This window comes from Rana temporaria, chromosome 9, assembly GCF_905171775.1.
Source record: "Rana temporaria chromosome 9, aRanTem1.1, whole genome shotgun sequence".
NCBI classification, from domain to species: domain Eukaryota; kingdom Metazoa; phylum Chordata; class Amphibia; order Anura; family Ranidae; genus Rana; species Rana temporaria.
Window position 1 is genome coordinate 86,286,557 of NC_053497.1, and position 144,179 is coordinate 86,430,735.

Consider the following 144,179-nt stretch of genomic DNA (forward strand, 5'->3'; position numbering starts at 1 on the left):
ACGCCGCAAATCGTCAATGCTTTAGACGTGAACGTAACTTACGTACAGCCCTATTCGCGAACAACTTACGCAAACAACGTAATCGACAAAAAATTTTACGCTGGCCCGACGTCCATACTTAACATAGGATAAGCCTCATATAGCAGGGGTAACTTTACGCCAGAAAAAGCCTAACGTAAACGACGTAAAAAAATGCGCCGGGCGGACGTACGTTTCTGAATCGGCGTATCTACCTAACTACTTCGCGTAAATGGACAGAAGCGCCACCTAGCGACCAGCGTAAATATGCAACTAAGATACGACGGCGTAAGAGACTTACGCCAGTCGGATCTCAGACAAATTTCGACGTATCTTGCTTTTTGAATACAGAAAGAAGGTACGCCGGCGCAGCTTTGAATTTACGCGGCGTATCAATAGATACGCCGACGTAAATTCTTTCTGAATCTAGCCCTATGTATGTATCACTAATGTCCCTGAGCAAAATGGGGCTGTGTTCTGTGGAATCACCAGCAGAGTACATTTTTTCTGCTCATCTCTTTTCATCAATGCTCTTGTTATTTAATTTTCTTTCTTGGCAGACATTTTGTGATTGTGTTTGTTGCAGGTCAGGAAAATGAGACCCATACTGGGAATAGAGGAATGTTTGATATTAAGAAAAAGACTATTAAGAACTTCTTTGCACATCCAGACGTGAAGAGCAGGAAGACATTTAAAGTGATGATGATTTCCGCACTAGTCTTTCTAGCTCTATCCATAGTGGGATCTGTGGGAGCGTCCATTTATCTGTAAGTAAGCCTCGATATTTGTAAGCAGAAATTGCTATTTTTTTTTTTTTTTGCTTCCAGAAACAAGAATTTTCTTTTCGTATCTCTTTTCAATCAGATAAAATATTAAAATATGCATATTGATATGCCACATTTACATTTTCATATTAGAGATCCCTTAATGCTCAAAAAACAGAGTGTCATAGAGATGCCCTAGTAAAGTAAATTTTTAATTAACAAAATATGCAAATCCATTGATCAAAATAACAAAAATGCAGGAAAGAGAGTAAATCATGTTTATACTGTCCCTGCAAAGAACTCTTTTAGTTAAAGGGGTTGTAAAGGTAAAAATGTTTTTCCCTAAATAGCTTCCTTTACCTTAGTGCAGTCCTCCTTCACTTACCTCATCCTTCGATTTTGCTTTTAAATGTCCTTATTTCTTCTGAGAAATCCTCACTTCCTGTTCTTCTGTCTGTAACTCCACACAGTAATGCGAGGCTTTCTCCCTGGTGTGGAGAAAGCCTCTTGAGGGGGGAGGGGGCGAGCAGGAGTGTCAGGATGCCCACTAACACACAGATCCTTTCTCTATCTGCAAAGTGGAGAGCGTCCTGACCCTCCTGCCCGCCCCCTCAAGAGGCTTTCTCCACACCAGGGAGAAAGCCTTGCATTACTGTGTGGAGTTACAGACAGAAGAACAGGAAGTGAGGATTTCTCAGAAGAAATAAGGACATTTAAAAGCAAAATGGAAGGATGAGGTAAGTGAAGGAAGACTGCACCAAGGTAAAGGAAGCTATTTAGGGAAAACATTTTTTACCTTTACAACCCCTTTAAAGTGGAACTTTAGACAAAACAATATATATATTTTTTTTTTTAGGAGAATGCAGAAGTGTTAAAATAGCAATGCCCCTCGTAGGGCTCATTTATTAAAAAAAGCTAGTTATTTCTGTACAAATTGCTGCTGAATGAACAGTCACCAACCTGCGAGTTACAGATTATAAGAGAATGTATACTTTATCCTTCCACTTATGATCATATAGTTCACACCTGGCCAACAATCTCTGGCTAAGCCAATTCAATGGGAAAGCCAATTGGCTGGAAAAGCACCCCCAAGGCAGTGGGCTCCACCATAGTTAAAAATATGCAATTTTGCATGGCTGACACCAAATGTCTGAAGGTAGTTTAAATCAAGATCACCCCAAGATTTAGTTGCTTCCCAATAATAGTTTGTATTACTTCATCTACAATCAGGTACCATCAGATTACTTTCTGTGGGAAGGAGTTCAAAGCGTCCCACTGACTGTGCCTGGATTTTCGAAAAACAATTATACTGTATTTAATATTGTATTTCTTATTAAAAAAAAAATCTCATTGGCTCCTACAAGTCAGTGCTGTCAGAAAAATAAGCTCTCTTACAACAATTTGAACTCTGGAATAGGACATCTGTCAGACCTTTACTGCTATCTGTATACTGTACTGTATGTGTTGGGAAGATTCCTCTCACTTTTGTCTCAGATACCACACAGAAAGTGAGTGGAAATCTCTCCAAAGGGATCAAAGACATGTATAAGAAAAAATGCAGAATATTCAACCCTTCCCCTCGCTATCTAAATCTAATAAGTAAAAAAAAAAAAAATTGTCTGAATGCTAATAGAATGTATTTTTCTTTACAGAGTGTTGAAGCGTAAAAAGAAGAAAAGTCAGGATAAATTAAGATTGACAAAGAAGGTGCAAGCCTAGACTGAATCTCGGACTAGAAACCACCATCATGTGACAATGCCTGCTATTTATCATTTAGATCCAAGGATAGATATGCATGTCTTGTCTGAACTGCATGACAACACATAAATGCCACGGGGGGGGGGGGGGGGGGGGGGCGTAGTGGATGACCACCGGGGGCAGCATGGATGCTAATCACCAAATGGGACATAGAGCGTGGGCAATGGCCACCAAGGTGGGTGGGGGAGGGCGTACTCTAACCACCAAATAGGGTGTGGAGTGTGGATGCTGACCAAGGTAGGATAGGGGAGCGTGAACGCTAACCACCAAAGGGGGTGTGGAGCATGGATACTGATCACCAAGGGGGGAGCGTGAATGCTGACCACCAAGGGAGGGCGGGGGAGCGTGGACACTAACCACCAAATGTGGTGTGGATGCTAACTACCAAATGGAATGTGGAGCGTGTATGCTGGCCACCAAGGTGGGCGGGGGAGAGTGAACTCTAACCACCAATTACGGTGTGGAGCGTGGACGCTGACCACCAAGGTAGGATGGTGGAGAGTGGGCGCTGACCACCAAGGGGGAATGGGGGAGCGTGAACACTGACCATCAAGGGGGGGCGGGGGAGTGTGGACACTAACCACCAAATGTGATGTGGAGCGTGAATGCTAACCACCAAATGGGGCTTGGAGTGTGGAAGCTGGCCACCAAGGTGGGGCGGGGAAGCGTGGGCGCTGTCCACTAAGGGGGGTGGGGGAGCGTAAACGCTGTCCACCAAGGGGGGCGGGGGAGTGTGGACACTAACCACTAAATGTGGTGCGGAGCGTGCATGCTAACCACCAAATGGGGTGTGGAAGCTGGCCACCAAGGTGGGGTGGGGGAACGTGGACGCTAACCACCAAAGGGGGCGTGGAGCATGGATGCTGACCTCCAAGGTGGAGTGGAGAGCGTGGATCTAAAATGGATAAACATCTATTAAATGTAAATAAAGGCAAGGATATGGTATTGCAATTACAAAAGTGAATAAACCTCTATCAATACAAATTTCCAGTGACTATACAGTAGTTAAATAAAGTGCATAAGTGATATTGGTTCAGAGTATTTGCAAACTGCCGTTGTGCTCCGTGTCCCTTGGATGTCAATACTAGGGATGAGCCGAACTCCCCCCCCCCCCCTGTTCGGTTCGCACCAGAACCTTCAAACGGACCGAACGTTCGCGCGAACATTTAGAACCCCATTGAAGTCTATGGGACTCGAACGTTCAAATTCAAAAGTGCTCATTTAAAAGGCTAATATGCAAGTTATTGTCGTAAAACGGGTTTGAGAACCCGGGTCTTGCCCCAGGGAACATGTATCAATGGAAAAAAAAGTTTTAAAAATGATCATTTTTTCTGGAGCAGTGATTTTAAATGCTTAAAGTGAAAGATGCTTAAAGTGAAAAATTCCTTTAAATATCGTACCTGCTGGGTGTTACTATAAGAAAGTAATTTAAAACTGCTTGCGGCTTTAATGTAATGTCTGCAATATGGATGAAAATCATTGAGAAAAATAGCATGGGTTTCCCCGCCCCCCTCCCCCCAGGTCATTACCAGACCCTTTGGCCCTATATACTTTTAACAGCAGTATACAGGCGGTGCAAAGAAGACAGGGACTGTAGGTTTGTTGTTAAGTATAATCTCTTTGTAATTTTGAACTGGTACTTTTTTAAAGTGTAGCTCCAGCCAAAAAAAAATATTTTTTTTTAAGCTTTTTGGAAAACATAGAGAGGGGTTATCACCCCTGTAACATTTGTTTTGCTGTCTGTGCGCATCTGTTCAGAAGATTGCACCTCACTTTCTGTCCCAATGACAAATGATTTTTTGAAAATGTTTTTTTTTTGGTGCTCCTCGGCCTCCTGACTGTGTTTTAAAGGTTCAACTTCACATCTATGCGATGCATCAGAGTATGTGCAGAACAGCCTATTAATTTGAGAATGAACTGCCTGCCACCCCTCAATAGCACCAAAGTGCATGGGCCTTTTTTAAATTTAATTTTTTAATGCCGCTGCATCAAAATGCATGGTGCTTTTGTTAGCATGCATTTTTATTTTTGTGATATTCTTTTGTTCCTTCTTTTGTTTTTGTTTTTTTATTTACACATATTTTTGAGAATCGTGATCTTCATTCTAAGCAAAAGAATTGTGATTCTCATTTTTCCCAGAATCGTGCAGCTCTACTGCCTTTAGGAATTAATATGAGAAACACCAGCAAATCTATTGACGTAGCTTTAGGTGCACACAGTACAGAGGACACAGACAGTACACCACATGAAAATACTGCAGCTAGCACAATCACCTGCCTGCCCGTCAGTAAATTAGGAAGAGCAGATCTAGCTAAACTCAATACAGTGTATACATTTATACAACACCTGGGATGCATATATATCCTCTACACACTGTAACTCTAACTGACTAGCCTGCCTGCCTGCTCTATCTAACTCCAAAAAATGACATTCTCTCTCTCTCTGTAAACCACCAATACACTACACAAGGCCGACTTCCAGGCAGCATTATATAGTGTGGGGCGTGTACTAAACCCCCATAGCCATAATTGGCTTTGGCCAATTATGGCTCTCCGTTTTTTGCGCGCTGTGATTGGCCAAGCATGCGGGTCATAGTACATTCTTGGCCAATCATCAGCCAGCAATGCACTGCAATGCCGCAGTGAATTATGGGCCGTGACATGCCACTCGAATTTGGCGCGAACGGCCCAAAACTTTCGTAATTCGACGAATGATCGAACATAAGATTTTCGAGTCGAACATGAGTTTGACTCGAATACGAAGCTCATCCCTAGTCAATACATCCACCTCCTGGGAGTAGTGAATGATCCCCAGTCACCAAATATGTTGGACTCCTTCACCCTACAGCAAGAGGAGTCTACTGTGCTTGTGGGCCATTAATGGGGACCACTTTTCCAATGCGATATCCTCTGGTAGTTGCCTCTGTATTGGATAACCTCCGGTGATGACTCCAAGGCTCCAGGAACAAAAGAATATGCAGCAAGCAATATGTAAAAAAAAGAAACTCCTCACAGGGTAAAATCCTTTGGTGATTTATTAGGAAATCAGCAAGCAGCATATCTAAAACTTTTAAAAAACTGTCAATATGACAGAACTGGACATCACCAGGTGAACCATCAGCCCTACTCTCATGCAAGATATGGAGGCTGTATCATTGCATAGCATGCGTTCCACTCTCTAAGCCTGAAGTGACATGTGGGAGGTTCAGCTTGACATGTTTCGGGGGAGTTGTTGAGTGGAGGAGCTGGAGTGAGAAGTGCTCCGGGCGGTGACGTCACAAGGGGGCTGGCCCTCCAGTGGCGACATCCGATGGCCACGCCCCCATCATTATCCAAGACATGCTTGACATCGGCGCGGACAAATCAGCAGGACGTAGCATCAGAGGAGGGTAGTCGGCAAGAGCGGGACTCAGCATCAGAGGTGGGTCGTCGGCAGCAGAGGAAGAAGAACACTGGACAAAGAAGACAGGAGAAATAAAAATAGTGGGAGGAAAAGCAGCAGGAGAATGAGAAGCTCAGAGGAGGAAAATGTGGGAGAAGATGGAGGAAGACTGGAGGAAGAAATTTTTAATAAAAGACTTGTCAAAAACTGTCTACTGTATTTTTTCACACTACACTACTTTTTTGGGTGAATGGGTATGGGTACAATGTACCCCATACTCATTCACATGGGGGGAGGCCAGGATTTGGGGGGCCCCTGGTTAAAGGGGGCATCCAGATTCTGATAAGCCTCCTGCCCACAGACCCCGACAACCACTGGGCAAGGGTTGTTGGGAAGAGGCCCTTGTCCCCATTAACATGGGGGCAAGGTGCTTTGGGTTGGGGGGCGCAGAGTCCCCTCCCTTTCCTGACCTGTTTGGACTGCATGCTCTGGTAAGGGTCTGGTATGGATTTTGGGGGGACCTCACACCATTTTAAAAAAAATTGGCATGGGGGGTCCCATTCGAATCCATACTAGACCCAAGGGCCCAGTATGGAACTGGGGGGGTTTAGCCAGCAATTTTTTATTTATTTTTTACATTCAGCGGGGAAGCCCGAGGACAGCCAACTACTCATCGGTTGTTAAGGACGTGGCGGCCAGCTTCCTGGTCTCCTCCTTAGTAACCATCTATTCACAGTGTAAAAAAAATGCAAATCACTGCAAAATCGTGGTAAAACCACAGTAAAAATGTGTGTCCAAAAACATGTCAAGCACTGCAGAACGCTCAAAAGCAACATGCATAGATGTGAATCAAGCCTAAGGGAATCCCCAGAGCTACAGATTACTTCACACAGAGAATCCAAACAGTTGACAATGATTGAAAAAAATAACAGCTTCAGACATGATTAATGGCTAGGTACATAGTTAGGAATGTAATAATACTGTGGCATCAAAATGGGGCTTGATGTGTTTTGTGGAATGTCCACTCATCAGGAGCCGATGCGACAGAAATATCTAAATAAAAGTATAAATATGAATATAGTAAGCCTCAGTCTGACTGAAAAAAACTATAAAAAAGGGGGGACAAAAGATGAACCCAATACTTTCGAGGATGACTGGTGTAATATGGAGTGATAGGTATAGGGTGTGCTGCGGACATCGTCTTCCACTGTAACTGAGGCAACCATATACACTAGGTGGTATCCCAAGCGTTGTTTTAATGTTTTCACAGTTTATACTTGCCTACAATTTTGCTATATTTAATATTTGGATGAGGTTGTTCCTTTGTGGTTGGTTGGTTACATGGATGTTTGTTTCTGTGTTTTTTCTGACACGGGAACTGCAATGCATACCGCGTCCTCCCCTTGATCCCCCTGCGCCTTGGCATCCAGGGGTTTTGGGCGGACTCCTCTGTGCTTTGGGGCCACGCTCCAAACGCCCTGGGTGTGACGTCTTTGAAGCCATTACACTGACTCTTTCTGTTTGCTTTCGGCATGTACCTCGGATGTTGGCGCCTCCCCTCTATCATCTGCCCGCGTGACGTTGGTGCCATATATATATGTCTCAGTCCGAGCTTGCCTTTGCTCTGGCCAACTCCTTCGGTGGGGGGGGGGGGGGGTTTTGCACATCAGCGGAACTTTTTTTCCGCTGTTTGTTGCATTGACGCAGCATGGTGGCAAGTTTTTCTGGGCTTAGGTTTGTACTCTTGTGGTTAGACTTACTTTATTCATTCACAGCATTTCCTTCATTTCACGTCTGTTTCTCACAGCGGTATTCTTTAATTCATTCATTCCTCCCTGTCCCAGGCTGTCCTCTTTCACTTCAGTATTGGGTACCCACCTTTTGTACCTCCATGCCACAATACCATATGTATGTGTGTGTGTGTGTATGTATATATATATATATATATATATAATATATATATTGTAACCTTGCGGGAACAGACTCCAATGGTAGGTGCGTTTTTAAGGGCTTGGTAGCCCACTTTTATTTAAAAACATCGAAAGTTCACATATACATTTGCAGCCCTCGCAGGGGTTCCATCATTCCTGTCTCTTGAAAAAGAATCAACAGTTCAGCCTCCCGGCTTTCACACTAGCCGTCCTGCTGTTTCAGGCCTTTAGCTTAGGCACCAAGTTCTGCTCCTCAGAATTACCAGTTTCAAAGATAAGCACACATCTAGCTTACATCTCGCTGCTCCAACATCAATGACCTCTGCCTCCTGCAGAGATACATCCACTCTGTGACTTCTCTCACAGAGCTTTGGGAGTCACCTGACTCCTTAGCACAGACCTCCTGTTTGTGGGGTGGGGCCCTGAATGCTGTTCAGGTCAGACTTCAAAAGCTGACCACACAGCTATGTAATTAAGGTGTCTGTCTCTCCAGAATATGGCGAAAACCAGCCATCATTCATGTAGGACAGAGTCGCACCATCACTATATATATATATATATATATATATATATATATATATATATATGAATTTTCCCTATTTACTTATGTATATTTTATACTTGCATTGTGTATGTATTTATCTGTACTGTTATATGAAATAAATCCTTTACAGACACACAGTGCATTTTTGCCTCCTTTTTGCATGCTTCATTTAAAGTCCTAAAGCCCCCCCATTTTCTCTAAAATTCATTCCATGGGTGGCCCTATGAGCACCACTCCACCCGACACACTTCGACTGAAAATCAAAGAAGCTGGGTGGACATTTGTTGGCGAACAGTCACTGTTTGGGCATTTTGAGAGATGACAGCACTGGCTGTCAAAATACAATAGTCGGCAGGGAAGATTCATCTGTTCGTTGCTGTTTAGGCCTGGTTCACACCTATGCATTTTTTTGGTGCATTTTCAGTTTTGCAGAGACACACTATAGTCCATTAAATATGGTTTCCTATGGGTCAAGTTCACATCTATACAGTTTATGGAAAGGGCCAGGGACTTTTCTGGTTTTTGGTTTCATATAGCTAGATTCAGAAAGATTTACGCTGGCGTATCAGTAGATACGTTGACGTAACTCTGAATCTGCGCCGTCGTAAGTTTAAGTGTATTCTCAACCTGAGATACACTTAAACCTAGCTAAGATACGACAGCCTGCGCCGTCGCATCTTAGGGTGCAATATTTAGGCTGGCCGCTAGGTGGCGCTTCCATTGAGTTCGGCGTAACATATGTAAATGCCTAGATACGCCGATTCACAAACGTACGTGCGCCCGTCGCAGTAAAGTAACACCGTTTACGTAAGGCGTTTTCCAGCGTAAAGTTATTCCATTAAATAACTGGCCTAGTCAATGTTAAGTATGGCCGTCGTTCCCGCGTCGAAATTTGAAAATTTTACGTCGTTTGCGTAAGTAGTCCGTGAATAGGGCTGGACGTAATTTACGCTCACGTCGAAACCAATACGTCCTTGCGGCGTACTTTGGAGCAATGTACACTGGGATATGTACACGGACGGCGCATGCGCCGTTCGTAAAAAAACGTCAATCACGTCGGGTCACAATTAATTTACATAAAACACGCCCCCCACATCCTCATTTGAATTAGGCGCGCTTACGCCGGCCCATTCACGCTACGCCGCTGTAACTTGGGAGACAAGTGCTTTGTGAATACAGCACTTGCCTCTCTGACTTACGGCGCCGTAGTGTAAATGCCATACGCTACGCCTGCCTAACGCTGCGCCCGCCTACCTGAATCCAGCTAATAGTCTTCGGTGGATCAAAAACGTGTATTGAAAAACGCAAAATGCACCTGGAATATGTAAACTGCAACCTGCAGAGGTGTGAACCAGGCCTCAACGTGGCTAGAGGAATGTTCGATTTCTTTTGTTCAGCCCGCAGGTTACATGAAAACAATCTATGGGTATGGCCACCTTTTATAGTAGTGTCACCCTCTGACTATATGGTATGTCATTGTATGGATTATAAAATTGTTTAAAAAGAAGTAGAAATATTTTGACAGGTGAATTATTTCACATTTATACAGTTGAACACATGCATTTGCATTCTATCCTGTTTACAAACTTTGTACATCTGTTGAGCAGCTAGGTATGCGTGTATTTTTAATGATCATTTGCTCTAATTCGATTTCATACTGCTTACATGTAATTGCTGCTTCTATTTTTATTACAATTACCAGTCCCTGGAGTCTCAGGGTATACAGTAAGTATTAGAAGTGTACACTGGTTATTACAAAGTGAAAGCTGTGTGACAAGCGGCAGTTTTGCAGCAGTCCATGTAGTTATTTACACGGGTGGCTCTTCCCTCTAAGGACTCATAAAGGAAGTAAGTCATTACACTAAGGTCCTTCACATGTGACCTCTCCGCTGTGGATACATGTTATTCTTTTCCCTTCCTCTATCTGTCCCTTTGTGGTCTCCTTTCTTCTGTATCATGGATCTAAGCCTGAGCATACAGCTGCTAACAAGTCAGACCTGTTTCAGGTGCAGAGGTCACAGCTGAAAAAACTACAAATATATGTAAGTAACTTTTGGCAAGCTTTACAGGAAGGCGGAAGAAATTTGTTTAGAAGGGAGGGACTGGGGACATTCTCCAGACCACAAGTTGGGATCACAGCTCTCCTGATCACCGTCCTCTTCTAACAGATCTGTATGTATATTGTATGCGTGTTGTGCTGATTGTTTACACCATGGTGAGATCAGTAAAATTCTACTAATTAATGTGGACTTTAGATCATTAGTAACCGTACTGTATGTATTATGTATTTATACCTACTGTAAATCATTAGGGACTAGGCTCATTGCATATAGACTGGTCACTGATTGATTTTGGTGAATGATCGGAAATCTGCCTATAGATACCTGTAGCAACAAGTCTTTTTTCCAATATATCCTCAATGAGGACAGAAATTGTTTATCTCACCTGCTGAGGTTTTCTTTTCCTGGTGTTTCCCTATGGTGGCATGCAAAAAAATTCCTCCTAACCATATGCTGCATTAGAAGCATTAGGAAAAGGTTTTCCATTCTATGGGTAGGGGGGATTGTACTTAATGGGTTCTGCTCTCTGCTGGGGTCTGGGGTCTGCTGGGGTCTGCTGGGGTCTGCTCTTCTCATAGATGGGTTCTCATGTTCCACAATCTTTGGCAGTACAACAAAGGGACCTGCTGCTGCGGGTAGCAGTGCTCCGTAGACCGCCTATAAACCTACAGTGAGTTCTAATGAGTGAATGATAAAAAAAGTTTCATCAACACGTCACCCAGGAGGCTCAATGTAGGAAGTATAGCGTCAAGTTAAAGTGGAACTCCAGCCAGATTATTTTTCTAGTTTTGGGTTAAAGGGGTTATAAAGGTAATTCCCCCCCCCCCCCCTAAATAGCTTCCTTTACCTTAGTACAGTCCTCCTTCACTTACCTCATCCTTTGATTTTGCTTTTAAATGTCCTTATTTCTTCTGAGAAATCCTCACTTCCTGTTCTTCTGTCTGTAACTACACACAGCAATGCGAGGCTTTCTCCCTGGTGTGGAGAAAGCCTCTTGAGGGGGGAGGGGACAAGCAGGAGTGTCAAGACACTCTCTACTTTGCAGATAGAGAAAGGAGCTGTGTGTTAGTGGACGTCCTGACACTCCTGCTCGCCCCCTCAAGAGGCTTTCTCCACACCAGGGAGAAAGCCTCGCATTACTGTGTGGAGTTACAGACAGAAGAACATAAGTGAGGATTTCTCAGAAGAAATAAGGACATTTAAAAGCAAAATGGAAGAATGAGGTAAGTGAAGGAGGACTGCACTAAGGTAACGGAAGCTATTTAGGGAATTTTTTTTTTTTTTACCTTTACAACCCCTTTAAAGTGACTGTGAGATTGCAAATAAAAGCTGTACAGACAAGTGGATACCTTATCTCTCCCAGTGCTAATGTAGCTGCAATGCAAATAAATCATGAAGTCAGTACTTCTGGGAGTGTTCCTGTTCCCCTGCTGTGCCCTGTGGATCCTTATGCTGACCCATACGTCACGTCAGGACACAGCAGTGATGTAGGCACTTGCTGGGAAGAATAATTCAGTCCTTTTTCAAACTAGCAGTGACATGCATGGGTTTATAGGACATTCCTGAATGCATAGCAATGATATTTAACAGTACAATTCACACTTTGCATTTTAGATTCATTCAGTTTAGCTGCATTTACAAAAAATTTAATTTTGCATGTCTAGGGGCACACTAGATTCTCTGCACCCATCTAAATGCATCTAAACGCGCGTACATTTAAGCCACGTGCACATGGACAGTTATTAGCTCCAAAGTCCCCAAGCATAAAATCCTTGGTGCTTTCCCGCACTCAGGTACTGTGCGGGAAAGCTGCCAATACAATTGAATGGCTGTACGTGTCTGTACTTATCTAAATTCAGATCTCTTTTGCATCAGCATTTACCTGTGCATGTGCGTAAAATGTATTTGCTCAAACGCAGGAGAACTCAATCTGGTTCTAATAATAAAACAAAGTTTGTTTATGCCGTATAGATGATTTCTTCTATTTAAAAAAAATATATATCAAAACATAGGTTAGTGTGAATATAGCGTCGGGGCCCATTCACATCTGTGTGCTGTGTCAACTAATGTTAAAACGCACTCATTCACATGCGTTGCCACATCGCATGAACTATATATTGTGGTGCCATTCATTGTGAATAGCACGCCAACACATTGCGCAGTAAACCCAGTGCACTGCACCACATTATTTTTACTGTGCATTGCAGTGCGCTGCATTGTTAAAAATCAGTCATGCTATGCTATTTTTGTATCCTTTGTGGTGCATTGGCAGACCATGCATAATGCATAAAGGAGATCTATAGTCACTATATTGACTTTCATTTAGAACATCAGCAATGTAATAACAATACAAACAATTGTTAATTTTGACAATCCAATATAAGCTTACTTGAAAATCGAATTTTCTGTTGCTGCCTCTTTCCAAAAATTCCTGAATTCCCTGCATGCTTTTCAGCTTCTCCTCTACTGTTTACTTTTGATGAGTACATATCCCATGGTACCTTGCTGCTTGCAAGCACTGATTCATGTACTGACTCTGCCTCCTGAACTCCACCTCTCAGCACCTCGATAGTTTAGAAGGCAGGCTCTGTGAAATGTGTGACACAGCAGTGCCTACCCACAGGATTTTGTAAATACATGTCACAGAATTCAATGAAGTAAGTGTGTGGTGACTGTCACAAAGTAAGTTTACAAACTTGGGCGTAAAATGAAGGATGGATGGCCGCACTCCAAACCAAACAGGTTGTCTTTATTTAAACGAACAGCAAAACATACCAGATCACAGCAACAGAAACAGGAGGATAACCGACGTTTCGCACTGACTTAGTGCTTATTCATGGCCAAACTTACAAACTTCAAGATTGTTCAGATTAATAGGAGTAGACTAGAAATAACTGAAATTTTATGACTAGAAATAACTGAAATTTTATGTGAAAATGAATATAAGTTTACATTTTGACCTCGAATATGCTTTAACATTGTTTAGTAAAGTGGGAGTGATATGCAGCTCCTACTATTGTAATGTAAATACAAAGGGGCATGGGATTGAAGTAGAATGAAAGTGATTGTTAACAATTACCTTCTAAGGGCCGGTTCACACAGGGGCGACTCGTCAGGTGACTTAGCCGCCTGACAAGTCGCGCTCCGCTCTGTACTATGGAACCGTTCTAATAGGAGCGACTCAAGTCGCTCTGACTTAGAAAAAGGTTCCTGTACTGCTTTGGGGTGACTTCAGGGCGACTTACATTGACTTCAATACAGAAGTCAATGAGCGGTATAGGAGCGGTCCAAAGATGCAGCTAGCAGGACTTTTGGAGCGGTCCTGCTAGCGCACCGCTTCAGTGTGAAAGCATTCGGGCTTTCACATTGAAGCCTGCAGGGCACGAAAAACGTGTCAGTGTGAAAAGGGCCTTAGAGCTGGGGAAGGAGAAGCAGCAGCACACTGTGGGGGGTGGGGGAAGCACTGTTTGCTGCCTCCACCTCCAGAAAAAAAATTCCCACCAGCCTCCTGTCAGAAGAAACAGTGGGGTAGATTCAGATAGATTAGCGGATCTTTAGATCCGCGTAATCTATCTGATTTACGATCCGCCGGCGCAAGTTTGAGAGGCTAGTGCTGTATTCAGAAAGCACTTACCTCAAAACTTGCGGCGGCGGATCGTAAATCTCCCGGCGGAATTCAAATTCCGCGGCTAGGGGGAGTGTAGTATTTAAATCAGGCTTGTCCCCGCGCCGATTTAACTGCGCATGCGCCGCTGACTAAATTTCCCAGCGTGCATTGCTCCAAATGACGTCGCTAGGACGTCATTGGTTTCGACGGGAACGTAAATGACGTCCATCCGTATTCGCGACCGACTTACGCAAACGACGTAAAAAATTCAAAACTTGGCGCGGGAACGACGGCCATACTTAACATAGGATATGCCACATATAGCAGGGGTAACTATCCGCCGGAAAAAGCCAAACGCAAACGACGTAAAAAAAAAGCGACGGGCAGGGCGTTCGTTTCTGAATCTGCGGATCTCCTCATTTGCATATTCGTCGCGTATACAAATGGAAGCGCCACCTAGCGCCCGGCGGGAGATTGCAGCCTAAGATCCGACGGTGTAAGTCACTTACACCTGTCGGATCTAAGGGAGATCTATGCGGAACCTGATTCTATGAATCAGCCGCATAGATCCGACCGTCGGATCTCAGAGATACGACGGCGTATCAGGAGATACGCCGCCGTATCTCTATCTGAATCTACCCCAATGTTTTCAATAACTTTGTTTTGGCTTTACATACATTTTAGGTTGGATGGTTTACTGCCCTTTCCTCTTCTACATTGAATCATGTTGTGCAAGAACCTACAGGAGGCAAAACAGAACATAAATACAGACTAAGGTACTATTTAAAATAGTTTTAGTTGAATGTTTTAAATGAATGCAAGGCTGGGCATCATGGGGGGGATTTTTTTATCTCCCCACACTTATGCTTTAACACAGAAACGTTGTGGATGTTAATTAACTGATCTTTGTCACTTAAAGAGTTAAATGAAGTTCCTTCTGCCTTTGTTTTATGTACCCACAGTTTGAGGAAGCAGCCTGTAACATGTTAAAGAAGAAGTAGCTGGCAGTCATGACTTTGCCTTGTGATTCAGAAGCGGGTGTCGGCTCAAGATCAAGTAGTGCCCGAGCTTAAATGACGGCTACAGAACCAAGTTTGGGTCGATTTGATGATTATGGACACAATGGAGACAAATATTAAAAGTTGGCAGGACATTGGTAAACTAGCAGGACAGATTATTCAGCCACAAAACAGCAGCACTAAACCGTTAAATGAATGTGCACAGGAAGAGTCCGTGACTCCTAAAGTGCGGGACGCAAGAAGCATGAAGAGGGTGGAAAGCCTATGCAGGACTCCATCACCTGCTACAATAAGTAGGAGAAAAAGAGGCATCAGAGGGAGTCTGTGGAGCACAACTGGATCCCTGCCTTTTGGGGGAGCTTGGATCTCGGCAGCTGGTTTTGATGTTGTCGATGGCCAGGAGCAGCAGCAACTGGACTACGGGGAAAATGGCATAGTTCTTGACCCGGTTGAGCATGCTTGGATGCTCATGGTAGCAGAAGGCAACTTTGATGAGCTGCAGGAGTCTTTACAGGAGGATCCTAGTTTGCTTTATAAGAGAGATTTTGTGACTGGCTATTCTGTTATTCACTGGATAGCCAAACATGGCCACGACGAGGACCTAATACGACTTATGGATTTTGCCCGTGCCAGTGGCTACCTCGTAGATGTCAATACCCGTGCCAGCGGGGGTTTAACTCCACTCCATATTGCAACTCTTCAGGGACATGCCATGATCATCAAAGTTCTGGTGGGTGCGTACAATGCAGATGTCCATATTCGGGATCATAATGGGCGGAAGGCTTGGCAGTATTTAAAACCTAGTTCTGATACCAAGCTTCTGACACTGTTAGGGGCTCCTGAAGAAGAGGAAAATGGTGCAGTGGCTGCAAGGAATAACAATAATAACAGTCATGTAACCACAATCCGGCATATTGCACCACTGGATCGTGATGAAATTGATTCTACTGCTAAAATGACAATGGCCGTAGCACCTCTCAGGAACTTTTTAAAAAATGCTTATAGTTTTCTAAAGAAGTGGTAACTATTGGCACATGAAAGCAAAAAAAGCATGAGCGATCTAGAAAAACATATTTGCACTAGATATTGTTGCAGCCCAACATTTAATTTTTATTTTTTAGCTTTTGATAGAACAAACTTACTGGGGGGATTTAGCTGTGATGTGTTCACTAGTACAGGATGTGAGCAGACTCTCTTCAACAATGATAAACACAGCATAAAAGCACCTTTTCATTGAAAAACAGGATAGAGTTAATCCCTATCAAGTTTTATTTATTGCAGGCTCTTACCCAGTTGAAATGGGTTTTCTTGCTTCCTAGTAAGATGACATGAAGCCCCGTACACACGTTTTCCTCGTCGAGTTCCTTGTTAGGCTGTCGAGGAACTCGACAAGGCAAGTTTCTCCATTCCCGTCGAGGACTTGCTCTTTTTTTTTGCTCGTCGAGTTTCTCGACAGTTTCCTCGACGAAAATGTACACACGACCGGTTTCCTCGGCAAAAAAAATATCTCCCAGCAAGTTTCTTGCTGGTTTTTGCCGAGAAACTCGGTCGTGTGTACGAGGCCTGAGAAGTGCAGGGAAAACTTCTTAATAGGGACCAAGAAATTGCACCAAAAAGGTCTATATTCAATGGCTCTACCCACCCTATCCATCAATACACCAATGTCAATTATTAAAATGACCCATTACTTATAAACATAAAATCATTGACTTCATTTTATAAATTAAAATCAATAAAACAGTATAAAACCAATAAACAACATTGGCGTTATGATGAATATAGCGGGCAGGGCCACTGAATGTATTTTTTTTTTGGTGCTAATGACCAAGTGTGCTCTCCAGGTACTTGTATATTGAGCACCTAGTAATATATTTTATGTTCTTAATAGTTAGACAAGTAAAACTTCCTAATGGTTCGAACCATTTTTCCTCTATTCATAGGAAGTAGACTTAAAGCAGAGTTCCACCCAAAAGTGGAAATTCCGCTTTTCGGAACCCTCCCCCCTCTGTTGTCACATATGTCACCTTTCAGGGGGGAGGGGGTGCAGATACTTGTCTAAGACATGTATTTGAACCCACTTCCGGGCATAGACTCCCGTGGGAGTCATGCCACTCCCCCCCTCCCCCCGATGCCTTCTGGGAAACACACTGGTCCCAGGAGACAGCGGGGACCACTGGGAAAGCGCTGCGCCACTCACGCATGCGCAGTAGCGAACCCGACAGTGAAGCCGCAAGGCTTCACTTCCTGATTCCCTCACCGAGGATGGCGGCGGGGGCAGCAGAGAGACGAGCGATTGCTTGTCTTCTGCTGCCGACATCGCGGGCGCGCTGGACAGGTAAGTGTCCATTTATTAAAAGTCAGCAGTTGCAGTATTTGTAGCTGCTGGCTTTTAATATTTTTTTTTTCGCGGGACCTCTGCTTTAAATTAATACAAGAAAATTAAAAAAGTGATGAGAATTATTTTAGCGTTAGTATGGAATTTCAAGAAAAGAGGTTGACAAATGGAACATTAAAGCCATAGATGAGTTGAAAATCAAGCGAAAATTCTTGTCGATTGTCAGTCTGCATTATTAGTGTGGTAGCAGCGACACACAATTTTCATACCACACCCGAAAGTACCTGATCCAACGTGATAAATTTTGGGGAAAAACAAAACAAATGATTGTACAATTGTATGCACCATTTTAATTTTTCAATTGACAGAATGTTCGGTTTTCGACTCGTCTATAGCCGACCTTATAAGATTTTGTTTACAAAGGTGGCAATATAAAAAAAATATATATTTTTTAAAGGAAAAGCACAATGTAGCATTAAAAATTGTATTAAAAAAATCCGATACAGAAAATGAGACGAAAAGGGAACAACAACATTTCCAAAATGTTATTTCTTATCTTATTTCTCCATGTACCTGTACCTACAGACATGAGGACAGATTTTCTTGCAACACTGAAGGCACGCTGATTTAGCAGCAGTGAGGTTCCTAGAATGGTTTTCATTTTATTTACTACCTGGAAAAAAAAGAGAATTTCCTTTAAGAATATTAGATCTCTGGGACCCTCCTATACCTTATCATAGGCTCTTGGACAGAAACAAGAGTCTCTTATGTGAATCCTATCAAGTGGAGAGGAACTACTAAGTTACAAAAGTTTAGAAGTTGCTCCACGCTTGAGTTTATTGGAAACTTGTTATGGCAATCTAACTATGTGGCTTTCAGCAAAACTTTTATTGACATCTATTAGAATTTTAACCTTTGGTTCCACCTCAACTTTTGTGAACAATGGAAAAACTTGTAGAGCAAGAAACATAAATCTATCCTTGTGTTCTTTTGGGAGTCCAGAAAGCACACAAATAATACACAATGTAAAAAGACATTAATATGAATGTATATGCAAGGTACATAGATAATTTTATCGAATTGAATTAATTAAATATGTTAAAGCTGCTTAAACGTTAATATAGATAAAAAGATATTCAATGCCATATACTTTTGATTTTAGTAGGACGAGAAAAAAAATTTCGAGGATGATTTAGAGTATATTGGATATGGTTAGGCCACCAAAGTTGAGGATTAAAGATACATTAATGGCTTAGCTAGCAGTTTTGTAGTGCAATAATGTCTACTGGCTTCTAAATGCAAGTCTATCACTAGATAGATAAAAGGAAGCTTTAAAAAAAAAAAAGTCCAGTCTGTAAAGAAAAGGACTTGCCTGTCCTGCTGCCCTTTGCTCATTGTCGTTCCATCCACTTGCATCTACATCACTACTTCTTCAAAAGGCAAAGCTCTACAACAGAGCCAAGATTGGTGGTACTGGCAGTGGAATTGGTAGAATTTCTCAGTTACAGTGTGGGCTTTTTTTAAATGTTATATCTAGTGAAAGAGTTGCCCTAAAGCAAAGCCATACTTTGCCCGTGTAGGTTTGCTTTAATGTCTCTGCCCCCAACAGCTCATACTCACATTTATTTGATATATATATTGGCTTTGTTCTGAAACAGCAGAAAAATACAGGTAAGGAGGAGAATGTCACTCATGTCCCTTCCTTTACTGAGACACCCCCAGTATTTAGTATTTGGCCTAGCACTTGGGAGTTAGGAGACTTGGAGCTTACACCGGGCTTCCTTTACTCAATACTGCTGTCTGAATAGAGTGGTGGGGTTGAGAAGTACAGTATGTGCTACTGGGTACAGAGTGTAAAGTACACCTTATATTTTGCCCTATTTGGGTATCACATGTTTGTATTTAGGACATATGCACAGATATGTAGCATGTTACTTGTTCCCGCTGCCCAAATCAGTTGATAGGCATTTGTGCTGTATGGGTAGCTTAATTCTCACAGCTTTATTTTAACTTTTTTTATGTTAAAAAGTAAATAAAAGGCAACACAGACTCAGATGACACAGTCAACCTCAGACTAAGGTACTCACGTGATTTCTGTGAACATAATAGTCTACTCTCAGGTCCTAACCATAAAGTAAACCTATTAGAACTAAATATTCTTTATCTGCCCCCCACCACCACAATCAGCTAGACACTCTCTGGTGCCTATACTTACCCCTGACTTACAGATCCTTGGCACCATTCTAAATCACTGGCAATAACATTAAATGGGATAGCCTGACACCCCCATGTAATAGCACTGAGGTCTGTCAACTGGCCGCCCCACCCCAAACGCTGCCTTTCAGCAGAATTTTAAGAAACCACATGGGGAGATCAGTACAGGTAATTATAACCAGTGGGTGCCAAAGACAAGGTGGTTGGTTGAAATCTTTGTGTGTTAAATGGCTTGCTTTAAATGACTATGGTCATGAAAAATAAAGTATTCTGAGAACTGTATTTAATATATATTATACAATTAACTTTTTTTTTTTCTCTCTACATTTACATACAAAGCTCTTCCAGTCGGGTATTGGTAAAAATCATAACACTCTCAGGGCGGCTTGAGTAGTTGAAGCAACAGTTTCTTTTTTAAACTAGGAGAATAAAAAGTAATTCTTTAAAGAGGGATGAATACTGCAGCATTATAAAAATGTTGTATTTACTGTATGTTTGCACTTTTAACTGTGCTATAGTGTGGGATATTTTACCTTGCACCAAAAATCGTGGTAAAACATCACAGAATATCCCATAAATACACTTTAAAGGCCAGTTCACACCAGACACAGTTCCGTAAAGTTTTGTGTGCATTTTTTTCTGCACTAAAAATGCATGCACAGTGTTTTCCATGTATTCGAATGGCTCTAGTTCACACCATGCAGTCAGTTTCTGGTGCGGAAACTGACCAGAAACTGACTGCATGGTGTGAACTAGAGCCAACTAGAGCCATTCGAATACATGGAAAACACTGTGCATGCATTTTGTGCAGAAAAAAAGCGCACAGAACTGAACGGAACAGCGTCTGGTGTGAACTGGCCCTAAAGGTCTGCATTTTGTACATCCAACCTACCTACTATGTAACTCCATGTATTAATTCACATGTATGTTTACTGTATAATACCTAAGACATGCTTTATGAAGCAGAATTTTTATTTTGTTTTAAATCAAAAGTTTACATGAGATTTTATTTTTTTCATAAATGAAAAAAAAAAAGCAAACAAACCTAATACAGTGTTTTTTCTTTATCTTCAACTGTGTTTACAGATGACAGGATGATATCTACCAAAAGTGATATCCAAGGGCTCTTTCAGTTTTTTTTACATCAATGCCCATTCAGTTTGTGTCTGTTGGACACAAGCAGACCTGTGATGGCAACACGGGCAGACGGATTTAAACCAATTTAAGTCTCCATTTGTTTACACCAGGCTACCTCTATCCTGTCACAGTTAGATCCAGATCTGTATTTTTTTTCTCTGTAACCTGGACAGTCTCATAGGTAGTCGGTGTAAACAGATACAAGTCCATTTACATCAGCCTGCCCATAGAGCTGCATGGAGCTTCATCAGGTCTGAAGCCTCGTACACACGACTGGTTTTCCCGTCTGGAAAACTGCCATGAGAGCTTTTGGCCGGGAAAAACGGCCGTGTGTATGCTTCATGGCAGTTTTCCCGACAGGAAAACAGCCGGGGGGGGGGGGGGGGGAAGAGAACCAGCTCTCTTTTTTCCCCGTCGGTTTTTAACCCAGCAGTTTCCTATGGGAAACACTACGATGAAGCATACACATGGCTGGGATTCCTGACCAAAGCTCTCATGGCAGTTTTCCTGTGAGGAAACCCGATCGTGTGTAGGGGAAAAAGTTACCGAGCAGGTTTTCGGTTTTTCCCTGGTGGTAAAAAGTCCGCGGGAAAACCTGTACGTGTGTACAAGGCTTTACAGGTGGACCTGATTGAAAAGTCCATGTGAAGGTGCCCTAAAATCAGTCTCTGATCCGTAATCTGCAATTAATGGCCTTGATCGATGTTTCCCAAACCAATCCTCAATGATCTCTAGCAATACTTTTCAGACAAGAGTCCAATGTTGTTCTCAAATTGCTATGTGAAATATCTTTCATCGACAAGCATTTGTCAGAAAAACTGATCTCATTTTTATTAGATTTCTTTTATAAAACAAAATTAATATAGGCATAACACAGAACATTGTATAATGTCAACAGCTGACCAAATTTCCAACAAAATAAAGATCTGGAAATGTTTACGTCTTATATCAACAAGTTGGCAGCAAATAACAGTTGCAACATATTCTGCAAACCATATAAAGAAAAACGGTCTAGAATTTTGAGCAATATCCATCAAACCCAATCTCAAAGGGGCTGTCTGAACTAGAACAAGGCCCATCGATAAAGTTCAGTACCCAGAATGATGCCTTTGTATAGAAACCAAAGAACTAAAGAGTAAGACAAGAGAAGGGAGAGAGGGAAAAGGGGTAAGGGAAAGACCTGAGCTCATCACTCCTGTCCTTCCTTGTCTGTGTCCCCGCTGCAGAAACTGTTCATTTCCTCCCTTTTCTTATCTGTGCAACCCATGTGACTAAAGAGTCACACATGTGGATGTATACACAGTGGTAAGTGACACTCCTCTTTCTCCCTACTCTTACATGTTCTCCCATTGCTAAACACGATAGGGGTGGGATACAAGATGTTGATTGATGGACTCTTCACCTCCCTTTTAGTCCCAGTACATACACATCATAGACACATGCTGGAGGGGCACGATGAAGACGGTTATTGGCAGAACCTTCCAGATAGCTTACAATATGAACAAAGTGAAATCTATTGTCAGTCAACTTAAACTCTACCTACACCACGTTATTGCACAAAACATAATAAACATTTGCTTTGAAATATAGATTTGTATGAAGCTTTAAAACACTTTGTTGCTATTACCTATTTATTTTAATTCTCCATCCTGAAAGCTTTTTTTTATGTCATGTGACTGGCACAACAGCAATCAGCACTGTGCAGACACAGATTCATACATCAGCATAGTAATAGAAACCCCGCCCTCAGAACTTTCCCTGAGGACAAAAAAGACCTGGGAAACATCATGTGATTGCTGAACAGCAATGATTAAATAATGCTCTCAGTTTTTTTATATATATATTAAATTAAGGCTGCATTCACACCTTGGCGTACCTAATCGCGGCGTTTGGTCCCGCGAATTGCGGCGACAAATTGCGGCGTTTTGTAGCGCGATTTGCGGCGACAAAACGCCGCGATTGTGAATGCAGCCTTACCCAGGTCCACATCTCCTATGCCGAACGCCGAAGCCGCCTGAAAAAAAGGGTCCGGGACTTGTTTTGAGCTTCAGGCGTGCAGCGTTTCGGCGTTCGGTGTGGAGATGTGAACCATCTCCATAGAGGGCAATGTAAAATCATCCCTCCAGCGTATTAGGGGCTGCTGCGGCGTCGCGCTTCAGGCGTATATACGCCTAGGTGTGAACAGAGCCTTAATACCGTGGCATGATCTTTATAAATAAATAGAAGCAATGATGGAAATTAAACATTGTGTTGTTAGTATCACTATATGATGATCAAATGATTGCACCAGAGCACCATTTCCTACAGCTGGAAGATTATATCTTTATCTTCAAGGACCATCTCATGTGCATTGTATACACAATTGGTATTGGAAGATAAGATTGTCTGTGTTTACAGAAAGAGGCTTCACATGTCTGGCAAGCACTGCCCTTGCAGGTCATGTTTTCAAGATCTCTACACAGAATCACAGACAGGACCAGACTGACTGTCTTCCATGCCCCAGAAAGGGAGGGAGTAGTTATGGCTGTATACATACAGTCCTGGGTGTCTTTAGGTACAGCACTGATCTGAGGTGACAATGACTCTCATTAGAATGTTACTAACGAACATAGCAAGGTTCCCAGTAGACATGAGCTGTTAGCTGTTTGTAAGGAGAGGACAAATACTGGCCAGTCTCTTCCAAGACTCAGGGATCAATGACATTTTCCATGATGTAACTAACTTTTGGCAAACGTCTGATTTAACAGGAAAGTCCCAGCAAACTCATAAGCTATATAAAAACATGAAGTTCCAATGCATCTGATACCCTGGAAAGATGACAGGTACACTTTACCAAACAGTAAAAGCACATCAGTGTTTGGTCTAACATGCATCCTCTTTCTGGGCACCGCTGTGACGAGCATTTACAAAGCAGTCCTAATATAAACTCATGGAAAGGGTGTAGTAGTCTGCAGAAGAGTCTGTTTATCATGTAAAGCAGTACTTCCTCTGTGATACTGGGGTGTTGGCACATCCTGACCAGGAAATGTTCAAGACTTCATTGTTTATTTAAATTTCACTAAATGTGCTACTGCAAATGTCATGCTTAAATCGGAGGTTCACCCTAAAACAATTATATAACATTACATCCAGCCAGGGGAGGGCTGGCAGCCTTAGGCCTGGGGGGTAAGTCCAGTCAAGTGGCCCATAGAGCGTGGAAAAGTGATGGATCGAGGAAAACAGTCTAAGATTTTTCATGATCACAAGAGTCCGCACAGAGGCCCCCCTTACATCAGAGTCCGCACAGAGGCCCCCCCCTTACATCAGAGTCCGCACAGAGCCTCCCCTTACATCAGAGTCCGCACAGAGGCCCCCCTTACATCAGAGTCCGCACAGAGGCCCCCCTTACATCAGAGTCCGCACAGAGGCCCCCCTTACATCAGAGTCCGCACAGAGCCTCCCCTTACATCAGAGTCCGCACAGAGGCCCCCCTTACATCAGAGTCCGCACAGAGGCCCCCCTTACATCAGAGTCCGCACAGAGGCCCCCCTTACATCAGAGTCCGCACAGAGGCCCCCCTTACATCAGAATCCGCACAGAGCCTCCCCCTTACATCAGAGTCTGCACAGAGCCTCCCCCTTACATCAGAGTCCGCACAGAGCCTCCCCCTTACATCAGAATCCGCACAGAGCCTCCCCCTTACATCAGAATCCGCACAGAGCCTCCCCCTTACATCAGAGTCCGCACAGAGCCTCCCCCTTACATCAGAATCCGCACAGAGCCCTTCAGATCTGATGTAAGGGGTCTTCTGAGAAACTTGATTTAAGGGTGCATGCTGTGGATTATTGTGTAAAGAGGGTCTCTGCTCACCAAAGCCTGCCCCTCCTCCCCTTTAACAAAGTCCACAGAGCACCCCTTTTTATACACTGGGAGGCAGGAGAGACTATAGAGCTTACCAGGATGGAGGCTGAGGCGCAGGCAGGCTGTCTGATGCTTTTTTGAGTTCAAACTTCCTGTCCAGTGCGCACACATGCCCGAGGAGTGTGGGCAGGGCAGACTCAGAAGGAGGAGGAGCATATGAGCTCTATCTCTCCTCGTGTTTGTGCAGAGAGAGAGAAGGGGATGTCAGCGCTGGTGTGCGCTGAGGCTGAGCTATGTGTGACGGGACATAGCTCAGCTCTGCAGCCATCTACCTCAGAGCTGACACAGGCACCGCTGCACAGCGGGAGATGAGCAGCGGCCGTGACCTGTGTTAACAGAGCTCCAGCAGGCATATTCCTGCTCTGCAAAAACAGCATTTGGTAGTGGCGGCCGTTGGCTGTGCATAGTGTCACCAGCCTGGGGGGAGATTTCCACCCTGCCAGCCCTCCCCTGTACATGTCCATACTTTGGACATGTACAGTATATGCTGGTATTTTTTATTTTTTTCGCCGTACATACCATTTTATTGTTATTTTCCCCCCTGGCTTCTGATTCACGTGGGACTGGGCGTTCCTATTCAGAGGTTAGATGATTGTGTCTGGTGAAAAACTTCCCCTGGCGCATAAGGCGCGTCACCAGTTTTCCGCAACTAGCCGACCTGCGAGTCGGCTCTATACGGCGCCTGCACCCGCCGTGTAGAGCTGACTGCGTAGAGGCCATATAGAGCCTGCGCTCTACTGTTGGTACTTGAGCTGTTAGGCCCCTTTCAGACTGGGGCCGGAGCCGCGGTATAGCGGCGCTAAAAATAGCGGCGATATACCGCGGGATTCGGCCGTTAGCGGTAATAACCCCCGCTAGCGGCCGATAAAGGGTTAATACCGCCTGCAATGCACCTCTGCAGAGGTGCATTGCGGGCGGTATTGACGCGGTTCCCATTGTTTTAAATGGGAAGGAGCGGTATACACGCCGCTCCTCTCACCGCTCTAAAGAAGCTGCTGAAAGGAGATTTTTTTTTGGTCTCCCGCCCGCGCATCGCCTCAGTGTGAAAGCAGTGCAGGATTTTTTCAGGCGGTATAGCAGCGCTATTTTTAGCGCTATACTGCCTGAAAAACTCCTCAGTGTGAAAGGGGTCTTAGTGACGGCTCGCAGATGTCAATGCAACGTGCCCATGAACAACCCAGCAATACATATGCAGCAGTCTGCGTATGAGGCCCCACCCACTGCATATGAACACTGCTGCTGCAAAAGGGTTAAAACACACAAAGACCATTTATATTAGTGGAACCTACAATTTCCTTTTTTGCAGACCTGTGATGGACGAGCCCATCTTAAAAGGGCAAGTCCAGCCTGAGCTTGTTTTGCTAGGCTTCTCCTATGGGTCACAGAAGTGACATTCTTTTTGCAATCCTGTGACCTGATCTCAGCAGAGAGCTGACTTCAGACCACTGGAATCAGTCCAGGCACCGCTTCACTAAATCTGGATCCGCCAGGTGCCCCACCCCTTCACAGCTCAGAACTCCAGTGAGCGGGGGGGGGGGGGGGGCAGCAGAGAGGAGAGATGCTGACTGACCGGCATCTGTAAGCTGAGAAAACCAAGCCATCAGCGCTGTTCGATGGCTCGGTTCTCAGTGTAGAGGCGCCGGGGGACTGATGCTGCATGCATCTAAAACAAGCATACTTCTCTTTTAAGTTGTTGCCTCCTGAATCTGTTTTTGTATTTCTTCCTACTTGTTTGAGGTGAAACTTTGTCCCTTTCATACTATACAATTCCCTTGTGCTTGAACCATTGTGGCTGATTGGAGAAAGTTTATACAGAAGAGGAACGAACCTGTTTATTTTTTTGCTACATTGGTTTAAAAAACACAATTCTATGAATTTGAGCTATTAAGGCTCCTTTCACACTAGGCGGACTCTGTCGCTACGGAGTCGCCAGCTCAGCAGATCTCCGCTGAGCCGACGGATGACAAGCTCCTCTCTGCTCACTGAGCGGGGAGGAGCTTGTCAGGCACCGCTGTCTCCTATGGAGCAATCTGATGAAAACGGACAGCATGTCCATTTTCATCAGATCTTACCCGATCCAATATGGACTGATGTGAAAGGGGCCTTTAACCTCAAAAGGGGTCATGTGCAAAATTATGCAGCTCAGCATAATGGTGGGAACAAGACCTAAAGCCAATAAAAGGGATTGTAAAAGGTACAATTTTTCCCCCCTAAATGGCTTCCTTTACCTAGTGCAGTCCTCCTTCACTTACCTCAACCTTCCATTTTGCTTTTAAATGTCCTTATTTCTTCTAATTCATCACTTCCTGTTCTAACTACACACAGTAAAGCAAGGCTTTCTCCCTGGTGTGGAGTGTCGTGCTCACCCCCCCCCCTCGGCCTACAGGAGAGTCCTGACTAGGCAGGGGGCGAGCACGACACTCCACACCAGGGAGAAAGCCTTGCATTACTGTGTGTAGTTAGAACAGGAAGTGAGGAATTAGAAGAAATAAGGACATTTAAAAGCAAAATCGAAGGTTGAGGTAAGTGAAGGACTGCACTAAGGTAAAGGAAGCCATTTAGGGAAAATAAAAACTTGTACCTTTAACAACACCTTTAAAGCCTAAGGCCCCTTTCACACTGGGGCGGTTTGCAGGCGCTATTGCGCTAAAAATAGTGCCTGCAAACCAACCCTAAACAGCGGCTGCTGTTTCTCCAGTGAAAGCCTGAGGGCTTTCACACTGGAGCGGTGCATTGGCAGGACCCCTCCAAAAGTCCTGCTAGCCACATCTTTGGAGCAATGTGTTTACGGCTCCTTCCCATTAAAAGCAATGGGAAACCGCGGCTATACCGCCGACAATGTGCCTCTACAGAGGCGCATTGCCGGCAGTATTAACCTTTTCAGCCACTAGCTGGGGTTAAAACCGCACAGATACCGGCCGAATACTGCCACAATTCCAACAGTATAGCGCCGCTAAACCACCACCGCACATCCTGCCCCTGTGTGAAAGGGGCCTTAGACTACGGTTTTATGCCTCGAGTGATTGGACACTGGCAAAGGACCCCTCTATAACCTTTCCCACTGAGTTGGTGGATCAGGAACGCTCAAAAAGACTGCATTGGATCCAACTCACCATCTGACGTACTTGGAATTATGGACATGAATCAGACCCATGGATTTCTCTTCTCAGAAGAAGGATCAGGTTCCTCCCGTCTTAAGTGCAGATACTGTTAGCCAAACATGGCCCATTGATATGCTTTTGCAGGGACCAATGTGGTCTTATTTGAGAGTGCAGCCCACATCCATCCACACTGCTGAAATTCAGCATTCTGTCTGCATTGAACAAGCAGACCTCTGAGACCATCCCACGTGTCAGTCTCCCTCTCCCAAACATGAAGCGTAAAGAGTCAATGAAGAAGTGGTTTCTTCCAGTAACTTGGGAAATTCTCATACATATCAGTCTTTTGAGGTGGTTGGTGGGAGTCCTCAGGATGTTTACTGTTCAGGGAACCTGGTTGGTAGAAAAATAAACTTCCAACAAACATTCTGGAGCTCAGGGCCATTCAACGGATGTATCTAAAATGTTAGTTGTCAGTGCACCAGGAAGTACATGTATATCTTCCCAAAGAGATGCTTGTTCCAGTGACAAGCAAACAGATTTCTCCTCATTTCTTGCATGTTCCACCATACATAAAATTTGTCTTGCATAAAAAAAAAAAATGTAACGACAACCAATCCCATTTTTGTTTATGGCGTGGGAAAGCATTAAAACCGATCTTAGTTGGAGAAATTTCCCCTCATTTACTGTTCTAACACAATTCTCCAGCAAATGCCCTATAGGCTCAATTCTAATGTGAATCTGTGCCTTAAGGGATAACTAAATCTTCAACTGGATGACACCAAACCATCCATGGGATACATTATTGCAAAAAAATGATATTTGTAACAAATGTGCCCACATTGATAAATTGAAAACGTGCATTTATTGTAGGGCTGAAACAACAAATCAATTATTGGCCAGCAACTTAATAGGGTAATAAAAAACTAAAATTAGCACTTTATAGTAGAAGAGCAAATAATCACTACTGTAAATATTATTTTCACCGTTTCACAGTAAAAAAATTAACCCCTTACAGTAGCAATTATTCTCTCTTTGTACTATAAAGGGCCAATTTTATTTTTTTTAACCCCATTATGTTACTAAATGTCTTAGGCCTGGTTCACACTATGCATTATTTGCAGAAATGCACTACAGTTCATTTACCATGGTTTCCTATGGGACACATTCACATCTGCTTTTTTCAGCTACTGCATTATTTGGAAAGGGTCAAGGACTTTAACATAAAACAGTGCTTTTTCGGGTTCAATATACTTCAATGGAGAAGCTGCAGAAAAATCATGTAATGCGTTTTTGCAGCAATTTGTGCTTTTTAATCTGCCTAACAAATTGTCCAAAAAAAAAAAAAAAAAATTGCAAACGCGCAAAACCACGTGCGCAATAACAGCAAAACACACTGCAGAAACAGATCAAAAGCAAACTGCATAGGTGTGTACTGAGCCTTAATGCTGGCCACACGGATCAATTTGCAGAGGAGATTAATACGAAAAATCTTTGTACATTCACTGAATGAAATAATTTTGAAGTTCTCTTGCATTCAGTTTTAAAATGAATGTCATTTCTGAATGAAAACCACATACACTGCCTGAAAATTCCTTTGATCAAGAAGTTTTCTATCATTTCTAATAATGATACCTGCCAGATTCACCCTCTAATAGTATATCTGTCAATTATTCTCAGAGTGGATTAGAGATTTTGCTTTCCAACCATAGAATTGATTTATATTTACAACTGCATAGCAATATTTAAAGAATAAATTGCCTTTTTATAAACTTTACATATTAACTAAATTATCCACCACACTTTTGGTAATTAAATCAAAACAATTAATCAGCCAACTGATCGATTATGAAAATTATTGTTAGTTGCAGCCCCAATTTATTGCATTTAAACCCTCAGTTTTGCAATGTATAGGCCCTTGCAATGTTTATATCCCATCCCCAGGTTTTTTTTATGGGGCTGGAGGGGGTAAGAAGGCAGTGACATCACCTCACTTGTGTTGAGGCAGATGGGCCATCCTCCCATTCACAGATCCTGTGGTTTGGATGATGCAGTTGTGTGGACAGAGCCACACTAAACGTAAAACACTGATTAGCAGTTATGTGGTGACTGCATTCATTTTTCAGCAAGTACAAATACCTGTCGATCTTGTTGCTTTCTGCAAGCTGTGTATATTATTTATATGCAGTATCTACCTGCTTCTATTATATAATTCATAAACAACTGTAACCAGTACGATTGTCTGAAGACCTTTACTATTATTTTTACTATTTGGGACAAGAAAAAGAAGAAAAGAGACAAAGTGCAGATCTTGGGTTTATTTGCAGTGGAAACAGCAGATACTGCTACAAAATAACTGTATAAGGTGTTGATCAGGTCTTGGCAAGTAACCCGCAGGATGTCAAGCTTCCATGTCCTCAGCTTCTTACAAGCCAAGCTTGGTCCTTCTCCAGTGTCTTCTCTTGGAGTTGTACCTATAAAAAGAAAAGTAGGTGTAATTAAATGGTTCATGCAGCAAATTTATACTGGAGGAAAAAAATATATATATATATATATACACACACACACACACACACACACACACACACAAAAAACACCACACACAAACTGTAGTTGTCAATGCTGAATGTTTCCATACACATGAAGCCGAAAACAGACAAGCTGACATCTTTACTATCAGCAGGATAATGACAGCACTTCCATTAAGAGAAAGCACTGTAATTGCAACCTGCTTTTGCTCTAGTAATACAAACTGTATGATGCTAATTATGTCTAAAAGCCAAGGTATATGCTAAATGCATACAAAAAAGCAAGTATGAAAACAACACACTGGAATAAGTCAATACACAGATCTTAGTTCTTAAAAGGAAAAAAAATAAAATAAAAATGGTCTTAAGCCCTGTACACGCAATCAGATTTTTCCAACAGGAATTGTGTGATGGCAGGCTGCCGTCAGAAAATCCGACCCTTTGTATGCTCCAGCGGACAATTGTCAGATTATCCGGACGCGGGTACAGAAGTCCTTTGGATAAAAATCCAAAGTACAAACAGGCATGCTCAGAAGCAATGCTAACCAAAACACAACATTAGCAGAAGTTTCCCAAAGGGAGGTGCTAAAGAGCTGGAAAAAAACACGTAGTTTCATGTCTGTTGGCCAAAAATTCTTTGCCATTTGTATTAAATACAAGTTCATGGCCAACAACTTTCAGACAAAAGTCCTACGCTTTGTCCGATGGAAATCTGATCTTGTGTATGAGGCTTAAGGGAAAATTGAGACAGACTGAAAAGTCCAGCAAGAACAGATAAATGCCTATAACCCATTGTTCTGGCTAAAAGATTCAATATACCGACAATAACTTAAACATGCATTTCAGACATTATAATCAAATGAAAGCTTTTCACAGAAATAACAGGAGATGCTGAAATCTAATTTTTGGGGAGATGAGGCACTCCCATAGCTTTGGCTCTCTGCCAGAATCACCATCAGGCTAGAAAGTGAATAGCTTAGTAGACCTGCTCCAATCACATTTGCCCGTTTAGCAATCACTCTCCCCTTACTAACAGCAATAAAAAAAAATAAAAAAAAATATAAAGAAGGCTTGGCTGACCTGGCAGTCAGCAGAGTACTGCCTGGTACACAATGAGATTAGACAATTTTTTTTGGCATGCTAGTCTTGTACTGAAAATGGAGTTTACTAAAAAGTTACAAAAATTCTTGGACAGAATAAGAATTTGGAAGTAATGTGTTGTGTATTCATATTGTATTTTCAGACAACTGTACAAGAAAATATTTTGTGCTTGTTCCATTGGATAATTTTACATGAATTGTCATGATCAGCTCTTGAAAGCGGTGTACTAATTATCATTGTTATGCATGATTACCATACGATCATTTCAAAAAGCAGTATTTTTTGCACGATTTACTTAGTGTGTATGGGCCATAAGACCCATGTCTGCATATCTGACTATTCTTTGAAATCTGAGCACCGCTAGCTTATAGTGACCCATGTAAACCATCTCAAGATGGCCAAAAATAATCCCCTGCAAAAAAGAGTAAACACTTCCCCCATCCAAAATCACAAAATGCCACTCTGAGACGTGGTCAGCTAGAAAAGCAAGGATAAATGTTTTACATAAAGATTTGGGAGTCATTTTACATGCCGACAGGGTCCCTAATAGTCATAATTAAAAAAAAAAAAAAAAAAAAAGGGTTACTACCATTTTTCTAACACTTGACAAACCACCTTCTGGATTGTACTACAGAGCTGCACCATCTTCAGGCAAAATACACTGCATACGCACACTCACTGAATGATAACAATTTCTTCTGGAATATGAAACTCATCCAACACACGAACGCCGATTCAAATTTTACAGTGATCCGACTGCTCTAATCACTACATTGGGGGTCAGTCACAAGACACCAGTACAAAGCTCTACTACAAAACAACTTCCACTTACAGTAAATGCAAGATAATGTGAAGTGCCTTGGCAACGACAAACATGCAAATGGCCCCACAAATGACATCCAGAAAACTTCAGAATAAAGACACACTTTATTTTTCCCTATTGCAGTGTGATAAAATCTAACAGCTCAGCTACAAAATCTACATTCCATATACAGGGATATCTTGGTAACTCACACTTCATTCCCGCACAACTCTTGGTAACAAATCCCTCGCTAGTATTTGCAGTACAATGCACTTCTTTGGAGACCATTTGTGTACATTGTTGGTTTGAAACATCTACACACAGTCTATAACATGGCACACAGGTGTCAGATGGAAAAGGAACTTACCCCCCCATTTATCTACAAAAAGTTTTTTTTTTTTTTTAAATAGGATCTTGTGACAAACCACAACACTAAGGGAGTTTAAAAGTGTCTGAGACAATCTTGACCTCAACTACAGTACAGCCAATACATTTTCAAAATGTAAGCAAGCTGTGTGGCAAAAAAAATAAATAAGACAAGACGATAAATGGGTGCTATGGGCAATGGCACCAGTTAACACAGAACTGGTCTAAGACACTTTAATACTCCACCTTGACCATTATGGAGCTCACTATACCATACAGTTATTACTACACCTTGTATCTACAAGTGACGTCCTCTTGCAGCTCTCTCCATGTGAACCCAGTCTGAAGGTAACAGTTTTAGTACCAGAGCATTAGCACGAGTATAAGTACTCATGTAAATGATTAGCATTGGCACTGATAACGCCATCGTTGCAACGCTAGTTAGAACATCTGTCAGATTCTTTTGACTTGTCCATTTTTGAGAACACAACACTCACTTCTGCACTCCAACAGTTCCTTCCCTACCATGAGAAATCTGCAGCAGCGATAAACTTTTTATTATTTGAGTGGAGACCGGTCAGAACCTCCATCAGATATTTGGATGGAGCTATGGTTTTAAAGTTCACCTTTTAGGAAAAAACAAAAATGCACATTTTGCAGAAAAAAATATTTTTTCCAACAGGAGCCTACAAATAATTTCAGCTGTGATCGGAGAATCACAAGGGCAATGTCAGGCTCTTGTGCCCTCTACCTCCAGCTTTCTGCCTGTACCTCTATAAGGGCTTTCAGTTAGAAAGCTGGAGGGAGAGTGACTGAAATACAACCATGCTGATCAGTGTACTCTTAATTCATTGAGAACTAAAAGTCCATCTGCCAATGCGTCAGATGGGACTTGTAGTTTACTCATTCACAAATCGCTGTGAATGAATGATGTAGTTGTGGGAGGAGCCCATTTTAAAATTTGAAACAGCTGCAGGCAAGAAGGTGCCCCAAATGCTGTAACAGGGAAGGTGATCAGGGTGAGAGGGGCAGGAGCATGTTAAACCCCAAATACTTATCCTTTTATATCTGGAAGTGTCCACACATACCTGATCTTATTGCCAGTTTTCATTCTGATCCACTGTGGGATTGGTCTGTTCTGTTTCTGCTTCTTGGCGAGAAACCTCTTAATTCTGAAGGTCTTGTGGGACGACTGTGGGGACAGAGGTAAAACAAAAATATTAGTGCTATGGCAACATGATGCAGAAGCTAAACTGACAACACATTACAATCTGAAAAAATCTTTAGAATCCTTAAGAAAATAATCAAAATCAATGTATATCCATAATTATCCACCTCAGTTTAGGGACGAAAAGTAGAATTGTACCGGCTGCAAGTTATTTGGAACTTTGTCAGCTTTAGACAAATTTCTCTATAAAGTTTCAGACATTGGGGGTTATTTTTTAAAAGGCAAATCCACTTTGCACTACAAGTGTACTTGGAAGTGCAGTCACTAGATCTGAGGGGGAAGACCTGAAATCAGGGGGGAAGCTCTGCTGATGTTATCATCCAATGGGTGTGCAAGCTAAAAATGCTGTTTAATTTTCCTTGCATGTCCCCCTCAGATCTACAGCGACTGTGCTTGAAACTGCACTTTGCACTTGTAGTGCAAAGTGGATTTGCCTTTAGTTAATAACCCCCATTGTTCCATCTATCAGAGTACCGGGGGCCTTTCATGTAACATTTTAAGTTTACATAAAGATTAGACATTCTGTTTCTAACTGTAGAAAGGTTAGAAACCTTAACGTTTTTACCGCTGTGTCCTCACACTCTTGTCCTGGTGACCGTTAAGGCATAGATTAAAAAAAGTGTGTGTGTATATATTTTAATTACATGAGGCCACTGGCGATGGGGGGGGGGCACATAGTGTGTAAATGGGACTGCTGGAGCACATCACACTCTAAAGACGGGTGTAAGATGTAACATGCTCCAAAAGCTAAACTATGCCTTTAAACCAGTTTTAACGTTTGTTTTTTTACCTGTGTGCAAACCCCTCCCCCCTTATACTTACCTGAGCTCCCTCTCAAATATGTGCACAAGAGCTAAGTTTTTCCTTGATTTTGCATTGGTTGAGACAGCGGCGGGAGCCATTGGCTCCCGCCACTGTCAATCACAGCCAGTGAGGAGAGAGCAGGGGTGGGGCTCAGGAGCAAGCACACACCAGTGCCCCAAGAGCAAGCAGCTCGCTATTGGGGGCACTGGCTGAAGAGGAGCCAGGAGTTCCGGTGTTTTGTCAGATTTTATAACGCAACATTCCTGCGCCGCCATCTTGCTACACCCAGCACTCATTTACAGTGAGAAGGCAGCAGACACCTTGTTACACCCACCAGAGTCATGCATTTCAGTTGAACAGTAAATCTGAGCTTATTTAGTGACATACACTATTTAAAAATCCAACTGTTTAGATGTTGAATTTTAAAATTCAACATCTAATCAGCCAAAACATTTTTAATACTGTATTTCACTGGATAAGCTCAGTTTACTGTTAAAAATAAGTAACATTTAAGACTGGTGGGTGTAACAAGATGTTCGCTTGCCACCTTCTCACTGTGGATGAGTGCGGGGCATAGCAAGATGGCAGAACACAGGAGGATCAGGGCTACTCTGTGCAAAACCACTGCATAAAGCAGATACTATTTTTATTTATTTTTTTAACACAAGAGGCATCCCATGCAAAGCATTGACATTCATTTCTACAAAACACACACACCAGCAAGTATCATACAAAGGCCCTAAAAGGAAACTTTACAGACTGCAGGGTGAACACTGAAACTTCCTTAGAGGGAGGATCGGGCTGTGCACAAAGCTGCGAGAAGCAGATGTCAATACTGGACACACACACACACCTACCTGTATTAGGCCCCCCACCCCCTCCTTACACCTTCAGGGACATGACTCAATATACTATACAGTCACCAAGCACACTACAGGTAAAGGAGGCCTAGATCTGTTCAGAGGCTTCTCATGTTATAGATGGATCTCCGTGCTGTACACAGACACCCCCCCAATAGGAAGACTATGAGACCAACGAATGCTCCATAGCGAGAGAGACGGTGATATGGGGGGGGAGATACATTAGCTGGACCACACACAGCGCAGCCATGATATCAACCAGCGTTCAGCATCCACCGAGGACAGCGGCTCCTGCCGGGACATCACTGCGGTACCGCACTCCATATTCACATCACCCGGCCGCTCACTGTCTCTTCATTCCTAAACCACACTATCCATAACAACATTCCGCACCACTACCGAGGATTACACCAGATTCACTCACCATCCTGAGGCGGGCAGTCCCTGTCACCACAATGGCGGCTGAGAAAGAGGAAACCGGAAGGCGCAGAGCAGAGGTTAGTGATGCGGAACCATAGAGAACAGAGAAGGCGCTCTGTAGGGAGCCTTGAGAAAAAAACTTGCTCCACCCAGTGGCTACGGAGGGAATTGCTCCTGGTACTGTGGATTACATACTGTATGTTATCCGATCACTAAAACCATAGCTCCCAACTGTCCCTGATTTCGAGGCACTGTCCCTGATTTCGAGGCACGGCCCCTGATTTCGAGGCACGGCCCCTGATTTCGAGGCACGGCCCCTGATTTGAAAAAATGTCCCTCTTTTTCTCCTCGTTTGTCCCTCGTTTTGGTCTGATCTATATAGTTGTATATAAAATGCATTTTTTATCTTTCAAACAGTGTTTCTCCGTGCTAAACATTTCATCCAATTTCTAAATTGCCGCATTTGTAATTGTCAAAAGCCAGTATAAAGGACTAGTAGTGGAAAAAAGGCACTTATGGGTTTAACCAATTCCATACCGCGCCTGTTCTGGCACTTCTCTCCTTCATGTAAAAATCATATTTTTTTTGCTAGAAAATTACTTAGAACCTCCAAACATTATATATATATTTTTTTTAGCAGACACCCTAGGGCAGGGATCTTCAAACTACGGCCCTCCAGCTGTTGCGGAACTACACATCCCATGAGGCATTGCAAGACTCCGACATTCTTTGACATGACTAGGCATGATGGGAATTGTAGTTCCTGAACAACTGTAGGGCCATAGTTTGAGGACCCCTGCCCTAGGGAATAAAGTGGCGGTCATTGCAGCTTTTTATCTCGCACGGTATTTGTACAATAATTTTTCAAACGCCTTTTTTCTTTTTTTAAACGGTTTAATGAACTAAAATATCACAAAACAGTAAAGTTGGCCCAATTTTTTTGTATAATGTCAAAGAGGATATTATGCCGAGTAAATAGATACCTAACTTGTCACACTTTAATATTGCGCACACTTATGGAATGGCGTCAAACTTCGGTACTAAAAAATCTCCATAGGCGACGCTTTAATTTTTTTTACAGGTTACCCGTTTAGAGTTACAGAGGAGGTCTAGTGCTAGAATTATTGCTCTCGCTCTAATGCACGCGACGATACCTCACATGTGTGGTTTGAACGGCGTTTACATATGTGGGCGGGACTTATGTGCGTGTTCACTTCTGATCGCGAGCTACTGGGGACAGGGGCGTTTTAATTTTAAATTTTTAATATTTTTTATTTTACTTTTTTTTTTTTTTTACACTTTTTAAAAAAAAAATATATATTTTGATCACTTTTATTCCTATTACAAGGAATGTACACATCCCTTGTAATAGGAATAGTGTGTGACAGGTCCTCTTTATGGAGAGATTCGGGGTCAATAAGACCCCACATCTCTCCTCCAGGCTGGTAAGCATGAGATCGAAAAAAAAAAAAATTCACTGATCTCATGCTTTCAGTCGCGATTGCAGCTTTGTTTACTTCTGGGGTACCCGGGCGTAACGTCATAACGTCGCGCCCGGGACTCCGACGGTCATAGAGAAATCTCTATGCTCTATATCTGGCGGCAGATTCGCTCTCCGGGCCTCCAATGGCATGGGAGAGCCCGGAGAAGCACTGAGTGGCAGCGGGAGGGGGGATGTCCCCTCCCGCCACCTATAAGAACGATCATCTGCTGCCTGAAAAGAAGGATATCTGATTGACGCCTGTAGTTGCAGGCATCATTCGGATATCCCCCACTAAAGTCCAGGATGTCATATGACGTCCTACGGTACGGAAGTGGTTAACTAGTATTTTTTTGGGTATAATTCTCCTTTAAGGGGGCGTGGCAGGAGGTGTCATATGCCTACATAACTGACATTATAATCCTAGATACCAGGTAACAGCTAGCCCCGCCCACAGCCAGCATTTCACCGGCCCACTTTCAGGGTGGGTGTGTCCAAACCATGCTCATTTTTTGCAATAGTCCTGCTGTGATCCTGTCTCTAAATATGATGGAACTGCCCACCACACCCACTTTACAGGTTGGTCCCACCCAGACCCTACCTCCAATAATGTTGGAATTGCCCACTTGTAGATCCAAACCATCAATTAATGTGCATGTGCAGTAACTCAGATTAGGTTGATGCTGTGATCCCAGGACACAGTCTCAGTAGGACAGGGGGGCCAAGATACGGGATCGTCCTGGCAAATCTGGGACAGTTGGCATTAGGGGTGCAACGGATCAAAAAAATCACGGATCGGATCGATCCTCGGATCAGGAGTCACGGATCGGATCATTTTCGGATCAGCAAAAAAAAAAAAAAAAGCCAAATCTTGTTACACCCACCTAATCACTATTATTACTCCGGCGTCACCCCCCTCCACCCTGGCGTCACCCCCCTCCACCCTGGTGCACAGACATGCTCCCCAGGTGATGGTGTAGCTCCTACCTGCAGGTGCAGAGCTCACCGATGCTGTCTCCACATGTCTGCAGGCAGTTCCGGGTCTGTAGTGAGCGCGCTGAGGCGGGGAGGCGTGTCACGCTGTGCTCTGACAAGCACACGGGGGTGGAGCAAGATGGCCACCGCTCCGGAGCTAGGCCTAAGCCAGGGACTTTCCTACGGCCGAGGCTCCGGAGCGCTCCGCGGAGCGCGTGGTGTGCCGATCCGAACAGGGTGACCCGTTTGAATCACGGATCGGTGACGATCGGTTGCACCCCTAGTTGGCATGTATGCGGTGACAACTGGCTCCCAGTTGTGTTCTTTCAATACCATCTTATATGCACCTCTGGGAGACACTACAACCTGCTGCGCTGACACACGTTACTATGGAATGAGTCCATCACAGTCAGGAAGCCAGTCCAGAGCAATGGTGTACAGCCAATGCAAGAAGAGGCTGAAAGAGAGTGGGGCACAGCAGCACTGGGATGCAATACTGAAAACAGTATTTTATGGGAAGAAACATTATAAACCATGGTTTAGACCAGTGGTCTCCAAACTGTGGCCCGTGGGCTGGATGTGGCCCTTTGCTTGTCTTTATCTGGCCCTTGGGGCACTATTCCACTAACTGACATCAACGATGGGGCACCATTCCTCCTACTGACACCAACAATTGGGCACTGTTCTTCAAATAGATCTCAACAATGGGACACTATTTCTTCCATTGAAACTAAAGATGGGACACTGAATCCGGGGGGGGGGGGGGGTTTACACCCACTGGGCACAGTCTGGCCCATCTAAAGCCTGAAGGACAGTAAATTGGCCCTTTGCTTAGAAAGTTTGGAGACCCCTGGTTTAGACACATCGGGAGGTGGAGTCACATCAGGCATGCTTGGAAATTCCCCTCTGTGAGCTGCTCCATGTTTGTTCTGATGAAAAATGGTACCCGATGGGGTTACATTTATAATTAAACATTATGGCCCGGATTCTCGTACGAGTTACGTAACTCTGAGTCCGAGCCGTCGTATCAATGCGCCTGATTCTTAGAATCAGTTACGCATAGATTTGTGTAAGATCCGACCGGCGTAAGTCTCTTACGCCGTCGTATCTTAACTGCATATTTACGCTGGCCGCTAGGGGCGTGTACGCTGATTTACGCCTAGAAATATGTAAATCAGCTAGATACGCAAATTCAAGAACGTACGCCCGGCCGACGCAGTACAGATACGCCGTTTACGTTGGGCTTTTCCCGGCGTAAAGTTACCCCTGCTATATGAGGCGTACATGAGGCGTACCAATGTTAAGTATGGACGTCGTTCCCGCGTCGAATTTTGAAAATTTTACATCGTTTGCGTAAGTCGTTCGCGAATAGGGCTGGGCGTCATTTACGTTCACGTTGAAAGCATTGGCTTCTTGCGGGTTAATTTGGAGCATGCGTACTGGGATACTTTTACGGACGGCGCATGCGCCGTTCGTAAAAAGCGTCATTTATGTGGGGTCACATAAAATTTACATAACACACGCCCACATCTACCACATTTGAATTAGGCGGGCTTACGCAGGCCTATTTACGCTACGCCGCCGCAACTTTGGTTTGAGAATACGGCACTTGCCTGTCAGAGCTGCGGAGGCGTAACGTAAATAGGATACGTTACACCCGCACAAAGATACGCGGTTCTACGTGAATCGATGCCTATACAATTAATGTTATTGGAAGCGCTTATACACATGAGTGGAGAGTGATTTTTTTACTTGGAAAAATAAAATATTTTACTCGGTTTTACACAGTGTTCATTATTTTATTCTTTCAGCATGGCTTTGAATGAGGAGGAGGAGGAGGAGGAGGAGGAGGAGGAGGAGGAGGAGGAAGAGAAAGCCGGAGTGAGGATTGGTTTACAAACAAGCACTGATAGACTTTTTTCCATACAAAGAGATCAAGCTGCTCTGCTTAGTTTCCCATTTACACACAGGTGGTAGTGGCAGCAAATTTGTTGTCCAAGTACACAGTGGTGTTTCATAGATTCAGACAAGTTTGTGGGAATGTAAAGACAAAAGAGACTATGTAGTCATATTTTTTAGAACACATATGTCAAACACACGGCCCACCAGGCCATTTCATGTGGCCCTCGCACCTCTCCTGCACTTGCGGCTCTGCCCCCACCTTGTCTCTGTGGTTGGCAGCAGAGAGGAGGAAAGAACTCCTCCTACAGACCCTGAAGCCACAGCACCCCCTCCCTAGTCTCAGCCATACCTCCCAACTTTTTGAGATGGGGAATGAGGGACACCTATCAACAAAAGTATGCAGGCATACGACATACCCCTTGTCACACTCCCTTAAAGGAGAATTGTACAAAAAACAAGATTGGTTAAACCCACAAGTGCTTTTTTTTACCACTACTATTCCTTTATGTTGTTGGCTATTGGAATTTACAAATGCAGCAATTTAGAAATCAGATGAAAGGTTTAGCACTGGAAAACACATTTGATAGATAAAAAGTGCATTTTATATACAACAATATAGATCAGACCAAAATGAGGGACAAATGAGGAGGAATGAGGGACAGAGGCACATTGCTCCAAATTAGGGACAGTTGGGAGCTATAGTCTCAGCATTCAGCTGACTCCAGACCTCCTCTCGCAATCCTCCAGACCTTGCACTGTCTGCTTCCCAGCTTCTTCCCAGCAGCACGAGGTAAAGGGGTGCACTGTGATGTAAGGGAGGGTGGGGGACTCTTGACTTCTGATGGTTAGTGGCAGGGCAGCCATCACAAATTTTGGGCCCCTTACACAGCTTTAGGCAGGACCCTACTGGAGCAGAGAACTGGGGCCCGCAAGATGATAAGCGCGGGGGGGGGGGGGTGGTATTGGATTGGGGATTGTGGTAAAGAAAGTGTAATTTCTTCTCTTCTCTCTCCTGCCGCCCCTGTTGCGATTTGCTAAAGGTGGGGGGGGTTAGACGGAAAAAAAAACGGGGGGACCATTTAAGCTATTGTTTTCACCACACCCACCTAAAGGCTAAACACTGTAGGAGACTGTTCACATGCCAGGGTTGCGGCAAATTTAACGTGACATGCTAATGGCCAGCAGTACCGCCTGTCAAACTCGACTATTAGTCAATGGAGCCACAATGCATTAGCCAGCCAAATACTTGGCTGGTGGTTGCAGTGCATTAGCTCCATTATAAACAGCAATTTGGCAGAAAAAACAAAGGAAAGGCATTCAGGTGGTGGCAGGATCGCCTTCTGAACACCTGACAGTAGCAGCTTTGCTTTTATTCTAAATTATCCAGTCATGGGTACAAATCCTATAGTCAATAGTCCCTTGTCCTTAAAAATGAGCGTGAGTGGTTACATTCTTCTACAGCAGGACCATGGAGAAGGAACGTAGTCACCCTCTAACAGGAAGTCGGATCACAGCAGCAGAAAAATGGATTTGGAGATTTGGAGGTGGCAGGTAGTGATAGAAGGGACCTTTCCTGAGGAATGCATACAGTACTTAAACCATGTCTTTGTTGTTGATCTACCTTCACCGACTATGCCATCCATGTTCTTCTGAGCTCTGTAGTTCCTCTGTAGTAGCCTACTGATCTTGAAGAAAAAACGTTACTGCTCAGTGATTTCATGTTTGTAAGACCGCTGACTGCCCTTCCTCCTGTATCCTCAGCCAGCGGTCTTGTCACTGCCCACCAGTAGTTCCCTAAAAGCAAGCAGGGACTTGTACTTCGGTCCCTGCTTGCTGTAGTGCCTGGAGGGGTCTCACAACCCCCGGTGTGTACCGCCCATGGAGGTAGTTTCCTCTCCTCCACCTCTGCTCCCCACCCGCCATCTCTCACTGCAGAGCAGGGATCATTACGAGACATCGCTGGGTGACAGAGAAATGGGCACGGATGATGTGGAGACCGCACTTATGGGCATGGATGATGTGGAGACCGCACTTATGGGCACGGATGATGTGGAGACCGCACGTATGGGCACGGATAATGTGGAGATAATGTTTTTTTTTTTTCTCATGCCGACATTTACCTGTGCCACATGCTGATGTAGAACAGCATGTCCTGGCTCTTTCTGTGGTGCGGCTAGGGATGTTCTCATACACCAAACAAGCACTGATTGCTGTTAAAAAGATCTCAAAGCAGCAGGAGGAGCAATATTTCTAATACTTAATTACAGCAGAGTAGGGTGTGAATAATATATACAGTATCTCACAAAAGTGAGTACACCCTACAATTTTTTGTTAATATTTTATTATATATTTTCATGTGACAACACTAAAAAAAATGATACTTTGCTACAATGTAAAGTAGTGAATGCACAGCTTGTATAACAGTGTAAATTTGCTGTCCCCTCAAAATAACTCAACACACAGCCATTAATGCCTAAATCGCTGGCAACAAAAGTCAGTAAACCCCTAAGTGAAAATGTCCAAATTAGGCCCCAATTACCCATTTCCCCTCCCCGGTGTTATGTGACTCGTTAGTGTTACAAGGTGTCAGGTGTGAATGGGGAGCAGGTATGTTACATTTGGTATTATTGCGCTCACTCTCTCAGGCTGGATTCCTATTTCCCACCAGCACAGTGGCCAAGACCATACAGCAGTTTAACAGGACAGGTTCCACTCAGAACAGGCCTCGCCATGGTTGACCAAAGAAAATCAGTGCACGTGCTCAGTGTCATATCCAGAGGTTGTCTTTGGCAAATAGACGTATGATTGCTGAAGTCATTGGGGGGGGGGGGGGAGTCAGCCTGTCAGTGCTCAGACCATACGTTGCACACTGCATCAAACTGGTCTGCATGACTGTCATCCCAGAAGGAAATCTCTTCTAAAAATTATGCACAAGAAAGCCTGCAAACAGTTTTCTGAAGACAAGCAGACTAAGAACATAGATTACTAGAACCATGTCCTGTGGTCCGATGAGACCAAGATAAACTTATTTGGTTCATATGGTGTCACGCGTGTGTGGCGGAAACCAGGTGAGGCGTACAAAGACCAGTGTGTCTTGCCTACAGTCAAGCATGGTGGTGGGAGTGTCATGGTCTGGGGCTGCATGAGTGCTGCTGGTACTGGGGAGCTACAGTTCATTGAGGGGACCATGAATGCCAACATGTACTGTGACATACTGAAGCAGAGCATGATCCCCTCCCTTCAGAGACTGGGCCGCAGGGCAGTATTCCACCATGATAAGGACCCCAAACACACCTCCAAGATGACCACTGACTTGCTAAAGAAGCTGAGGGTAAAGGTGATGGACTGGCCAAGCATGTGTCCAGACCTAAACCCTATTGAGCATCTGTGGGGCATCCTCAAAAGGAAGGTGGATGAGCGTAAGGTCTCTAATATCCACCAGCTCCGTGATTTCATCATGGAGGAGTGGAAGAGGACTCCAGTGACAACCTGTGGAGCTCTGGTGAACTCCATGCCCAAGAGGGTTAAGGCAGTGCTGGAAAATAATGGTGGCCACACAAAATATTGACATTTTGGGCCCAATTTGGGCAGTTTTACCTAGGGATGTGAATAAATACTGATGCGCTCGTATTAACTCATGTGCAATGTAAATCGTTCATATACAATCAAGCAAAAAACCTAGTGAGAAAACTCTTAGGCCCCTTTCACATTGAGGAGTTTTTCAGGCGGTAAAGCGCTAAAAATAGCGCTGCTATCCCGCCTGAAAAACTCCTGCACTGCAGACTCAATGTGAAAGCCCGAGGGCTTTCACACTGAGGCGATGCGCTGGCGGGAGACAAAAAAATCTCCTGTCAGCAGCATCTTTGGAGCGGTGAGAGGAGCGGCATGTATACCGCTCCTTCCCATTGAAAACAATGGGAACCGCGGCAATACCGCCCGCAATGCGCCTCTATAGAGGCGCATTGCGGGCGATATTAACTCTTTATCGCCCGCTAGCGGGGGTTAATACCGCACCGCTAGCGGCTGATACCCGCGGCAATTCCGGCGGTATAGCGCCGCTATTTTTAGCGGCGTTATACCGCCACCGCAGCTCCCGCCCCAGTCTGAAAGGGGCCTTAATATATGTGAGTAGATCATGAAAAAAGTCCTGATGATTTGAATCAGTCAGTCTGCAGTGCTCCTTCCCTAATTGCCAAGCTCTCACTTCAATGTGATCAGGTTACAACAACCTCCAGCAGCGATCAGATGTTTCCAGTTTCATTCAGTCACATGCAAAAGAGGAGGAAAGGAAGGGAAACATAGCGCAATATTGTACCATATAGATGTGGATAAAGGTTGCACTTAGTGCACCCACGTATCCTCGCTTATAATATAGAAAGGGTATGTTGCCGCTCAGTTTAAGTGGACTCCTCACTCGGGATAGACATCCGATGGTCCGTCACTGTAGGCTCCTCCCCTGGGGGAGTGTTCTCACTTGGTTTTTTGCTTGATTGTATATGAACGATTCACATTGCACATGAGTTAATACGAGCGCATCAGTATTTATTCATTTATCATTTTGTTTAGTTCACTGTTTTTTGATTGCTGCTGTATTATTTAGTTATTTTTTGTGTGATTTCTTTGAGATTATTTGTTAGTAGCGCTGTAGTTCTTTTTCACTCTATTTCATTACCTAGGGATGTGCTCACTTTTGGTTTAGACAAGAATGGCTGTGTGTTGTTTTATTTATTTTTTGGTTTACAAATGGTTTATTGAAAAATACGTCTCAATACAGTTTATACGAACATTGGCAAGAATTTACAATGAACATCTGTGAAAAATATGCATAGCAGTTATTTGAGAGGCAGAAAAATAGGTCATGGTTTGTATAAAAAGCTACTTGGTAACATAATACAGTGATGTAAGAACCTAATGAATTAGTGTGTCGTTTTATTTTGAGGGGAGAACAAATTTACAGTTATACAAGATGAACACTCACTACTTTACATTGTAGCAAAGTGTTATTTCTTCAGTGTTGTCACATGAAAATTTAGAATAAAATATTAACAAAAATGTCAGGGGTGTACTCACTTTTGCGAGATACTATAATTATGGGCATATGTCTACAGTTCAGTATTGATTACATAAAGCAAGTAAGGGCAATATGTTTATGTACTGTTGTGGCTGGAGGGGGAGAGCACAAACATGCTTTGCATTTATAAGGCTGTAACCTACCTATCCTGCTGTGTTAGACCCCTTTTATACTGGGGAATCGGCGCTTTACTGTTTTTGCAGAGGTTTTCAGCCCTAGCCGGGTGCTTTTAACCCCTGCTAGCGGTCGAAAAAGTGTTAAAACCACCCGAAAAGTGCTGCTGCAGCTGCGCTTTGCGGGCAGTTATGCCCATTCTTTTCATTGGGCAGGAGCAGTGTATAAACTGCTCCAAAGATGCTGCTTGCAGGAGTTTTTTTTTAAGACCCCTTTCACACTGGGATATTTTTCAGGTGCTTTAGCGCTAAAAATAGCCTGAAAGAAGCCTCTTCTGCAACCCCAGTGTGAAAGCCCGAGTGCTTTCACACTGAGGCACTGCACTTTAGGTGCGGTGAATACACTGCTTCTAAAGCCCCTCTTCCCATTGAAATCAATGGGAAGCGCCTTGGCAACGGCCCTTTGTTGGCGCTTTTAACCCTTTATTCGGCCACTAGTGTGATGTGCCGTGCAGCACATCTGTATTTGTCCAGCAGCACACATGAAGTGTCACTTCAAATGCAGTGAATGACGACTGTCACAATTACTTGTGCTCTCAACCAAACTGTCAAGTCATCACATGTCTGGTGCCATAAATGATCACATGTGCAAGATAACAACCTTCGACTGTAAAAAATAGGAGGGTTTAACTGAACAAGCTGAAGATAGAAGCAGATTGGTTATTACATGCAGCTGCTCCTGCAGTTTTAGTAGATTCCCCTCGGTCATTAGTTTCATAAATCACTGTAAGCCCCCCCCATTCATACCGGTGCGACTTGCCATGTAATTTGACAGGTCCAAATCGCACGACAATTTGCACGCTATTGTCGGCAAAATAATTTGCTCAAATTGGTGCAGTGCTGACTTTGTGGCGCCGCATCGATTTGAAAAAGAAGTTCCTGCACTTTTTAGCAATTTCAGGTGTGACTTGCATAGACATCTGTGTATGAATGTCACACAGATGTCAGACAAGTCGCACTGACATGCAGCTTTAAAATTGTGAGTTTTCAAGTGAAGTCACGTTATATTTTCGCGTCAGATTTAGTGTGAACAGGGGCTAAAAGTGGTGCACTGCATTATTGTATATATATTTTATTACCGATGGATATGTTTATTGAATCAGAGAAGTTGGGTAGCACAAATTATTCATCATTCATCATTGGCTAAAAACCCAACAATCACTGGAAGCTGGTATCTTTACCCAAATTTGTTTTTCTTTCATGACAGTTTGTCACCACGATCTTAATTTTCTAGTTTTTCATCCTTCTAGCTGAATTCTAAGCATACATTTGCAGTGCACAAAGATTCTGTGTGGAATTGAACTGCTTATAGGCAGCTGAACATTAGGAGCAATGAGAACTTGGGTTCCATCCTCTGCATTCAGCCATGGAGCGGATTGTAGTAATATACTGTATAATGCCATGAACAATGCCAGTCAGCAACAGCCAACAATGTATCCTTTAGTAATGCAATCACAGAGAATGCACTTGCAAGGCATTTCAGGCTAAAAAAGTGCTTAATTATATCATCTATGATTAAATGATTTTAAGCAGTAAACAGATTAAAAGTCTCACTCCTCTTGCTGTACCCCTGTTGCGTGGATTTATGAAGTTGCATCAATAAGGAAGTTGATTTTAATTATGTGCAATAATCCATTGTTTTTCAGCATTATACATTCACAACTGGGCATGCACCCGTTTCTGATGACCTGGAAGAGGTATCTGGTATTTGTTGCTGGGTGGGCCAATTAAAAAAAAATATAAAAAATATTGTATTTTACTGCAGCACAGGCACCACATGTTTTGTGTATTTCTGGCAGGATAAACACATTTTTCTGTAGTTGCAGATTATTTAAAGAGACAAACCATGGGGCATCAATTCTTTAATTTTTTGATGAGCCCCCAGAGCTTCCAGAGGCCAATACAAAAAATGCACCAGTGGAAAAACGTAGATATGTGAACATGACCCATAGGAAACCATGTTAAATGAACTGTGGTGCATCTCTGCAAAACGCACTGAAGAAGGTATAGGTGTAAACCAGGCCTAAACAAAGCCTAAGCATGCCTGACACTCGAGAGGAAGGTGTAGCCCCACAAGAATTCCTGATGCCGGGTACACACGATCAGTCCATCCGATGAGAACGGACCAATGCACCGTTTCTATCGATTAACCGATGAAGCTGACTGATGGTCCGTCGTGCCTACACACCATTGGTTAAAAAAACGATCGTGTCAGAACGAGGTGACGTAAAACACACGACGTGCTGAAAAAAACGGAGTTCAATGCTTCCAAGCATGCGTCGACTTGATTCTGAGCATGCGTGGATTTTTAACCGATGGTCGTGCCTACTAACGATCGTTTTTTTTTTCTATCGGTTAGGAATCCATTGGTTAAAATGTAAAACAAGTTGGCTTTTTTTTAACCGATGGATAAATAACCAATGGCGCCCACACACGATCGGTTTTGACTGATGAAAACGGTCCATCAGACCATTCTCATCGGTTTAACCGATCGTGTGTACGCGGCATTACAAACGCCTGGGTTTATTAATTCTGCATAGAAAAGAAATTGTTAAGACGTTTTAACATTAGTTTCCCATTGGGGAGACTTCTTTTCACTTCCTGTCCCAAAGTAAACCTTTCCAATATGAAGGAAATCCCCTAGTAGGCCACCATTACTGGAATAAGTGTCCGCAGTGGAAGATTTTTTTTCTATTCCTTTTCTGGTGATAAAGTGAATCTTCCTAATGAAGACACAGTTTCCATACATATTACTTGCCTGCTTAATTTTGCTACACACTAAAATGAACGTGCTGCTAATAAACTGTCAAAAAAAAAAAAAAAGCCAAATCCCATGGTAGCAAGCTATTAATGCCATCCATGTAGCTGTAGCATTACAGCCTAGGAGCTTATTTGCCTTTTCAAAATGGATTAAAAAAAAAAAAAAAAATTCTGTACAGTTCCGTTTACATCAGAGGAAGAAAAGACATTCTAGTTTCCAGTGAAAGTATTTTTATTTTCAATAGAAAAAAAGTTAAGAAAACATTTAGGTTACATTTCCTTGGAAGGATAACCAACTCTTTATATGCTCCATTAGTGATAAAATAAGCTGTCATATGACTGAGAATCTGCCAACTTAGACATCTGTTATAATAAAGATCTGTAAGAAAATAATTAGGAAAACCAAAAATTACAGCATTGCTCTGAATCTTTACAGCATTGTACAGCAGCGATTGTTCTGGACTCCCGGAAGGAATACAAAGCAAAATTCTTTAACACCTACACTGCAAAACTGAAATACAGGGCAAGCTCTATGGAAACAGCCTATGTAATACTGGGCTGAAATAACATTCAAAAATACTCTTCTGTTATAACCTTCTGCCAGTACAGGAATGGAGGACTCATGTTTCATTAAGGCCACGAGACAAGATATTGTAAACTGAAGATTTCCACCATGCTCTCTCTCTTACCATGACCACTACAACACTAAGAACTAAACATTCTGTCAGCAGTCTTGTTGCTATGAAAATTCATGGTGGTTTCTTTGCCAAACGGTGTGAAACCCCCTCAAAGAGGCTCCTCCACCTCGGGACACCTCTTCTGCCTGCTCCCGGCTCCTTCTCTGTGAAGGCACTTCTGGATTGCAGGGTTTGTTTTCTTTGGTTGTCATGACGGACAGGACACTCCACATCTTTCAGCCCCTTACTCGCCTTTGCACTGATCACTAGTCTCACCCTCAGGTTTCTTCTCAGACAGATCACTGGATTTGGCTGGGCTATTGTCGCATTGTGTTAGTCGGCTTCTGCTCCGTGCCCCAGGTTGGTACAGCTGCATTGCTGGGCGATCCTGTAATATTAAAAACATTATAATATTGAAATTACAGTATATTTACATAAATTATACTATAATGTATACACGCACACACCCCATCAATATATTCAATGCTAAACTCTCAAGGTAGACAGTGAGGTGTGATGTGCAGAAAGTGGGGGAAGCTACATTTCATATAACCATCCAGGGGAAATTAAAGTGAATGGCCAACAAGTGACTGCCCGCAGATTCCTATAGGATTGGTTGATGTATGTGCCAAGTTTGGCAGTGGTGCATTTTCACGCTTCTTTTCTATACAATGTGCAGTGTAATACTCCAGACTTCAGCATTCTGTATACTTTGTAGTGTGTTTACCTACTCCACAATGCTAATAATGTCTGTTTGGTCATTAAAAATATGGAGACTTTATTAGAAATGCATTAACATACATGCTGGGGGGGGGGGGTGCATCTTTTTAATCTCCCAGTATTCTGAAGCAAATAAAAAATGGCACCTCTCATCTATGGCTAGTGTTACTTCAATAGAGCAAATATGTTCCAATAGCCAAGTAGGGCGCAGCGAGACAGATAAAACGTTACCATATACCAATGATGTTACATTGAAAAATAATGCAAAAAACGATATTCTCCAGTAACACAGTATACCTTCCATTAACACCACATTATATCATTAATTAAACTCAAATGCTAGATTTTTGCAATAAAAGTGGAAAGCTGAAAAAGCAGCATAACTAAATCCAAAAATATATTTTTAAACTTGTGTTTAAAAGCTGGGAAACAGTACCTGTAACCAGGGGTGTATCTACCGCAAAGTTTTCAGAGGGGGGCGCAGTCACTTTACTGACTCCCCCAAACCCGTTGCCCTGCAGCAGTCAGCTTCCCTCCTCTGCCCTCCCACCGACTTTGGAAGTTGCAGGGCATCCATAGAGGGATTGGTTTATCCAATAGATCCCCCGCCGTTGCTCCTCCAACCCCCTCTTTAGTGCTCCCCACCTCCATGACTGCTAGGCGCCCCTAGGTACTGATCGCTTCTGTATTCATTAATCATTGACACATAGTAAACTGCATTGACCAAAAAATAATAAAAAACAAAAATAAAAAAAACATAGTAAAAGTCCTTTCATACAGGTTCTGTAAAGTGTATCCGCCTGCTCAATGGGGGGGGGGTAAATACACAGCCCACTCTCCTCTATGGGGCAGTTGGATGGAAATGGACCACCTGTCCATTTCCATCAGACTGAAATCGGATCTAATCCACCAGACAGATGGGAAATAGATCCCCCATCCGTCTGTTTTTGGCATACAGGATCGGAAGGTGGCAGATGTTAACAGACAGGAAGGGGTGGGACAGATTTAGATGGGGGAAGGCGCCCAATTTTATAGCCTTGCTTAAGCCAGCACAAAACTAAAATACACCACTGCCCGTAACCGGACATCCAATCAGCTGGCTGAGACTAAGGCAACTGGCCACATACTGGTTCTACACAAAACATCTATTTATACATTACTGAAGAAATATAAATTTTAGGGGACTTAACTCACAAGGCATAAGCTCACCTTGTTCTTTATCCGATCTCTCTTGGCGGCATCTTCTTTCTTCTCCTCCCGGGACTGGCGCTCGCTTTTTTCAGTTGCTTGCTGACTTTCACTAGTGTCCTTCCTTGCCCTCTCTCTGACAGTTTCACGCTCCTTCCTGTAGTCATCCTCTCTTCTCCGGAAACTTCTGTCTTTTTCGTAACGATCCCTTTGCTTTCTGCGCTCCTCTTCATACTGGTGTTTCTCCTTCTCCCTTCTCGCACGCCGCTCTTGCTCATAATCTTTGTCTCTGTAATCCTTTTCTCTGTAATCTTTTACAAATTCATTTTCAGATCTAAATTTACAAAAGAAAAAATACAATTACGGCACTGTACAGGATTTTCATTGTTTCACATGAATCTCTTTAGGAAAAATAAAATTGACATTGTCAACCAAAGATAACATTTTCTAACATGTTGTTACAGATTTGAATCGGAGATTCAGTCTTGCTGTTTGGTACTATTTTTCAGTAACACATCAGGCTTGTCAAAAAGCCACAGGAAGGACAACTCAGGGGGTCCCCTGGAGCTCAATGACAGGGGGGGGGGGGTCCCCTGGAGCTCAATGTGCATTCGAAAATATGAGACAATACCACTCTAAGAGGAGAACAAATCACACAGATTGCAAATACAGAAACAACTCCACTAAAGTCAGAGTGGAAAAGTAGTAGCATTTTTAGGAGCAAGGTTCCATCTTCTGACCAGAGAAAATATTTAGTTCAGCAACCTTCCGGTTATCTGGAAAGAGTAGATCAGGAATATGATACATAGAGGACAGTCTCATGTGAACACCTTACCACACAAACAAAAAAGGCAATCAAAGCTGACTTAGGAGATCCCTTTGAGAAGCAACTAATAAGTTCCGAATGTATAGATAACATGTTCTGACATCTGCCCAAGCCATTTATGCATATATAATGCATGTGCTTTTTATTAGGAAGTATATCAAGTTGTAACGTATTCAGAAAGAAGTCTCAGTCTTTTCCTGTAATGAAACACACCATACCTTTTGGTCTTCTCCTCTCCGTGGTCACCATCCTGTCTCTTTCCTGCCGAGCTGCGATCTTCCCGCCCAGTCTCTTTCTCAGTTTTTTTGGCCTTAAATTTCTTCTCAGAATCCTGTTCATCATCTTTTTCAGGTTTCCTAAGCAACTGTAAAAGAAACCTCTACTTAATATCAAAAATATTCTAGCACTAAAGTCAAGAACATAGACGTGTTCAAAACACTTGCAAGTAGTAGGAGAGCCAGGACATTCCGAGGATGCTTAAAGTGGTTGTAAAAAGGCAGAAGTTTTTTTTTGTTATCTTGATGCATTCTATGCATCAAGATAAAAAAAAAAAAAAAATCTGTGTGCAGCAACCCCCCCCCCCCCCCAATACTTACCTGAGCCACCTTCCTTGTCAGCAATGGCAACGAATGCTCCTTCTTATAGCTATCTGAGCGCGTTCCCAATCCAGTGCGGTGCATAGGCTCCTTCCACTCTCTCTCCTCACTGGATATGGAGGCAGCAGCAGAAGGCATTGGCTTCTGTTGCTGCCAATCACAGCCTATAAAGGAGAGGGCAGGGGCAGGGCCAAGCCACACTTTGTTGGACATGCAGAGCGCAGTTTGGGTTCAAGCCAGCACAAGTGCCCCCATTAGCAAGCAGCAGCTCTGTGCAAAACCATTGAACAGAACAATTATAATTTTGTTCCATTAACAAACATGTCATAATATAACACACACACACACACTTGTGCTCATAAGTTTAAAATACCCTGGCAGAATTTATGATTTCTTGCTCATTTTTCAGAGAATATGAATAACAAACATTTTTCACTTGTGGTTAGTGTTTGGCTGAAGCCATTTATTATTAATCAACCGTTTACCATTTTTAAATCATAATGGCAACAGAAATGACCCAAATGACCCTGATCAAAAGTTTACATACCCTGGCGATTTTGACCCGACAACATGCATACAAGTTGACACAAAGGGGTTTGAATGGATATTAAAAAAGGTAACCATCCTCACCTGTGATCCGTTTACTTGTAATGTATGTATGTATGTATGTATGTATGTATATTTTGTGTGTATGTGTATATATATATATATATATATATATATATATATATATATATATATATATATATAGACAGACTCTTGCATCCTTCATCCAGTGCTGCATGTTTCTGGATTCTGAGTCATGGGGAAAGCAAAAGAATTATCAAAGGATCTGCGTAAAAGGTAGTTGAACTGTATAAAAAACAGGAAAGGGATACAAAAAGATATCCAAATGAATTGAGAATGCCAATCAACAGTGTTCAAACTCTAATCAAGAAGTGGAAAATGAGGGGTTCTGTTGAAACCAAACCACGGGCAGGTGGACCAACTAAGATTTCAGCCACAACTGCCAGGAAAATAGTTTGAGATGCAAAGAAAAACCCACAAATAACTTCAGGTGAAATAAAGGTCTCTCTAAAAACATGTGGTGTGGCTGTTTCAAGATGCAAGATAAGGAGGCACTGGAAGAAAGATGGTCTGCATGGTCGAGTCGCCAGAAGAAAGTCATTACTACACAAATGCCACAAAGTATCCCACTTACAATATGCCAAACAGCACAGAGACAAGCCTCGAACCTTCTGGCACAAAGTCATTTGGAGTGATGAGACCAAAATTGAGCTTTTTGGCCAAAACCATAAATGCTACATTTGGAGAAGAGTCAAGAAGGCGTATGATAAAAGGTACACCATTCCTACTGTCAAACACGGAGGTGGATCGCTGATGTTTTGGCGGATGTGCGAGCTAAAAGAGCACAGGAAATTTGGTCAAAATTGATGACAAAAAGAATGCAGTATGTTATCAATAAATACTGGAGGAAAATTCATCAGCCAGGAAGCTGCGCATGGGATGTACTTTGACATTCCAACATGACAATGATCCAAAACACAAGGTCAAGTCGACCTGTCATTGGCTGCAGCAGAATAAAGTGAAGGTTCTGGAGTAGCCATCTAAGTCTCCTGACCTCAATATCATTGAGCCACTTTGGGGAGATCTCAAAACGTGAAGTTCATGCAAGACAGCCCAAGAATTTACAGAAACTGGAGGCTTTTTGCCAAGAGGAATGGGCAGATTTACCATCTGAGAAGATAAAGAGCCTCATCCACAAATACCACAAAAACTTCAAGCTGTCATTTTTGTTAAAAAGCGCAATACACGGTATTAGGAACTGGGGTATGTAAACTTTTTAAATCGCAATGGCAACAGAAACTACCCAAATGACCCTGATAAAAAGAGTAAAACACAGTTAATTGATAATAAAATTGTTTTAGCCAAACACTAACCATGAGTTAGTTTGCATTATCATTCATATTCTCTGAAAAATGGCCAAAAAAATCTAATTCTGCCAGGGTATGTCAACTTATGAGCACAACTGTATTTATTACATTTAAGATTGCTTTAAAAAAAAAAAAAAAATTTTGCAAGATATTTAGGAGATACTTCTACCAGCCCTCAAAATTTCCACTCGCCTGCTCGCATTTGGCGAGTGGAAATTAGTGTTCCGGCTTGGGTGTGTCCACTCAGCCTGGCTGGCTCAGGCAGGTCCACTCGGCTTAAACAAGCCACACAAGTAGCCTCCCCCAGTCATCTATACAGAGAGCTCCATGTACTGCGCTGCACCCCGGAAAGTGTAGTTTTCAGTGCAGCCCCACGGATTTCCTCCTCACCAACATTGTGTTCCTGAGCAGGTCATGTTCCTTTTCATGTGAATTGAGAGGAAAGTAGGAGTAGAGTGTAACAGGTCGACACTGCTGGTGTTGCATATCTCAGGTGGAACAAAAGCAATCGTTGCAAGTTTTAAAACCTGAATTATCAACTATCCTCCCACAAAATGACCAACTGGCAGGATCAAGAACATGAAAGCTCCATCTTATCTGGCCAAATGGAGCCACCGTCATCTTGTGTCTATGAGTACTCTATAGGGATTTCAATGGGCAGGGGCACTTTAGGAGAGGAAAGGTATTCACTGCTCCTAAAGCGCTGCAAAGAAGCTGCTGGCAGGACTTTTTTTTTTTTTTACGCCCTGCCAGTACTTTCACATTGGGATTGCAGCTGAGGCTTTTTTCAGGCGCTATTTTTAGCGATAAAGCACCTGAAAAACGTCTCCAGTGTGAAAGGGGTCCAAGTGTGCACAGGCCGCCAGCGTACAGGGATGCTGGCGCAGGTGCTTATGCCGCATTCAGTTTTACTTTTTTTTAAATAGCTTCACTCCCGTCCAGTCACCTCGCGTAGCACACCTCTCAACCCTGCATTCTATACATATTTACTTAACAATGCAGTAATGAGGTGTACAGTACCTATAGTAGCCAATCATATTTTATCAGTCAGATCAATGAAATATGCCTTATGTTAATATTTATTTTTGGAACTTCATTCTGCATAAAACATTTAATAGTGTCATTTCATGAGATAATTTAAGATGGCGTGTTTAGGGAAGGAATTAGGGGCAGGGTAGGGGTTGGGTGGGGCAACGGGTGGCGAGTAACTCTTAGAGCCCTTTAACACCAGCAGACCGTATGTCAGTTTTTTTCATCCATCCGTTTATGGATTAAAAAGGGACATACATGTATCCCTATTGGATAGCGGGTGTCAGCGGATGAACATCCGCTGACACCTGATCTTAACGATGTCCGCTATGCTCCGATTCTGCAGACGGAGGAAAATCCTATATTTCCATCCGTCAGCAGAGTGGATCGGGTGAATATGGACAGACGGTCCGTGTTCATCCGATCCCCCCATAGGGGAGAGTGGAGATCTGACAGGGCACACTGTGCAGGGACCACCCTGTCAGCTGCCGTCTCAGTGGGGATCAACAGAGCGATCCCCGCTGAGCAAGCCGATATATAAGGAACGGATCCTCACGGGATCCAATTGTGTGAAAGGGCCCTTAAGGCCTGGCTAGTAGCTCAGGACTTAAAACTTTGAGCCCTGGTTTTACAACAATTAACAGCAAGAAAGATTAAAGATGTGAATAAAATTCCTGTGGAAGTTTTGGCAATACCTTAATTTTAGGTTCATCTTTTGATCTTTCCGATTCTTTATCTGGAGTTTTTTCATACTTCTTTTGTTTTTCTGCATCTTTCCTTTTCCTTCGCTCATCCTCTTTCCACTTCCTTCTTTCTTCTTCACGTTGTCTTTTTCGTTCTAGCTCTCTTCTCCTCCGCTCTTCGCGCTTTTCATCTCTTAGTCTCTGAAACAATGTGTACAAAATGGTATTGGAATTTGTAATACCGGGCAACTGTAAGGCAAAAAGGCACCAACTGTCCAAGAATAAAATGGACAGCGCTGACCCTCTTATGCATTTAAATCAGTGCTCACAACATGTGTGCAATGTCAGATTAGCCGCCGTAAAACATAAAAAAAAAAAAAAGAAGATATTCACAAACCTTTACAAAGTTCATCAAATACAATATATGCAAAGAGTATTGCATGCGGTTGCACTCAAATAGACAAAATTGACAGGCAGTGTAGCTTGTCAAACTCTGCAGCCAGAGTTAAAAATGCTGTGGCCATGAAGCAAAGCACGTGTACAACCCCTGTCTTGTTAGGATTAAAGTGGACAGCAAAAGCGCAGCACTTCCACCTGTTTATACCGGCCCCCACTTTCTCATGCAAAACAGTCCTAAAGTTGGCTATAAAAGGATTAAAAATTTGGCCAGCTTAACAGGGACCAGCCAATTTTTGATCTATGTATGGGAAGAGAAGTTGTACAGAAGTCTATCTACTGATCGACTTTTGTACACTGTTGGATTTTCCATGACTGTAGCCTGCAACACTGATAAGTGTATTCTGATTGTGGGAAATTCTCCCTGCTGTCAGAATAGCTCACCGGGGAGGATGGGGGAATCAAGTCTTTTTTTCGTTCAATCTGCTGGTTGAAAGAAAAAAAAAAAAAAAAAAACACACACACACACACACGTATGGGGTACCCAAGTGTGACCAATACCAATGCCCATCTCTCAAAACACAAGTGAAATCTCTCACACCTTCCTCTATTACCTGTTAAAGAAATGTTATTAGTCAGACCAGTACCCTGGTTGCAGATTGTTTAATCCTCGCACAACATGTCTTTCCATTAACAAGGATTTAATATAAGGGGTACATGGACAGGTACTGTGTGGGGAGGTTGCCCAGGGTGCCCCATCTTCCCTATGGAGGAGGGAGGATTATTTGGGTGATACAGCTTCACAAATGGGCATCTCCAAAGGGCCTCGAGCTGGTGTTGAGACCATATGATGGCACCTTTGACCACGCCTCCATTGGAATTATGGTGTGAAATCCTCCATATCCTTTATTCTTTTATCCGCCGGCATGCCAAAAGCCTTTTTTTTAATTTTAGACTCTCTGGCCCATATAGGCTTAGGGATGAACATGTTGGTGTGGGTCAGTGCCTTATACTCACATCCGTCCTCCTCTGTGAGAGCCAACTAATTTGTTTCAGCCACTTTTTTTGATAAGCAACGGAACACAACAAGGTTGTCCATTGTTCCCCCTTATTTGTATACTTTCTCTTTAAAATGTTTTTACAGACTATTAGGTCGCATCCGATAATTACAGGCCTTAATATTACTACTTATGCTCATAAAGTAGCAGCATAAGCAGATAATCAGATTTTTTTTCTTTTCAGCACCTCAAGCTTCCCTTCTAGTCTTGATACAAGTACTAGAGATTTACAGGGCACTTTTTAATTACAAAATTAATGTTTCAGAAGCTCTTAATATTACATTATCCCCTCAACTACAGAGCAAACAGACAATTTACCTTCAAGTGGTCTTCTCATATTAAAGTGGTTCTAAAGGCTCAAGGTTTTTTACCTTCATGCATTCTATTCATGAAGGTAAAAAACCTGTGTGCAGCAGCCCCCCAAATACTTTCTTGGCCCCATTTTGACCCAGCGATGTGAACTCGTTAGGGCCACCTTTCATACCTGTTAAATTGGTTTTCAAAACAACCCCCCCTTTCACATCATCCTAGTCCTCTTCTGCTGATTCTCAATTCAAATTTATTACCACATAGTTCTACCGACTCACAATCCTGCAATTTCTATGCCAAAGGGATATTTCGGCTATGCCATCTTTCATTGCTAAACAAACCTATGTCCATTGCAAGTATACAAGTCACACTTTGTTCAGACTTGGATTTTTTTCTGTTTTCAAAGAGGTTCCCAGCTTGCGAGCCCTTCCACCGGAATATCAAAATGTTCGGTCTCCAACATCATTTGGAGGGGGATTTTCAATAAAGCAGTGCTGATTAGACCAGCCCTATCGCAATCCTTTTCCTTGCCAATAGCTGGAGACCATCAACGGGACCCAGACTTCATGACAAAATAAAAACTTGATTGAAATGTTATGTGCCCCTTCACCCAAAATTCTAAAATTTTATTTTTTGCTCAAACCTTTACTAGCAAAACACATAGCAAGAAAATGGTTATAAAATATTAACAGGTGGTATAAAAAGCCACAAGCTTTACATAAGATCAACCCTCGTGTCCGCCCCTATGCTGGCACTCTCAAAAGGCAGAAGGCTCCCTTCTACACACCTTCTGAGACTATCCAATGATTAACGCTTTTTGGTCAGAAGTCTTCCATTAAAAAATCTTACCGGAGGGGCCCTTGTAGATTCACCATCCACATATTGCTTACAAGATAAAGCATTTTATCTATTAACCGCTATACAAATTCACTTTTAAAACATCTTCTGAATGCTGCAAAAGCATGTACACTGGCCCTTTGGAAACAGATTACTCCACCCTAGAGCTGCACGATTCTGGATAAAATGAGAATCACATTTTTTTGCTTAGAATAAGGATCACGATTCTTGGCATAACATCTTTCACATAAAAAATAAAAAAAAGGGGGGGGGGGGGGAAGATTGGGTAAACTTTACAGTTTACATTTTTATTTTTTTAAATTGAAGTTTATTCTTTTCAACCAAAAATTGCTTGAAAAGACAGCTGCACAAATACAGTGTGCCAATAAATTATGCAATGAAAGCTATTTTATTATCTAGGGTTTAAATCAGCCTCAGAAACATTGTGAGATTTGGGTTATATCTGGACTGTCAGTGAGTAGGTCTCTAAAGCCGGGAGGGATGTTATCGTTGGAGGGAAGAGCTGGGCCCTCCCTCATTTCGTCCCCTTTTTCCAGCTGCTGGCTTTTTTTTTCTAATGTCCAGTGTGCATGATGCCTTATTGTCTTGATTCAATGGGAGCTGTGCTAAAAATCTGATTACAGCAAGATGTATATCTACCCTGTATTTTGTCGGATTTAAAAAAGTATTTATATAAAAAAAATAAAGAGAAGAAGAAATAATCACATACGAAAAGGAGGTACAAATATGAACACAACCATATTGGTGAACAAGGGGTAGACAGAACAAATACAAAAATAAACACATACCTGTCTATTTTTTAAAAAGCTTAACAGGGGGGTAGTCTTCTTCGCTGAAAGGTAAAAGGTAAATTCTTTTTAAAGGCTTAATATGCAGTCACTCCATATCAAGACATTTACGATCATCAGGGGGACATAAAAAACAGCCTTACACTTCAACTAGAAACTGAAAAAAATACATTCAGATGTCTGTCAGCGAAATGTTTTTCCACGAAAAAAAGATCAATGTTTTACATGAATTACCTTTGTTAATCTGAGAGCTCAGACATATATTGAAATGTGAGGTAACATATCTGGCACATTCTGGTTGTGAGTCCTTTCATCACGTCCAGGTCACAGATTGGACTGACTGACCATTTTCATTGCATGGATACTTTAACAATTCATGAGAGTGCAGAAAAAAATTGCACCAAAAAAATAACCATTAAGGGTGCACACTCAATGTAGGGTATGGAAATGTCCACATAACTTAGTGGCTGAAGCCATGCAAAAAAAAAAAAAAAAAGGGGAGGACGAAGGAACATGGGCAGACAAGAATTCTGGGTATAGATCTCCACACTAGCATATTACTCTACATTTATAAAAAAAAAAAAATATATAAAAAACACACCTGGATTTTTAAATGCCCACAACTGACAAAGCTACTTGCTGAGGGCTTAAACGGTTACTAAAGTTAATTAGGATACATTTTTTTATTTACTTTTTAATACAAATGCTCTGTGCAGTGGTATTGCATGGAGCGGCCCCGATCCTCCTCTTCTCTGGTCCTCCAGGCTCCTCTTCTTCGAGGCACACAGTGTCTGCACGCTCCCCAGCTGTGTGTCTACGGAGCCGCGCTCCATAGACTTACACAGCGGGACTTAGCCCCACCCCTACTTCCTCTTTACTGTATTTGATTGACAGCAAGAGGAACCAATGACTTCACTGCTTATGAGCAGCAAATCTACAGATGTTTTTATTGCTATGTTTGCTTGGATGCAACATACTTCTAGGAAAATCATAATTCATTGATAGCCTTTGCTCATAGGTTTAATCCAAAACACAAATGAATACACAGAGACATGTATTTTACCTATCATTTCTTTAGTCCTTGCCTCGATTTCTTCCAGCAAAGTTTCTGGGGTAGAAGTCAGCTTCTCTTCATCCAAATTGTAGGACTCTAAAAACTTTTTGTATTCTGGATCTTGTAAACAAAATAAGCAAATACATAAATACATTAAAAAGTATGATTTTAAACTCTCATTACACCTTAGGCCCCTTTCACACCTGTGGACCGTATGTCCACTTTTTCATCCATCTGTGTATGGATGAAAAAGGGACATCCATTGATCCCTATGAGATAGCGGGTGTCAGCGGATGAACATTCGCTGACACCTGATCTCATTAGTGCCCGCAATCCTCCAATTCTGCAGACGGAGGAAAACCCTATTTTTCCATCCGTCTGCAGATCGGATTGGGTGAATATGGACAGACTGTCCGTGTTCATCCGATCCCCCCATAGGGGAGAGCGAAGATCTGACAGGGCAGTCCCTGCCCTGTCATCTGCCAGCGCTGATCCCCGCTGAGCAAGCGGAGGTTCACGGGGCGGATTATCACGGATCCATCCCGTGTGAAAGAGGCCTTAGCACAAATAATTGACCTTTAGCTTTATAAATAAAATAGAATTGTGCAAACAAAACATGGTATCTGCAGCCAACAACTACCCTCCTACACAAACTCAATATATTCAGGAATAATTTTTCACTCTAGGAGATCATATGTAATTAAATGGGAAAAAAAAAAAAAAGGAAGCAGGACAAGGAATGAAGACATTTTATTAGCATTCTTAAATTGGCAACAGGGTCACTCTAAAGTATTTTTTAAATGTGACTTTCATTTTACAAGTTTGTCAGCACCCCAGCCGGCTCTTGGATGCTGCCGTCACCATTCCTTCTAAGGGAAACCTGCAGTGAAGCCTTGCGGCTTCCAGGTTGTTCCCTACTGCACATGCGTGACACGCCCTGCACTTTGTGAATAGCCTGGCAGTGGGGGAAGAAGGAGAGGGGACATCTGTATATTTACCCATTTTTTTATCTGCTCTGTTCCATTCACGCGATACTTCAGCATTGTGTAAGGGAGCGCTCAACAACAGCTCTGAAATCCAGGAGCTGTGACATCACCCATAGCCCAGCAGTTGTCGGCACTCCCTCCTCCCCCCTGCAGCAGCCGCTCACTGACACACAGGAGCCGGAGCTGCAGAACCACGTCACCAAAGAGAATTAAAAATAGGCAAGTACTCAGTTCTTTTTAATACAGTGTAGGCAAGATGGGTAGCTGGCTTTTCTTCCACTTTAACTATAGAGATTTGTAGATAAGTGACTAGATGGCCCTCATTGGCACAGTGCAATTACTTCCTCTCTCAAAAACTATTCAGACAACCACAGAGAGTGCATGGTTTTTAATGAGTTGGCCAACCCATAGACTAGAGCAGTAAAGCAAAACCACTATAAAGCACTGCAAATCAAGATACAGAGGCTCCATGTGTATCGAGTAAGCATGGCTTCCCACACTTAGCCGTACCAAGTGTTTGTGATGCATTTAGCAAGCACTTAAAGCAGACCTTCACCCTCTTCATCCACTTTCCAGTAAAACTACTGCACCCCCACCCCCCCCCCCCTTCTCCTTTTATATATTTGCAGAATTTTTTTTTTTCTGCTAAGCTGCCCCAGATTTTTTGATGTTCCCCAGCTGTTCGCAGCCTCATGAAATACTTGCATCACTTAAAGGGGTTGTAAAGGTTCGTTATTTATTTTAAGCTAGTGCATTGTTGGTTCACTTACCTTTTCCTTAACTTTCTCTTCTAAATGTTTTTTTTTTCTTTGTTTTCTTTGTCTGAATTTCCTGTTCCTCCTCAGTAAGCTGTTCTAAATGACTTTCCACCGCTTGGATAATGGTGGAAAGCTTACTGAGAATAAACAGGAAGTGAGAAATTCAAACAAAGAAAAAAAACATTTAGAAAGGAAATCAGAAGGAAAAGGCTAGTGAACCAACAATGCACTAGCTTAAAGGAACCCATTTAGAAAATAAAAGACAAACCTTTACAACCCCTTTAAGAGACTTCAGGGGCAATATATGCCATAACACCAGTTAAGCTAAATGTTTGAATTTTGTATTTACGAAAACTGAAAAGAAATTTACATAAAATTGACACCGTTACATTTTAGCATTTTTTTTGGGTTGGTGAGAAAAAAAAAATGGTTTCTGTACTGATCCACTATAACCAAGCACATTCATACCGTCCTCTATAGTGCCAGCCTTGGAATCCTTTTTCTTATTTTTCTTTTTAGCCACTTTTTGAAAAGGTGCAAACTCCACAACTGCTGTATATTCCTGACCTGTAACAGAAAAAATAAATGAAAAATCAAATATGCAACCCTAGTATAAGACACTACATTATAAAGCATGACGCAAAAAAAAACAAAACAAAATGATCTTACCTCTGTGATCAATGAACACGTAGCCATCAAAACGATCTCTAAACAACATGATGTCCTCTTGACTTTTAAAATTAATGTATGCCCTTGAGTACATATGAGGAAATAAGCTGTAAACAGAGCAAACATTTTAAATTATTCAAATCCTGCTGTGACAATAATGCACAATCACAACAATCTTTTGAGTGATTCAGAGAAAAACTTAAAGGCCAAGCTCCTCTTACATAAACTAGCTCATGCAGACAATGGACTCCAGTAGTTTTAAAAGCACTGAATCATTTGTAAAAAATATTGTTTGAAGCAAAATACCATACCTGTAGGTTTTTTCTGTCACCCATGAAGCCTGTTCAAAATACTGTCAATGTTAACATTCTCATGTCCTGACTTGTTTTCAGGACATGATGAGCTCAACAATGCTGGGATAAGAGAATAATGGTGAGCACTACGCATGTGCGGCTTTTGAAAAAGTGCGTTTGGTCATGTGATGGTGGGGGCAATTGCCCAAGGTCTGCTGTGTCCTGAAAATAAGCCAGAATGTAGAAACAAACATTGGGAGTATTTCAGCCAGGCTTTAGTGGTAACAGTAAAGGCCTACAGGTATGGCATTTGCATTAAGGCTACTTTAACACTGGGGCGCATTAGCGGTAAAGCGCCACTAACTTTAGTGGCGCTTTAATGGAATAAAGGGTTAATAGCCACCGCTACAATGATGTAAAGTACATTTTCTGGCAGATGGTCTGTTTTAAAGAAATAGTGTCATTGGTGCTATGAACAATATACTGAAACCTTATAAATAAAATTCCTCACTAAAGGTACTTTTGTTGTAAAAAGTAAAAATCTCACACTTACCGGAGTTTAGATATAGAACAAGTTCTATTTTTCTCCGATGAAATTCCAATGTGATTTGGCCGGGCAAGAGCCCGATCATGTGTACGCAGCATAAGAGCGCAATACCTTCTTATGGCAAGGCGCTTTCTTGTGAGAGAGGGCACCATTTCAAGCACAGATTTTGTAAGAGCACTTATGGACTATTTATTTTTTCTACACCTTTAGATGCGAACCGTTTTTATTTTTTTATTTTTTTTAAGCACTTTCTATATATCAATTTGTTTTTATTCATTGCAAGCTTTCACTGACTAAGCGTTATTACTATATTACAGGATTAACATAGCACCAACAGTTTACATAGTGCTTCACAACATAAATGGGGACAGTACAATTACAACATAGTAGGGATAAGAGGGCCCTGCTCACGGAGCTTACAATCTAAAGAGAGGGGGGGGGGGGAAGACAGTACAAAAAGGTAATAGCTCAGGGGATGATCTGGTGGGGGTGACTCCAGTACAGTCTTTCGGTGGAGGGGAGGTAGACTTTGCTGAATAAATTAGTTTTCAGGGATCGCCTAAAGGCGGACAGGGTAGGCAGTTCCAGAAGATGGGAGAGGTTCTGGAAAAGTCTTGGAGGCAAGCATGGGAGGAGGTAACAAGGGAGCTAGATAGCAAGATGTCTGGAGGAGCGGAGAAGATTATTTGGGCGCTATCTGCAGATGAGATTGGTGATGTAGCTGGGGGGCAGGTGTTGTGGATGGCTTTGTACTTGTGGTTAGTATTTAAAAATGTTTCCGTTGGACTAGTCTAGTGGAAGCCAGTAAGGGATTGGCAGAGAGAGGCAGCATTCACGGATCAGTTCGTAGGGTGTATAAGTCTCTAGCATAAGAATGAAGGGGGGGGGGGGTGGCTTGTGTAAGGCGAGGCCAGTAAAGAGGGAGTTGCAGCAGTCAAGGCGGGTTATAACCAAGGAGAGAATACGTTTTTGCGGCGTTGTTAGAGTCACAAGGGGGCGAATTCTGGAAATGATGAGGAGGATAAGGCTGCAAGATATTAAGGGTGCAAGTGGAAGGAACACAGTTGTGATAGAGAGAGATTTTTATTACACACACAATTTGTGTCTTAACAAGTAAATGTTTTTTAAGACCCCTTTCACACTGGGACGGCGGGTCCGTTAACAGTAAAGCGCCGCTTCTCGGTTCGCTAGAGGGGCGCTCTTTTAACCCCCACGAGCGGCCGAAGAAAGGGTCAAAACCTGCCCGTGTTGCAGCGCTTCCAATTCGTTTTACAGGTGCTGCCCATTAATTCAAATGGGCAGGGGGCAGTGTAGGTGCCGCCCCAAAAATGCTGCTTGCAGGATGTTTTTCCCGTCCCGCAAGCGCACCACCCCAGTGTGAAAGCAATCAGCCTTTTACACTGGGAAGGCATGAGAGGCAGTTTTCAGCGCTAAAACACCTGAAAACTGCCTCAGCGTGAAAGAGGTCTTAATAATAAATTAACACTTTTGTTTACCTATCATTTTACTAACCAATACAAATCCTTATACAATGTATTACCTGGAGTCATTTGCAAAAAACTCAAAATAATCGTGGTCTGGCAGAGGCTGCAGATGCTCTTCCAGTTGCTCTTTGGTAAGACTTGGTGGCAGGCGACGAATTACTACCTGCAAAATAAAATAAAGAATCCTGTTGATGAAATGGACAATAAGCCTTCAAAACAGATGGAAAGACTGCAGCTTGCGAGGACTGGAGAGATCACTTCTCAGCTATATTACACATATTCGCCAGCACACCAAGGATCATTTAAAAAACGTCCAAAAATGTTACGCATATTAGCGATCCAAAAAAGCAATGTTTCGAGGTCGCGCAGGACATCTTCGTCAGGCAAAAGATACAAACACAAATCTATATAGAAAACTGTCACCAATAAAATCATGTGAAAAATAAAACCCACCCATCCCAATCACCTCCTCCCCCTCCCCTCCCCTCCCCTCCAATCAGGAACCTTCATTGATTATGTTATGCAAGTGCCTACTAGTAACCAGCTGATTGCAAATTAACCAAAGCAAAGAGTCACATGGGGTGCCTACCCCCCGCTGTACTCGCGATCGCAGTGATGATCGCACAACTGCTGTATTGCACATTACCAGCAAGATCAACATGAAAGAATCATAAACCTGTAGAAGGAGCCAACAGTGTACCCCCTGCTTGCTGTGTCAGCGATCGTCGTCACGATCGCACAGCTGATACCTGGCATACTTCAATGGGATTGCCATCAGCCAATAATATCCCGCGACTCGTCCCGCGCATGCGCATGGGATGCGGGAAGACATCGCCATGGTCAGAAGACGCCGTTGCGCGGCCGCCGTCGTCATAGAAACAATGACGTCAAGTCGCCGCACATCGGCTCAGCCTATCAATCCAGACTAATGTGACAGCGAGGCTTGGAAAGCAAGCCGCTGTCACATGCTTAAACGGGCCAAAGAGAGTTTACTAAATAGAGGAAGTGTGGTGTGCTCACCCTGGATGAGAAGCGCAGCAAAAAAAAAGTAGAGATAGTGGAAAGGAAAAGAAAATTGAGAAAAAATTAATACTAATAAGCACCAATATAGATAAACAGCCATACATAGCTGAGAATTGACACTTCTCAGCTATGACATTGGCATTTACTGCTCTGGAATTAAACAAGCCACACATTCCATTCGAGATATCCAATAAAGGTAATGATCATTACAAATAAAAAGCTAACACGGTCCAAACAGCTTGGACATTAGACAAAAGCCACCATTCCTTTAGAGCTCATTTACACTAAATGTACAGTAGCGCACATTAACATGCATTTCTGTGTTGTGGTGCAATTCAATATACACCAAGGTAACACATGCGCATTGCAGTGTGCCAGATCACACAGTAGCAGGGGTTGACAAATTTGCTTGGAATCTAGGAGCCAGGTAAAAAAGTTAGGAGCCAGAAAACGCACCCCGTCCCGACGAGCTTGCGCGCAGAAGCGAACACATACGTGAGCAGCGCCCGCATATGTAAACGATGTTCAAACCACACGTCCGGTATCGCCGCGATTGGTAGAGCGAGAGCAATAATTCTAGCCCTAGACCTCCTCTGTAACTCAAAACATGCAATCTGTAGATTTTTTTTAAACGTCGCCTATGAAGATTTTAAAGGGTAAAAGTTTGTCGGCATTCCACGAGCGGACGCAATTTTGAAGCGTGACATGTTGGGTATGAATTTACTCGGCGTAACATTATCTTTCATAATATAAAAAAAAAAAAAAATGGGGATAACTTTACTGTTTTATTTTTTAATTAAAAAAAGTGTAATTTTTTCACAAAAAAAGTGCGCTTGTAAGACCGCTGCGCAAATACTGCGTGACAGAAAGTATTGCAACGATCACCATTTTATTCTCTAGGGTGTTAGGATAAAAAATATATATAATGTTTGGGGGTTCTAATTAGAGGGAAGAATATGGCAGTGAAAAACAACATTAGAATTGCTGTTTAACTTGTAATGCTTAACTTGTAATACCAACGGCCACCACCAGATGGCGCCAGCTCACATGTGGTGGTAATAACTTGTAATACCAACGGCTCACCACCAGATGGCCCCAGCTCACAAAAAAAAATTTTTTTTTTTTTGCCCCCCTTCCAAGCCAAGTCGTCAGGACCTTATTTCTAGTCGCCATGGCGACCTGGCGCCCGGGATTTGTCGAGCCCTGGTGTATTGCATTACAAAGAGAGACTTTTTTTTTTTAGGCACTTTTGGGCGAGTTCATTCAGTTCAATGTGCTGCCCGAATGCAACACACGTTAACATGCGACAGAATACACGTTAACGGATCGCAAAGACATAATTGAACCCTTGGGGGGGGTTCTATAAAAACGCATGAGACTCGGAAGCAAGCTGAACGCCAGTATGGCGCCACTTGAATTAGCAATAGTTTATGCTTATCCTTGCAGCAGTGACAGATGTTTTCAGAATTGCGGTCAACGTTGGGATGCTCTACATCAGGGATATGCAATTAGCGGACCTCCAGCTGTTGCAGAACTACAAGTCCCATGAGGCATAGCAAGACTCTGACAGCCATAAGCATGACACCCAGAGGCAGAGGCATGATGGGACTTGTAGTTTTGCAACAGCTGGAGGTCCACCAATTGCTTATTCCTGCTCTACATATATGGTGGTCTTGCCCACATTTTATCGACTTCTGGTCCAGGGTCTTTGGCCTACTGCAGATGTTATTTCATAGGACGCTCAGAAAGGATGCACAGCTGGCTTCTTTACATTGCCCTATACCAGGCCTTTTCGCACCCCAGCAAAAATTGGCCACATACCTTTTACATCTCCGCCAAGCGAGCCATTGCCCATGCCTGGAAGACTCCGTCTGCTGCTTTCCAGGGGGTGAAAACCAGAATGACCGCTCCGATGATTGATGAGCAGATGTCCAGTATATTGAAGGATTCACATGCAAAATTTTTGAAAGTCTGGGAACCGTGGATAAGTTACACCTTCCCGTCCCTGGCCCAGACCAGTTATGGTCGGCTTTAACCCTTGTTTGTACAGGTTGCACATTGGTGGTTCTCTCCCTCTGGGGGCCCCTATCCTCTTTTCCCTCCTTCTCTTCACCCCTGTTATGAAAGCCATCAGTGAAGACTGCTGTACTCAAGGGTACAGCCTAATATAGCCTATGCTATATGCCCAATTTTAAACCTGGTCCTCTATGGTCCTGGTAAAGTTTACTGTTATGTTACTTATTACGCGCCATTTCTTTACATGCCCGTTTGATGTCGCCCCTGCGTAGGCAACCCATGGCTTGTTATGATTCTTGAAACTTCCAATAAAAATACTGAAACAGAATATGCGATAGTTGAGCTGAAAGAGCCGACGTACAGCTACGTCCGGAAGCGGGTAAAGTGGTTGTAAACCCTCACATATACCCATTGAAGTGACTGGCCTCAGGTGATACACAGATGAAACAAATTCTCCAACATAAGTTGTATCTGTTTATCTGCAGGATTCTTTTCTCTACAGCCAAGGAGCTGAATTTTTAAAGATTGATTGACTGTCAAATAAAGTGGAGACACACTGCAGAGCTCAGTAAGGAGGAATCAGAGCTGATTGGAGAGAAGGGAAGAGAAGGGAAGGGGAGGGAAGGGAAGGGACACCCCCCCCCCCTTCCATACATCAACAGAGCTAAGGCTGTCAATCAGCTGGAGATACCTCCCCGTCACCATTTGTCAGAAGTGATATATGCCGATAGAGGAACGGGGCAGCACGCAGAAATAACACTTAGTGCTCTTAGTTAAGACAACACTATAGAGCAGGGATTTGCAATTAGCAGTCCTTCAGCTGTTGCAGAACTACAAGTCCCATGAGGCATAGCAAGACTCTGACAGCCACAAGCATGACACCCAGAGGCAGAGGCATGATGGGACTTGTAGTTTTGCAACAGCTGGAGGGCCGCCAATTGCATATCCCTGCTATAGAGGCTTTGTTTAGATTTCATTGTTTGAGGTTTACAATCACTTTAATTTTGCTCAATATTCATTTTGGACCTGGGAAGGTCTGTAAGAAACAAACGTCATTGGCGCCAACTGCTCATTAAATAGGTCTTCTTTAGACGGGCAGTCAGGGGGTGGAAAAACAAGCGGTGGAACTGCTCCCTTGCCACCCATCTGGAATGTAAAATAACAGCCAGACAGGGCTGATCACACGCCACACAGCAAAGCACTTCTAAAGCGGGGAGCAGAGAATGAGAAAAGGTGATGTGTCCCTTCAGTGTCAATCATCTAACGGCATGGACCATGGTGACCTGTGACAACACAATGGGGTTTATTTACTAAAGGCTCAATTCTGCAGAGAAACCAATCAGCTTCCAGGTTTTATTGCCCCAGCTTAACCACTTGCCACCCGCAGATGTACGTCGGCAGAATGGCACGGGCAGGCACATTGGCGTACAGGTACGTACCTTTAAATTTGACAACCAGCGTGCGCTTGCGGGTCCCGGGAACTTGATGTCCCCAGGAGGCCCGTGATTTTGGTCAGTAAAGGAAGAACAGGGTCTAGTGACACTGTCACTGATGGCTGTTCCTCGGGAACAGTCATCAGTGACGTGTCACGTGTAGCCTCGCCTCCCAACAGTAAGAATCACTCACTAGTACTGACTTAACCCCTACAGCGCCACCTAGTGGTTAACCCCTTCACTGCTAGTGACATTTCTACAGTAAGCAGTGCATTTTTATAGCACTGATCGCTGTATAAATGACAATGGTCCCAAAAGTGTCCGATGTGTCCGCCATAATGTCGCAGTCACAATAAAAATCACTGAACGCCGCCATTACTAGTAAAAAATAAATTACTAATAAAAATGCCATAAAACGATCCCTTATTTTGTAGACGCTATAACTTTTGCGCAAACCAATCAATAAACGCTTATTGCGATTTTTACCAAAAATATGTAGAAGAATACGTATCGGCCTAAACTGAGCAAAAAAAAAATAGTTTTATATATTTTTGGGGGATATTTATTATAGCAAAAAGTAAAAAATATTTTTTTTTTTTTAAATTGTCGCTCTATTTTTGTTTATAGCGCAAAAAATAAAAACCTCAGAGGTGATCAAATACCACCAAAAGAAAGCTCTATTTGTGGGAAAAAAAAAAGCCAATTTTGTTTGGGAGCAACGTCGCGCAATTGTCAGTTAAAGCGACGCAGTGCCGAATCGCAAAAAGTGGCCTGGTCTTCGACCAGCAAAATGGTCCGGGGCTGAAGCGGTTAATTGAACAAGCTGAGTTTAGAAGCAAATTGGTTCCCATGCAGAAGTGAGCCTGATTTTGCACTCTCCAGCATAAGTAAATAAAGCCCACTGTGTGTGTCAGCATAGCTGCTCATCGTTCCAACCAGGGGTCGCATGTGACAACGCCAACGTACAATTGGGAAGCAGTTGTCACTTCATGACAGGAAGTGCCTGAACAAGAACATTTGTGGCAGGATCACCATGGATGATAATGACACTGAGGGGATTTCAGGGAAAGGCATGACACATGATGAGAGAAGATCAGGTCCATGTTATGGAGGAAGCCCTGGCAGCTGGACCCTGTCTTCCCTGACCCTGTATATGGCCCATCCCCCCCTCCTGTCACATCACTGGCCGCTCATGTCATTTCCCCCATGTGACTGACAAGGCCTGAGCCTCCTCCTCACCTTGCTCATGACTTCCTTCTTCTCCTTCGCCCTCTCCGGCTTGTCCCCATCCTCCAGCCCGGAGTGTTCCCCTCTCCTCTCCTTAGGCTTAGTGTTCTCCTTGTCTTCCTTCATGGTTCGCTGAGGGGGAGGGAGGCGGACACAGATACTAGATGGCCCAAACTAAACTGACTCCAGTCGACTACTTCTCCCCAGCAATCTCCAGCCCGGCTCTCTGATTGGTCGGCAGCTGTGTCACATGATCACCGCTGGCATATATAGCCTCCATCTTGGATGTGGCATTTGCTGAGCCTCGGAGAAACTATAAGACAGCTCCTTCCCCATAGGTATAGCCACACAGGTCCCCCCGAGGACACCACACCAGGGACTACACCGCTGAGCGCTCGGTGCCGTGTGTCTGTAGAATAAGTCGTCTGTATCACACAACTGTCCTTCACAAGAACTTTTCCCTTCGTAACATGGCCGCGCTGACGTCACCTGCTGCGGAATTCTCACTACACTGCGTCTCGCGAGAATTATCCGATTCGATATTTTGTTCTATATTTTATTACATTAAAAAGAACAACTCTACAACGTCGGTTACGTTAAACATTCGGATTTATAAGGTTCTAGTGGTTGTTATTTGAGAATGGCGCATAGTTTTGAGGCATAGAAGATAATAATCCGCCATGATTGATATGGGAAAATACGTAGATACGTCGGCCATGCTGCAGCACAGTCCCTTTCCGCTTTTAAACGGATATCTGCGGGTTTGCCCACTTAAAAAATGGCCGCCTTGCCTGACATTGCTTAGCTGCGCTGTGCATGCTGGTCTAGGAAAGTGACCCTGAACTAAAGGCGGACTGCTGTACAGACAGGATCTTGGAGACTCCGGTGTAGTGTGCCATCATGTGGTATGAGATCCTGCCAGGCTATGCCATCATGACCGCCTGCATGATGATCCCTGGACTGTCTACCGTATTAGTTCATCGATATGCATTCGGCAAGGTGAGCTGGGGACACGGACACTGCAGGCCCTCCATAGGGGAGATTAGGGCGGGTAGGGGACCTCTCTATAATACCATATGATTGCCCACACTGGACCCACATAGCTGAAGGTTCTGCTGAACTGTATGTGTGTGTTCTTCGGTAATTTCCAGTACTGGCCCAGCATACTATGGGAAGAACACCATTCCTAGGGAGAAAGATCCTCTGATAAAGAACAATACTGGGGGCAGTACTGGCCCAGCATACTATAGGAAGAACGCCATTCCTAGGGAGAAAGATCCTCTGATAAAGAACAATACTGAGGGCAGTACTGGCCCAGCATACTATAGGAAGAACACCATTCCTAGGGAGAAAGACCCTCTGATAAAGAATGATACTGGGGGCAGTACTGGCCCAGCATACTATAGGAAGAACACCCTTCCTAGGGAGAAAGACCCTCTGATAAAGAATGATACTGGGGGCAGTACTGGCACAGCATACTATAGGAAGAACACCCTTCCTAGGGAGAAAGATCCTCTGATAAAGGGCAGTACTGGCCCAGCATACTATAGGAAGAACACCATTCCCAGGGAGAAAGATCCTCTGATAAAGAACGATACTGGGGGCAGTACTGGCCCAGCATACTATAGGAAGAACACCATTCCTAGGGAGAAAGATCCTCTGATAAAGGGCAGTACTGGGGGCAGTACTGGCCCAGCATACTATAGGAAGAACACCATTCCTAGGGAGAAAGATCCTCTGATAAAGAACGATACTGAGGGCAGTACTGGCCCAGCACACTATAGGAAGAACACTATTCCCAGGGAGAAAGATCCTCTGATAAAGAACGATACTGGGGGCAGTACTGGCCCAGCATACTATAGGAAGAACACCATTCCTAGGGAGAAAGATCCTCTGATAAAGAACGATACTGAGGGCAGTACTGGCCCAGCACACTATAGGAAGAACACTATTCCCAGGGAGAAAGATCCTCTGATAAAGAACGATACTGGGGGCAGTACTGGCCCAGCATACTATAGGAAGAACACCATTCCTAGGGAGAAAGATCCACTAATAAAGGGCAGTACTGGCCCAGCATACTATAGGAAGAACACCCTTCCTAGGGAGAAAGATCCTCTGATAAAGGGCAGTACTGGCCCAGCATACTATAGGAAGAACACCATTCCTAGGGAGAAAGATCCTCTGATAAAGGGCAGTACTGGCCCAGCATACTATAGGAAGAACGCCATTCCTAGGGAGAAAGATCCTCTGATGAAGAACGATACTGGGGGCAGTACTGGCCCAGCATACTATAGGAAGAACACCATTCCTAGGGAGAAAGATCCTCTGATAAAGAACAATACTGAGGGCAGTACTGGCCCAGCATACTATAGGAAGAACACCATTCCCAGGGAGAAAGACCCTCTGATAAAGAATGATACTGGGGGCAGTACTGGCCCAGCATACTATAGGAAGAAAACCATCTCTATATCTATCATATATTTACATTTTTTACTAGTAATAGCAGCGATCAGTGACTTATAAGGGGACATTGCATTAGACATTCAGAGACTAACTGACATTTTTGACACTTTATTGCAACCAGTGACACTAATGCAGTGATCAGTGCTAAAAATATACACTGTCACTGTAGTAATGACACTGGCTTAAACATCAGGGGTGATCAAAGGGTTAACTCAACTGTGTGCCTAACCAGTGTTTTTATGTACCGTAAAATATAAAACATGTTACACTGCACTTTTTCCACATTTTGTTATGTTGCAGCCTTATTCCAAAATGCATTAAATTCATGATTTTCCTCAAAATTCTACAAACAATACTTCATAATGACAATGTAAAAAGAAGTTTTAAAATCTTTGCAAATGTATAAAAAAAAAAAAAAAAAAAATTCCATTTACATATCACTGCCTTTGCCATGACGCTCAAAACTGAGCTCAGATGCATCCTGTTTCCACTGATCATCCTTGAGATGTTTCTACAACTTGATTGGAGTTCACCTGTGGTAAATTCAGGTGATTGGACATAATTTGGAAAGGCACACGCCTGTCTATATAAGGTCCCACAGTTAACAGTGCATGTCAGAGCACAAACCAAGTGATGAAGTCCAAGGAATTGCTTGTAGACCTCTGAGAGAGGATTGTATCGAGGCACAGATCTGGGGAAGAGTGCAGAAGTTTACCACCAGGACTCTTCCTAGAGCGGAGGAGAATAACCATCTCTGCGGAACTCTACCAATCGGGCCTGTATGGTAGAGTGAAATACAAATAAGTATTCAGCGCAGAAAAATATCTATACCGTCAGACGTAGACTCCTTCCCTACGTCTGACGTCACCCGCGGCCATCTTTCTGGTTGGAAACAACCCCTTTTTTTGCTTGTGTATCTGCACTCGATCGTGAGTGCTCTGTTTGTGAGTCATTTTAAACTATTTTATGGCTCAATTAAAGCTGGATGTTTTCAGAGAGCACTAGATTTGTTCTGTTTTGTGTTTTTAACATATGCTGTGGAGATATACAAAGGTTCGCTGATTGTGATTCCATTAACCCAGGAGTGGTTTTATTAGTTTGGTGACCTGCTGCAGGTCGAATCAATGAGGTGAGAGGCTGTATTATCTGTGGTGGAGGGAGTCTGTTAACCATTCTCGGTGTCTGGTTGCCGTGTCATCTGAGGGATAAAGTTGTGTCTTCTCCACATTATTTGATGCATGAAGTGTCATTCCTGGATGTGTTTGGACTTTATACCAATTTCAGTGGCATCCTTATTACACATGGACTTTGTTATCAATATTTTAATGCGCTGTATGGTAGAGTGGCCAGACAGAACCCTGTCCTCGGTAAAAGGCACATGACCGACTGCCTGGAGTTTGCCAAAAGACACCTGAAGAACAAAATTCTTTGGTCTGATGAAACAAAGATTGCACTCTTTGTCTTTAATGACAAGCGTCATGTCTGGAGGAATCCAGGCACCACTCATCACCTGGCCAATAGGGATGAGCTTTCGAGTCGAACTCATGTTCGACTCGAACATTGCCTGTTCGGCGACAATTAGGGGTGTTCGCGGCAAATTCTAAAAGCCGCGGAACACCCTGTTAAAGTCTATGGGAGAAATATAAAGTGCTATTTTTAAAGGCTAATATGCAAGTTATTGTCCTAAAAAGTGTTTGGGGACCCGGGTCCTGTCCCAGGGGACATGTATCAATGCAAAAAAAAGTTTTAAAAACGGCCGTTTTTTCGGGAGCAGTGAATTTAATAATGCTAAAAGTGAAACAATAAAAGTGAAATATTACTTTAACCACTTGCCGCCCGCCAATGACAGATTGACGGCGGCAAAGTGGTTGTAGAATCCTGACTGGACGTCACATGACGTCCTCAGAATTCTGAGCCGCTGCACGCCCCTCTGGGGCACGCATCGCGGCGATCGTTGTTGCAGGGTGTCAGTCTGACATCCCGCAACACCGATCTCGGTAAAGAGTCTCTCACGGAGACTCTTTACCACGTGATCAGCCTTGTCCAACCACGGCTGATCACGATGTAAACAGGAAGAACCGTTGACAGACGCGAGTAGAGGAGAGCCGATCGGCGCCCTCCTGACGGGGGGGTTCACGCTGATTGTTTATCAGCGCAGCCCCCCCTCGGATCGCCACACTGGACCACCAGGGAAGCCCACCCTGGACCAGGGAAGGGCAAGGAAAAAAAAGCATTAAAAAAAGATGCCAATCAGTGCCCACAAATGGGCACTGGCACACATGGGTAAATCTGTGCCGCCCCACAGTGTCCATCAGAGCCACCCCACGGTGCCCATCCATGCTCAGTGCCGCATACCAGCGCCGCCAATCAGTGCCACCTCATCTGTGCCGTCAGTACTACCTCATTGATGTCCATCAGTGCCATCTCATCAGTGCCGCCATATCAGTGCCCATAATTGAAAGAGAAAACTTACTTATTTACAAAAAAATTAACAGAAAAAAATAAAAACGTAATTTTTTTTCAAAATTTTCAGTCTTTTTTTTTTTTAGTTGTTGCGCAAAAAAAAATCGCAGAGGTGATCAAATACCACCAAAAGAAAGCTCTATTTGTGGGGAAAAAAGGACGCCAATTTTGTTTGGGTACAGTGTAGCATGACCGCGCAATTGCCATTCAAAGTGCGACAGTGCTGAAAGCTGAAAATTGGCTTGGGCGGGAAGGTGCGTAAGTGCCCTGTATGGAAGTGGTTACATTTCGTACCTAGGGGGGGTGTAAAGTTAGCATGTGAAATAGCGCATGTTTCCCGTACATAGAACTGTCCCTGCACAAAGTGTCATTTCTGAAAGGGGAGAAAAGTCTTTTAAAACCGGCTTTGCGGCTATAATGAATTGTCGGCTCTGGCAATTCAGAGCGAATTCATTCATAAAAAAAAAATATATATATATATATATATATATATATATATAGCGTGGGGGTACCCCCAAATTCCATTACCAGGCCCTTCAGGTCTGGAAAGGATATTAAGGGGAACCCTGCTGTCAATTAAAAAAAAAATGATGTGTGGTTCCCCCCAAATATCCATTCCAGACCCTTCAGGTCTGGTGTGGATTTTAAGGGGAACTCCACCCCAAATAAAAAAAAAATGGCGTGGAGTTCCCCCAAACATTCACACCAGACCCCTTATCCGAGCTTCCTGCTCTAACGTTGTCTGTATCCAGCGACGGATGCGGGTGATCTCCGGTCCAGCGATGAGAAGATCCATCTATCCATAGCGCAGCATCGCCGACCTCTTCTCACCGCTGGTCACAGCCCAGCGAATGAGCAGCTGAAGCTGTGACATTTCTTATATAGGGGAGGCGGGGCCACCCGTCACGTGACCCTGCACCCTCTGCTACGTCACTGGGGAAGACTGGGCTTACCCAGTGCCGTAGCAAAGGTTGCGTCAGAGGGTGCAGGGTTACGTGACGGGAACGAGTGGATTACCACCGCTGGATTTTCTTTTTCTTTTTTTTATTAATAAAGGACTTTTTTTCTTTGTGTGTGTGTGTGTGTGTGTGTGTGTGTGTGTGTGTGTGTGTGTGTGTGTGTTTTTATTTTTAACTATTTACACTTGCTTCGTGAAATGGTAGGGGTACAATGTAGCCTGAAGGGTCTGGAATGGATATTGGGGGGGAACCCCACGTCATTTAAATTTTTTTAAATTGACGGCAGGGTTCCTCTTAATATCCATTCCAGACCTGAAGGGCCTGGTAATGGAATTTGGGGGTACCCCCACGCGCGATATATATATATATATATATATATATATATATATATATATATAATTTTTTTTTATATGAATGAATTCGCTCTGAATTGTCAGAGCCGACAATTCATTAGAGCCGCAAAGCCGGTTTTAAAAGACTTTTTTTCCTTTCAGAAATTACACTTTGTGCAGGGACAGTTCTATGTACGGGAAACATGCGCTATTTCACATGCTAACTTCACACCCCCCCTAGGTACGAAAGTCATATTTCACTTTTAGCATTATTAAATTCACTGCTCCCGAAAAACGTCAGTTTTTAAAACTTTTTTTTGCATTGATACATGTCCCCTGGGACAGGACCCAGGTCCCCAAACACTTTTTAGGACAATAAATTGCATATTGGCCTTTAAAAATAGCACTTTAGATTTTAAATGTTCGAGTCCCATAGACTTTTTTTTTTTTTTCTCAAAAAGGATGTTTATTGACAAATATGACAAAAATACATGGGTACATACATCTTGTCTGTTACATAGCTTTTTTTTTTTTTTTTTTGGTTATATACATCCATGTTATACCGTTCAGGGTAATGAAATAATATAAAACATCAAAAATAAATCAACAAAAGAAAGAACTTCTGAAATGCTACGTTCTCCTCCCATCTAATCCTTGCATTATACATTAATACACTCTTTAAGAGTACTGACATGCTCTTACACTCCGTATCCCCCTCCAGTGTATTACTGGGTCCACTCCCCTGTCCCTTTCCCCCTCCTCCTTCCATAGTACACCAATGATCCAGTCTCGAGTTTTTCACCCTCGGCCTTTTACATGAGCAGCCTGTCCAGTACCAGCTCAAGAGGGGCCAATCCCGGGGAATTTAACCATGGGGCCCACAGCAACTCAAACCTACCCCCCCGTTTCCTGCGCTGGTAGATATATTTCTCAGCTCGGAGAGTGAGTCCCATCTGGGCTATCCACTCCCCCAGCCTTGGTGGCTCTGCGTCCTTCCAGTGTCTAAGGATAAGTTTACGGGCCTGGAACAGGGCTCTACCAACAGCTTTTTTTGGGTTATCTTCCAGTGGGAGGTCCTCTATTATACCCAAGACACATACTTTGGGGGTCTGCGGCATCTGAATCCCGAACACCTCGTTAAGAGTTTTGAGAACCCCCGCCCAATACATGTGCAGCTTGGGACATCGCCACAACAAATGAATAAGGTCACCATGGTCCCTTGCACATCTAGGACAGTTATCATTCTCTACCAGCCCCATCCTATACAGTCTGGCCGGAGTGAAATGAACTCGTAAGACGATGAACAGTTGGGACAGCCGTTGTGCTACATTGAGCGAGGCTCCCTGTATGGCTAGCAATGCCTCCTCCCACTGTTCCTCCTCAAAAACACCCACGTCTCTCTCCCACGAGGTCACCACCTTTTCAGGGAGACCCGGCAGAAGTGCTGCTAGTAACATTGCATATGAATCTGAAATAAAGCCCTTAAAGCTAGTTATCCCAACCATGAAGTGAAAGATCGGGGCAGGGGACAATATCCAGGGGTTACTTCCCGCCTGGGCCCTAATGGCATGCTTCAACTGTAAGTACTGGAAGTGCATCGTCTGGGGAAGACCATACCTCTCCCGGAGCTCCGCAAATGAGAGCAGTGAACCCCCAGAAAAAATATGCACCAAGTGTGTAATTCCATATCTCCTCCAGTGTTCACTACATGTCAGAGACATCAATTCCTCATAATAGCGGTTGTTCCAAATTGGGCTGTGTCCTGTGAAACCCTCTATATCCTGTAGTTGTCGTGCCTTATTCCAAATTTTCTGCATTAGGGCGTATGTAGGGAAGAGTTTATTTGACTTAGCGCATTGTAACGACTCCAGACTAGACACTAGAGTGTCCACGCCGGTCATGTGGGTAACTATATCTGCCACCGGGTCCCCCTGTCCCTTACTCATAGCTCGAGCTATGTGTTGTAATTGAGCTGCCAAGTAGTACACCCATGGATTAGGGAGAGCTAGCCCTCCCGCCTCCTTAGGTTTTTGCAATTGTTCCAATTTAATTCTGGGGGGTTTATTAAGCCAGAGGAATGCCCGGGACAGGGAGTTAATGATTCTGAAAATCTTTAGGGGAACAACCATGGGGGTGTTATGTAGGATATACAATAGTTGGGGCATAAACACCATTTTTGTGAGGTTCACTCTGCCCACCAGGGACATTTTAAATTTCGACCATATTTTAACTTTATCTCTAATCCTGTCTACTAAGGGGACTAGGTTTAACGTAATGTACTCGAGCGGCTGGGGGGTAACCCATACACCCAAATATTTAAATCTAGTTGCCACTGGGATGTTCTGCAACGTGCTATCCTGCGGGTTCGACGAGTCTAGTAGCATAATTGCGGACTTAGTCCAATTGATCAATAAACCCGAAAATGAGCCGAATGTCTGAACTACCGCCATCGCCTCCCGAAGAGAGCCCGCCGTATCTCCTAGCAATAGCATGGTGTCATCCGCGTAAAGCATTATTTTCTCGTGCGTCAGTCCGTACTTAAATCCCATAATTTGGGGGTTGGAGCGTACCAGAGCCGCCAGCGGTTCTATGGCAACCGCGAACAGCAAGGGTGACAGGGGGCACCCCTGTCGAGTCCCCCTATGTAGCGGGAAGGGAGAGGACACTCTGCCTTCTTCCCTAATTACCGCCAGGGGGGAGTCATACAGAAGCCTCACCCAAGACTGAAATACCGGCCCAAATCCAAATCTGGACAACGTCGCCCACAGGTACTGCCACTCAATGCTGTCGAAGGCTTTGTGGGCATCCAACGACAGCATTGCTCTATCCCCCACATTGTCCGCCGTAGATTGCATATTAACAAATAACCTCCTGAGGTTGATAGCCGTGGACCTCTCTGGTATAAAACCCGACTGATCCGTGTGTATAATCGTCGAGATCACTTTGTTTAGTCTTATCGCCAGTACCTTAGCTAATATTTTTATATCGTTTTGGAGAAGCGAAATTGGTCTATAGGATCCAGGATCCAATGGATCCTTTCCAGGCTTGAGTAGCAAAACTATACTGGCCTGCCTCATGGAATCCGGGAGCCGTCCTCCCTCCCTGGCCGCGTTCAGGGTGTGAAGCAGTTTCGGGAGCACAACACCCCCATACTGCTTGTACACCTCAATCGGTATGCCATCATCTCCTGGGGCCTTGGTGTTGGGAAAAGAGTTAGTGGCCTCTATCATCTCCTCAATAGTAATGGGAGTCTCAAGGGACTCCGCCTGGGACTCCGTCAAACACGGTAGCACTATCCCCTGCAGATAATCCCGAGTCTCCTCTCCAGTATGTGTTTGCTTTGATTCGTACAGATCAGCATAAAATCTAACCAGTTCCCTCATCACTGAATCAGGAGTATTTACCATGCTACCTCCCTCTGTCCTAAGCGCACCTATGGACGGGGACGTCTGTTGTGATTGTACTATTTTAGCTAATAGTTTGCCTGTCTGCTCCCCTTCCTCATAAAACGCCATCTTTGAGAAAAAGCGTTTCCTGTCAGCCTTAGATGCGTCCAACCTGGTCAGTGCGTCCTGAGCAGCTATCCATGCCTCCCGAGAGCCTTCCCCCGAATTAGCTATGTACTCTGCCTCCAACCGCTTCACCATCTGTGCTACTTGTTCCCTTTGCGCATTAGTGGTATGTTTAATCGCATTTACCTCAGAAATAAAAATACCTCTCAGAAAGGCTTTAAAAGCATCCCAAGCAGTGTCCGTTCCAGGATGCTCCACGTGTCTCTGCCAGTATGCCACTATTTCCCTCTCAATTTTTTCATGAGAGGGGAAAAGGTTGAGCCAGAAGGCATTAAGCTTCCACGGTGCTCTGGGAAGTGTTGCAAGAGGTCTAACCCTCAATGAAAGTCGGACAGGAGAATGATCCGAGACGCACCGGGGAAGGTACTGTACCTCCTCAATATACTGAATTGCCGGGGCCGAACACAGACATAAATCTATCCTGGACAGAGACATATGTGTCTTGGAGAAGCAGGAGAATTGTTTTTCTAGTGGGTTTTTCCGTCTCCAGGGGTCCACCCAGCCCACCTCCTCCATGAATTTGGCCAGAGCCGGTCTTGTCCCCCCAGAGGGTCCCACCAGGACAGGGTGTCTATCCAAAAGTGGGTCCAGGATCCCGTTAAAATCCCCTACTGCCACTAAGGGGGTCCCTGGGTTGGACAGCTGAAAGGACAAGAGGTCCCGCAATACCTGGGGACTAAACGGAGGAGGGACGTATACCGCAGCCAGTATGAGCGTTAGTTGGTATACCCTGCAGAGCAAAAACACATACCTCCCCTCCTGGTCTACCTTAGAGTTTATGCACTGAAAATCCAGGGATCTATGTATCAGCACACTCACACCCCTTGAGTAGGAGGTGTGGGTGGAGTGATAAGTCCAGCCTGCCCAAGCAAATCCCAGCCATGATATGGTATCAGGAGTCAGATGAGTCTCCTGCAACACACATATAGCCGGAAAGTGCTTCCTGAGGGAGGTAGACACCATGGTTCGCTTAAGCGGATCACCCAGTCCCCTGACATTCCATGAAATTACATCAATTCCCGACAACATTGTGCAATTGGACTGGCATCACATAACATATTGTACCTCCTCCCTCCCGGACAGCCGCCCCCACCACCAAGCCTGTCCAGTGGCATCACATTGCATTGCATTACAGTAGAGTAGTAGGCACTATACCTGGTGTTCAAAAATAGATAGGCAGAGCGATTACAAAAAAGGAGTAACAGTAAAAATGAAAAAAGAAAAAATAATGGCAATACCCGGGTTCTCAGTTTAAGAAATATCACCACACCCCATCCCAGAGTGGCAGGCCAAGTCCTTCCGCCTAGTTCGTTCCCAAAACAGTGAGTGGGGGAGTGGAGCAGCAGTCCTTCTGTGTGTGCGAGATAGGTAGCAGCATTCAAAGAATGGTAATGGAGAGAAGTCAGTAGCACCGATAAAAAAACAAAAACAAACTTAAACTGTGCAACAATCAGTTGCTGGGCAAAACTTGTGCCCTGATCATACCACTGACGCAACGGGCAGTCAGTGGTGCCGACCTTGCGCCTCTGCGGGCGCTCCACCTGTGTTCCAGGTCGCATATAGAACCAGGTAAGTCTAGGGACAATAATATTGAATAAACAGTTCGCTCAGTTCCTGAATAGCATAAAAAGAACCATGCATATATTGTTCTCCCGGACCAGAGATCATATAGAGGAAAAGGCTGAGTAACAAGCGCCAGCCTTTGGCAAGTAACCAGCCAAAAACAGAAAATATGAACCAGCTTACCAGCCAGCTCCGCCGTCCATCAAATCAGGGTGCCTCAGTCCGCATCCGCCGCCGGATCCCCGGCTTGGCGGATCAGGTGTTCATTCATATCCAGCCACGATGAGGCCTCGGCTGCCGACTCAAAGAACTGGGCTCTGCCGCCCGCGATGATTCGAAGCTTGGCCGGATACAGCATCGCATAGTTAGCACGCAGGCGTTGTAATCTTCTTTTCACTTCTCCAAATTTAGCCCTGCGCCTCTGCACATCCGCAGAGAAGTCGGGGTAGAAAGACACCCTCACTCCATTAAATTGAATGTTACGCCGTTCTCTGGCCATCCGCAGGATGATTTCCTTGTCCTTATAGTTAAGGAGTTTGGCCAGCATGGTACGTGGCGGGTTGCCAGGAGGGAGAGGCCTAGGAGGCACTCTATGCGCCCTCTCTACTGAGTAGAAGGACGTAAAGGCGTCTTTGCCAAAAACTTCCTGCAGCCATGCCTCAACAAAAGCAGTGGGGTCCCGGCCCTCCGTCTTTTCAGGGAGGCCTACTATGCGGACGTTGCTCCTCCTCAGACGGTTCTCAATGTCCTCATTGCGGTTCTCGTTAGCCGTCGCCATCCTGGCCGTGACCTGCAATTCCCTAATGAGGGGGGCCATTCTATCTTCCACCTCGCTGACCCGACTCTCCACCGCTGTGGTGCGCTCTCTGATTTTCTGAAAATCATGGCGGATCAGTCCAACCTCCTCCTTTAATCCCCCAAAGTGCTGTTGCAGAGTCTGCACCGAGGCTGTGCATTTATTCACAGCTTTCAGGATCTGTGCCAGCGTGGGCTGTTCTGCGCCCTCCTCCTCCTCTATCTCCCCTGTATTCACCTCCAGTGTATTCCTGGTTGGGGCCTGCTGCGAGGCCTGGGCCCCCTGTGACAGTGCTTGAAAAATGTCTGGCGTGGCATCCAACTCCTCGTCCGAGGGGCGGTCTGCCATGTTGTTCATTTTCTGTGCATAATACACCATATCTTTTGGGGCCTCCTTTGCTAGGGCTTTAGGTGTCTTGGGGGGGATCTTACCAGCATCCTTCTTGTCTGCACGTGTCTTCCAGGCCGCCGCGGCGCCATTTTGCAGGTCCGGGAGCTCATCTCCTTTCTGCTGTTTGCGGGTCATCATGCCGTATGTCGGGCCGATGGACAGATCGATACGTGCGGCGGGTGCTGTGGCTCAGCTGGGTGGTGTCCGGTGCCGAAAACGAGCAGTGTAACGGCCGGGAGAAGGATCACTGCAGTGTTCTATCCGGGAGCTCTGTGAGACACGTCCGCTCACATGCCGCTCTTGGCCACGCCCCCGAGTCCCATAGACTTTAATAGGGTTCTAAACTTCACACAAACATTTGGTGTGTTCACAAGTTCTGGTGCGAACCCAACAGGGGGGTGTTTTCGGCTCATCCCTACTGGCCAACACCATCCTTACAGTGAAGCATGGTGGTGGCTGTGGGGATGCTTTTCAGCGGTAGGAACTGGGAGACTAGTCAGGATCAAGGGGAAAAAATGAATGCAGCAATGTACAGAGACATCCTTTGATGAAAACCTGCTCCAGAGTGCTCTCGACCTCAGACTGGGAAGAAGGTTCATCTTCCAATGGGAGAATGACTCTAAGCACACATCCAAGATAACAAAGGAGTGGCTATAGGACAACTCTGTGTATGTCCTTGAGTGGCACAGACTTGAACCCGATTGAACATCTTTGGAGATATCTGAAAATGGCTGTGCACTGACGCTCTCCATCGGACTTGATGGGAATTTGAGAGGTCCTGCAAAGAAGAATGGGAGAAACTGGCCAAAAATAGGTGTGCTAAGCTTGTAGCATAATACTCCAAACGACTTTAGGCTGTAAGTGGTGCCAAAGTATTTAGCAAAGGCTGTGAACTCGTGTATGCGTTCACACTTGTGTGCGAGCACAGGAGACTGGTGTGTGTGGTTTTTTTTTGGTTTTTTTTTAAGAACAAAGTGTGGAAAAAAAAAAAAAGGTCATCACTTTTATTGCTTTCACAAGCAATGTAAACATCCCTTATGACCACAATAGGCAGTGACCGGTACTCTTTATGGAGAGATCTGGGGTCTATAAGGAATATGGGCAGGCTGATTGTATCCATGTTGATCGATCAATGTGGGTACAAGCAGCATGTTGGGTTTTTTTCATGCGATTATTGCCAGTGCCCATAGCCGCCAGTAACAATCGCTGTGTGTTCTCCCGGTCAGGACGGGGGAATACAAAGGCATTGCGGGAGGGGTTCCCCCATCAGCACAGTCGGGAATCAATCGACTTCCCTTTCATTTGCAAATATCCCCTTTAAACAAACGCAGTTACGTTTTTTTTTTTTTTTGACCAGTAAAAGCATAACAATATAAAGCATTATTTGTGTTTTTTTCCAAGTATGATATTTTGGGGTTTCTTTATTCAGCGGATTACATTAATATATGTATATTGGTTTGTTTTCTTGTGCAGGACAGGAGAGTTGCTCGGTATCCATACCAATGGTACCTTATGGAGAGGGACAGGCGAGTTTCTGGGGAGCAACGCTGGTTCAAATCAAAGGTGGGTAATCCTTGCTGCATGCAGCACAACCTAAAACTTTAAACTCTGTATATTTTAAGTTAAAATAAAATTCAAGGCGTGGGGGAAAAAAAAAAAATACTCGAAGGATTTGTAAAGGCATTATTATTTTTTTTTATCTTAATACATTCTATGTGCAGCAGCCTTTCCAGCCCCCTCTAATACTTACCTGAGCCCCATCTCTGTCCAGCAATGTCCATGAGTCACAACAGCAGTGGCTGTCAATCAAAGTCAGCCACTCAGGAAAGAGGGGACAGGGCCAAACAGCAGCTCCGCGTCTAAATGGGCACACAGAGCTGCAGCTCTTCTTGGGTGCCCCCATAGCAAGCTGCTTGTAGGGGCACAAGAAGCTCCCGGATCTGATGGCTAGCGAGGATCGTCTTCCTCCCTGATGGCAATAAAAAAAAAAAAAACATGGCTGCGTCACTCATTTACTCTAATCCTAATCATCTGCTCTAATCCTGTCCACCAAACGGATGATGATCCTAATTTCCAGGTGACCTGTTTCCATCCGATCTCCCCTCAGAGGTGAGCAGGACTACTGTATTTGTGTCCGCTCTGCATAGTGGAGCAGACACGGACCTGTCATTCACCTGTCATTCACCTGTCATTCAGTGGAGTGTTCCCCCGCGGAGTAAGTGGATTCCGCCTAATGGAGGCGCCTATGTGAAAGGGGCCTTTCTGTGTTCAAATGCCACAGCAAACACTTTATCGCTTCATATAAAAATAGGGTTGATTTACTAAAACTGGAAGCACTGTCCAATCGGTGTACTGTGCTGAGGACATCAAGTGTGTGGTAGAGTGACAGGAGCAAGCAGGGGGGAGTGGAGTGGTTGAGTTTATGAGATGAAGGGGGGGAAAGATCGGCCTAAAATATTGGCCGCAAAAATCGGCATCATAATTCGGCCGCCTGATTTTCTAAATATCGGCATCCAGGCCAGAGAAAAACTCATATTGGTCGACCTCCTAGTAATATCTTTCACAATAAATTTAAAAAAATAAGCTAACTTTACTGTATGGTGTTGTTGTGTTGTGTTTTTTTTTCAAAAAAAAATGCGCTTGTGAGACCGCTGCGCAAATACGGTGTGAAATAAAGTATTACAACGACCACCATTTTATTCTCTAGGGTATCTTACACGTTTGTTTTTATGTAATGGGGGTTCAAAGTAATCTTCTAGCAAAAAAAAAGATTTTAACTTGTAAACACAGAGTCTGAAAATTAGGCCCGGTGGTTAAACTGTGAAAAACAAATTGAGGGAACTAAAGACGATCGGCATCCGGTGTTAATGCTTGTCTTTGTCTTTTTTTCTTTTAGGGTTTGGAAAATATTGACTAGATGTGAACCACTGACAGATCTTCTATCTCACTGGCAACTGTTAAATATAAATGTTATTGACCAACATTGACCAACATTAAACTTATGTACAGAGATGTATTGTGTCCTTTTTTCTTGTACCTGCCATTCTGAGGTTACTAGTTATGTATTATTTACCTAAGGTTCATAAGAAACCAATTTGCCCCCTTGGACATCCTATTATTGATTCTGTGATGTCCCAGGTGGGCAAATATATTGATACCTACCTTCAGCCACTAGTTAAGAAAATGTCCTCCTATATTAAGGATACCAGAGCAGTTATCAATCTTATTTACCGCTTAAGGACCGCCACACAATCATTTTACATTGACAGAAGAGCATGCGCAAAACCACAGAGGTGATCGAATACCACAAAAGAAAGCTCTATTTGTGGGGAATAAGGACGTCAATTTTGTTTGGGAGCCACATCGCACGACCGCGTAATTGTCAGTTAAAGCGACGCAATGCCGAATCGCAAAAAGTGGCCTGGTCTTTGGCCAGCCAAATGGTTCGGGACTTAAGTGGTTAAGGACAGCCCTTTTCTGGAAGGATGGTGGTTGGTAACGTTATATTTACCCATGATCTGGTTGTAGCTGCAGTGTCACTTTTTTTGGACAGACTCTGAACTGATTTCTGTTCAGAAGGAGTTTATTTGAGAACTTCTTAAATTTGCAGCATCCCATAATTGTTCTTGGTTTGGGGGTGAGTTTTTCCTCCAAAATAGGGGTGTTGCAATGGGGGCTAAACGTGCCCCAAGTGTGGCTAATTTATGGCCAAAAGGGAGGAAGATTTCATCTATGCACAACAGGAGACCAATTTGGCCCTGTGGACAAGGTATATAGATGACATCCTCCTCCTATGGAAAGGAGATTCCTCCTCACTTGTGGAATTCTTAAACACTCTTAACCAGAACAGCCATTAAACTCCACTATGAGATGAGTCAGAAATAAATACATTTTTTAGATATTAAGATGGAGGAGGGTCGTTTGACGACCACTATTTTTCATTTTTTTTTCAAATCAACTTTTTGTAATGTATACATATTGAGGGATAGTTGCCACCACAAGATGTGTCTAGAAGGAGTTCCCAAGGGACAATACCTCCATATCAAATGTAGCTGTACCTCCCTTGAGGATTTTGAACGTCGGGTGGGAATTTTGACTCAAAGATTCCTAGAAAAGCACTACGACCCTGTTTCTTTAGAGCATGGGTCTTCAAACTATGGCCCTCCAGGTGTTCAGGAACTACAATTCCCATCATGCCTAGTTATGTCTGTGAATGTCAGAGTTTTACAATGCCTGTACAGTGTAGTTCCGTAACAGCTGGAGGGTGGTAGTTTGAGGATCCTTTAAAGGCTTTAGAGGCTACTTTAAATCAAGTTGGAAACATTGATAGAGATTCATTGCTTATAGATAGGACAAATTAACCTAGGGGTGAAAGTATATATGCAACCAATTACTACTTTCTCTACTCACCATTTAACTATCAAAATGCATATTGTATTAACATTGGCATATTCTTTGAAAGAACCAAGTCTTGAGCCCGGTTTTACCATCTAAACCCCAAGTTGTTTACAGAGGGGCCCCGTCCTTAAAGCACAACATGGCACACAACATTTTGGATCCCCCTTCAAGATCTCATCCCCTCTTTCATAGTCTCACTGGGTACTTTAGATGTGAACAGGTTTGTGGTCTTAATCGATGTAAAAATAGGAAAATTATAGAATTCTCATCTAAAGTCACCTCTAAGAAGTATATGGTTAAATCCCTAATTACTTGTAGAACTACCCATGTGATCTACTTGCTTCAGTGCCTGTGTTGATTGCCGTATGTGGGCCACACCATCTGGGCATCACATCACATTGGAGGGGTAGCCTCAAAGTATGAGAATTGTCTACAATTGCAACTAAAGGGATTTTTCTTCTTAAAAGTTACATCCCATATGGATTAAATGTAGATTGGGATGTAAATAGTTTTTTTGGATAATTCATAAATGAAGTGAGTTATGTTTTTTTTATTTTTGCTCATTTAATAGGTTTTATTATATATTTGTGTGTGTGTGTGTGTATACAGTGGGGGTCGAAAGTTTGGGCACCCCAGGTAAAAATTTGTATTAATGTGCATAACGAAGCCAAGGAAAGATGGAAAAATCTCCAAAAGGCATCAAATTACAGATTAGACATTCTTATAATATGTCAAAAAAAGTTAGATTTTATTTCCATCATTTACACTTTCAAAATTACAGAAAACAAAAAAAATGGCATCTGCAAAGGTTTGGGCACCTTGCAGAGTTAATATCTTGTACTGCCCAATTTGGCAAGTATCACAGCTTGTAAACGCTTTTTGTAGCCAGCCAAGAGTCTTTCAATTCTTGTTTGAGGTATCTTTGCCCATTTTTCCTTACAAAAGTCTTCCAGTTCTTTGAGATTTCTGGGCTGTCTGTCACGCCCTGTTCTTTTAAGGTCTATCTATAGATTTTCAATTACAGTGAAGAAAATAAGTATTTGAACACCCTGCTATTTTGCAAGTTCTCCCACTTGGAAATCATGGAGGGGTCTGAAATTGTCATCGTAGGTGCATGACCACTGTGAGAGACATAATCAAAAAAAAAAATTCCAGAAATCACAATTTATGATTTTTTAACTATTTATTTGTATGATACATCTGCAAATAAGTATTTGAACACCTGTCTATCAGCTAGAATTCTGACCCTCAAAGACCTGTTAGTCTGCCTTTAAAATGTCCACCTCCACTCCATTTATTATCCTAAATTAGATGCACCTGTTTGAGGTCATTAGCTGCATAAAGACACCTGTCCACCCCATACAATCAGTAAGAATCCAACTACTAACATGGCCAAGACCAAAGAGCTGTCCAAAGACACTAGAGACAAAATTGTACACCTCCACAAGGCTGGAAAGGGCTACGGGGAAATTGCCAAGCAGCTTGGTGAAAAAAGGTCCACTGTTGGAGCAATCATTAGAAAATGGAAGAAGCTAAACATGACTGTCAGGGGGCGTGGCCAGGCAGCGGATGTAGCCGGACGCGATCGAAGTGAGCTCCGCCGTGTATCCTAGCTATCATCCTGAGGAAGAAACCACACACCGACCAAAAGCACATTTTCGTGCCCCTCGCTATCCCGTGAGCACGGGCATACCTTTCTCGGCGCTCCGGTCCCGCGATGTCGCTCAGCAAGAAGCAGCTGGTGAATAGACCGGCGGAGCACATGTTCCAAAATGGCGCACATGCAGGCCGCACAGCAAAGGAGAAACAACGAGAGGCGGCGGAAAAACTGTTCTCCAAGTCCCAGCCAAAGGATCAGGTGGCCACACCAAGTACACCGGAGGGCTCTCCAGGTGGTGGATCCGAAGCGGATGACACCGTACCGCTAGAAGACCCGGTACAGGCGGGACTCGTGTGGGCCACAGTGAGTACTCCTAACCCCGAGTCCAGTAGGCCCCAATCCCCAGTGAGTCCTACAACGGAGGGGGAACCTACTCTGCGGGACATATTTGCGGCAGTGACCTCATGCAATCTGTCCATAACTGCTCTAACCACGGAAGTTAAGGGTATGAAGTCCGAGATCTCTTTTCTCAGGCAGGATGCCCAAAAGATGAGGGAAAGAACCTCCGCATTAGAAGAGAGGGTGAGCACCATCGAGGATGACCTGGGGCCCATGCAGAGGGATCTCGCATATAATAATCACTTGATTGACCAGCATTCCTCTAGATTAGAGGAATTAGAGAACAGGATGAGGAGAAGTAATATTAGGGCCATAGGCCTCCCGGAAAAAATGGAGGGGAAGAACCCCGTCGAATTTATTGAGAAATGGCTGGTTACTGCATTTGGGAGAGAAGTTTTCTCCCCTATGTTCTCGGTTGAACGTGCCCATAGGGTGCCATCCAGACCCCTACCACCTGGTGCACCACCGAGACCTTTTTTGTTTAAACTCCTGCACTACCGGGACAGAGACGCTATCCTGCATAACGCGAGAATTAATCCATCAGCCTTAAAAGTAGACAACACAAAAATCTCCCTATTCCCAGACTTCTCGGCTGAACTGCAAAAGAAAAGGGGCAAATTTCTGGATGTTAAGCGCCGCCTGAGAAACCTGGAGCTTAAATATGCGATGCTATACCCCGCCAGATTGCGAGTGGAAGTGTTTGGTTCTGTACAATTTTTCGATTCCCCGTCTGCTGCCGCACAATGGTTAGATCGAGAAGAACAATCGATCCGGGAAGCAAGGGGCAGACGTCCCGCAGACTGAGTAAAGGACTTGCCAAGTCATCCGGGGTTTCAGGCAGCATCCTCCGCACTATCCGTTGCTAGGCGGTTTTTGTTCGCTTTGATTGCTAAGGGCTAATAGTTGGCTGTTGAGAAGCTTTTTAAAGACACTATGGTGCGCTTCCACTGTTGCCCCCACAAGGGCTATGTTGAGCCCTATACAACACCACAACCGGTGGTTATTCAGACCATCTTGGCCATGCTACGACTATTTTCAATACTAGGGAATCCCGCCACGAACTGCCACATGAACTTCACTAGTAACTACCAATACACACCTGTGCTGCTGTTGACTTACAACCATATATCTAGAGTACCACCATGCCTGTTCCGAAACTTATCCTGTTCCAGGACACCTTTGTCAACGTACCTCCCAATCCTAATTTTGAGAGATAGGCCCAATCGAGGCTTTTATATTTGTCCGCTTGTCCCACACATGCTGCTGCAATGTTGCCCTACCTATATGTTTTTTGTCGCATTATACCTAAGACTTGGCTTTACTATTGGTTTGCTAGCTACACTTGCTCACAGTGATATTTACCTAGGTCTTATACGAGGACATTCTCCTGTCACTAATATGAATCTAATACAATGTCTAATATAACTAGATGCCTATCCTGGAATGTAAGAGGTCTGAATGGCTCTGTGAAACGGTTGGAGGTGCTGCGCACAATCAAGAGACTGGGTGCGGAGGTGGTATGTTTGCAGGAGACTCACTTCCCCTCGGGCTCCACTCCGAGGTTAGCGACCGGGCAGTTTTGCCACCAATACCACTCCACGCATACGGTCTACTCGAGGGGAGTGAGTGTCCTGATCCGTCGAAACACCCAATACTCAAATATGGCTACTAAAATAGATCCGGAGGGTAGATATGTCTTCATATATTGTTCTTTGTATGGGATTAAGTGTGTGTTGGCTGGAGTGTACATTCCTCCACCATTCTCCTCTACTGTATTAAAACTACTTGCTGATTTCATGTCTTGTCTTCCTGGTATCCCAGTGTTGGTCCTTGGGGACTTCAACAACCTGATGGAATATGAGAAAGACAAACTGAAGCATAATATAGGGATAGGGGGACATGTGAGAAGGGGCCCCACGCCATTTTCTAGATTAATGGGGGAGTTGGGCTTGACGGATGTCTGGAGGATCCGTAACCCAGATGCCAAAGTGTATTCCTGTAGGTCAGCTTCAGTGGGAGGATTGTCTAGGATAGATATGGGCTTTGGCAATGTCCTCTTGCTCCCCATGGTTAAAGACTCTGCATATCACCCGAGACACACCTCAGACCACTCTCCGTTCACGGTCGATTTAGGCCTAGGGGTACAGAGGGGTAAGAGCCTATGGAAACTCAATCCGTTTTGGTTGTCCCTTATTCCAGATCAGGATCCAATGCCACGACTCTTAACAGATTTTTTTAAGGAGAATTTGGGAACGGCTGACATCCAAGTTGTGTGGGATGCGGCTAAGGCCTATATGCGCGGTCAATTTATTAAAATCATCAATCATATCAAAACTGACACTAAGGAGTGGGAGACACGGGTGTTAGACGAAGCAAGTCGCTCTGAGGCAGACTATGTGGCAGATCCCTCTGACGAAAACGCAAAGCGGAAATGGTTAGCCTCACAGAACATGCTTAAGGACCTCTCTTTTCAAAAAGCCGAGAACAAGAGGTTCTTTCTGCAGCAGAAGCATTTTGAAGAGGGGGAAAGCACAGGTCATATGCTGGCGATTCTAGCTAGGTCACAGCAGCCCCATTCCTATATTGCAGCGGTTACTGATGCGGGGGGTGCGATGTGTCATTCCACGCAATCCATCTTAGAATGCTTCAAGGAATTTTTCCAAAATGTATATTCATCTAAGGTTAGCCCCACTAAGGAACAAATACACTCATTCTTGGACAAATATCGGTTACCGACATTTTCTAAGTCTGAGGTTACCATGCTTAATGCACCCCTTACCCGAGAGGAACTCCTAGAGGCACTGGCACAGGCACACAATGGCCGTGCGCCAGGAGCCGATGGCCTTCCATCAGAGGTCTATTGCAGATATTCAGAACAGATCATCCCCATCCTTTTGAAAATATATAACACGGCCTTTGAAACTGGAGTGTTGCCTCCATCTATGAACGAGGCCCTGATTATAGTTCTGTTGAAGCCTGGGAAGGATCCGCTCTCCCCGGATTCATACAGACCCATTTCCCTCCTGACATTCGATGTCAAGCTTCTGGCTAGAGTCCTGGCAACCAGACTGTCCAAGTGCATTCACAATGTGGTGCATAGGGACCAATCAGGCTTCATTCCCACGAGATCCACGGCACAAAATCTACGTAGGCTGTTCCTAAATATTCAGGTCCCAGTAGACAATCCAGGTAATAGGGCCATACTCTCTCTCGATGCAGCCAAAGCATTCGATAGCGTGGAGTGGCCATACCTTTGGGAGGCGCTGCAGCGGTTTGGGGTGGGACCCTCTTTTTTGAAATGGGTGCAATTGTTGTATAGCTCCCCAACAGCGAGGATGAGAGTCAACGGGGAGGTGTCCGGGTCGTTTAGACTCTATCGGGGCACACGGCAGGGGTGCCCACTGTCGCCCCTGCTGTTTGCCCTGGCACTGGAGCCCCTGGCGATTCACGTGAGAGCGTCTCCAGGGGTCACAGGTTTTGTCAGGGGAACGGGGCGGGATGTTATCTCTCTATTTGCAGACGACACGCTACTATATTTAGGTGATACGCGGGAGTCTTTGAGTAATGTGATGTCTTTGATAGCCGATTTTGGGGATCTGTCTGGCTTCAGCATCAACTGGAACAAGTCGGTACTCATGCCACTGGATCCCATGACAAACAGTCTCCCAAACTGCGCCAGGGATATAGTGGTGGTAAATGAATTTAAATATCTGGGTATTCAAATCACCCCCGATCCTACCCAATACTTGGCCAAGAATCTGACACCACTGTTACTTAAATTCAGACAGAGGTGTGCGTCCTGGAAAAAACTCCCTCTATCTGTCACTGGCAGAGCAAATCTTGTCAAAATGGTGTGGGCCCCCCAACTCTTATACATTTTTCATAATGCCCCGACCTGGATACCACATAGATGGTTTTCCCAGATTGATGCTCAGTTTAGGGATCTGATATGGGGTGGTAAGACTGCACGCATAAAACTTAGTACACTACAACTTGCCAAGGACCAAGGTGGCCTAGCGGTCCCTCATGCTCGTTATTATTTTATAGCTTCGCAAATTCAACATGTAGGAAATTGGGGGGAGATAGACCACGGGGACCCGGTACGTGCGCCGCTGATTCCGCAGGGGTCAACGCTCCCTGCGGTGTCACACCTAGAAGCGGGGTTCACGCATCTAGACCAGACATTACCCACGGTGATACTGCTCAATACGCTCTGGAAATATGTCCGGTCCAGTCTTGGCGTCAGAGGAGTATGCCCTTTCACCCCAATTTGGAATAATTCTTACTTCAGGGAGCTCCTTAAACTCGAAGGCTTTAGGCCGTGGGACAATGCAGGGATCCAATACATTACACAACTGTTTGATGGTCTAATCCTTAAGTCATTTACAGATCTACAAGAGGAGTTTGGGTTGGGCAGAACTCAATTCTATAAATATCTTCAATTACGGCATGCAGCCCAGAAAGAAGCCAGACTTTTCCCTATAAGTATAGTGAGGCACCCCCTCCATAGTGATGTGCTTTTCAATAAGGACAAAAAGGGCATGATTTCACAAGTCTACTCCAGGCTGCTGAGTGTCACCCACGATGCGTCCGAATTGCCATGTAGGAAGGGGTGGGAAACTGATCTAGGTCCCATTGACGGGGATACATGGGAGATGTGCGTAACCTCTGCTCCTTTGGTCTCAGTCTCAGCGCAACATAGACTCTCGCATTTGTACCTCCTCCATAGAGTGTACAGAACTCCCGCCCGACTATACAAATGGGGAATACGTGACTCCCCAATCTGTCCCAAATGTAATGTGGAAGAGGGAGATTTACTACACATGCTATGGAAGTGTCCGAAATTATTCCGCTACTGGAAATATGTCATTACCACTATTTCCCAGGCATATGGCTTTTCGTTGTCACATGACCCAGTGATATGCCTTTTAGGTGCCCTCGAGGTACCATCACTCTCTCCTAATGGTCATACAGCCGTACTGAGGCTGCTGTATGTGGCACGAAAGGCCATAGCTAGATTGTGGATCACCCCCAGAGTACCGTCAGAGGGACAATGGGTGAAGATGGTAAATAGCCTGCTAATAAGAGAAAAGATCACTTATCAACATAGGAAATCACTTAAGAAATTTTACTCACTATGGCAACCCTGGTTAGATGTACCGGGATTGGGCCCCACCCAATTGATCATGGAGAGACTACTGCAAGGGTAAGGGGATAATTGAAGGGTGGGCAAGGGTGGGCTGGTGTCAGGACAGGTAGTGAGATGTCCAGGTGTGTCTCGTGCAACAGGTTGTGGTGTGGTAGGGATCCTTGGCTCATTGTCTTTTCACGAGTTACAGAGTAATGGCACATAAAACAGGTCCGTTGAGTACCTATGCCGTGTGGCATGGGGTGTTATATGTGGAGGGATTCGGGTGTGTTGGGTTAGTTGGGAAGACGGAATAGAGCCTGGAGTCCAGTGCATTGAGGTGCTGACCTCCACTACGTAAGGTTGGTGTCCTCAAGGATGCTGGTTCCATGTACAAGCAATACTGTACGGACTAATGTTAATGTATATCCTTAAATGTTTTATTTGGATGGGCATTCGCCCAGTTGTGAACACATGTAAGCTGTTTTTTTTTTTTTTTTGTATGCATCCTACAGTACTGTATGATTATCTTTTTTTGCTTCAATAAACCTTTTCTTGATTAAAAAAAAAAAAAAACATGACTGTCAATCTCCCTCGGACTGGGGCTCCATGCAAAATCTCACCTCGTGGGGTCTCAATGATCCTAAGAAAGGTGAGAAATCAGCCCAGGACTACACGGGAGGAGCTGGTCAATGACCTGAAAAGAGCTGGGACCACCGTTTCCAAGGTTACTGTTGGTAATACACTAAGACGTCATGGTTTGAAATCATGCATGGCACGGAAGGTTCCCCTGCTTAAACCAGCACATGTCAAGGCCCGTCTTAAGTTTGCCAATGACCATTTGGATGATCCAGAGGAGTCATGGGAGAAAGTCATGTGGTCAGATGAGACCAAAATAGAACTTTTTGGTCATAATTCCACTAACCGTGTTTGGAGGAAGAAGAATGATGAGTACCATCCCAAGAACACCATCCCTACTGTGAAGCATGGGGGTGGTAGCATCATGCTTTGGGGGTGTTTTTCTTCACATGGGACAGGGCGACTGCACTGTATTAAGGAGAGGATGACCGGGGCCATGTATTGCGAGATTTTGGGCAACAACCTCCTTCCCTCAGTTAGAGCTTTGAAGATGGGTCGAGGCTGGGTCTTCCAACATGATAATGACCTGAAGCACACAGCCAGGATAACCAAGGAGTGGCTCTGTAAGAAGCATATCAAGGTTCTGGCATGGCCTAGCCAGTCTCCAGACCTAAACCCAATAGAGAATCTTTGGAGGGAGCTCAAACTCCGTGTTTCTCAGCGACAGCCCAGAAACCTGACTGATCTAGAGAAGATCTGTGTGGAGGAGTGGGCCAAAATCCCTCCTCCAGTGTGTGCAAACCTGGTGAAAAACTACAAGAATCGTTTGACCTCTGTAATTGCAAACAAAGGCTACTGTACCAAATATTAACATTGATTTTCTCAGGTGTTCAAATACTTATTTGCAGCTGTATCATACAAATAAATAGTTAAAAAAATCATACATTGTGATTTCTGGATTTTTTTTTTGATTATGTCTCTCACAGTGGACATGCACCTACGATAACAATTTCAGACCCCTCCATGATTTCCAAGTGGGAGAACTTGCAAAATAGCAGGGTGTTCAAATACTTATTTTCTTCACTGTATGTTGAGGTCAGGAGATTGTGAAGGCCATGGCAAAACCTTCAGTTTACGCCACTTGATGTAATCCCCCGTGGATTTTGAGGTGTGTTTAGGATCATTATCCATTTGTAGAAGCCATCTTCTCTTTAACTTCAGCTTTTTCACAGATGGCATCAAGTTACCATCCAAAATTTGCTGAAATTTTATTGAATCCATTTTTCCTTCTACTCGTGAAATGTTCCCTGTGCCACTGGCTGCAATAAAACCTCAAAGCATGATTGATCCACTCCCATGCTTAACAGTTGGACAGAGGTTCTTTTCATTAAATTCTGTGCCCTTTCTCTCCAAATGTACCTTTGCTCATTCTGGCCAAAAAGTTCTATTTCAACCTCATCGGTCCACAGAACTTGTTTTCAAAATGCATCAGGCTTGTCTATATGTTCATTTGCAAAGTTCAAACGCTGATTTTTGTGGTGAGGTTGTAGAAGAGGTGTTCTTCTGATGACTCTTCCATGAAGACCATATTTGTACAAGTATCTCTTTATAGTGGAATAGTGTACCACAACTCCAGTGTCTGCCAGATCTTTCTGGAGGGATCGTGCAGTCAAACGTGGGTTTTGATTTGCTTTTCTCACAATCCTGCGAGCTGTTCTGTCTGATATTTTTCTTGGTCTTCCAGATCTTGCTTTAACTTCCACTGTTCCTGATGACTGCCATTTCTTAATTACATTCCGAACAGAGGATATTGACATCTGAAAACGGTTTGCTATCTTCTTATAGCCTTCTCCAGCTTTGTGAGCGTCAACTATTTTCAGTTTCAGTTTTCTAGACAACTGCTTAGAAGAACCCATGGTGCTGATTGTTGGGGCAAGGTCAGATGAGTCTGGGCATTTAAAACCTTTGAGATTGACATCACCTGGTCTTCCCAGACGATGATTGAGAACAATCCATGACACTGGCATGTCTCAGCTTTGCAAAGGGGGCAGTGCATGCTTTAAATTCTGCAGGGTGCACAAACTTTTGCAGACACCATTTTTTGGTTTTCTGTAATTTTGAAAGTGTAAATGATGGAAATTAAATCTAACTTTTTTTTTTTTACATATTATAAGAATGTCTAATCTGTAATTTGATGCCTTTTGGAGATTTTTCCATCTTTCCTTGGCTTCGTTATGCACATTAATACAAATTTTTACCTGGGGTGCCCAGTACAAAATAATAACTTCAGCCTCCTGGCTTATACATACAGCAGTGCTGCTCAGGCCTTCCGCTTCAGGCTCTTGTCTGTCTCCTACAGACTAATCCCATTTGCCAACACTGTCCATACAGGTAGCAGCCCCTCACTGCTCTGACCCTCAGACTTGGGTCTCTGGGGTGGAGTTAACCACAGGGGGCGCTGAAGGAGTTAGGGTTCACCTAGTGTGTGTTTACAACTGTAGGGGGGTGTGGCTGTAGGTCTGACATCATCGATCGAGTCTCCCTATAAAAGGGATCACTCGATCGATGCAGCCGCCACAGTGAAGCACGGGGAAGCCGTGTTTACATACGGCTCTCCCCGTTCTTCAGCTCCGGGGAGCGATCGCGAGGGGGCGGCTAGAAACTAATAGCTGCGCCCTTGTCCCGGATCGCTCCCCGCGGGTTATCGACTGCCGCGTGTACTGGGGGGGGGGTCCCGATCGGATCCCCAACCCGCGGAAAGGCGGGGACGTACATGTACGCCCATATGCCTGTACGTGCCATTCTGTGGACGTATATGTACATACAGCGGGCGTTAACCGGTTAAGAACCTGGTGTTGTAGCAGTGACTGATTCTCAAAGGATTACAGACAGTGCTCAGATTAGAAAACTGGCAGTAATATTACCAGCTCTGAGTAGAAGTATAGAGGTAAGCCAGTACTCCGAGTGGGCCGTGTCTGTGCTGAGAAAGCTGTCATGTATGTGACACATTCACGCAGTGTTTTATCCCCGGCCACATTCAGATTTCCTGTCCGAAAGCTAAGGGTGAACAAAGGAGACTGGGATGGAGGTGACGACATTGCACAAATATGACAATGCCCATGTTTGGGAATAATTTGTCACTGGGTGGGTGGAGCCTAAGGAGGCAACAGAGAGACTAGTTCCCCATCATGTCCACTTTAAATTTGATTGACGACACTGCAGTGGGCAGGTTTAAAAGCTGCTGTTGGACTGAATAGAGGCTATTGCTCTCCCCCTGTGGTGTGCTGTCAAGTAAAGCGGACCTGACGGGAAGCTAGTCTGGCAGTTCTCCAGCAGGCCTTCTCCTAATACAAAGCTCCTCAGTCATGTACCTGTCACTGAGGAATATTTAGTAAAACTTTTGCACACAGAATCTGGTTCAGCTGTGCACAGTAACCAATCGGCTTCTAACTTCAGCTTGTTCAATTAAGCTTTGATAATAAAACCTGTAAGCTAATTGGGGCTGCACCAAATTTTGCACCATGTAGATTTAGTAAATAATCCCCAATGTGACAGGTGTAGTGACCAGGGAGGGAGTTGGTACATCAACCCGTTATGTCATATGTAGGGGTGCAACGGATCGTCACCGATCCGTGATCCGAACGGGCCACCCCGTTCGGATCGGCACACCCCGCGATCCGCGGAGCGCTCCGGAGCCTAGGCCTAGGAAAGTCCCCGGCTTCGGCCTATCTCCGGAACGGCGGCCAGTCTGCTGCCAGAGCCCAGCGTGACACGCCTCCCCGGGGAGGCGTGTCACGCTGTGCACTGGGCTCTGGCAAGCCGACATGGAGAGGGAATATTAGCAGAGAAGCACTGGTGTGAGAGGAGGGGGGGGGGGAAGAGCACATTTCAGGGGTGGATTAAAGAGGAAGCAGGTGAGGCTGTTTGGGACTTGTTAAAAGTACAATCTTGATGTTTTTACAGAAAATATATATATATATAGCTGTAAAAACATCAAGATTGTACTTTTAACAAGTCCCAAACAGCCTCACCTGCTTCCTCTTTAATCCACCCCTGAAATGTATGTGTGTGTGTGTGTGTGTATATATATATATATATATATATATATATATATATATATATATATATATATATATATATATATATATACACTTTTTTTTTTTTGGACCAATGAAAACACCATTTTTTTTTTTTTTGCGCTGATCCGAAAATGATCCGATCCGTGACTCCTGATCCGAGGATCGATCCGATCCGTGAGTTTTTTGATCCGTTGCACCCCTAGTCATATGCATAGATACATTAGTCCAAGCTGGACCAATTTAACTATGCATAAAAAATTCACACCTGAAATTCAAACAAACAATGTAATGCACTTGAACGCACATGAATGGTAATAGATTGCTAAATAGTGAATTGGCCCATGGTTTAATTTATCTGTTTAATGACATATCAGGTATTATGAGAATACAACCATGTATAATAAACATTTATTATTTGCTCTGAGAGCAGCACTAAGCCACCAATACCATGTAAAACATCATCTTAAATTCCAGTTTTGGTGACAAAGCTATAATTCTGAAAACCACAGTCGTCAATGTATTGTCTTGTATCTCAGTAATATTTGTTGTTAAAATAGCAGAAACTTAGTAAATTGAAGGAATGTGACTGTGAAAATGGCAGTTGCCCAAGTAATTTCATTTGCACCACTGGTTTCTAAGGAATCTGAAATGACAATAACAGGGTTAAAACATACATTACATGATGGCTTACAGTGAACTTGGTGGTGCCATTCAAGTATTTACATATTCTTATTCAGATGTCTTAAGGATGGTCACTAAACACACCAGGTCCTTCTCTTTGCATTTTCTCTAGCAGTGGGCAGTCCTAAATGGTACAGGGAGCAGCACAGACGTGATGACGTTAGAGACACTTTGTAACATTGCATTGTGGGTGCAGAGTGCTGTGGTGATGCACCCTAAGGTGGCAGGCCCTGCACTCAGTTTTCTGTGTTTGAAGGACGTCTAGCATCTTTCAACCCAAAAAACAAAGAACATCTAATTGCGAACGTTAATTACTGCAGGGGAAGCAAATCTTGAAGCTGGCGCTGTGTTTTTTATTTTTTTAACCAGTTGAGGCAACTTTTAAAAGCAGTAAATTGACTTTAAAGCAAGCCCCCCCACTGACCTCTTTAGCTGCGGCACTCTGGAGCAATTCATTCTCTAAGTTTAAAGCAGAAGCGCTGAACTTGTTTTCAGCTACTCCTTCCAGAGCAGAGCCTGGAGTAAAATATTTGTTAACAGATGTGGTGTGAATGTTTCAGCATAATTTCATAACTGAGGATAATTGGGATGGTGTTTGCTTAATGGGGAGAGGGGATATTTTACATACACGGCACACAAAGTTTTATTACATGTTCACCTGTTGTTTGCTGCTCTATAACAATGTAATTAAGTATTATTAAAGTGCAGAAAGAGGAGCATTCAATCATTGCTTATGCTTGCTACCATCTCAACTCATCCTCGGCTGTGTATGCCCCTTGCTTCCAGCAGTGCTTAACAACATTTTTTGGACACAGTGCAGCCATGTGCCCCCTCTAATACCTATCCTTATAATAGTCTAATAACTGCAACAGCCAGACATGCTATGTGAACCATATATAACACACAAGCCCTGCCACTATATTGTGTTGGCCTTTACTGTTTTACTTTGCCACCATTACTATATCTCTACCGATTATGGCTGCTGCATGTATATTGATTTATTATATTTCCACAGATTTCATGCATCTTTCCAGCCCTGTTCCCAGACTATGGAAATAAACTTTACTAACATCTAAATCTGGTTTCAATTTCAAAATATTCTGCCTCTAATACCTGCAGGTAAATTTACTAAAGCTAGCCATACGCTGATCGCAACGGGGATCGGATACATTTTGATCAGTGTGTGGCAATCCCAGTTGGACCGAAACTACGGTAATCATTTGGTTAGCATCTGTTGAAGGGACATGTTAGAAAGTTTCTTCTGATCAGCTACTGTAGCCACTGATCAGAATATTTTGACAGCATCAGGTACAGCTATCAGGATACAAGGTCCCAGTGAGGAGAATTCCTCTATCCATACTGTTTTAAACATTTTTTGTCATTTAACCCGTTGGGGTGCTTTGCGTTTTTAGTACGGCAAGGGAAGGCTAGAACTCCTTTTAATTGCTAGTTGGGTTTCTGTTGGAGATTTTCCCATACAATCTTTCTCACTCGAAGTAGAGCTTTCTATTTTTCTCCAATCCAGGTATGGTCCGTGTACATTTCTGATTGTAGTTACTCACTTTGTAGTCTTCCCATTAAAACTCTGAGGGCCACAGACAGGGTAATTTCTTTAAGGTGGGGTAATTGCACTTCAGAACTCAGCTGCTGTACATGTGGAAGGATCAGTACAACCCCCTGTAACCGTCTTACACTCCCAAAGAATCCGACGTTGTCCTGCTGTAATATGCTACTGAACACTGGGTCCTGTGCTGCCATCTTCCTCCTGCCTGCTTTGTTGTTAGGCTGCATTCACACCTGAATGCGGCGTATTGTACCGCGATTTGTCGCGACAAATTGCGGCGTTTTGTCCCGCGATTTGCGGCGACAAAAACGCGGCATTTTTTAGCCTACAATACGCCGGAGGGGTGATTTTACATTGTCGGCTATGCCGAACGCCGAAGCCGCCTGGAAAAAAGGGTCCAGGACTTGTTTTGAGCTTCAGGCGTTCGGCGTGGAGATGTGAACCATCTCCATAGCCGACAATGTTAAATCACCCCTCCAGCGTATTGCAGGCTGCAATAGCGTGGGGCGTTGGGCGTAAAAACGCCTAGGTGTGAATGCAGCCTTACTGCTATCTGGGCTCTGTAATGCCTCGTACGCACAGCCGGACTTTCCGGGAAAAAAAGTCTGACTGGCTTTTTTCCTCGGAAAGTCTGGCCGTGTGTAGCCTTCATTTAACTTTTTTGTCGGAAATCGGACGGACCTTAGATAGAGAACCTGTTCTCTTTCTTTCCATCGGACTTCCGACGGACTCACGGCAGACTTTTGCACGGTCAAAAGTCTGACTGTGGGTACAAGGAATTACAGATATTTATTCTCACTTCTCACTGCTGATGGTGATTTCATTAGATGAAACATGAGAGAAACTTATTTTTCACATTTATTTGCCATTAAAACAGGCCTTATTTAAAGTGTTCAAAAGAATAATGTTCCATGCTGGTTCATAACTATCCTTAAAGTGTTTGTTACCCCAACATTTCATAGTCCTGATATGTGCCTGCTGTGCAAATGCCTGGTGTTCCTGCCAGTCCCTCTGCTTTCCTATAAAAAATTGACCATACTAGGCAGGAGAACACACCGTGGTCAGTTCTCTAGCTATTCTGGAAACTCGGCCTGCTCTCCTCCAATGATCAGACTTGTCCTGACACACTCCCCTGTCAAGCCATTTACTGGGAAGCTCAGTGTACTGTTGCTGCTCCTCCCCTACCTATTATGCAGCTGAGAACAGAAGGAACACAGTTTTTATTTTCGTTCAAGATAGATGGTAGAATCCTCCCTACTTTGTATTCTAACAGCAGGGAGACTTCCCGCAGTTTTTTCCAACAGGGCAGTTGAACAGAAGTTGATCTACCAATCAACTTTTGTTCAACTACAGTGGCCATACATGGATCAAAATTCAGCCTTTCCCTGCTGAACCAGCTGAAATTTGATCCATGTATGGCCAGCTTTAGATTCAAGTCTATAGTGCAAATGAATAGAAACTAATTGTCGAATTGAACTTGGATTGGTAGATGTCCACAAAGGAAATGTTTTATTTATTTTAAAGTACTGTATTTATCTGCGTATACCGCGCGCCGGCGTATAACGCGCACCCCAAGCTTAGAAGGGAATTTTAAGGACTTTAGATAAGGCTCATTGTAATCCCCATTGAAAGCACAACTGTTTATTTCATTGCTTCTTTTCTACGTATATATTACTACAATACTCACACTGATATAAAATTGCAGACTGGATTCCAAGCCAGTATTTATCATATGCCTCGGCTACAGTTGCTCTAAAAAGAAACAAACAAAAAAACATGGTTGTAAAATAGAAAACACATTAGGCCACTCTGTATAATGAAACAACCTAGATGAATCGAAATCTGGCTGGCTCAGCAGGGACTGGTTGATTTTTAATCAAACGTTAGCCTTTCCCATTCAGAGAAATTAATTTAACGATCAACTCTTCGCATACAAAACTGGTAGAAATTTTTCACTAGATCAGCGCATGCCCCCGATTGGCTAAATTTGCTGATCAGTGTATCCTGACAGCGGAGGAGTCCCTGCTGTCAGAATAGAATAGAGCAGTGGAGAGGATTCCTTCATCAACCTTGAATGTGTGGATGGGGGGAATCCGTTTGATAGATTATCAAATAAGGTTACCTAAGGGCAATAACTTTGTGTTTACAAATTATCCAGAAAACAATAAAAATTATGGATTTTTTTAAATAAAAACACTATAGTTTGAAACAATCAGTAGATCCAAAAAAATTGCTAGCTGAAATCATATGCAAATTTTAACTTTTCAAGTTTGGCTCGGTTTCCTTCTAAACTTTCCCTTATACAAACAGGGAAGCAGGGGGAGGGAGGGCAAAGAGTGAGTTTTAAAGGAAAAGTGTGGATTGCATTAAACTTGGAGCCTACATTTTTTATTTTTAGTTTTGGATTGCGTAGGGAATGGTTAAAGCTGAACTCGAAATTCAGCTACTTTATAAATTGTTCTGGATCCCGGGAGCATAAATATCGATATACTTTTGTCGCTCAGACGCTGGACCCTCTGGTCTCAGTTCTTGTGACATACAGCTGCTGTTTCCCACCCTTCCCCTCCTCCGGCCCAATCACAGAACACTAGCTGAACTCCCAATTTTTTTTCCTATACAAAACGAAAACAAATGTTTTCCATAAACTCCAGGGTGCCAGATTGTGTTTGATATGTTGGATATATGACATATACATTTTTACCTTGAAAGGTAACCCCTGCCTATACATTTTGTAATCATTTGATTAATCTAGTTGCCCAGGGGTGTGACAGATTTACATTAAACTTTCATATCAGAATTTGGTCTTTTTTTTTTAGAGAGACCTCAATTATCAACAATCGGAGGGAAGCTTGTCAATATTCTGATTATTGAACAGCCCATTGACAAATTATGTACTTTAATAAATTCATCCATGCCTGTGGTTTATGACGAAGTTCACTTTGAATGAGCTAAATTTCCTGAGTGAGTAATTTACATGCTAAAAAAGAGTAGGCAAATATTGAAAGTTGCAGAAATTGGCAGAGTGATGCCATAATAACATGAAATATTTTTCTGATTATACCTGAAATGAATTGTCACTTGCCCTTACTTACATGAAGAATAAGACAGGTGGAGATCCGGAATCTGGTGGCATCCATAAGTATGTTGTAGATTGGTCCTTTAAGTTAGTGTTGGCATGCGTAATTGCACCAACAGGATTTTTTGGACACTAAAAATAAACAATAAATAAATTAATAAATAATTAAAATAGTAGCAGCGTGATGTGGAACACTTGTGACAGGCAAGTTGTTTGATCCAACAGTATTCATAGATCTGTATACACAGTAGTGCTTTGCATCAATGTTGACCCTGCAAACGCCTTTTGTCACATGGCTCATATTCTATGTTAACATTCACATCACCAATAATGGCTGCTAAATGCAGAGGAGTTACCGTACATGAGTATACCATACCTTCAAGCCTCAAATCAAGGTTTCAACATTGCACATAAATGAGGATGTGGGGCCCTCAATGGCAGCTTTTAGGCACCCAGTAGTGAAAATTGTCCGGTACTAGAAAGCTGTCATTTTACTAAGAACGAACCCCCCCCCCCCCTTTAAAATATCTCATTTAGGACACACAGCAAAATTGAAAACAGTTGCAAGAGCACTTCTATATGTTTTAGTTAGCTGGGTAGAAATAACGATCAAAAAGCAGATCACATCATAGAGGGACTGCTTGTATATATTGCCCCATAGAAATCATAGAAATCAAAATACTCTAATAGTATATTGAAAAATGTAAGGCTATGCAGGCTAAGTCATATTAACTGAATTGACCTCTGTAGATGACATAGAATAATGTTGTGCATAACAGAACTGAAGAAGAAGAAGTTAGGAATAGGGTTAGTGAAAATATTATCAGAAACACTCAATGCCAAGCTTCACCTGCAAAAGCAACAACATTTGAGGAAGGGAGAGCATGCTGTGTAGTGACAACAGCTGAGGAGACCGGGGTCCTTTCCTGGATGTGCCTGGATGACTGGCTTTCAAGACCTTTGTAAGAAAGTATGACTGCGATTTATGTTATACACCGATGATAGTTGCTGCAGTCTACCAAAGCAAGAGACTGTGGGCCGGATTCAGATAGATTTGTGTATCTATCTGCCGGCGTAACGTATGGGTGTAAGTTCTGTATTCAGAAAGAACTTGTGCCCTTAGTTACGGCGGCGTATTGTATGCGTGGCGGCGTAAGCCCGCCTAATTCAAATGGGGATGTTGGGGGCGTGTTTTATTTAAATTTGACTTGACCCCGTAAAATATCCCAGTGTGCATTGCTCCAAATTACGCCGCAAGGACGTATTGGATTTGACGTTAACGTAAATGACGTAAAGCCGTATTCGCGAACGACTTACGCAAACGATGTAAAAATTTCACAACTCGGCGCGGGAACGACGGCCATACTTAACATTAGCTACGCCTCATATAGCAGGGGTAACTATACGCCGAAAAAAGCCGAACGTAAATGACGTAAAAAAATGGGCCAGGAGGGACGTACGTTTCTAAATCGCCGTATCTACCTAATTAGCATATTCCTTGCGTAAACATATGGAAGTGCCACCTAGCGGCCAGCCTGAAATTGCAGCCCAAGATACGACGGTGTAAGACACTTACACCTGTCGGATCTTAGGGATATCTATGCGTAACTGATTCTCTGAATCAGGCGCATAGATACGACCTCCCGCACTCAGAGATACGACGGCGTATCAGGACATAAGCCGTATCTTGTTTCTGAATCTGGCCCCGTGAATTCACCACAAACCAAGGATCTTAAGAAGACTTTGGAATATCTCCCAAACGCGTCTGGGGGGCACGCAATGACGTCACTATGCCGTTTGAAGAGGAAGGGCCTCTGTACTTTGCCGGCCAGCAAGTTTTATGCTTTTAGAATTCCATGTTTTTGTAAGTACAATACTTTTATCCCCATTAAACCAGTTAAGCCGTTATTACCCTATTGTCCTTCTCCTTCCTTTTTACGTTGTTCCAAACGCAATACAGAGCTTGTGGTACAGTGAAGGAGTGTATGATTTGCTGGAGAAGCATCCTGGGTGTTGGTCTGTGTCCTGATATCACTACTCTGCATGCAAGCTAAAGGCCGCGGCTGGGTTATAGCCGAATGCGAGTCTATGCTTGCTTTCTGGTAAGCAGCCATTTGATTTACGGTGGTGGGCACTCCATTTGTATCAAGCACTGCAGTGTCATCATGCAAGAGTTATGGATTATTGTATAACCTATGGTCTTTTCTGATTTATGGGTTTATTGGTGTATGTTTATACACAAATTTTGATGATCTTAGGGATTGTTATATAATTGTTATAATTTCTTAACATTTTTATGTCATCCTAAGGACTGATGTGAACTTTCCAGTATTATTGGCGCAGTTTTTTTCTGTTTATAACAACATTTTAATATGCCTCAAAAGTGAGATAAAATATGTGAGGTATAGCATTTCTTCTTGTATAAATCCTAGACTATGGGGTTTCATTTTTTTAAGCATCTTTGTGAAAAAGATAGGAGTTTTTGGGAACAGTTGAAAAGCAAGTAGCTAGAATAATAAAAGGCTTTGACAATATCGTTTCAACGCAAGTAGACAAAAAAAAGGTATGTTCCCTTTGAAGAATGGCAGCTTAATTAATATCTTTAAATATTTACAGGAAAAGTACTATAAAAAAGATAAGGGGTTTGGAAGCCTGTAGATTTTACCATGGGTTTTGGAAAAGGTTCAGTAAAAAAATATTTAAGCTATGAAAAACCTCACTACAAAAAGAAGAAAAATCAATTATCAGCAGGTCTTCCCATTAGACTACCTTCAGAAAACAGCAGAAGGGGGCTGAGACAAGACCAGTCGCCCTACACATGAGAGAGCATCAGTGACCGGTCTTTATTACAGGAAGCTCCTGCAAAGAGGAAAATATATTGGGCCGGATTCACAGACAACTTACACCGACGTATCTGTTGATACGCCGCGTAAGTTGTAGTATGCGCCGTCGTATCTATGCGCTGCATTCAGGAAACCAGATATGCCTGAATTTCTGCTTGATCCGACCAACGTAAGTCTCCTTACGCCGTTGTATCTTGGGTGCATATTTACGCTGGCCGCTAGGGGCGCTTCCGTTGATTTACACGTCGAATATGTAAATGACCTAGATACGCCGATTCACAACCGTACTTGCGCCTGTTGCAGTAAGCTACGCCGTTTACGTAAGGCGTACGTCCGGCGTAAAGTTATCCTTCATAAAGCAGGGGTAAGTCATGTTAGGGTATGGACGTCGGAACAGCCGTCGGATTTTTTGTCCTTTGCGTAAGTTGTACGTGAATGGGGCTGGGCGTAGGTTACATTCACGTCGAAAGCATTGAGCCGACATATCTTAGGGAGTATTTGCAACGTGATTCTGAGCATGCGCGTGCATGCGCCGTTCGTTCGGCCATGCATTTACATGGGGTCACGCTTCATTATAATACTACACGCCCACTGCCTTGCTACTTTGAATTAGGCGGGCTTACGCCGGCCATTTTACGTTACGCCGGTGCAAGAAAGGGAGCAAGTGCTTTGTGAATACAGTACAAGCCTCTCTATGTTACGTCGGCGTAGCGCATATCAGATGCGCTTCGCCGCTCTAAAGATACGCCGATCTCTCTGAATCTGGTCCATTGTATTTCACACTGGATTTCTGCTCAGATCTCATACATAAAACACACCAAGATTCAGGTAAAAATATACATGTCTATTTGCTTATGCCAGAGTTCAGCTCAAATTATTTTGATTGAGTACTGGATTAAAGTTTTTTTGTTTTTTACATTAGGATATCCGGTTTGTTGTTAGTTTGATACAATCAAAGCATACAAATGAAATAGACTGCCAAGACTGACCTGGGAATGGATTGCTTCAGGCAACTATAATACAGTATATAACATTTTAAATGATGGATTACCGCTAATATTTTGGTGTTGTTTGGAGGCTGCAGCCATTTTCCAAACAGAGTGGTCTGTGCAAAGGTCCGTGCTTCTAGCAGGATCCCCCTGTAAACAGGGCCGACTATCTGAACTTGAAAGTGGAAAAAAGATCAGATTATAAACATGCAACCATTAGAAATGAAACATCTGCAATTAAATGCATTTATTAACAAAGTCCATCTGCTGAGTGGCTGTAATTATTTGATCTGCATTTCATCTTGTGTGGCTGTATAGCCACTTACTAAATCCCTATGTGTGTCATTCTTCCATACTACAAGGCCCTAAAGGACCCCAGTATGAGACTGATTTTTGGACCACTTAATGCGCACACTGTTGGCGCTATATACAGTAAATCCTGTATAATAATAATTTGCCCAAAAATAGCCTTTACAATACCCTGCACTCCCTCAGTGTTCAGATGATGCTACTAGAGTTAGACAGCAAACACCCCCTTTCACTTCCCCAGTTTAAAGAGAAAATGGTAGACAATTCTGAATGTCTCACTGCCAGACAAGAGGTGGCAAAGGTGCTTAGTTCTAGAGGTCGACCGATATGGGTTGTTCTCTGGCTGATGCCAATATTTAGAAATCGTGGCGGCCGATATCCGATATATGATGCCGATTTTTTGGGCTGATATGTTAGGCCGATTTTTAATTCCCCCCCCCCCTTCATCTCATAAAATCTAACAGTTAGACCCCTTTCACACTGGGGCGTTTCTTCAGGCGCTTTTGGGCTAAAAATAGCGCCTGTAAAGTGCCTGCAAAAACGGCTCCCCTGCAGTCTCAGTGTGAAAGCCCGAGTGCTTTCACACTGAGGCAGTGCGCTGGCAGGATGTTAAAAAAAAGTCCTGCAAGCAGCATCTTTGGAGCGGTGTATACCGTGATTTGGATTTGCCATGATTCACTGCTATAATCTGTTAAAATAAGCAGAAACAAACAGAGACACACACACACACACACACACACACACACACACATACACAGCTTCTTGTGGTCTGGAGCTGAAGTGCACAGCAGCTGAGGATGCTTAGACTGGGAGTCGGATTTCAAGCTAGCACTCACTCCTGTAAACCACCACAGCCTGTAACCTGATCTGCTGTTAATGACCTCTAAGGGAAAACATCTGTCCCCCCCATGCTTGGAGCAGATTGTACAAGTTTTAGACCATATACAATCCAATCGAATTGCATCGTTTTTCTCATTTTTAACTCTTTTTCAAAAATTTTAAAACATATTTGGTTTGTACATCTGCCAAAAATCATGTACACCACATTATAACATGACATTCCTTAACTTCCAATAGCGACAAAAGATCGCTTAGAGGACAAATCTCATGAAATCCACTGACCAGTCCCTGCGCATGAACCGACCATTGTTTTCTACTGATAAAGTCACTCATAATTACTCACAATCTATATTTTATCAGAAATGTCATTTTATAATAACTTTTAACACTTGTTTATTTTTTAATTTTATTTTTACAATTTTTATAATAATATTTTTTTATAAAGTTTTTTAGATTGAACATAACTTTCATATTTTAATATTTTTCTCTGGGGAACCTTATAATAAACCAAACCCAAGTTTAGAATCTGTTGTAAACATTGCTCAAACCTCAACTTATTAATTCTTACAACCAGATCTGTAGGATTTCAGTTAAACATAAAATACCATGTTGTTTACCATTTACTGAATTGTATACAATTCTTCACACAATCTCAATCAACAATTTTCCCATTAAACCTTTGTTCTAATCCCATGCATGTTTTGACATGTCATAATACATTTTCAGTTGTTGGAGTAAACATATTCATAAACATTTACAGGCAGAATTAAACTTAATTATCTCATTAAAGAACTTCTTTACACTCTGACATTAATTAACTAATTACCCCATGTAACAAGGACCCCCCTTTGAGATATTCCAACCCACAAACCCCAGTTGTCACAATCCCATGTATTTGAAAAAAGATATATAATTTCATTTAGATTTGGGCGGCACAATCCATAATATCACTCATCTTCCAGAGAATATTTTCGAAGGAACCTCTTAATCATCACCCAGGGGATATTGGTAATTATCGGTACCTACATCAGGAATGCGAGAAAAAACTCGTACACGAATATTAGTTACCTATTTTCAAAAGCGGTCACATAATCATAGCTCATAACAATCTAATCTAGAGACTGTCTCAAACAAGATTTCAGAAAGGGATAATGTATTGAATGCTCCCCCCTTGGGGCCACTTACCCACTTAACCCTGAGGATGGCATGGCACAGCATGTGGAATAAAACCATTTAAATGTACTATGTAAAATGTTCTACTGTTCCAATGTGATACCCAGAATCTCCTCATCCCTCATTTGTGACTTGTGAACGCAGCTTCTGTAGTCATGAACGCCAGGATTTACACACTCTCTCTACCGCTTTTGGGCACCCCATGAGGTCAAGGAATTGAGGTCGGGGCACACAGGACAGCATATGAGCGGATTCTACCTTCAGGTAGGTCTGCCACTCCCATCTACATCATTCTCCTCCCTTACGTGTCTGTCCAGCGAAGTGGCATTGTAGTTACCCCCCCCCTGGACAGACTAAGGAGGGCATGAAGAAGAAGGCCCGTGGGCCGGAGGGCACAGAATCCAGTATGGGCAGCGGGCAGCGGGCAGGAGGCGACACCATATGCGTTCAGAATGAGGCAAAGCCTTCAGCAGGGAAGAGCATCCGGGCAGGCCCATGCTTCCTCCAGCGGGGCATACAGTTGGGCAGAACGTGAGGGGAAAGAAGGGGCACGGCCTCAAGCAGTCGGGCGGGGCCCATGCTTCCAGCAGGCATCGTGGGCAGAACATGAGGGAAACGAAAAGACAATAATAGGCCCTGGGTATCACATTATAAATTTCAAAACTGGCAAAAAGCCCTCTATGTATCAAGTCAAAATACAGTGCATGGCATCGTCAGTGTAAGTGTAAGTGGGCAACCCAGATGGGACAGGTCCCCACAGAACACGCATTCAATCCATCCGATTAAAAGGATAAAAAAAAACGGGACGAAATAATTCACCTAAATTAATTCTCTGTAGAAGATTTTAACTGTAAAATAAAGACTTAACAATTGCTTATTATGTGCATCAAATGTCTGTTCCATATTTTTTAAACCTCAGGAGAAATATCCCATTATTTCTAGTTAAATCGAATTATCTGATAAATCAGCGTACAATGTAACAGGCATATTCAGACCAATTTTAATTGTACAGAAACAGTTGCAATATCCCAAGTCAACCTTTTGTTAAAAAAAACTCTGTGTTACAAAAAAAACTGTCTCCTAGGTTGTCGTCCCTGGGGGGGAAGAGGGGGGCTATCCTCCAACTTGCAAATGTGGCAGAGCTCAGGGCGGGCAGGATGCAGGGGTCTGGACCTCCCACATTCCTCACACACCCAGTTCTATCCCCCCACCAGGGAGGGGGCAGGAGTATATATTATATCAGGGAGGCATCCCAGAAATATAAAAAAAAACAGCAAAAATAATAATAAGAAGAATTCATTCACCACTTGCCAACAAGGAATTGGGAAAAGGGATCAATGAATTTCAATGGGAAGAAGAAAAAAAAAAAGGGTTGAAGAAAGGAGAAAGAAATAAGAAAGAAAGAGTTCGATTCCAGCACAGAGTTGAGAACCCAAACGAAAAGTGCATGCAAAGAAAGACACCATAAGTTATATGTTACAGACACAATGTACCATTAGACGCAATCAAATCACTTCTAGCACAGTCAGTACAATCAGCATGCTACATAGAGGGAGGGGAAGATAGGGGGCTGTGTAGTAGGCAGCAAAGAAAGGGTTGGACGGGAGGATCTAAGAAGAAAATGGTGGAGAGGGGAGGAGCTATGAAAAAAGAGCGGCAAAGATTTGGAGAAGACGGGAGGATCTAAGAAGAAGATTGCGGAGGGGGGGGGGTGGCTATGAAAAAGGGAGAAGAAAGGGAGGAGCTAGGAAAAAGATGGCAGAGGGGGGAGGAGCTTTTCAGAAAAGGCGGGAAAAATCTAAAGCCAAAGAAAAGCAAAATGGAAGACGAAGAAGAAGGGGAGTCAGAAGTTATAAAGAAAAACGTCAGACTTCTGTAGATGAAAAACAAAAGTCAGTGCCAACAGCAGTCAATACATACAACAAGAAAGCCAGGTATTCTATTCAGTCAAACACAGTTATCCAGCATAATAAAAACACATACATACTGAGAAAGACAAAAGGATCATCCCAGCAAAAAAAATTAACTAGGAAAGGCACAGAAATGAAAAAGTTTCCTGTTCAGACTGCAAAGAGTTAAGACTGCTAGGCAGAAAACCCTTAATTGGTATCCAGCTGTGATGAAAAGCAAAAGGTTTCAGGTCACAAATTAGCACAGTTAGCAGAACAAGAAGCCAGACACAGAATTTAGCAGCCTTTGTCCAGATAAAGGGTTAAGTAAGCTAGCTATTGCAAGCCAGCTGTAACAAAAGGCAGAAGTGTAAGGGAAAAAGCAATTTAAGACACACAAATGTACACAAATAGCCAGCTAGCAGAAGCCACACAAAAACGACCTCCTCCAGCTCAGCCCCCACCTTTCCTAGCACAGGGAAGTTGAGTAAACAAAAATCCCCGCGTTATTCAAAGCAAGGACAAAATGTGGAAAAGCTGACTCAATATCTCACCACAGACATACTCAAATAAACCCCAGAATCCCAGTTCCCCAATTAATCTAAACAAGGAATCTAAACAAGGAGGTTTGGAATATTTTTACACAAGCATAAAATAAAACAAACCCATATCTTCGCAGCCAACTTCCTTAGAGCTGTCCCAGGCTCAACCCAGCCAGCATGCACTCCCCGTGCACACCCCTTTATCACATCGGCTTAATCCGAGACGATGCACGACCAGTACCTTAACTTAGTAGGCCGATTTCACACACAGTCAAACAACCCACAAGCTCACCCTTCTACACACAGGCAGCAAACAACCCACAAGCTCACACCCTTCTACTCAAGCTACTCGCACCCTTCTACTCACAGGCAGCAAGACACCAAAAAAAATTAATAGCAGTGAATCAACACAAACCGGGGTTCGCTTCTGGACCAGAATTATACCGTCTGTTTCAAAGGCTCGGAATTTGTAGACAAACTAGATGGGAACAGAGGCCGTCCAGCCTGTAACACGGTGTAAGGGAGCCAAAAAAAACTCGCACTTACCGTGTTTAGGGGTTCATGACGCCCCTTTCAATGGTAGACGGTCCCTCAATTCTCAGCCAGTTTCTTGTGCGTCCACAAAGTCTGTCCTTGAAGTCCAAAAGAAGCACGTTGAGCGTCAATTGATTTGGATTTGCCATGATTCACTGCTATAATCTGTTAAAATAAGCAGAAACAAACAGAGACACACACACACACACACACACACACACACACATACACAGCTTCTTGTGGTCTGGAGCTGAAGTGCACAGCAGGAAGATGAGAGAAGAGAAGAACAGACAGATGCACAGAGATGCAGGGGGTAAAATGTGAGCAGAATGCTGATGGCAATCTTCTCATTCTTAGCTTTATTCTCCTTATGTCGTCACAGAATACACACCCATCAATCCCTCCCAATAACCCTTTACTCCACCCAGTTACCCTCCCATTCTGTTAATCCACATGGCAAAGTCTTTGTTCCATCATAAATGATAGGGGTTTCTCGATCAGAACTGCAAGGATGTAGTGAGGTGGGCTGGAAAGGGGCATGTCCAGGACAGGAGGAAGGATATTCGTTGGGAAATAGTTCCAGCAAATCGCCCATTTTAGAAATCCATACACAGGAAACCAGCACGTTGCCTTTTAAGGGAAAAACAGTCCAGGCTACAAATTCCTTTTCCATCTCCAAAAGGCAGGATGTAGCAAAGTCACAATTTCCTCTTGAAATGATCAGGAATGCAGAGAAGAGTGAATTACAATGGGGGATGGGAAGGCTTTTCCTGTTACAACTGAGGAATCCAGGAGGGAGGGGGGACACAGAGTGAGTGAGTGGATGGAGTTGCTTTTTGATTTCAACAGCTCTCTCTGTATGTCCATCCAAGTTAAAATATACTTTAAGAACATATCTGACAAAATCTGAAGAATCATTTCAAGGAAAATATACACTCCATTTCAGTGGTTCTAATCATAACACAAAAATATTCATTTTAGTTTCACGTCTATCACAACCGCTCCTCCACCGCTCCTGCCCATCGAAATGAATGGCACCGCTGCTGAAGAGCCTGCAAAGCGCTTCTGCAGTGGCGCTACATGAGAGCATTTAACCCCTTCATCGGCCGCTAGCTGGTATATAAGCGCCCCGCTAGCAGCCAAATAGCGCCACTAGAATGACAGTCCAGTGTGAAAGCAGCAGAGTTCCTCTGAATTTTTTTTTTAAAGTCAGCAGCTACAAATACTGCAGCTGTTGACTTTTAATATATGGACACTTACCTGTCCTGTGCGCACGTGATGTCGGCACCCGAAACCGATCTCTCCCTCAGGTGCTGCTGCCACCATCTTCGGTAAGGGAATCAGAAAGTGAAGCCTTGCAGCTTCACTTCCTGGTTCCCTACTGTGCATGTGCGAGTCACGCTGCGCGATCCCACTGGTCCCTGCTATCTTCTGGGACCTGTGCATCTGCCAGAAGACAGCGAGGGGGGGGGGCGGGAGTAGGCTCCAGATGTGGCGTAGGTCACCACAGTCACCACGGTGATCTATGCCCGGAAGAGGGAGCCAATACCTGGATTACACAGGTATCTGCTCCCTCCTCCCCCCTGAAAGGTACCAAATGTGACACCGGAGGGGGGGGGGATTCCGAAAAGCGGAAGTTTCATTATTACTCCGCTAAGTAATAAGTGATACAGAAAATTTCTTACATTTAAACATTTATTTTAAACACAACAAGCCTCCAATCAGTGCACTTGTATGTATAATTTAGATTAAAAAAATATATATCTTAAATACACAAAAACAAGTAATCAAAACTTTTGGACTAAAAAAAACATATGGGCTAATTTTACTGTTTAGTTTTTTTTAAATTCGTTAAAGTGTATTTTTTCCCAAATAAATGCATGAAAGACTGCTGCGCAAATACCGTGTGACATAAAATATTGCAACAATCGCTTTTTTATTCCCTAGGGTCTCTGCTAAAAAAATATATAATGTTTGGGGGTTCTAAGTGATTTTCTAGCAGAAAATACAGGATTTTTACTTGTAAGCAACAAGTGTCAAAAAAGATTAAATGGTTAAACTGAGAACTTCTTCTACACAGAGTTCAGTTCATTGACGTTGAAACATTGTATTCTTTGACTTGGCAGGCTGCCCAGGAGAGAGAAGTCGCTTCCAGGGGAAACTTCTCAGGCAACTTGCATTGACTTCTATTACAGAAGCTTTTTAGCAAGTGGCACTGAAGTTAAAATCGGCTTTCCCAGCAAAATCGGCCGATGCCGATTAATTAAAAAACACCAAATATCGGCCTATATATCGGCCGGCCGATATATCGGTCGACCTCTACTTAGTTCCCAAAACCACGTGGATATTTCAATCCAGGAATATTGCAGCTGCACTCTACAAGTGCAGTTGCTCCGGAGTTTGGTAAATGGGGTAACGCTTCACTTTACAAAGAATACTTAATCACATACAAGGAGAAAAACGAAAAAACACCTTTTTGCTTGCACATGATTGGATGATGGAAGTCAGCAGAGCATCCTCTTATTTACTAAGCTCTGGAGCAGTTGCACTTGCAAAGTGCATAATCTATTTGCCTTTAGTAAATGAACCCCATAACCTTGCCTACTCTATATAATTGCATAGGAAAATGTATTCTTAAAGCATTCCTGTCACTTTAACTACATCCAGGCAGCTGCCCCCTGTAATAGAAGAGGCTGAATTCACCTGTACTGGATGTGTTAGATAGCATGTCTCCCTCTAAACACTGTCATGCCACATACACACGATCAGAATTTCTGATGAACTTTTTTCATTGGAAATTTCGATCGTGTGTGGGCCCCATCGGACTTTTTTCCGTCGGTGTTTAGAACTAGACACACGATCGGAATTTCCGATGGGGAAAAAAAAAAAAACGATAGGAAATTCCTATCTGTGTGCAACTCCGACGGAGAAAAAAACCCACGCATGCTCAGAATCAAGTTGACGCATGCTCGGAAGCATTGAAACTAATTTTTCTCGTAGTGTTTTACATCACCGCGTTTTGGACGGTCAGAATTTAGTCTGACAGTGTGTATGCAAGACTGAGGCCTCGTACACACGACAGAGTTTCTCGGCATAATTCGGCGAGAAACTCGCTCAGAGCCGGATTCTGCCGAGAAACTCTGTCGTGTGTACACTTTCGGCACGATGGAGCCGCCGAGGAACTCGTCGAGAAAATAGAGAACATGTTCTCTATTTTCTCGTTGTTCTATGGAAGCTCTCGGTCCGCCGAGCTCCTCGGCGGCTTCAGGGCTGAACTGGCCGAGGAACTCGATGTGTTTGGCACGTCGAGTTCCTCGGCCGTGTGTACGAGGCATGATGGAAGTCAGCTTCATCGGACTTCCGACGGAAAATTCCATCGGAAATTTTGATCGTGTGTACGCGGCATCAGTCCTGTGATGATGCCCAAGGTTCATTATTTACATTAAAAGACTTATTAAAGTGTTCTTAAATGCTTTTCCTCCTAATTTCAGAACCAATTAGAATTTTCTAAATTCAGACCAGTACAAGATGAATTTTGATGATTTCTACAGATCAATTGTACTAATCATCTAATCATTTACTGTTAGCATTAATCATTTCCACCAAGTGCGTCAATATGTCCTAAGAATTATATTTTAGTATGTGAATCCAATATTGTAACTACAAGAAACACATTTAATGACATCTAATACAGAATGTGCTTTTTTATATAACTGATAGAGAATGAATTACCAAAAAATGTATTCTGCAGGTGTGGTATTATTTTTTTTCTTTCTGAATTCTAATATATCCCACCCATCCAGTGTGAGAGAAAGCATTCCAGCCTACCTTGTATGGGTCTTCCACTCTGGATAGAACTTGAGTTTGTCTTGATTATATATGGGGCAGGCTTAGGTTGGGGAAAGATTCCAACATGCCCCGGCATCATTGTTTCACAGGCAGATATAGGTGCCCCAGTTGGGTAACAGACAGATATGGTGCTGAAAGATAACAGAACTAAGAGGAGCGACAAATTAAGTTGCGCCATTCCTGGAGAGAGATCGGGTTGTGCTGTTTGTATCCTGTTAGTGTTTTAAAGATGATAGAAAAAAGGGAACAGTTCTCTCTGGTATAGCTTCTGATCTTCTGAGCACTTCCTTTAGCTGTACTGATAGTGCAGTGAACTCGTTTTCCGTGACCATTTAAATTCTGTGAAATCAATTATAGTGTGGTTGTTGTCCCCACTTCATGTAAGCATGTACACCATAAAAGGGCCAGTACAAAAAGTAGGGTAAAGTTAATCAGAAGACGAAAAAAAAAAAAAAACATCTTGGTAATTTCTGGATTTACAGATTCCTAATAATAAAATCTTAATATAACATTAAGTAGTGGATTGGGGATCATAGAACCTTCCAGATAGGTATAATAATATTCACGGATATAAAGGCTCTAAATTAACCCGCAAAAAGCCAATGCTTTCGACGTGAACGTAAATGACGCACAGCCCTATTCGCGAACAACTTACGCAAACGACGTAATCAACGAAAAATTTGACGCTGACCCGACGTCCATACTTAACATTGGTTATAGCAGGGGTAACTTTACGCCGGAAAAAGCCTAACATAAACGGCGTATCTGTACTGCGACGGCCGGGCGTACGTTCGTGAATAGGCGTATCTAGCTGATTTACATATTCTAGGCGTAAATCAGCGTACACGCCCCTAGCGGCCAGCGTAAATATGCAGTTAAGATACGACGGCGTAGGAGACTTACGCTAGTCCTATCTTAGACAAATTCTGGCGTATCTGATTCTTTGAATCAGGCGCCAAGATACAACGCCTCACACTCAGAGATACGACGGCGTATCTCCTACCTGAATCGGGGCCATAGTGTCTACAAACTGTGGTATATATACTGCGGGGCTCAAAATTTCAAGTCCTGAGCTACTAGCCAGTCCTCAAGGGTTACTCGCCACCAGTTGCCCCGCCCATCCCCAGCCCTGCCGCTAATTTCGCCCCTAAACACGCCCTCATAAAATTACACTCAATGTTGTATGCAGTATTAAGTTATAAAAGCCTGTGCCCACCAATGCAGCCTGTGTCCAACAATGCAGCCTGTGTCCACCAGGCAGCCTCTGTCCACCAATGCAGCCTGTGCCCACCAATTCAGCCTCTGTAGACCAATGCAGCCTGTGTCCACCATGCAGCCTACCTGTGCAGGGAAGGGGAGGAACAGAAGAGCCACTCGGATGGTGGAACACAGCGATAAAAGCTTTAATTTCAATTGCCGTGTTCCAGCGGCTCAACGTCATGTTCCCTCCTGGAATTAGATGGGTTATCTGTCTATCAAAGTCTCGGGACCAGGAGGAGGGGCTAAATGTGACAGCGACTGGCAGGGGAACACAGCAATTGAAATGAAAGCTGTCATCGCTGTGTTCCCTGTGCTCTGATCATCCGGGCGGCTCTCTTTTCTCTTCCCCTCCACGATCGCTGGACTTCAAGGAATAGGTTGAATGGGAGGAAGGACTCCCATTCAACCCAGGCTGCCGGCGGTACTCCCACCCGCCCCCCCCCCACTCCCAGGAAACCAATAGCTTGCAAGTCCTCAAAATCTACCAGATCCAACTCTACCTCTTCCCCCAGGTTAGAGGGCCTGTAATATACCCCCACTAGCAATTTCCTGCTTACTTCCACCCTTTGGAGTTCCATCCATACAGACTCCACCTCCCCCTTGCCCCATCACTGGTGTCATTCTGCTCTTCTACCCTTAAATCATTCCTGATATATAGACACACCCCTCCCCCTCTCCTAACCTCCCTGTTAGGCATCCCCCTGGATGTTTGCCAGCCAGTCATGTAAGCTGTTAAACAAAGTTTCTAATATTCCCATGAAGCCCACATACTCCTCGTGTAGTAGCAGCTCCATTTCCTCCATTATATTGACTAGGCTCCTGGCATTTGTGAACATTCTCCTGAGATTTGTATTGGTGCATATTTTAATTTCCATATGATTTCTCAGGCTTTGTTTTTGAATTGGTAACTCCTTAACCTTTGGATTAGATGTTACGGATATAACTAACCACTAATCATCTCTGTCCTATGCTCACTGCCGGTTATAGCTGCCTCTAAACCCTCCCCCAAAACCTATTTTAAAAGCCCATCCTACGGCTCAACCATGGGAGCCAAACTCCTCTATGTGGGCTTAGCACTATACGACCATATAGCGTGACCAAATCCCCGTATTTTTTTTGAATATGTTCAGGTGTCTTAACTAGCCTTGCAGGATAAATGTCATTCTTGAATATGTGCGCTATAATCTGTTTTGTACTATTCATCTGTCCGGCACATGAATTACAGCGGCCACGTTTTTTTTTTAAGCGCCTTATTAGAGCCATAGGCAGAGGATGCGACCCGAGCCCACCCAGGTGTGTTGCAACAGCGTATGAATATTCGCTGCTGCAACACTGATTATTCTCCTCCTGGCCAATCGGGAAGCAGGTATGAAACCCGTTACCCGATTGGCCAAAATGTCAGGCGATCCTAATGGATGCCTAGCGCTGCGAGGAGCAGAGAGGAGACGCACCATGGAGAGGACACCGGAGCAGGCCACGCTGGAAAATGCCCACATCCACTGTAAGGACAGCGGGAGATGGAGGCTGGATGTTAGTGCAGCGTTGCGCCACGGGGGGGGGGGGGGGTTGGGGTTGGTGGGCGTCAGCTGGCAGTTGTGCTAGGGCCACTCCACCAGCCGCCCCCCCCCCAAAAAAAAACACAAGCATTTTTAGATTAGCATTTCCCATCTATCTAAGACATGGAATAAATAGATTGTGCCATTCTGTGTCTTTGTTATTCTTAAAAAAGTTTTTTTTTTTTTGTTCAGTGCCCTTGAAGTCATGAGATGAGCTTTATCAGTCCATGACGAACGAGTTAAGCATAGACTATCAGAATTTTAAAGCAAAAATAATCAGTCAGACAAGGATTTTATACTCCTGTCACAAGCTAACACATACATAATAAATTAATAGAAGCTTGTGTTATATCACTATTAACTTATCTCTGCATAAGCAAACAACAGCATTGATTTATAAAAAAAAAAAAACAAAAAAAAAAACATCATATCACATATTCCATTCTCGTCATCAGATTTAGGAAATGTATAGTGTTATAGATATCTTTACATTCTATTAGTCAGTGAAGTCAAGTAAATAAGAAACATTGCATTATAATATGTAAAATTGACTATATTCATCGGGGGGCTGGCTCATGCTTACTAGGTTAACTGTAAAGTAAAACTAAACTCTCATTTAGCTTTGTAGAGTTGAGTACTGTAAGTGTAGCACAGGTCTACTATCAAAAGTTATCATTTCAGAACTGTATTGTTTCTTTAGAAAAGGGTTTGGCTCCCTGTAGTGGCCATTGAAATTTTATCAGGATTTCTCCTTCTGGTTAAGAAAAACAGTTATGCATTATAGGACAATGAAGAAGCACTTATGTTGTTAAATCAGGCTGGGAACTACCAACCCACAATGCCAAGCAACAAACCCACAATGCCAAGTCACAGCACAGCCTGCTGGGTAAGCATATAAAAGTACAGGCATGGCCTGCTTTCTCTCTCTCTCTCTCTCTCTCTCTCTCTGGATGCCATTCAACAACCAGCAAAATGCCTGTGTGTGTGCCCAGGGCTGGGAGAGCCTGTGGCCTACAGCAGAGAGAGTGGATCTCCTGCTGTAGGCCAGGATCCTTGTGAGCAGCCCTGCCGATCGAGCAGGAGAACCAGCCAGCGAATCAGAGCTATTGAAGCCACCTGCCTTCCAGCATACCGAAAGGAGCAGCACGGTGCGGAGGTGCCATCTATACAGACGGAGTCCACATTTGCCTATCCATGTAGTGACTGTACTATTGTTAAGTGATTGCCTGCTATACAGACTGCCGCTGAGACCTGTAGTCCCACGGCTGTGGATCTATTGCACCTGAGTATTCTATAGCTGGATCCTGGGGTTTTCTGTTTCCTTTTCCCCCATGCTGCAAGGTCAGCAATGTACTGTTCACTCACAGAAGGAATTACAAGTGGGGATAGTTTGCAGCTAAGTAATCAATCTCACCATATTCTACAGTTACTGTTTCCTTTGGTATTTAGGATTACAAATACGTGCACCACCTCACACTGCAGTACAATTAAGCTAGCTGAAGACAAGAAAACTGGAACTGGAGGAACTTTCAATACTTTATTCTTTCACAAGGCTTTACTGCTATACAATTGTGTATCACTCTGAACTGCACTCTAGGGGGAGCCATTTAGCAACATACAGTTGGAACTTGTACTTTTATTATTGTGTTCACTGTTGTGTATTCTGCATGCAGTGGTCTGTGTGCTGAGGCCTCAGTGGGGAGGTGCTTCAATACAGATATTAGAGTGTTGAGGATCTTTTCCACTGTGCACCTATTCACATATACCCTTATCAGGTTGTTATTGGATACAGTGGTGTGACGTTATTGCTTTGAACAAATATCTCTGCCAATAATATTTGTGTTATTTATCTGTTATTCACACCATTTCTTTATGTTATTCTACACTATTTTTCATCATAGTAAACTTTTACAAGTTGTTCATTGATATCTTGTGTGAGTCTCTATTTACTGTCACAACTGATGAAGTGATGGAACCCAGGGTCTCGGTAAATATATGCTTTTTCATTATTGTGTAATTTTCTGTTGCTGTGTTCTACACCAACATTGTTAAGCAGGTGTGCCAGAGGGGTTGAGACAGTTCTTGGGGTTGAGCGGCAGAGTGCAGAACCAAACAAATATTAAGCGGCTCCTACGGGGGTAGCGCTAAATAAGTAAGGACCCATTCACACTATGGGCGGTTACTTGTATTTTTCCCCATGGATAAATGTAGGTAAATGCAATGGCAAACAGAAAACAATAGTCTTCTGTGTGTCATGTTCACACCAGAATGCAATGTTTCACTGCATTCCAAAGCTATGCGATATTGTGCAACATGTTTGTATAATATTACACCTCTCTGAAAGGTCTTGCATATCATCGCACACTGCCTCAGGACTGCAGGGTAAGAGACTCCTCCTGCTCCTTCTCATACCTCGGTGCCCCCCACCTCTCCTCCTCATCTGTCCCTGCAGATGCAGCTACAGCCACAATCACTACTTCTTGCCAGCTGAAGAATGTAGAGGAGGAGCCTGGGGCGGAGCACCGAGGCTGTCAGGCAGGAGTACACAGGTGATGCATGCTGGTAAAAGGCAGGGTCGTGGGTCCAAAGCTGATAGGGAGCAAGATTGAAGGGGTGGAGTTCCAGAAACCATTAGAGGAACAGCCAATCAGGTGCTTGCGTGTGGCGAGAGGGCATTACCTAAGTGCGTCACTCCGAGGGAGGCTCAGTCTACGACTGGACAGCTAGAAGAGCAGCACGATCCGGGTGTTTTCCGTCACTTCCACCTAAATCCTTCAGACAGCAACACGTCTGACTGCTAAGAGGGCGGAGATTGTCGATAGGTGATATAGAGAGGGGGCGGGCACTTACTAAGGCCCCCATACGGAAATGTTTTAAAAAAATCTGAAGAAACCATGTAGGTTACTGGGGCAGACTGCGCCTGGTCCCTCCCCAGATTACACTTGTGCCTTTCACCCACAACCGCTCTCCACCCCTGGCGCTGTGAAGGCTGATTTTCTTGCTACAACGGTAAAGGGAAAAAGCCAACAATGGATAACTTTGGGGAGGGGTCCAAGAAGGTGTACTTCCCATGGTGTTGCCATGGTTACAGACGCCGGTGTTGCTAAGTAGACATGTGCAATTCGTTCTGTTTCTAATTCGTTTTTTACGAAAATTCGGAAATTCGTGAATTACGAATTTTCGTATTTACGAATTTTTTATTTACGAATTTTCGGACTTCCGAAAATTTTGAATTTACGAATTTTCGTATTTCCGAAAATTCGAATTTACGAATTTTCGTATTTCCGTTTTTTTTACGAATTTCGGAAATTCGGATTTTCGGAAATTCGGAAATCCGATTTTTTTTTCGGATTTTGAAATTTTCGAAATTCCGAATTTTCGAATTTTTCAATTTTCGAATTTTTCAATTTTCGAATTTTCGAATTTTTCAATTTTCGAATTTTCGAATTTTTCAATTTTCGAATTTTTCAATTTTCGAATTTTTCAATTTGGAAAATTCAAAATGGAAAATTCGAATTTTAGAATTTTTCAAATTTCCAAATTTCGTATTTTTCAGAAATTTCGAATTTTAAATTTTTCAATTTTCGAAATTTTGAAATTTCGTATTTCCGAATTTTCGTATTTCCGAATATTTTCGTATTTCCGAATATTTTCGTATTTCCGAATTTTCGTATTCAAATTTTCAAAAATTCAAAAATTCGAAATTTCGAAAAATTCGAAATTTCGAAAATTGGAAAATTCGAAATTCAAAAATTGAAAAATTCGAAAACTGAAAAATTTGATATACGAAATTACGAAATTTCGAAAATACAGAATTTCGAAATTTCGACATTTTCGAATTTTAACATTTTCACTTTTCCAATTTCGAATTTTTCAGAAATTTCGAAATTTGGAATTTTTCAATTTTCGAATTTTTCGTATTTCGAAATTTCGAAAATTTAAAATTTTTTAAATCGAAAATTCAAAAATTCGAAACGTCAAAAATCGAAATTTCGAAAATTTAAAAAATCGTAAATCGAAATTTCGAAAATTGAAAAATTCGAAATTTCGAAAATTTCGAAATTCGAAATTTCGAAAATTTCGAAATTCGAAATTTCGAACATTTCGAAATTCGAAATTTCGAACATTTCGAAATTCGAAATTTCGAACATTTCGAAATTCGAAATTTCGAACATTTCGAAATTCGAAATTTCGAACATTTCGAAATTCGAAATTTCGAACATTTCGAAATTCGAAATTTCGAAAATTTCGAAAATTGAAAAATTCGAAAACGGAAAAATTCTAAATTCAAAAATTCGAAAATCGAAATTTCGAAAATTGAAAAATTCGAAATTCGAAATTTCGAAAATTTAAAAATTCGAAAACTTAAAAATTCGAAAATTCGAAAACAAAAATTCGATATACGAAATTTGAAATTTCGAAATTTCGACATTTTCGAATTTTAACATTTTTCACTTTTCCAATTTCGAATTTTTCAGAAATTTCGAAATTTGGAATTTTTCAATTTTCGAATTTTTCGTATTTCGAAATTTCGGAAATTGAAAAATTTCGGAAATTGAAAAATTTTTAAATCGAAAATTCAAAAATTCGAAAATTTAAATATTCGAAACGTCAAAAATCGAAATTTCGAAAATTGAAAAAATCGAAAATCGAAATTTCGAAAATTTCGAAATTCGAAATTTCGAACATTTCGAAATTTCGAACATTTCGAAATTTCGAACATTTCGAAATTTCGAACATTTCGAAATTTCGAAAATTTCGAAAATTGAAAAATTCGAAAACTGAAAAATTCTAAATTCAAAAATTCGAAAATCGAAATTTCGAAAATTGAAAATTGAAAAATTCGAAATTTCGAAAATTTAAAAATTCGAAATTCGAAAATTGAAAAATTCGAAAACTTAAAAATTCGAAAATTCGAAAATTCGAAAACTGAAAAATTCTGAAATTTCGACATTTTCGAATTGTAACATTTTTCACTTTTCCAATTTCGAATTTTTCAGAAATTTCGAAATTTGGAATTTTTCAATTTTCGAATTTTTCGTATTTCGAAATTTCGAAAATTGAAAAATTTTTAAATCGAAAATTCAAAAATTCGAAAATTTAAATATTCGAAACGTCAAAAATCGAAATTTCGAAAATTGAAAAAATCGAAAATCGAAATTTCGAAAATTGAAAAATTCGAAATTTCGAAAATTGAAAAATTCGAAAATTTCGAAATTTCGAAAATTGAAAAATTCGCAAATTAAAAAATTCGAAATTTAAAAATTCGAAAACTGAAAAATTCGAAATTCGAAATTTCGAAAAATTCGAAATTTCGAAAATTCAAAAATTCGAAAATCGAAATTTCGAAAATTCAAAAATTCGAAAACTGAAAAATTCGAAATACGAAATTTGAAATTTCGAAAATTCGTAAATTTCTGAATTTCCGAAAATTCTTTTTTTTTTTTCGTTTCATTCGTTTTTTTCGTTTCATTCGTTTTTTTCCGTTTTTTGCTTTTTCGGAAATCCGAAAATTTCCCGAATTTACGAATTTACAAAAAACGAAAAAAACATTTTTTTCAAAATTTACGAATTTTCGAAAAAATAAAAAAAACGAATGAAACAAAAACGGAATTTTTTTTTTAGAATTTCCCGAATTTACGAATTTACGAAAAAATAAAAAAAACGAAAATAACAAACGAAAAAAAAGATTTTTTTGGCAGTGCTTGTGCTGGTTTGTGCCGCAAAAAGAAACATTTGTGCCGCTTTGATTCCAGAGATATTGAGCGTTATATTTTCTGTAACCCCACCCACTTTGCACCCCATGTTGCTGAATTTAAAAAAAAAACGGCGCCATTCGTTTGTGCCGCGTTTGTGCCGCAAAAAGAAACATTTGTGCCGCTTTGGTTCCGGAGATATTGAGCGTTATATTTTCTGTAACCCCGCCCACTTTGCACCCCATGTTGCTGAATTTTAAAAAAAACGGCGCCATTCGTTTGTGCCGTGTTTGTGCTGGTTTGTGCCGCAAAAAGAAACGTTTGTGCCGCTTTGGTTCCGGAGATATTGAGCGTTATATTTTCTGTAACCCCGCCCACTTTGCACCCCATGTTGCTGAATTTTAAAAAAACGGTGCCATTCGTTTGTGCCGCGTTTGTGCTGGTTTGTGCCGCAAAAAGAGCTTCGAAAATTTCGAAAATTGAAAAATTCGAAAACTGAAAAATTCTAAATTCAAAAATTCGAAAATCGAAATTTCGAAAATTGAAAAATTCGAAATTCGAAATTTCGAAAATTTAAAAATTCGAAAACTTAAAAATTCGAAAATTCGAAAACAAAAATTCGATATACGAAATTTGAAATTTCGAAATTTCGACATTTTCGAATTTTAACATTTTTCACTTTTCCAATTTCGAATTTTTCAGAAATTTCGAAATTTGGAATTTTTCAATTTTCGAATTTTTCGTATTTCGAAATTTCGGAAATTGAAAAATTTTTAAATCGAAAATTCAAAAATTCGAAAATTTAAATATTCGAAACGTCAAAAATCGAAATTTCGAAAATTGAAAAAATCGAAAATCGAAATTTCGAAAATTTCGAAATTCGAAATTTCGAACATTTCGAAATTTCGAACATTTCGAAATTTCGAAATTTCGAAATTCGAAATTTCGAAAATTTCGAAAATTGAAAAATTCGAAAACTGAAAAATTCTAAATTCAAAAATTCGAAAATCGAAATTTCGAAAATTGAAAAATTCGAAATTCGAAATTTCGAAAATTTAAAAATTCGAAATTCGAAAATTGAAAAATTCGAAAACTTAAAAATTCGAAAATTCGAAAATTCGAAAACTGAAAAATTCGATATACGAAATTTGAAATTTCGAAATTTCGACATTTTCGAATTGTAACATTTTTCACTTTTCCAATTTCGAATTTTTCAGAAATTTCGAAATTTGGAATTTTTCAATTTTCGAATTTTTCGTATTTCGAAATTTCGAAAATTGAAAAATTTTTAAATCGAAAATTCAAAAATTCGAAAATTTAAATATTCGAAACGTCAAAAATCGAAATTTCGAAAATTGAAAAAATCGAAAATCGAAATTTCGAAAATTGAAAAATTCGAAATTTCGAAAATTGAAAAATTCGAAAATTTCGAAATTTCGAAAATTGAAAAATTCGCAAATTAAAAAATTCGAAATTTAAAAATTCGAAAACTGAAAAATTCGAAATTCGAAATTTCGAAAAATTCGAAATTTCGAAAATTCAAAAATTCGAAAATCGAAATTTCGAAAATTCAAAAATTCGAAAACTGAAAAATTCGAAATACGAAATTTGAAATTTCGAAAATTCGTAAATTTCTGAATTTCCGAAAATTCTTTTTTTTTTTTCGTTTCATTCGTTTTTTTCGTTTCATTCGTTTTTTTCCGTTTTTTGCTTTTTCGGAAATCCGAAAATTTCCCGAATTTACGAATTTACAAAAAACGAAAAAAACATTTTTTTCAAAATTTACGAATTTTCGAAAAAATAAAAAAAACGAATGAAACAAAAACGGATTTTTTTTTTTAGAATTTCCCGAATTTACGAATTTACGAAAAAATAAAAAAAACGAAAATAACAAACGAAAAAAAAGATTTTTTTGGCAGTGCTTGTGCTGGTTTGTGCCGCAAAAAGAAACATTTGTGCCGCTTTGATTCCAGAGATATTGAGCGTTATATTTTCTGTAACCCCACCCACTTTGCACCCCATGTTGCTGAATTAAAAAAAAAAACGGCGCCATTCGTTTGTGCCGCGTTTGTGCCGCAAAAAGAAACATTTGTGCCGCTTTGGTTCCGGAGATATTGAGCGTTATATTTTCTGTAACCCCGCCCACTTTGCACCCCATGTTGCTGAATTTTAAAAAAAACGGCGCCATTCGTTTGTGCCGCGTTTGTGCTGGTTTGTGCCGCAAAAAGAAACGTTTGTGCCGCTTTGGTTCCGGAGATATTGAGCGTTATATTTTCTGTAACCCCGCCCACTTTGCACCCCATGTTGCTGAATTTTAAAAAAACGGTGCCATTCGTTTGTGCCGCGTTTGTGCTGGTTTGTGCCGCAAAAAGAAACGTTTGTGCCGCTTTGGTTCCGGAGATATTGAGCGTTATATTTTCTGTAACCCCGCCCACTTTGCAGCCCATGTTGCTGAATTTTTAAAAAATTCCCATATTTCCACATCTGCAATCAGATTGGTATCATTTGTAATTAAAGTGGTTGTAAAGCCTTTTTTTTTTACTTTTACCTATAATAAGGCTTACCTGTAGGTATTCCCCTACCTACTTGCAGCGGCGCAGGGGGAATCCTCGGCTAAAGGACCGGCAGCCGCCGGACCTTGCCGAATTGAAGTCTCCCACGCGCATGCGTGGGAGTGACGACATCGCCGCTCCAGCCAATCACATCGCTGGAGCGGCGATACCCGGAAGGCACGCCGAGTTAAGATGACATCTCGCTTGGCGTGGACCAGGTAAGTTCTCTTCTCCTCGTTCCAAGGTAAGTATTTCATAATGAGCTAGTATGCGGTGCATACTAGCTCATTATGTCTTTTGCCTTGCAGGTATAAAAAAAAAAAATTGCATATGCAGGTATACAACCGTTTTAACTGGTTGCCGACCAGCCGCCACTGTTTTACTGCGACAGAATGGCACTGATGGACGAAGCAATGTTACCTTACGTTGCTTCATCTTTTGGCCACCAGTGGCACACGCGCTCACCTTTGGAGCTGATGCAAGTGCCCAGCAGGAAAATTGAAAAATGGTCAAACATTCCCATAGACACACTCCTAAACTTTGTGGTTAGCCTTCCCAGAAGATTGAAAGCTGTTATAGCTGGGCCAACTCAATATTGAACCCTGTGGACTAAAACTGGGATGCCGACATCCCAAGTCCCCTGCGAGGTCCGGGAGTCTCCGGGAATTAAAGCTGTGAATGATCCTGTGCGGGTGCACCAGGGCACCTTCATTCCGGGGTATATACAGTGTCCCGGAATTAAATAGCGGACACAGCCAGTGCTGCCACCCTACTAAATACATTTGCGGAACTGGTTTCTAAGGCTGGCCTCGCTTGGCATCTAGCAACCAATGACATCACAGACTGTCAGACAGTGAGGCCAGGAGTGAGGCCTGCGCCTAGTGCTGCACTGTTGTCTTCACCCACCTTTGCAGTCGGCACCTCCTCCTTCCCCAGCACCCAGCGGCAGGCAGCAGGGAGTCAGGACTAGTGTGATCTTCTTCACTCTAAAGACAGTGTCTCCCTAGTCCCTACCCAGCCCATCTGCTGTGTCTCAGCCTGCCTCTGTCAGCTCAGAAGTGCCTGACTGCTGCTACTGCTCAGGTAGCAGGTGGGGAGGAAGCAGAAGTGGCATGGGCTGTCAGGCTGACCCGAGAGGAGCATGAAGTGTCCAGACTCACAGGCACACAGGTACAGATACCATGGGGTTGTGGCAGGGAGAGGGCAAGTAGGACTGGAACACCACCTTTCTGAAATGGGTTTACCACCTCCCTGAAATCAGTTTTTGCAGGTTGGGATGTCTGGGGATGCCATTAAAGTCCATGTGCGTGTAAAGGCAGGCGTCCCAATACATTTGGTAAGTATACTTGTTTCAAAAGGTCTGCATTAGACATATAGGGCTAATATCAGAGTGATGACTAGGATGAACAGAATCTCTGAAGGCTATAAATACACTCATAGATGGGGGAAGCAAGAGACATCTTCAGCTACAGACAGCTCAGGATCAGGGTTAATGATACAGTACTGGATCTATGCTATGATTACACGTACACTTATTTTCTATGTTTAAGGAGCCTCACAAACCTCTAGTGCCCACCTCTCCCACTCTGGACCCCATAGCAGCTGTGTGGACTTCTATGGCTGTAGTTACCCCACTTGGAGAACAGCCTTTAAAAAAATCCTTTAGCCCAGGTTCACACTTGGTACGATTTGAGATGTCAAATCGCATCTCAAATCGGCGGCATTTGCCGGCAATTGTCGGCAATGGCACTGTCCTAATCGGTGCGACGCCGCATCTGCAGCTCTGCACCGATTTCAAAAAGTAGTACCTGTACTACTTTTTGCGATTTCGGGCCGCGATTTACATTGAACCCTGCACAGATGTCTCTTAAATCGCGGCCGAAATCGCGGCCGCGAAATCGAGGTAAAATCGCGCTTTTACCGTGATTTTGAATTCGCAGCAGTGTGAACCTAGCCTCAAGGTATATCTATTGTGAGGAAAACAAGGAGGCTGCCTTTGTTGACCTCATCTTCTGGTAATGCTATTTGCCTGGCTATTATGCTGAAACTCTTAGAGCCGGTTCACACTGGGGCAGCACAACTTGCCGATCGACTCGGCAAGGCGATCTGCCCTCGAATTCAGAGGCGACTTTCAAAATTACTTCTGTATTGAAGTCAATGCAAGTTGCCCTAAAGTCATCCCAAAGTAGTAGAGGAACCTTTTTCTAAGTCCCAGCGACTTGAGTCGCTCCTATGGGATTTTAAGCAGGATGCCTGGACATACCAAAATAGTACAAACAACAAATTCCTTAAATAAAATTATTTTATTTGAATAAATACATACAACAAGAATTTTATTATATATATATATATTTTTTGATAAAATTCGGCCGTGGCATATACTATTAGTTTTTTAACATCATCAATAAATATTTTAAAATAACTCCACCAAAATATTTACATACAATCCAGCTCAGCCACTAAGACTCAAGCTGAAAAGAATCAGCCTTTAAATTAATCCACACCAAACTGTCCCCCTTTGCCAAACATGACAAAGTGGACCTTACCACATAGTGTAGCTGGGACAAAGGGAGGGGGGGTGGCAAGTTCCGCTGTTGATCCTCTTCAGGCGACTGGCCCCGGACCTCCTGGACTAGCCCTTTAAATAGGCACCCCCTAAGGTTCTGGAAGGTTCTATGGGGTCAGCTGACCCCAATTGACCTATCCCAAGCCCAGGAGACCCCAAGATTTTTCCCCAGTAACCCGACATTTGAACCAATCCCTAACTTTCCCGCCTGAATGACCTACTGACCTATCCTAAGCTCAGGAATTTTTCCCCAGCAACTGGCTAAATAACCAATCCCAGGCCTTCCCGCTTTTTTCCTAAGGGGGAACCTAGAAACTGCTCCTGCCAAGAATCCCATAAGGAAAAGGGGAGAATTAAAACAGTCTTATCCCCTTTTCCTCACATTAGAACGATTCCATTGTACAAAACGGAGCGCGACTTGTCAGGCGGCTAAGTCGCCTGACGAGTCGCACCTGTGTGAACCGGCATTAACTTTAATATTATGATTCTCTGACTGGGCACAAGTATAAACAGTAGTTTGTGAATTCCGACTTTACTGATCTACATACATGTTTGGTGTATTGAAGTGAGAGGCAACCAAGAAACTTAGCAATTCTTTGTTATTCCTAAAAAGTAACATTATTTTGTTCAGTGCCCTTACACAACTATAAAAGTCATGGGATAAGCTTTATCAGTCCATGACGAAACTGAGATAAGCATGATAGACTATCAAAATTTTAACGCTAAATTAATTAGTCATAGATAAGGGTTTTATACTCCTGTCACAAGCTAATCACACATACATAATAAATGAATGGAAGCTTGTATTATATCACTATCAACGTATCTCTGTGTAGCGCCCTGCTCCCATTGAGTGGGCGCTATGTGTTAAATTATAGTTGCCTGAGCATGTAGTTTTGGCTCAGAATAATTATTCTAAATTGTGGTTCTGTTCAGTTCAGCTGGGTTTCACAAGTTTCCCCCTGACGGTGGGCGTTGCTGTCACCGCAGGTCACAGTTGGAAAGGCAACAAGCTGGATGTTTTGGGCATCTCCTTCTCAGAAGTAGCTCAGGGGGCGTGGTCAACCAGCTGTGCATTCTGGGGAGGGGTACTTAAGGGACAGGCACCGTTTAGCGAGGTTGGTCTCCCGATCCGGACCTGAGGGCCCTCCTGGCTTCAGGGATGTGTGTGCTGTTTCATAGCCCGAGGCCTCGCAACTGATAGTAGGCCCAGGAGTTTTTGGGGCCTACTGATCCAGGGATGGTCCTTCGCTAACTTATCTACGAAAGGAATCTGAACCAGAGGGATTCAATTGATGGACGTACCCTGGCGGATTCACCTCACTGTGTTGCCGGTCCGGCTGAAAGATTCTTGGCACAGTGAGTTGTGTAACTTGTGTTGGAACTATACCAAGTGTGCATTTGGTTACTCAATCTTGTGGCAGAAGATCGTGAGACGGCCTGACAACACTTATCAAGTCTGTGGCAGAGACTTTGACGAGCTTAGCATCAGCTGCTAGGTCGGTGAGCGTAGGCCTATCTGGTGGTTGCTGAAATCTAGTGTGGAGCTAAATTAATCCTCTGGATCTAAGTTATACCTGTGATCTGCAAAGCAAAAGTACCTGAGTCTTTCCCTATCCCTCTACACCTCTGTTGGAGAACTTTGTTCAATAAAAACCTTGAAAGAGACAGTGTGTTTGGTGCAGACATTCTTACGGACAACTCTTCAAAGAGAACCCCTGTAACGAGCGTACGGAACAGTAAGGTAACGGCAGGCCCAAATCTAAACCAGCAGTTCCTTTGGGGGTAGTGCTACATCTGTATAAGAAAACAACAGCATTGATTTACAAAAAACACCACATAACATATTCCATTCATGTCATCGGATTTATGAAATGTATAGTGTTATAGATATCTTTACATTCTATTAGTCAAGTAAATAAGAAATGTTGCATTATAATACGTATGTAAAATTTACTATATTCATCTGGGGGCTGGTTAACTGTAAAGTAAAACTAAACTCTCATTTAGCTTTGTAGAGTACTGTAAGTAAGGACCCATTCACACTATGGGCGGTTACTTGTATTTTTCCCAATGGATTAATGTAGGTAAATGCAGACCAAACTTCAACACAGTATCCTACTAACAGTTTGTGCACTTGTTCGTTGGCATGCGGTGGCGCGCTAAGAACAATTTGTAATCCAGTAAGGTAATGGCAAACTGATAACATTTCCTGGACAGTCAAACCATAAAAAAATGGATGTCAGCGATCCGCCCTTCCGCAAGACAAACAGTACTTTCAGGCAAATGCCCGTCTCACCCAACCGGTTTAGGCCTTGTCCCTCTACGGCACACCGTCCAGTCGATCAACAGACTCCGGTCCTCAGACAGGTCACAGGGTTACTGGGATCTCATCCGATGGCTCCGGTAGGAGCTCCGTCTCTCCGTCTGAAAGCCGCTCCGCCCAGGTGTATGTAGGCCTCAACCGCCGCCTACTCCCCGTAGAGACACTCCTGCAGTGTCCTCCTGGGTTGAAGAGGCGGTCCAGAGAGAGCGCGCAAAAAACACGTCCTCTCCCTTAAATTACCTCCCTCTGCAGGCGGTGTGGAAGGCAAAGCATCTTGGGGTTGCACAGCTGCTCTCTGGGCAATGCAGTTCATTACAGGCCAGAGCAAATGGAGTCTCTCCTCCTACTGAACTCAATCCCCCAACATTCACTGCGGTACCAGAACAAAATGTAAACAACAGATGGCTATAACCCAACTCGGCCACTGGAGGGAGCTGAAATCCTTCATGATCAGCAATAGTAGTCTTTGTATCACATCAAAAGGGCAATACCCGCTACACAGGAGGTATACATCTTTTAGTTGCATTCAAAAGGTGGATAAGCAATATATTTTTGTTGTGCTTTCTAGGAAGTGGGCAGAGGTGGAGAAGGCAATTGGCAGGTTTTTACCCAAGGTGGCTATTTATTTGCAGCAATGGGCAGGGTCGGTGCAAGCATTTTTTGTCTACACGGCCAAAAATATAAGATGGGGGGGGGGGGGCACATCATGGTGGTTGTGGAAGTGATTGGTGGCTTTACAGCCACTTTTATTACTTTCACATTGAAAGACAACAGTCGGCTTAAAACCATGTCTGCAGCAAGGTTAAAAATCCTGATTTTACTGCCCCCCCATCCTTATGGCATATGCCTAAACTGCCTTATGGATGCGTTGATCCTTTTCAGCCAATTACATCTCAGCACACGGGGAAGAATTTGAGAAACCCTTCAGCTTATTTTAAAGTATTTGTGAGATTTTTTTTTTATTTTGGTAGAAGAAATACTGTAATGCCTTGTACACACAACAGGTTTTCACGACAAGAAAATTGCCATTTTTTATATTGGTCGTGAAAACCGGTCGTGTGTATGCTCCCTAGCAGTTTTCTCGACGAAAAAACTGCCCGCAAAAAATTGAAACCAGCTCTCTTTTTTCTTGTTGTGTTTCCCGTCAGTCTTTTTCTCGTCGCGAAAAACAGTCGTGTGTATGCTTTTCCGAGGGGGAAAAAACGTGCATGCTCAGAATCAAGTATGCAGCCTAAAAGCAGCCCAAAGGGTGGCACCATTTGAAAGGAACTTTCCCTTTATAGTCCCGTCGTACGTCACCGCGCTTTGGTCGGACGTTTTTTTGCATGAACGTGTGTATGCAAGTCAGGCTGGAGAGGAATCACGTCGTGAAAAACTTCGTTTTTTTTCCTGCCGAGAAAAATGGTTGTGTGTACGAGGCATAACTCTTCAGCAGTAAATGAGTCTTACCTCTAGCGGAATTAGCTTTTTTTGACTATACTTATTCAGTATGTTTATACCAGGGGTGTCCAAACTTTTTTCAAAGAGGGCCAGATTTGATTAAGTGAACATGCGTGAAGGGCCGACTATTTTGCCTGACATTCTTTGAACCATTAAAATTCTGAAGTGTGTTCGTCTGAGCACTAATACACTGCCCAACAAGAATTCTCTTGCCTTTGTGGCTGTGTGTGGTGAAGAGATGAGCTGGGGCGTGTTATTTGGATCTACTGTATATATTTTATTTGTGGCCCCAACGAATCCCAGAGCGCTGCTTAGGACTAAGGATGAGCTTGGGCGTGTTATTTGGATATACCGTATTTATCGGCGTATAACACTCACAGGCTTACCATTACCATGTATGCAGCCTCACCATTGCCATGAATGCAGCCTTACAATTGCCATGAATGCAGCCTTACCATTGCAACCAATGCAGCCTTACCATTGCAACCAATGCAGCCTCACATGTGCCATAAATGCAGCCTCACATGTGCCATAAATGCAGCCTTACCATTGCCATCAGTGCAGCCTGAACGATGCCCATCTGCAGCCTCGGAGGGCAGAGGGAGGGGGCGGGACGAGTGCCAACAGATTACAAACAGGAGAATGCCTGGTTTATCCTGTGGCCTCTTTAATAGACAGAACAGTCGTCCAATGGCATCCCAGGAGATGGGACTTAAAACAGGAGATTCTCTTCATGTAATCTGACGGCGCTCGTCCTGCCCCCTCCCTGTCCCCTCCAAGGCAGCGCCATTAAATACAGTATATGTCTTTTGTGGCCCTGGGGGCCACAAACAATATATACATCCAAATCCCCAGGGGGGCCATATTAAATCAACAGGGGGGCCACATTTGGCCCCGGGCCTGACTTTGGACATGCCTGGTTTATACCATTCGATGTTTTCATCATGTGACAACATGTCATACTATTGTGTTCTGTTGCATACCTTAAAAAAATAAAATAAAAAAAAGTCTTACCTTAATCCTTGCAAATTTCCTAAACTACACTGAGCTGCACATGCTCAGGAATTACGCCATCGCAGTAAAGCCAATCATGATAGTTGAAGATCCTGAAGCCTCGTACACACGACCGAGGAACTCGACGGGCGAAACACATTGTTTTCCTCGTCGAGTTCCTTGTTATGCTGTCGAGGAACTCGACAAGCCAATTTTCTCCATTCGCGTCAAGAAAAAAGAGAACATGCTCTCTTTTTGGCTCGTCGAGTTTCTCGACAGTTTCCTCGACGAAAATGTACACACGACCGTTTTCCACGTCAAAAAAATATATCCCAGCAAGTTTCTTGCAGGTTTTTGCCGAGAAACTCGGTCGTGTGTACGAGGCCTGAGCCAGTGAAAAGGTGGTTTGGGATCTCCAGCTGTCACATGCCTGAGGAAGGGGTTTGTTGCGGCCCCCTGAAACGTTGTTGCAATCTTCCGCAGTGATGTGATCACTTTGAATGAAACTATTAATTGGACATTATTTGAGGTTTCATTGGGGGTTATTTACGAAAGGCAAATTCACTTTGCATTACAAGTGTAAACTACAAGTGCAAAGTGCACTTGGAAGTGCAGTCGCTGTAAATCTGAGGGGTAGATCTGAAATGAGGGGAACCTCTGCTGATTTTATTATCCAATCATGTGCAAGCTAAAATGCTGTTTATTTCTCTTGCATGTCCCCCTCAGATCTACAGTACAATGACTGAACATCCAAGTGCACTTTCAGTGCAAATCCAAGTGCACTTTGCACTTGTAGTGCAAAGTGGATTTGTCTTTAGTAAATAACCCCCGTTGTGTGCTGTGAGTGATTCAATGTTTGAACTGGTGAAGGAGCTTGTGGACGTGGTAGCAATGAAGTGGAGGTGTGTGTCGTTCCGTATTGAACTACTAACGTGTAGCTTAACTGGTAATATCAGAAGAAGAAACATTTGCTGTATCTGGAAAATACGCAATCTATTTAAAAATATCTGGTATTCATAAGTAGCAAAGCAATAGTGATGCAAATGAGGTAAACTGCATCTAAATAAATGCTATAGGAAGACATCAATGACATACTATGCTACAATTGTATGCTTTATGTCCCATTGTGTTAGTGCTGTGATTATGCAGCAGACCAGCCCAGTAGGACTGACCTGTCAGGGTATTGGAGAGTGTGCAGAGCGCCTATTGTTAGTCTCCATAGTTACAGCTGTGTTCAAACATTGTTCCCTGCTACAAACCCAGGCATCTGACAAGCACACCATCCCTGACAGCCTGCTATCTGGAAAGTCTGGTAGGTATCTACTATACTATAGATTTCCGCACAGACACACTGCAGCATTGCTTCCTTTGGACATATTATGATCAGAAAATGTCAAAAGATTTTTTTTAGCAAAATCCTGTACATTCCATTTTGTATTCCGTCCAATGTGATGGTTAACCATATAGTTTTATATAGGTATGTCAGTGTAACAGGCAGATGAATCAGTCCTAAGTCTCGTACACACGACGGGTTTTCCCGGCAGGAAAACTGCCAGGAGAGCATTTGGCCGGGAATCCCCCTATCTCCCTAGCAGTTTTCCCATCAGGAAAACAGCCGAGAATCCCGACGGGAAAATAGAGAACTTGCTCTCTATTTTTTCTCCGGGTTTCCCAGCAGAGTGTTTCCTGCCGAGAAAACCGGTCGTCTGTATGCTTACCTGTCCCAGGCAAACCCGCGCATGCTCGATAAGAGTTCGACGAATGCACGGTAGCATACAAGTTTAGTGTGGGGTGTAGCAAAATGGCGGCGACAGCATCGAATGTGAAGAGCGACGGCTCGTCGTAGTTGATGACGTCACCGCAATCTTGCCATTCAAAAGAGCGGCGGTTCTTTTGAATAGCCGTCTGTATGCACTGCAAGCTTGCCAGGAATCCCGTCAGGAAAACCCAACGTTTTTTTACCGACGGGATTCCTGACCATGTGTACAGGGCTTTACAATGGTTTTTATTTATGTGATCAGCATAGTTATAGTGTATTTTGTTATGTTTTAAGTAGTGTGGAGGCAGGGTTAGATCCTCAGCACGCGGTTTGTACCTGAAGATAAGAAGAAAAGGCCGCACATCCAGAGGTTGCCTTTATTGAATCACCGTAATGACACCAGGGACACCAGTAAACCAGTGACCATTGTGACAGAAAAAGGAAGTTAATGGGAATGCCTAGAATGCATAAATCAGCGAGATACGCCTATTCACGAACGTACGCTTGCCCGTCGCAGTAAAGATACGCCGTTTACGTAAGGCGTTTTCAGGCGTAAAGTTAGTCCAACAAAAAGCTGGCCTAGCCAATGTTAAGTATGGACGTCGTTCCCGCGTCAAATTTAATTTTTTTTACGTCGTTTGCGTAAGTCGTCCGTGAATGGGGCTGGGCGTCATTTACGTTCACGTCGAAACCAATAAGTCTTTGCGGCGTAATTTGGAGCATGCGCACTGGGATATGTCCACGGACGGCGCATGCGCCGTTCGTAAAAAACGTCAATCACGTCGGGTCACGATTCATTAGCATAAAACACACCCACCTCTTCACAATTTGAATTAGGCATGCTTAGGCTGGCACATTTACGCTACGCCGCCGTAACTTAGGACGCAAGTGCTTTGTGAATACAGCATTTGCCTCTCTGACTTACGGCGGCGTAGCGTATATGCGATACGCTACGCCTGCCTAACGATAGGCTCTCATACCTGAATCCGGCTATCTGTCTGTGCAGCTGCTGCATCCCAATAGACATCAATGGAACTGCTTGCACGGGGATGCATGGAAAACCTGTGCATCCCTCTGCAGGGCCCTTGTACAGGGTACACATTGATACATACCATGTGAGTGAGGCATAAGACTTTATTTATTAGATATGGAGGAGCATCCAGTACCTGAGTATGCAAATGCATTACTGGTGGGAGGAGCCACCAGGAGAAATGGTGAAATCATTGGTATGTCAAGGTTGGATTGCTGCATGCGATATTTGGGTCAGTGCTAATGCAAAGCCTTTCCTGACAAATATGGAAGTATGTACTAAGCTTTTCAGCCCACTACGCTCTTTTAGAAGGTGTCAGGGGATGCCGTGAAAACACATCACAGCTAGTACCCCATTTCGACACCCACATTAATATAGCTGTAGTTCTAGTTTTAGAATTCTGGAGGTCTCCATATTGTGGTGGTGTATACAAATAGACGATAGAGGGCCAGGATACACTATAATGGCTTGGTATCGGACCCTATAACTTATGGCCAATTCTCACACTGAAATGCACGCTAAGTTGTGCGTTGAGGTGCGTTATCGTGTGCAGCATTAAACAGCCCTTTTCAAAATGGATGTACTGAGATGCACCTTAACCACTTTCCCACTGCGCCATAGACATTTTACTGCTACAGCGCGGTGGAGTTATTCTGGGAGAACGTCCCTGGGACGTCCTCCCAGAATCCTTCACTCGCGCACCCCCTGGGGCGCGCTCCCGGAATCATCTGTGAGCGCAAGGTCTAGAAGACCCGGCACATCACAGATCACGGTAAATTGCCGCTGATAGTGGCCGTTTACCACGTGATCGCTCCGTCAAATGACGGAGCGATCACTTGTAAACAAACCGGCGTCATGTCATGACGCCGGTTCCTCCCTCTCCTCTCTGTACCGATCGGTATAGTGTGAGAGGAGAGGGGGGAGAGCGGAAGCAGCAGCAGCACAGCTGCTGTGGGCTGGATCTGTGACAAATGCAGTCACAGATCCAGCCATCCCTCCCTGCGCAATACTCTGCAATAACACCAATACTCTGCAATACCCCCCATACTCTGCAATACCCCCCCATACTCTGCAATACCCCCCCATACTCTGCAATACCCCCCATACTCTGCAATACCCCCCATACTCCGCAATACCTGCTAATATGACAGAAACAAGATTTTTTTTTATTTTTACAGAATTTTCAGTGTTTTTTCTTTTATAGCGCAAAAAATAAAAAACCCAGAGGTGATCAAATACCACCAAAAGAAAGCTCTATTTGTGGGGAAAAAAGGACAAAAATTTCAGATGGGCACAATGTTGTATGACTGAGTTTTTGTCATTCAAATTGTGGGAGCACCGAAAGCTGAAAATTGGTCTGGTTAGGAAGGGGGTTTAAGTGCCCAGTGGTCAAGAGGTTAACACATGACAATTTGGGATAGGTTGCAGTTTTCACAGTGCAATGCACCCGCAGAACACGGACCATTCTGCTGTGGTGCTTTGGGAATAAAAATCGGCACATCCCTTATTAAGAGCATCACACATTACACACAGTAAACATAGTTAGGCACAACCTTTTGATTGCCCCATATGTTAACCCCTTCCCAGTCAGTGTCATGTGTACAGTGTCAATGTATATTATTAGCACTGATCACTGTATTAGTGTCACTGGAAATGTCAGTGGCAACCAGCTAGTTCCCACAAAGTGTCAGTTAGTGTCAGATTTCCCGCTGTCCTGCTATAAGTCGCTGATCACCGCCATTACTAGTATAAAAAAAACAAAAAAAACAGGATATATCTCATAGTTAGTAGACACTATAACTTTCATGGAAACCAATCAATATACACCTAATGGCAGCCCAGCTGCGCGCCGTGACTTCCTGGTTTCCCCAACGATCGTACAATAAGTGGACAGAAATCGAAAAAATATGGCTTGCACCCACACATCCGAACTCAAACCGGCTTTTGGGCTCTATGCTCCATCTTCGGTCGCTTTGGCATAGATTGTCTCGAGCACATAACCTGGGCTCTGAACGGTCTCTTCTGACCTCCTTCCTTTATAACCCCAGACTGCCTGTCGGTCTCACCTATCAGATGTCTTTGCCTTGGGCGACACAGGACCTATTCCACTTTGGCCACTTGGCAAACTACAGTACTTAAAAATCTCCATAAGTGACGCTTTAAACATTTTTACAGGTTATCTGTTTAGAGTTAGAGGAGATCTAGTGCTATATTATTATAATATAAATTATTGCTCTCACTCTAATGATTGCGACGATACCTCACATGTGTGGTTTGAACAGCATTTACATATGTGGATGCAACTTGCTTATGCGTTCGCTTCTGCGCGCAAGCTCAGAGGGATAGGGCGTTTAAAAAAAAAAAAAATTACTTTTTATTTTTACACTGCCCCTTTAAAAAAAAAAAAAAACGATTGTTTTTGATCACTTATTCCTATTACAAGGAATGTAAACATCCATTGTAATAGAAATAAGCAGGACAGGGAAACAAAAATTAAATAAAAACTGACTCTTTAAGGTCAAAGGGTGGAAGTGAGGTTTGACGTTGCTCCGGTCCTCCAAGGGCATAGAGTTGAGTGGGGGCCATCTTGCCCTCACTCAGGTTCCTGCCCATCACTTCCACAGATCGGATCGTTTCTGCTGATCTCTTCGGTAAGCAGCGGAAACAACCGGGAAGCGGCTTGGGGCACCTCTCCCACCACCCATAAAAGTCATCTTCTGCCAAATCCGATGTTGGGAACACCGGTGTTATGGCAATTAGCTGCTGAAATAACAATGGTATAATGTCAAAGTAGCAACGTATATCCGTAAGTGGTTAAAGCTTTACAATTACATCTACGGCCAGCTTCAGTATATTCCGTGCATTTATAAACACATACGGAGGATAAAATACCAAAACAACAAATAAAGAAGGGACAAATGAACAAGACTAAAATACAGAAACACATTCAGCTTTTTTTCCAGCTTTTTCAATCAACAGAGCTGACTAGAACTACCTCCCAAGGAAGTCTAGTTCACATTTTTACAGCTCTTACTGTGAAAAAGCCTTTCTGTATTCACATGCAGAGTGTAATACTTGGTTACTTTTATATTCAATATGATGAAATGCTCCCCTCAGCTGTGAACATGTCAAGAAATGTTATCTAATTTTATAAAGAACACATTTATCCGTAATACCCCTGACTTACTGAACCAGCAATCAACCTTTATTTCTTTGTAGAGGATGTTCTACAGAGACCAGAATTCACATTTTGACAACTGATTGCACATCATATCATAAGCCTGAAAAAAAGTAACAGTAAGTAACTTTGTCAAATACTTCTGCTCCTATAAGGAAAATATGAGATATACAGCAATTCATTATTCCTATCTATATTTTTACTGACTCGATCAGTGTCTATATAATTTGCTAATTGGAAGTGGAAATAAAAATTTCCAATGTAGATATGTAGCACTACCCCCGAAGGAGCTGCTGGTTTGTTTTTGGTCTACGCTCGGTGATCAACCCCTTAAAGTGGCTCAAAACCCTCCCTTGACACACCTGGTAATATGGGAGTTGTGGACCCCAGTAACTTGTGGGGAAACACAATATCCCGTTACACTACAACAGATTATGCAGATAAAAGGGGTTACCTTAATGGAAGGGGTCTTGCAGTTTGAAAGATAGGCTGCACACAGACTTCAGGATAACCAAAATAATGCTTTACTTAAAGTGGAAACAAAAGAACATAAATAAAACAGTGATAATCTATTTGCAGGTCCCTGCAGTATCAATGACAATAATAAACTTAGGTATGAACTAGACTACAATGTCATGTGGACCTGTGTAAGCACACAGCAAGAGGGACCCCTTCAACAAAACATATACATTGAAACACCCTCTTGCCAAGCCTCACCCTACCTCTCTACAACACTGTACAAGGTAATAGAATTGATTGCTTGATCAACTAACAATGAAATGAATAGTGGCAATATACAACATTATAAAGATAACCCTTGAGTATTATAACTATAGCTAATCAGTATGACCGGGCGTCCCAGGCCAAACTTCAGCACAGTCTCCTGCTAACAGTTCGTGCACTTGTGCGTTGGCGTGCAAAGAGCAATTTATAATCCAAAGCGGTAATAGTAAACTGTTGAAAGTTTCCTGAATAGTTAAACCGCAAAAATGGATATCAACGATCCGCCCCCGCAAGACAATCAGTACTTTCAGGCAAGTGCCCGTCTCACCCAACCGTTTCAGGCCTTGTCCTTCCACGGCACTCTGTCCCCGGTCGGCAGTCACAGTCCGGTTAGCCAGTAGTCTCCGGTCCTCAGACAGGTCGCAGGGTTACTGGAAACTCGTCCGATGACTCCAACAGAGGCTCTGTCTCTTCTTCTCAAAGCTGCTCCGCCCGGGCATATGTAGGCCTCGGTTGCGACTTACTCCTGTGGAGACACTCCTGTCAGTGTCCTCATTGGTTGAAGAGACGGTCCCAAGAGAGCGCGCCAAACACGTCCTCTCCCTTAAATTACCTCCCCTAGCAGGTGGCACGAAAGGCAAAGCATCTTGGGGTTGTACAGCTGCTCTCTGGGTAATGTAGTTTATTACAGGCCAGGGCAAATGGAGTCTATTCTCCTCCTGAACTCAATTCCTGAACTGAAATGTAAACAACAGGTGGCTCTAACCCAACTCGGCCACGTGTGAACACGTAATGGGGTACACTGTACCCCTACCATTTCACAAAAAAAGTGTCAAAATGTAAAAAAAAACACACACACACACACACCAAGTTGGGACAAGTCCTTTAATAAAAAAAAACCTCCAGCGCAGTAATCCTACTACGATCGCGGTCCTGGACCCGCCGCTACGAATGATACCACTCTCTTGTCCTCCCCCCTCTTTTCCTGCGGCCTGCCAGGTTGCATGCTCGGATAAGGGTCTGGTATGAATTTTTGGGGGGAAGCCCACACCATTTTTATTTATTTGGTGCAGGGTTCCCCTTAATATCCATACCAGACCTGAAGGGCCTGGTAATGGAATTTGGGGGGACCCCCACGCATTTTATTTTTTTATTTTTCAATTACTTTTATCTGTATTGCCGGGACCCGACAATTCATTAGTAGCGGGTAGTTTTAAATGACTTTAGAAATGTCATTTTGTGCAGACTGTTATAAACACGGGAAACATGCACTACTTTACAGGCATACTATAGTCACCCCCC

General features: G+C 43.2%; 6 protein-coding genes and 1 non-coding gene across 12 annotated transcripts in view; 3 read left to right on the top strand and 4 right to left on the bottom strand.

Moving 5' to 3' along the window:
- The first annotated feature begins 10,227 nt into the window (after positions 1-10,227).
- SOWAHD (sosondowah ankyrin repeat domain family member D) lies at positions 10,228-16,151 on the top strand. 4 transcript variants are annotated; one of them, XM_040323850.1, is made up of 3 exons: positions 10,228-10,438; positions 14,748-14,839; positions 15,026-16,151. In XM_040323850.1, exon 3 carries the CDS (start codon positions 15,171-15,173, stop codon positions 16,104-16,106), a length of 936 nt encoding a protein of 311 aa, XP_040179784.1. In that variant the 5' UTR covers positions 10,228-10,438; positions 14,748-14,839; positions 15,026-15,170; the 3' UTR covers positions 16,107-16,151. The 4 variants fall into 4 exon arrangements, with proteins under 4 accessions (XP_040179784.1, XP_040179785.1, XP_040179783.1 ...); XM_040323849.1 differs by lacking the exon at positions 10,228-10,438 and adding an exon at positions 10,469-10,568; XM_040323851.1 differs by lacking the exon at positions 14,748-14,839.
- Positions 16,152-30,064: 13,913 nt separating this feature from the next.
- RPL39 (ribosomal protein L39) lies at positions 30,065-41,875 on the bottom strand. Its single transcript, XM_040325248.1, has 4 exons — positions 41,854-41,875; positions 35,880-36,055; positions 33,652-33,755; positions 30,065-30,240 (listed from the first exon to the last, which is right to left on the bottom strand). The coding sequence occupies exons 1-4, from the start codon at positions 41,873-41,875 to the stop codon at positions 30,192-30,194; spliced, it is 351 nt and encodes a 116-aa protein (XP_040181182.1). The 3' UTR covers positions 30,065-30,191.
- On the bottom strand, positions 30,372-30,501 carry LOC120914811. The gene has a single exon (XR_005743817.1). It is a non-coding gene; the product is annotated as a small nucleolar RNA SNORA69 (small nucleolar RNA).
- A 6,569-nt stretch (positions 41,876-48,444) lies between the features above and the next one.
- On the bottom strand, positions 48,445-71,227 carry UPF3B (UPF3B regulator of nonsense mediated mRNA decay). 2 transcript variants are annotated; one of them, XM_040323853.1, is made up of 10 exons: positions 70,801-71,227; positions 65,146-65,252; positions 62,766-62,872; positions 62,565-62,663; positions 60,362-60,472; positions 59,299-59,342; positions 55,902-56,090; positions 51,866-52,011; positions 50,828-51,155; positions 48,445-49,301 (listed from the first exon to the last, which is right to left on the bottom strand). In XM_040323853.1, exons 1-10 carry the CDS (start codon positions 70,912-70,914, stop codon positions 49,158-49,160), a joined length of 1,389 nt encoding a protein of 462 aa, XP_040179787.1. In that variant the 5' UTR covers positions 70,915-71,227; the 3' UTR covers positions 48,445-49,157. The 2 variants fall into 2 exon arrangements, with proteins under 2 accessions (XP_040179787.1, XP_040179788.1); XM_040323854.1 differs by having other exon boundaries at positions 50,843-51,155; positions 70,801-71,221.
- A 325-nt stretch (positions 71,228-71,552) lies between these two features.
- NDUFA1 (NADH:ubiquinone oxidoreductase subunit A1) lies at positions 71,553-86,338 on the top strand. Its single transcript, XM_040323855.1, has 3 exons — positions 71,553-71,787; positions 84,800-84,889; positions 86,223-86,338. Exons 1-3 carry the CDS (start codon positions 71,689-71,691, stop codon positions 86,241-86,243), a joined length of 210 nt encoding a protein of 69 aa, XP_040179789.1. The 5' UTR covers positions 71,553-71,688; the 3' UTR covers positions 86,244-86,338.
- A 13,513-nt stretch (positions 86,339-99,851) lies between these two features.
- LOC120913702 (putative defense protein 3) lies at positions 99,852-118,108 on the bottom strand. The gene is made up of 5 exons (XM_040323857.1): positions 117,778-118,108; positions 108,725-108,837; positions 104,847-104,962; positions 103,442-103,506; positions 99,852-100,152 (listed from the first exon to the last, which is right to left on the bottom strand). Exons 1-5 carry the CDS (start codon positions 117,974-117,976, stop codon positions 100,058-100,060), a joined length of 588 nt encoding a protein of 195 aa, XP_040179791.1. The 5' UTR covers positions 117,977-118,108; the 3' UTR covers positions 99,852-100,057.
- A 19,286-nt stretch (positions 118,109-137,394) lies between these two features.
- The window catches only part of AKAP14 (A-kinase anchoring protein 14), a 14,072-nt gene continuing 7,287 nt past the window's right edge, over positions 137,395-144,179 (top strand). The window contains exons 1-3 of one of the 2 annotated variants that reach the window (XM_040323858.1): positions 137,395-137,499; positions 142,196-142,273; positions 142,734-142,897. The gene's annotated coding sequence lies outside the window, so the exon portion shown is untranslated. The remainder of the gene's footprint in view (positions 137,500-142,195; positions 142,274-142,733; positions 142,898-144,179) is intronic. The other variant, XM_040323859.1, reaches the window with a different exon arrangement.

Coding starts and splice junctions, on each gene's coding strand:
- SOWAHD (XM_040323850.1), top strand. CDS start 15,171: ATGATTATGGACACAATGGAGACAAATATTAAAAGTTGGCAGGACATT.
- RPL39 (XM_040325248.1), bottom strand. CDS start 41,875: ATGGATGGCATAGTCGGTGAAG. Junction 36,056..41,853: donor GGATGGCATAGTCGGTGAAG/GTAGATCAACAA, acceptor TGTAATCCACAG/TACCAGGAGCAATTCCCTCC. Junction 33,756..35,879: donor GGACTGCCCGCCTCAGGATG/GTGAGTGAATCT, acceptor CTGTCCCCACAG/TCGTCCCACAAGACCTTCAG.
- UPF3B (XM_040323853.1), bottom strand. CDS start 70,914: ATGAAGGAAGACAAGGAGAACACTAAGCCTAAGGAGAGGAGAGGGGAA. Junction 62,664..62,765: donor CGTGTTCATTGATCACAGAG/GTAAGATCATTT, acceptor TTTCTGTTACAG/GTCAGGAATATACAGCAGTT. Junction 59,343..60,361: donor AAGGACTAAAGAAATGATAG/GTAAAATACATG, acceptor TTTACCTTTCAG/CGAAGAAGACTACCCCCCTG.
- NDUFA1 (XM_040323855.1), top strand. CDS start 71,689: ATGTGGTATGAGATCCTGCCAGGCTATGCCATCATGACCGCCTGCATG. Junction 71,788..84,799: donor ATCGATATGCATTCGGCAAG/GTGAGCTGGGGA, acceptor TTTCTTGTGCAG/GACAGGAGAGTTGCTCGGTA. Junction 84,890..86,222: donor AACGCTGGTTCAAATCAAAG/GTGGGTAATCCT, acceptor TTTTTCTTTTAG/GGTTTGGAAAATATTGACTA.
- LOC120913702 (XM_040323857.1), bottom strand. CDS start 117,976: ATGGCGCAACTTAATTTGTCGCTCCTCTTAGTTCTGTTATCTTTCAGC. Junction 104,963..108,724: donor ACAACACCAAAATATTAGCG/GTAATCCATCAT, acceptor GTTTATTTTTAG/TGTCCAAAAAATCCTGTTGG. Junction 100,153..103,441: donor GTCTGCAATTTTATATCAGT/GTGAGTATTGTA, acceptor TTGTCATTTCAG/ATTCCTTAGAAACCAGTGGT.